Here is a 143,493-nt window from a genome sequence, read left to right on the forward strand (position 1 = left end):
TTGTGACTTCATGGACAAGCCCACGCAAGAGCTTCCTGTCGGCCGTCACAACCCCCAGCTCCCCCAAGGTCGAGTCCGTCACCTCCAGAATATCATCCATCCATCTTGCCCTTGGTTGGCCTCTCTTCCTTTGGCCTTCCACTTTCCCTAGCATCAGCATCTTCTCCAGGGTATCCTGTCTTCTCATTATATGGCCAAAGTACTTCAGTTTTGCCTTTAATATCATTCCCTCAAGTGAGCAGTCTGGCTTTATTTTCTGGAGTATGGACTGGTTTGACCTTCTTGCAGTCCAAGGGACTCCCAGAATTTTCCTCCAGCACCACAGTTCAAAAGCATCTATCATCCTTCGCTCAGCCTTTCTTATGGTCCAGCTCTCACAGCCATAGGTTACTACGGGGAATACCGTTGCTTTGACTACGTGGACCTTTGTTGTACTGGTATACTCATATTCAACAATAGTGTTTGGGGCTAGCTACCCCATCTTACCCACACTTGCTCAGAAAGAAGTTGAGGTCCATAAGACTTACTTCCAAGTGTGCTGTTGAGCACAGCCTGAACATCACATCCTTTATGTGAAGCAGGTGACTTGCTATTGTGTGCATGCGTGCGTGTGAATAAAATTCTTTGCCTTCTCCAATCCGGTGGGATGGATAGAGTAGAAGGAACCAGCCACTATGAAACCAAATAATGCTGCAACTGTAAACACATTTTGGTCTTGCTCTCCCTGAACAGGTAAACTATATCTGGGCTGTATTACTTCAGACTGCAGTGGGAGGTCCTGTCCACACAAAAAATTCCCAACGCATCATTTATTTTTATTTTTTATTTTTTAACAATATTTATATACCATTTCTCATTTGAAACAAATCCTGCATCAGCCACACCCTTGCATCTTTTCATAAGCATGGCTATGTGAGATAGGCCCCGTGTTCCCAATGTCCTTGTGAGAGTGGGCTAAATATCTTTCATTTTCAGGCTCTTCCAGAAATGAGACTGTGGTGGGATTTGGATGTTAACAGCTGTTCACAGTTGCATGATGGTAAAGCCACATTCACATTTCTGGGAAACAAGTTGCAACATGCATAGAATCTGGTTCAAATTTCTAGTCAGTCTGTCTCATAGGATTGTGAAGATAAAATGGGGGGGGGGAGAGGAGGAAAAAACAGAGAAAACCACATATGCCACTCTGAATTCCTTTGGTGGGGTAAAAAAAAAAAAAAAAAGGTCATGTAAAAATGAAATTCACTCCAGCTTTGGAACCATGATGTATCAAGCTTCTGCTGCTTATGGTCAAAATAACTTTATAATTTTGAAAACACACACACTTTACTGCATGGGTGGGCAACTTGTGGCCCTCCAGATTTTTTCGCCTACATCTCCCATGATCCCTTGCCATTGGCTATACTGGCTAGGGTTGATGGGAATTGTAGGCCAAAACATCAGGCACAAGTTGCCCACCCCTGCTTAATTGGGTACTTCCAGACAGAGGGCTCCGAGCACTAGCAGTCAGATGGCATTGTGCAGCTGTCCTTTTTCTCCTTTAACATATATTGTGTTAAAGACTGAAGAAGCGGTAAGAAAACACAGGAGGCTCAGAAATAGAAAATGACATCTGGACCCCCCATAAAATTCCATGAATGTGGCCCGGTGCTGGCACCATAAATGTTTTGTCTGGAAGCACCTATTGTCTCCCAGCATTATTGAACTGTAGATTGTAACTTCCTCCAAGCGGGGACCTGCTTTACTTCCTAAGTTACTCTGCAAAGCCCATGTGTGTTGAGGTGCTGTATGAGGAACAGGTCCACCGGGGTTTATTTTCTGTGGGGCATCCTTGGCTTCTATACTTTCCCCCACAATAATGTTTTATTGAAAGAGATGCCTCACTTTCTCGACACAAGAGATACATTTGGACACGTAACTGCAGCTTTTCTCCTCACTTCTCTCCAGAAACATGAACACAAGAGGGAGGCAAAACCCCTGAATCATTTTCGTAAGAATTATTTCGAAGTCACTCGCCAGTAGTGCCGTGTCCCCTCCCCTCACCCCCAGCCCCACTTTTTACTACAAAACCACGCGAGTTGTTTCTGCTGTGTTATTCCTAACATGGCAGCGAGTCTCCCCTACTGCCTTCGTTTTTTAGGGGTTCAGTGTTACGACCCCACTGTTCCTCGTCACAGGGCTGTTCCCTGCTTAACTGCCCGGCCTTTCCCTCGCATTTCAGGTCTATTTATGCTGCGTCCTCCACAGGGCCAGCACTCGCCCCGCATCCAAATTTTAAGGGGGCGAGCCCGCCTTCTCAACATGGCGACCGCAGGCCAGTAAAAACAATACCCTCAGACCTCATGAACATGGCGCCTCCCCAGCCTCACTTTAGAACCGCCCAACCTTCCCAACATGGTGCCCCACCCTGGAAAGGAAAGGAATGGTGCCTCCTGTGCAAGCACCGAGTCATTGCTGACTCCTAGAGGGACGCCGCTTGCGCTGGCGTTTTCCTGGCCGACTACAGCGGGGTGGTTTGCCATTGCCTTCCCCAGTCGTGACCACCTTTCCCCCACCAAGCTGGGTACTCGTTTTACCGACCTCGGAAGGATGCAGGGCTGAGTCGACCGGAGCCAGTTACCTGGGACCCAGCTTCCGCTGGGACCGAACTCAAGTCGTGCGGAGTTTCGGTTGCAATGCTGCCGCCTGTCACTCTGCGCAACACAAGGCTCTTGCCCCGTCCTCGATTCCTGCTCAGAACGGTCCGCGACCTTCCCAGTATGGCGGCCACTAAACACCTCGCAAGAGCACCTCGGCAAGACGACCTTCCACAAATGGCGCCCGGCCCCAACACAGCACCCCCAACCTACCCTCCCAATCCATGCTGCTCGTGCTCGCCCTCTTCCCCACTTCTCGATGTTTGCTGCTTCCACCTCACCGCAAAAAGCCAAACCCGGGCGGTGTTTTTGGGGTGTGCGGGAAGCGTGTCAAGTTATCCTCGCCCTCCCCATCATGGCGGCGCAGCGGCTCCCCTCACGCCGTGCGTCCTCCCCTCCCCCCCTCGGCCTGGTGCTGCTGCTGCCGCCGCCGCTGGACTCGAGTGCCGCCCGCCCGCCAGTGGCAGGCCCGTGTCGAGGCGCGCGTCCCTCTGCCTTTCCCGCTCTCGCCACCGCCTCAGCCGGGCCCCCTCAGCGCCGCGCCGCTTCCCTCGGCCAGGCCGCGGCAGGCCCGAGAGGGGCGCGCGCCCCGCCCGTCTCTGCCCTTCCCCTCCCTCGCTCTGCCCCCCGCGTGTCCGGGTCTCCCGCGCCCAGCAGCCGAGGAAGCAGCAGCAGCGCCGCCGCCGCCGCCCGCTCTGCCTCCCGCCCGCCGCCGCCGCCGCCGCCTCACCGCCGCCGCGTCGTCTCTCGCAGCCTCCCGGCGGCTCCACGGCGCAGGCCCGCTGCAGCGCAGCCGCTCTGAGGTGAGTGTCCTACCGCGCAATCTCCCAGCAGCTCCTCACTCGTCTCGCACCAGACCCGGCGCAGCCGCAGCAACGCGGGGGCCCCGCACCTCCTCGCCCTCCTCCTCCCCCGCGCCGGCGCCTCGGACGCCTCAGCCCGCGCGCGCCCCCCCTCCGGGCCCGCCCAGGCCGCGCCAGGCCCCGCCGTCTGCGGGCCCGGGGGCGGCTAATGCGGGAGCCCGGGGCGCGGGGGAAGGCGGCGGCGAGCCCGCTTTCTGGCGGCCGTGAGCCGGGGGGAGGGCGAGGAGGAAAGCGCCATTCCGGCATTCGGGGCGGGGGAGAAGGGCGAGATCGTTGCCCCTTTCTGCGGCGAGGGGGGGCAGGTGTTGCCCCTGGGGAGGGCTCCTTCCGTATATCCCCCCCGTAGGCCGTATCTTGGGGTCGAGCCCCATTTACGTGTTTCTTAATCCGGGCGGGAGAAAGGCGGGTGGCGCGCGCGCCTTTTCCGTGGATCCTCCGCTCCCCCCGCCCCGCTTTTCACCGAACACACACATGGCAGTGTCAAAATGGGGTCGCCGCCTTCCTCCTCCTCCTCCCTTGGATGTGGGACGATAGAATCGTTCCCTGATTTAACACCGGGACAATTAAATTTAAACAAATATCGCCCCCCCCCCCAGTGAATGTGACTTTTTCGGGGGGTGGGGTGGCGTTTTGCTTTAAGGAAAAGGGGAAATAGAACGGGTAAGAACTCGGGGGAAGCCAGGAAATCAGCCCGTCCCAGGAGCTGGAGCAGGCTTTAAGAATCTATCCACTCCCTTTTTATGAATATAGGGATTTGCTGTCTTATTTTAAGAGTGCTTCAGAAATCGAAAGCAAAAATACCCTCGGTAACGAAATAATCTACTGGTAGAAAGTAATCCCTAACACGGGAGGCACCAGATTCTGGGGGGAGAGCACCATATACATACTGTAGCCAAGGCCCCAACTCCCCCAATCTCCATTGTTGGGGTTCCTGAGGGTGCAATCCTATGCATGTTTAGACAAAAAAGTTCCAGCATTCCCCAGCCAGCCGTGCGTAGGATTGCACCCTAAATCTCTCTGAACGACCTTCCCAAGCATTTATTTATTTTGGTGACCCCACTTGATCTCTTAGGATTCCATTTGGCAGGAAACGTTCTTGCATATCAGTAAGGGAAAAATAATCATTTAATGCCTTTCTGGCTGTGGTTTCATACAGAGTTGTATCTTTTAATACTTACATATACCCATCCTGAATCCTTGAGAAAGTGCAGAAGGGACCTATAGATAAAAACAGGGGAGGTACCTAACCTCTTCAGGGTCTCTACCTGTATCTACTGTGGGGTCTTTTTTTATTCCTGATTTTCTAAGGGTTGCCAGTATGGAAGGAAGAGACTCGTTTGTCTTAAGAAAGGCAGACCTCTCTGGGGTGAGGATTCTTATATTCTTGTAAGAAGAAAGCAAATGTGTATTCATAAAAAGGGAACAGGCAGATCTTAAGACAGCTCTAGCTCTTGGACTGATTTGATTCCCTAACATTCCTTGTTATAGTACTGAAAGGAAGAGGTGAAAGGAACATGGCAGAAATTGCATCTGGTAAGAGAATGGCATGGTAGAGACTTAGTGCCTGACATCTGTCCATAAAGAGAGTGTAGTTGCTAACTGATCTCTTCCCCCTTGAATCCATTGCTGTGTATGGGGAGAGGCACTCCCAAGTTCCTGGTCCATTCTGCTTTGGATAGTCCAGAAGTAAACAGAGTTAGTACCTGATTGTACTTGTTCTTGATGGCAATGCAGATGCATAGAGCACAGTCACTGTAGTGGGATTATTATTATTTATCATATGGCACATTTACATCGCATTACAATAATGCGATGCAATATTATTATAGAGCATAATATTGGAAAAGGCCCTAGGATAGCTTTCCCCAACCTCAAGCTCTCCAGATGTTTGGACTTCAACTCCCTAGCACCACCTGTCATGGTAAGGAATTTTGGGAGTTGAACTCTGAAACACCTGGAAGGTACCAGGTTGGAGAAGTCTTTCCTTGGGCAATCTTCTTCATTGCCTGCACTGGTCTCTATCTGTCATAGGATCAGCTGGGGCCAGTACAGCCTAAAGCACCCTGCATCTCTAGACCTGGGCCCACTGGGTTGGAGATGCCTTCAATTTGTGCTTTTAATGTTTTGCAAGTGCTTTTTAAAAAGGGACTACTCCATCTTTTTCCTATAGATTATCATTCTTGTTTGCCCCCTCCCCCCTCCAAAATCTCTGGGCAGAGTGTGTGAAATGGCTCCTAGGTTTTTGCCTTTCCCTACCTGGTGTGTCATGGATGCTCATGGAAACACATTATGTAGGAAGAGACAGAGGTCTTGCTTATTGTCACTCTTTTCAAAGTACAAGTCTGTAAGAATCAGCCAAGACTCAGAATTTGATAAAGTACTGAGGGTAAATGAATACTGGAACTGCTTGTCAGGGGAAGTACTGACTCCCTGTCCCTTTGCATATCAATAGAGACTGGGTGTGGTGGAGTTGCTTTTATCTAATCCGGGCTAGGCTTTGAACTATGTGGGGCTGAGGAAACCTTGTATGCGGGAGGAGAGTGGGTGACAGTGGCTAACTCCCCAGTCCTACCCCATTATGTGGGAGCAAGCCCAGTGGATCTGAGTAGAATTTAGCCCATTTAATATAGTTAGGATTAGGAATATAAGGCAGCAGCTGTTGTGCATGTTGTTTGAAAGCAATGCAGTTAGCCTCTGGGTACCTATATTTTGGGAGTTGTATGCTCCTCGGGACAAGAGACTTATGTAGATACTGGATGTGTGAGACACTTTGGTTAAAAATGCCCATTTTGTCTGGCATAAAAGGTATGGGGGTATAAGCACTAGCCAGCTGCACAGCAAATATATGCTGGGTCAATTGTCAATGGCTCCCAGTTTTCCCATTGTATGAAAATGCAAAGAATGATCCCTAATAAAATTGCAACCTCCCCCTTCCCCACACATTACTCAGAGGGGAACAATGGCAGTAAAACTGGTTTTAAAATGGATTACTTTGATATGCAGATAAGTCCTTTAGAGAGTATTATCTGGATCCAGGGGAGTTCATTTTCACTGATATCACAAGGAATTTTTTTTTACCTGAGTTTGTCTGACAAATGTTAATATTTCTTTAATATTTTTAAATGGTAATATTTCACAAGGTTTCACTATATATAGCAGGCACAGAAGTTCTGTTCCCTATCTCTACTGCTCTTTAGGAGTGCTTCAGACATGACACATTTCCTGCAAGGAAGTGACTATAAAGTGAGGTCTGTGAAATGGCCCATGTAGCAAAATCATAAGCAGTTTACTCAGAAGTAAGTCTCACTGAGGTCACTAGTACCTAATCCCTAGTAGGTGCTTTTAGGACTGCAGCCTTAATCACTAGTCATGATCACCCAGCCTGTATACCACTCCTGCCTTCTGTGTTTTCACATACCTTTCCTCTTGCTGTCATATTGTTCCTTACCAAAAATTACTGACTTCTCCCCCCACCTCCCCAAAACATGTAACAAATGTGTATATGCTATATGTTTGAATAACTTCATTATTTTATTTAAATTATATTCCGCTCACTATATTTTTACAAAAATATATCTAAGTGGTTTACAAAGAAGGATTAAAATCATAACAAATACAAAATCATGTATATAAAACATTTATAAAAATATTAAAATCTAGTATTCTCAACACCATAATTAACAAACTGAGCAGCACAATCTATCAGGGAAGGATTGGTTAAAGAGACGGGTCTTTAATTGGCACCTAAAGCATGCCACAGTTGGTACCTCCCAAATACCAGTGGGGAAGGCGTTCCATAAGGTGGGTGCCACCATAGAGAAGGCCTACTTCTGGGGTGCTGCAAGATGGCAATTTGCAGATCGTGGTACAACCAGCAAAGCCGCCTCTAATGATTGCACAAGTAAATATTTTCAAGCAAATGTTTTGGCACACAATTACCTGATTCACACAACATGACAGCCCACCGTGGCTTAATTTACCTGCGGGGGCTGTTGTACTGTGCTAGGTGTCCATGGTGCCATTTTTGTATGGTGCCCATGGGCGCGTGGCTTGTGTCATGCAAACCCAGGTGGCAGGGTTTGTTTAACCCTCAAATAACCCTAAAACAAGCAATGGGTTATTTGAAGGTTGTCTAACCATGAGACAACCCCTGTCACCTGGGTTTGCATGACATGACAAGCCAGGTGCCATGTAAAAATGGTGCCCGGCACATGACAGCCCCCACAGGTAAATTAAGCCACGGTGGGCTGTTGTGTTGTCAGGTCAACATAAATGCGGTGTGAGAAGAGAGACAATGTGATGTAAAGAGTACATCAGGCATGGGGAGCCTGTGGCTTTCCAACTGATATTGGACTGTTCCCATCACCATTTGCCATGGTGTCTGGGAATGATGGAACTCAGAGTCTGTCTAACAACTTCTGGAGGGCTATAGGTTTTCCACTTCTGAATTACAGTGTTGGGTTTGGACAAGAAAAACACATGTTCAGATCCCAGCTCAGTTTTCTAAAAAACCCACTGGTTGAGCAAGACACCTACCTCACAGGAATGTTGTGATGTTAAACACTGCTATGAACTCCATGGAGATACAAATCTAACCAATAAATAAATAATAATTGATTTTAACACAAGTATCTGTCCACAGTAAGTATGTAATTACATAATAAAGTATGTAGAGGGACAGCTCTATGTGGAGAGATGGAGAAACAGTTCTAATTCTGTTTTGGAGAGTATGGGGAAAAATCAACTGAATATTTTGTGATTAAAGTGAAAGTCCTCTGGTACTGTGGTAAATGAGGGTACTGGTGAGAAAAATAGTGGATCGTTATTGGCCATTATTATGTTACATTGAAAAAGGAATTGTTTAATTAAGATTGCAGGAGAAATGTTTTCAAATCAAAGGTCCGCCTACCTACTTTAATCATAATATTGTTGTATAAGCACTGCTTTCAGAAAACAGGGAGATGATTTCTACCCACATAATCTTTTAATCTCTACAGCTTCTTTCTTCTGTTATGGTTTGTATCATTGAGTATGTTAGCTAGAGGGGCTACATGTTTGCTTTTCATCAGTATTCTCAGTGCTCCAGCCAACCATAATACTTGTCTTACTCTATCTCCCTTTGTGGGAAACGTGTGATTATGCTTTGTGTTTTACTTTTGCAAACATTTCGTCACTGGCAGCTTGAACCACTGTTTCCTGCTCCGGTGGGGCAACCATTGAGTCAGAGTGTGGTGATCCAGCATAATGTTCTAAACTCTCACCACTGTACCAGCACAAATTGTAGAGGCTGGCAGCGGAAAGGTGAAGATAGGGCAAGACAATGCTGAATCCACAAGTTTCTACATCTGTAAGAATCTGTGAACTGAATAGAATTCAGGGATTGCTTCAGCCCTGAACCAACCAGTGAATTCCTGAACATATACATGAAGCTGCATTTTACCAAGTGAGACCTCTGGATTATCTAGCCCAGTGTTGTCTGACTGCTGATCTTAGGTTGTGTTTGTATATCTGATTCCAAATGCTTTCTCTCCCAATAGCAAGTATTAAGTGTAGTTGGGCTGAAATAATGCCTGAAATAATCAGGCATAATGTGTGCTTTTACACAGGTTTCAACCATTTTGCAATAGATTAGGGGTTGCTAGTTAGAACCAGATATGGGGCATGTGCTACAAGGGTGGTGATTAGCAATTATTAGAGGGAGCTGCTTGGTGAGAACATCCCTTAGGACCATTTTATGAGGTGTGCAGTGACAAACCTTTGTTTGCCATTCAGTGTGCACTTGAGGAAAGCTACAGCTAATCTTGGCTTTCACAACTGAATGTGTATGATAACATGTTTCCCATTCTCCTTGCCATCTCTGCTATGATGCCACCTTCTTCCCTAGCTCTGAGTTAGGGAGGGAGCAGAGACACCCCACCCACCCGCCTCTGTAGTTGTGTTGAACTTCTGTGAGTGCAATGCAACTCCAGAGAAAATCTCCATCCCTACAGCTTCAAGCTGGAAAGGAAGATAGAGCTGGCTGTTGGGGCAATAGGTGGCAGAGGTACTCCATGTACCTCTGCTGTCTAGCACCAAAACAAACCCCTATTCCATTTCCACAGCTCCAGATTTGGAGCTGGGCTGGGGTGGGAATCATCCCTACAGCTGGACTGGGCTTTTGACGCCCGGTACAATGGTGGGAACCCTGCCTGTCTCAAGCTCCAAACCTGGAGTTAGGGGTGGAGAACAAGGAAATTGAGGGGGTTTTTGGTAGAAAGGCAGGAAACAAATCAAATACATTGTTCATGGGGGTGCAGCACAGGATTAGGGATCATACACAGAGATGTCTGTGTTTACAAATCTTCAGAAGGCCACAGGGAAGTTCTTTATCACAACTATGGTGGTATGCTGTTCCATTGGTATCCAACAACTACTTTTATTATCAAATATAGTCATGATTAAGGATTCTTAAGGTTGGTTGCGTACTACTGGGAAGAGCGTAGACCCAAAGTATCTCACGAGCATCAACCTTCATATCAGCCTTCCCTTCTGTTAAGAAAGGAAGAGTAAGGCTCTGCCAATGATCTCACCCTAACAAGAAGCCAAATTGGCAAGAACTTGAGACAGGTCCTCCTTCGTGGTAGTCCCCTGTACTCTGGAACATATTACTGAAGAGAGAGATCTGAACCTGGCCCTGATTATTTTTAAGTAAAAAAAAATGCAAGGCATTTTTTTAAAAACTCAAGCCTTTCGTTGCAGCTCCCAGCTATGCTATCAGCTTCCCCTCTTCCCTTGTCCTTCAGTGTCAGAGGTCAGTGCCTGATGTCTGATAAGGGGGAGAACTGGGCTCCTTTCACCCACTGCTCTGTTCTTTCAGTATTTGACTGTCAGGTGTTTGGCCTTTGAGAGGTGCCAATTATTTGAAATTGGTTTTGATTCACGGCAGTAACGCAACCTTTGGGCAAACAGCTCAAGGTGCTTACTAATGAAACTTATTTTCTATGCCAAAATTCAGCAGCCACTTAACATATTTAAAACAAAGAGCTACTTTGTATTCCAGTCTCCTTTTCCTTAACAGCCCAGGCCATTTTTCTTCAAAACTATGTTGTTTTTAAAATAAGCTACTAGTAGAAACTGCTTTTAAAATGTCAGTCCTCTCAGTACGATATTTTGGGGAGAGGTTCTATGCAGACAGTGCATCCAGAAGGGAAGTTGATTAACTCCTGCTGTGGCCCCCTTCCAAGTAGGCAGTTATTTTTGTTAGAAATGCATGTAGGCTGTGGCGAACAACTAGCTGCCAATATCTCCATCTCAAATAGCTTACTAGTTACGGTGGGAAGACACTTCAGAATACAAGTATGACATTTGGGACAAAAGTAGCATTTGTAGTGATTAAAATAGGGTATTGGACCAACTTGAATTTGGCAAGGGCAACTGTTTCCCAAAATGGCCACTCAAGTGATGGGTAGATTTACAGTAATACATTTAATTTGCTTAAGTTGTGTACTGGTTGCAAATTAATTTCCTCCTTACGCGCTGGACAGCTGTTCAGAGTGCTTTTCCAAAACCTGCACATGCAAAATATGCTCAACACTGGTACTGCTGCTCAATGTTTTCATAATAAGCTTAATTGTTTTTCTTGCCACACATCCTGACAGTTGTGTAGAATGTATATCAATAAGACATCCTGAAGAGAAATGAGTGAGAGAATAGAGAGAGAGGTCTCTCAAAACAACTTTCAGCACAACTGCTCCCCAACAGACATGGGTTCTTTAGAGCTGATGAAAACAACATTGAACTGATCTGCTTTCTTGCAGAGATGATTTCAAAGCATAGCTGCAACAAGCTCCTGACCAGCATGTATGAAGAACTTCAGATACAGAGCTGGTCATAATGTTGCCATGAAACTTGTTGAGACCAAGGCAATGCTGCTTTTCAGGTATTCCCTAGTTGTGAAACTGCTTCCTTTGACAGAAAAGGGAAAATAGTAGCATAAGTCAGGATGTGGGGTCAGGTTTCCCAGATTTTGCAGACACAGCTCACTTTCAGCATCAAAAGGCAGAAAGCTGGAGCGGTGTTTTAAGCAATGTCAGTTGGTACTCTGTATTGATGTATGACTGCAACAGTGAAGTAAAAGAGGGATGTGTTGATCTCTCCTGTGAAATCAATTGAATACATTCCACTGACAGCAGATGCCTTGTGAGCATGCTGTGCGTGCCACCTACCAGTGCTCTTCAACATTTTTATTAATGACTTGGAGGAGGAGGTGCAGGGAATGCTGATCAAATTTGCAGATGACACAAAATTGGGAGGGATAGCTAATACTTTGGAAGACAGAAACAAAATTCAAAGTGATCTGGATAGACTGGAGCGCTGGGCAGAAAACAACAGAATGACATTTAATAGGGACAAATGCCAAGTTCTGCACCTAAGAAAAAGAAACCAAATGCACAGTTACAAGATGGGGGATACATGGCTCAACCACACTACAAGCGAGAAGGATCTTGGAATTGTTGTCGATCACAAGCTGAATATGAGCCAACAATGTGATGTGGCTGCAAAAAAGGCCAATGCTCTTTTGGGCTGCATTCATAGAAGCATCACTTCCAAATCCTGGGAAGTACTAGTTCCCCTCTACTCAGCACTGGTTAGGCCTCATCTGGAGTACTGTGTCCAGTTCTGGGCACCACACTTTAAGAAGGATGCAGACAAACTGGAGAGGGTTCAGAGGAGGGCAACAAAGATGATCAGGGGACTGGAAACAAAGCCCTATGAAGAGAGACTGAAAGAACTGGGCATGTTTAGCCTTGAGAAGAGAAGACTGAGGGGAGATATGATAGCACTCTTCAAGTACTTGAAAGGTTTTCACAGAGAAGAAGGCCAGGATCTCTTCTTGATCATCCCAGAGTGCAGGACACAGAATAATGGGCTCAAGTTACAGGAAGCCAGATTCCGGCTGAACATCAGGAAAAACTTCCTGACTGTAAGAGCAATATGACAATGGAACCAATTACCTGGGGAGGTGGTGGGCTCTCCCACACTGGAGGCCTTCAAGACGAGGCTGGACAGCCATTTGTCAGGGATGCTCTGATTTGGATTCCTGCATTGAGCAGGGGGTTGGACTCGATGGCCTTGTAGGCCCCTTCCAACCCTACTATTCTATTCTATTCTATTCTACCAGGCTCTTCATCTGAGAAGGCACAGCTACTGTTGAAGAAACAGATGCCTCCACCTCTGTTAGAATGGAAGAGGAATTAGAGTCACATGGGGGGGATTATTTATTTATTTATTCATTTCATTTCTATACCACCCAATAGCCGAAGCTCTCAGACTTCAGATTACTCTTCCACTGGTTCAGGGTACTTGGTGTGAACTGATTTGTCACAGATGTAAGCGTCCTCTGGAAACTGTTTCTGTCCAAAGAACAAATTGCAGTCCGCATGTCTCTGTCTTGCAGATGAAATTATGGTACTGAGTGCTCATGCACAAAATAACCAACCCGTTCCCCCAAATGAAAGTGTATTCACATTAGTGTTGCTCCCTTTCTCACTTCCACTCTTGTCAGTTTTCATAAATTGTTTGAAATCCACCCATCATCTGAGCAGCCATTTTGACTTGAGTGAAACTTGTTACTTGAAGTATGAATATATATGTCACTGGTATGGCTGTGAAGTCAGGGTGTTCGATGTCTGGCAGCCCCCCCCCCCCAAAACATGTGGTGGCGAGTTTTTACTGATGTTGGAAAGTAGGGTCACAAAAACAAGTGCTGCAGTTTAAAGAGCCTTGATTGGGCCTTTAGGTCCTGTTTTCTGAAATGGGGGTTGATGTTAGAATGGAGACAAGAGGATGGATTTCTTTTTGAGGGCTACATGAGCACACATGTTATGCTCATGCAGCAGATGTATATTGTTGTTGTTGTTCAGTCGTTAAGTCGTGTCCGACTCTTCGTGACCCCATGGACCATAGCACGCCAGGCCTTCCTGTCCTCCGCTCTCTCCCGGAGTGTGCTCAAGTTCATATTCATTGCAACGGTGATGCTACCTAGCCATCTCATCCTCTGCCGTCACCTTCTCCTTTTGCCTTCAATCTTTCCCAGCATCAGGGTCTTTTCCAGGGAGTTTTCTCTTTGCATTAGGTGACCAAAATATTTGAGCTTCAGCTTCAGTGTCTGTCCTTCCAATGAGCAGTCAGGGTTGGTTTCCTTTAGGATTGACTGATTTGACCTCCTTGCAGCCCATGGGACTCATAAGAGTCTCCTCCAGCACCACAGTTCAAATGCATCAATTCTTCAGCGCTCAGCCTTCCTTATAGTCCAGCTCTCACAGCCATACGTTACTACTGGGAAAACCATAGCTTTGATTATATGAACCTTTGTTGGCAAGGTGATGTCTCTGCTTCTTACTATTCTGTCTAGGTTGGCCATAGCTTTCCTCCCAAGGAGCAAGCGTCTTTTAATTTCATGGCTACAGTCACCGTCTGCGGTGATCTTGGAGCCCAAGAAAATACAATCTGTCACTGCTTCCATTTCTTCCCCTTCTATATGCCAGGAAGTGATGAGGCCAGATGCCATGATCTTCGTTTTTTTAATGTTGAGTTTCAAACCAGCTTTTGCACTCTCCTCTTTCACCCTCAACAAGAGGCTCTTGAGATCCTCTTCGCTTTCTGCCATTAGGGTGGTATCGTCTGCGTATCTGAGGTTGTTGATCATTCTCCCGGCAATCTTAATTCCAACCTGTGATTCATCCAACCCGGTGTTTCTCATGATGTACTCTGCATATAAGTAAAATAAGCAGGGCGACAATATGCAGCCTTGTCGTACTCCTTTCCCAATTTTGAACCACTCGGTTGTTCCATGTCCGGTTCTTACTGTTGCTTCTTGACCCTCATACAGGTTTCTCAAGAGACAGGTAAGGTGGTCTGGTACTCCCATCTCTTTAAGAATTTGCCACAGTTTGTTGTGATCCACACAATCAAAGGCTTTAGCGTAGTCAATGAAGCAGAAATAGACGTTTTTCTGGAATTCTCTTGCTTTCTCCATGATGCAGCGAATGTTGGCGATTTGAGCTCTAGTTCCTCTGCCTCTTCAAAACCCAGCTTGTACTTCCGGTAGTTCTTGGTTCACATATTGCTGAAGCCTAGCTTGTAGGATTTTGAGCATAACCTTAGTGTAGCACAACTTACCCAACCTGATGCCCTCCAAACATTTTTGACTTCAATTCCCATCAACCCCAGCCAGCATGGCCAATGGTCGGGAATGCTAGGCATTATAGTCCAAAACGTTTGGAGGGCAACGGGGTGGGGGAAAGGTGGTGTATCGGCATGGGCAGTAGTTTAGTACTGAGTCATCCCTTTCTTGACATTTTCTTTCCCAGTGCTGTACTGTGTATTCTGTACTTTAAAAAAAAATCCTTCACAATTACCAGAATAATTCCATGACAAAGCTGGATTCTGTGACTTGTAGCTATCAGGCAAATGTCTGTATTTTCTTACTCTTGCATAATTGGTTTTTGTCAGGCTGTCCATTGGGAGGGACAAGGAGTTACGTATAGCATTAGAGTCCTACCTCTGGCTACTGGAAACATCTTGCTGTATCTTGAAGGCAGGTGACTACTGAGAATATAGTCCTCCCTCCAGCGCCATCCCAGATGTGTGTTCTGCTTTACTATCATTCTCAGAAGGGAAGTCAATATTGTCAGATGATACAGCAAAATGATGAGTAATTAACAGATAGTCCTGATATTGAGAGACTCTTTAAGTTCCATCTGCAGTTGCTCCACATGAAACTCCAGCTCTGTGCCTTGTGTGATGTTTCACTTTGAGGCAACAGTCCCTGGGGATCTGGCAAGTGGGGCGGGCTCCCTCTAAATCAGCTGAGTCTTCATACTTCAAGAGTGACCATGAGCCCTCTGCAGGTACAAGGAAGGATGGGCAAATTTAATACACAAAGAGTAGCCTGCCTTTCAGACTTCGGAGTAACCGATCTACAGGGGTGTAATCTGAAACCAGACCTTAAAACTGCAGTGTAACTTCAAATCCTAAAGTACAGAAAGAAGATCTCATTCAGTATTGATGTGTTTCCTTTTCAGGGCAGTGCAGGTTTCATGTTATATGCATGGTTATGAAGCCCACTAATGTACCTACAAACACTGAATGGTGCTTTGCTTACCTTCCTTTCAGTCCCAGCTTCTGCCAACCTAGCAGTTCGAAAGCAAGAAATTGCAAGTAGATAAATAGGTACCGCCTTGGCGGGAAAGGTAACAGCGTTCCGTGCACCTCGGTGTTCAGTCATGCCGGCCACATGACCACGGAAGCGTCTTCGGACAGCGCTGGCTCTTCGGCTTAGAAACGGGGATGAGCACCGCACCCCAGAGTCGGACACGACTGGTTGGGGACACCTTTACCTTTTTTTTACTGTACCTATCAGTGAGAGCTTATTGGATGCAGTACTGGAGTTGAGCCAGAATTCAGATTGTACCCTAGCCATGAACAGAGTGGGTGCAGTTGGTCAAGGCTCAGTCTCAGCCTGTTCTCTCCTACAAAACCATAAGTTATTGTGAAAAGTGAAGAAAAGAAAATGTGCAAACAATTTGGCACATGGAAAGTCCTGTATCAATGACTCAGGCCTACAGCCCAAGATTTGGCATGCTGTTTCAAATCAGTATGCCTCACCTCTGCAGTTTCCTCTGCCCATTCTCTTTGAATTCCCATTCCCCAGATTCCTCCAGGCCACTCCTAAGTCCCCCAGTCTCACTTGGCCCACAGCTTTCTTCTGCTTTGGCTCCTGCTTTCCTAGGCTTCCTGTGTCTTAGTGGCAATCAGAGCTACCGCCGGCTCTGTGTCTTGAGCAGTGGGGCAGCTCAGGGCATTGCTGCTGGAAACATCTCCATTCTTGCCAAAATGCCTTATACTACCATGCAAATAAACTAACAAAAATCCATAAGAATTATGCGGAGGCTTTAATCTTTATTTTATTTTTATTTATTATTAAATTTATTAATCGCCCATCTGGCTGGTCACCCAGCCACTCTGGGCGATGTACAGTGTATAATAAAACAGTTTAAAACAATAAAATTCTACAATAAAAACATTTTCTAAAATACCCTAACCCACCCCAAATGCCTGCCTGAACAACCACGTTTTTAATGCACGGCAGAAGCTCATTAAAGAGGGGGCATGGCGGAGTTCCCTAGGGAGGGAGTTCGGCAGAGTAGGGGCCACCACAGAAAAGGCCCTCTCCCTCGTCCCCACCAGTCTAGCTGTCCTGGCTGATGGAACAGAGAGAAGGCCATCCGAGGCTGATCTTATTAAGCGGCCTGTCTGGTGTTCCTGGAGGCGCTCCTTGAGATATGCTGGGCTGGAACCATATAGGGTTTTAAAGGTCAAAACCAACACCTTGAATTTGGCCTGGAAAACAACTGGTAACCAGTGCAAATCCTTCAGCACTGGAGTGATGTGATCTCACCGGCAGCTGCCTTTAATCAGGCGAGCTGCCGCGTTCTGTACCAGCTGCAGCTTCCGAACCATCTTCAAGGGTAACCCCACGTAGAGCGCATTACAGTAGTCTAAACGAGAGGAGACCAGGGCATGTACTACCGATGGGAGCAGATGGTCAGGAAGGAAGGGGCGCAGCCGCAGTATCAGATGGAGTTGATACAGCGCTGTCCGGCTCACAGCTGACACCTGAGCCTCCATGGACAGCTGGGAGTCCAAAATGACCCCCAGGCTGCGTACCTGGTCTTTCAAGGGTAGCCGTACCCCATTCAACACCAGCTCAACATCCTCCAGCCTCCTCTTGTCTCCCACCAAAAGTACTTCGGTCTTGTCAGGGTTCAGCTTCAGCTTATTCCTCCCCATCCAGCCACTCACTGTCTCTAGACATTTGGACGGGGATTCTACGGCCAACCTTGGTGAAGATTTGAACGAGAGGTAGAGCTGCGTGTCATCTGCATATTCATAGAATCATAGAATAGTAGGGTTGGAAGGGGCCTACAAGGCCATCGAGTCCAATCCCCTGCTCAATGCAGGAATCCAAGTCAGAGCATCCCTGACAAATGGCTGTCCAGCCTCGTCTTGAAGGCCTCCAGTGTGGGAGAGCCCACCACCTCCCCAGGTAATTGGTTCCATTGTCGTATTGCTCTTACAGTCAGGACGTTTTTCCTGATGTTCAGCCGGAATCTGGCTTCCTGTAACTTGAGCCCATTATTCCGTGTCCTGCACTCTGGGATGATCACACTCTGGGATGATCAAGAAGAGATCCTGGCCTTCTTCTCTGTGACAACCTTTCAAGTACTTGAAGAGTGCTGTCATATCTCCCCTCAGTCTTCTCTTCTCAAGGCTAAACATGCCCAGTTCTTTCAGTCTCTCTTCATAGGGCTTTGTTTCCAGTCCCCTGATCATCTTTGTTGCCCTCCTCTGAACCCGCTCCAGTTTGTCTGCATCCTTCTGAAAGTGCGGTGCCCAGAACTGGACACAGTACTCCAGATGAGGCCTCACCAGTGCTGAGTAGAGGGGAACTAGTACTTCCCGGGATTTGGAAACTATGCTTCTATTAATGCAGCCCAAAAGAGCATTGGCCTTTTTTGCAGCCACATCACAATGTGGGCTCATGTTCAGCTTGTGATCGACAACAATTCCAAGATCCTTCTCGCTTGTAGTGTGGTTGAGCCACGTATCCCCCATCTTGTAACTGTGCATTTGGTTTCTTTTTCCTAGGTGCAGAACTTGGCATTTGTCCCTATTAAATGTCATTCTGTTGTTTTCTGCCCAGCGCTCCAGTCTATCAAGATCACTTTGAATTTTGTTTCTGTCTTCCAAAGTATTAGCTATCCCTCCCAATTTTGTGTCATCTGCAAATCTGATCAGCATTCCCTGCACCTGCTCCTCCAAGTCATTAATAAAAATGTTGAAGAGCACTGGGCCCAGGACTGAGCCCTGCGGTACCCCACTCGTTACCTCTCCCCAGTTTGAGAAGGTCCCATTGATAAGCACTCTTTGAGTCCGATTCTGTAGCCAACTGTGGATCCACCGGATCGTTGTTTCATCTATCCCACTTTGAGCTAGTTTGCTCATCAGGATATCATGGGGCACTTTGTCGAAAGCTTTGCTGAAGTCGAGGTATATGATGTCTATAGCATTCCCACGGTCTACAAGGGAGGTGACTTGATCAAAAAATGAGATCAGATTTGTCTGGCAGGACTTGTTTTTGACAAATCCATGTTGGCTTCAAGTAATCACGGCATTGTTGTCAAGGTGCTTCCAGATGGATTGCTTTATGATCTGCTCCAGAATTTTCCCAGGGATTGATGTCAGACTGACTGGTCTGTAGTTCCCAGGTTCCTCCTTTTTACCCTTTCTGAAGATAGGGACAAGGTTAGCCCTCCTCCAGTCATCTGGCACTTCCCCCGTCCTCCACGATTTCTCAAAGAGAATAGACAGCGGTTCTGAGAGTTCTTCTGCCAGTTCTTTTATTACTCTGGGATGCAGTTCATCTGGCCCTGGAGATTTGAACTCATTCAAAGTAATTAGGTGTTCCTTGACCATATGCTTGTCGATCTCAAGCTGCAATCCTGCCCCTTCAGCCTGTACTTCGCCTTTGTCAGGGGGGTCATAGACCCTCTTTTGGGAGAAGACTGAGCCAAAGTAGGAATTGAGCACCTCTGCCTTTTCTTTGTCATCTGTTATCGTTTTGCCATCCTTATTTAATAGCTGAACCACCATTTCTTTCCTCTGCCTTTTACTATGCCCGTAGCTGAAGAAAGCCTTTTTGGTGTTTTTAGCATCCCTTGCTAACCTCAGCTCATTCTCAGATTTAGCCTTCCTGACGCCATCCCTGCAATTCTGTGCTATCTGCCTGTACTCTTCCTTTGTTACTTGGCCTTCCTTCCACTTCCTATATGTGTCCTTTTTTGTTTTCAGGTCATCCCTAAGCTTTTTGTGAAGCCACATTGGCTTCTTCTGTTGTCTTCCACCTTTTCTTCTTGTTGGAATTGCTTGTGATTGTGCCTTGAGAATTTCCTTTTTTAAAAGCTCCCACCCATCTTGGACTCCTTTTCTCACTAGCATCGCTTGCCATGGGACCTTACTGATCATTGTTCTGAGTTTATGAAAATCTGCTTTCCTAAAATCCAGGGTACACGTTTGACTACACTCGGCTTTTGCTTCCCTTAGAACCAAGAACTCAAGTACAACATGGTCGCTTTCCCCCAGAGTTCCTGTAACTGCTACTTTATCCACTAAGTCATCTCTGTTGGTTAGGATCAAGTCAAGGATAGCCGATCCTCTAGTTCCTTCCTCTACTTTCTGTAGGAGGAAGTTATCCGCCACACAAGTCAGGAATTTCCTGGAGGGGCCATGTTTTGCAGAATTTGTCTCCCAGCAAATATTGGGGAAATTGAAGTCCCCCATTACTACTACATCATGCTTCCTTAAAACACTGGCTATTTGCTTTTCAAAAGTTTCATCCTTGTCTTCTCCTTGATTGGGTGGCCGGTAGTAGACTCCGACCACCAGGTTCCTTTTATTCTTTGCTCCATTTATTTCAACCCAGATGCTCTCGATGGGGCTACCAAGCTCCTCCTCCTGTATTTCTGTGCAGAGATATGTATTTTTCACATACAGTGCAACCCCAGCTCCCTTTCTGTTCCTCCTGTTCTTTTTGAACAAGTTATATCCTTCAATTGCTGTATTCCAGTCATGAGAGTCATCCCACCAAGTCTCAGTTATACCTATCAGCTCATAATTTCCCTCTTGTATTAAGAGTTCAAGTTCGTTCTGTTTGTTTCCCATACTCTGGGCATTAGTATATAGACATCGAAGACCATGTGCTTCATAGTCTGGCTTTCTTCCTACATGTGTCTGAAGACTATTATTGGGCACTATCAGAGCTGTTCTCTCCATTGCAGTGCATGCGCCTATGTCCATTGTTACCCCCAACATTACATCTCCCTTCCCCGTAGGATTCAGTTTAAAGCCCTCCTGATGAAGTTCTTCATGCTGTGGCCAAACACATTCTTCCCATCCTTTGTGAGGTGCAACCCATCCCTAGCCAACAGCCCATCTTCCAGGAAGTATAGCCCGTGGTCCCAGAATCCAAATCTCTCTCGTCGGCACCACCTTCGTAGCCAGTCATTCACCCGGAGTATTTTTCGTTCCCTTTCTGTCCCTCTTCTAACTACTGGAAGGATGGATGAGAAAACTATCTGGGCCCCAAAGTTCTTGAGTTTCCTTCCCAAAGCTTCAAAGTCTGACGTGATCTCTTCGTAGCTCCGCTTGGCGGTATCATTTGTTCCCACATGGATGAGAAGAAAGGGATACCTGTCAGTGGGCTTTATGAGTGCAGGCAACCTTTCAGTCACGTCTCTAATCTGTCCTCCCGGGAGACAACATACCTGGCAAGTCCATGGGTCTTCGCGACATACTTGGGTCTCGATCCCACGCAGCAAGGAGTCTCCCACTACTACCACTCTTCTCTTCTTCTTCTTGTAGGCCTGGGTTTCATCGCCTCTGTTTGACTGACCTTCAGCCTCTTGCTCACTCTCATGCAGGTTCCCCTGTGATTCTTCCTCTGCAGGCTGTCCTCCAGTTTCATCCGCAAGTACCTGGAATTGGTTCCACAGCTCCACTGCTTCCACTGGTGCAGAGTGGCATCTAGTTCTTCTTCTCCTAACTGTCACCCTTTTCTAAGGAGTATCCTCTATTCCATTTTTCTTCACCTCAGCTTTTCCCACTGCCTCATCTTGCTGTTGCTCTTCAAGCTTCTGGTCTTCCCTTTGCTGCTGTAGTTCCCCCATTCTGTCCAAGAACTCTTTGTGTTCTCTTATTCCCCGGTGGGTCGACAGTCGCCGCTCCAGTCCACTTACTTTTTCCTCCAGCAGCGTGATCAACTTGCACTTGTTGCAGGTGTAGGCCATGTTGTTCTCAGGCAAGAAAACAAACATTGCACACACCTTGCAGGTCACCACCACTGGAGAGTCTTGTCCTTCCATAGCCTCTTTTCCCTTTTTGTGTCTAGCTTTCTGATTGTTCTAGACTAGCCTGTGCCTGCTCCTCTACACAGTAGAGGTTAAAAGCAGAGTCCCACTGGTGTGAAAGTGCGTGTTGCAAGACAAATAAATGGAAAAAAGTTAGTTAAAATAAAAAATAAAAATAACTAAAAAAAAAAATGTTAGGGGCCTCCCCCTTGACCTCCCCTGCCGAACTCCCCTGGCCAACTCCTGTTTGCTCCCCCTGTCCACTCACTCTGTTCGCTCGCTCTCTGGGAGCTTGCCTGCTTCTGTAGTCCCTGGACCAGCTGGAGCAGCTTGCTCTGCTCTGCTCTGCTCAGCTGGGAGGCGGGAAACAGACTCTGCTCAGCTGGGATGCGGGAAACAGAATATTGATGACACCGCACCCCAAACCTCCTGATGATAGCCCCCAGCGGCTTCACATAGATGTTAAATAGCATCGGGGAGAGGATGGAACCCTGTGGCACCCCACAAGTGAGTGGCCATGGGTCCGAAACCTCCTCTCCCAGTGCTACCCTCTGGTACCTGCCAGAGAGGAAGGACCGGAACCACCACAATATGGTGTCTCCAATGCCCAACCCCTCCAGGCGGTCCAGGAGGATACCGTGGTCAACAATATCAAAAGCTGCTGAGAGGTCAGTTTTAATCTTAAAACTAATGGCCCTGATTCAGCAGAATGTATTGTAAAATGACTACATGAAAATCCTACAAATAGAAAAGGCAGGAAAAAAGAGGTAGTTGGGTCTGTCTGTGGGCTGTGACATTAAATGCATACTTTCATTTAACATGCAGGTTTTTAAAAAGGCAAATAGCATCAGCTGGAAGTACAGGACAAATTGCGGCAGACATGGAGGGGAATTTAACCCTTTCCTCCTGTGTTGTAGACCTAAAGAAAATCCCTCCTCTGAAGATACATTGCCTTTGGGGAGAAATCCCTTACTGGTGCCAAAGATGCATGCTGTGAGAGAAGAACTGCAAAGAGTTCTGCAAAGCAAGTGAAAAGAGCCATAAAATTATAAAATAGTTAACGCTATATTAAAAAATGCTATTGAAGTGATACAAAATGCAGAAGAAATATAAAAAACCGACAGATTGTGTTCTGTATGATACTAGTGAAATCCCCAAAGAATAAACATCCCTATTAATAAGTGAAATACCATCTTCAATACAATTAAGTGAAATATACAAAGAAGATACTGGGGAATATGATAGATTCACTATTGTATGCTGACATTAAAAAAAATGCAATAGAAAGCAACCGTCAACATGGGGGGGATTGACAAGGATGCCTTAGTGTGGATAGCAGGTAGTTGCGGGACGGGGGGATAGCATTTGTATCCTAAGATACTTCTAAGCACATTTGTGGTAAGATTATGGGTGGGATCATATAGCTCAAACATTTTCTTACAGGATATGTGTTTAGAAAATAACAGGTGCTAAAAATTACTGTAACCATTCTTAAACTATGCTAAAATCTAATTAAAATGTAATGTGTAAATAAAAGTAATTCTAAGAACTGATCAGATAATGCTAGTTTACCCAGAAATGAAAAATGAGGCAGCCTCTGATTATGGGAGATGATGTGGTATACCAGCCTTCTCCCATGTGGTGCCCTCCAGATGTTTTGGACTATAACTCCCAGTATTCCTGACCATTGACCATGCTGGCTTGAGCTGGTAGGAATTGAAGTCTAAATGGCACCATGTTGGGGAAAGCTGATGTACATTATTGACACCTCCTCCTTACTCAGCATCCTGTCACACTAAGCTGAATGCCTCATTCCAGTCCTTTTAAACCAGCAACATTTCTACTTCCACCCAATTTAGCTGCACTTTATTGTCTTGTTTCTTTGTCTTGCCTTAAAACTAATTCTCTCCAGCTAGGTTCTGTATCTTGTACTATTTTTGAAGATACAGGTGTGTTTTTAAGATGTCTACCCATGACTTAAAATGCTTGAGAACGTAATGTCAGATGTGCAGTACTGAAGTTGGGATGGGCCTATGCCTTGGTCTGATTCAGAAATAGTTTGAACAAAATAGTTTGTTTACCCAGATGTGCAAAAACTGATCCTTTGGCTGTCTGAAATACTGGCACCACAGCCCTAATGCCTCTTATGCGTGGGCCAAGATGATGATTTAATGATTGTGTTCCAGGTTCTGGAGACCTCAGAACCCCTTCTACAGCTTTAATTCTGGAACTAGGGAAAGGACAGTGGTGGGGGCAGCCTGATTTCTGTTGTGGAGGCCTCCTCTTCATGGATGCTTTGATGGTGTGCATGAGTGATGCATCAGGAAGGAATGCCAAAGGCCTCCCTGGAGGGTTTGTGATGTGGTGCAGTAAAGAACAGACAGGTGTGCTTCTCCATAAGCCAAATTCTTCACTAGATTTTGCTCTGCATGCAGTTAAATGAATTGGGCAATAGCTAAGAAAATGAGGATATATAATGAAAGTTTGAGCTAAATTGTCTTTGAAGGAGACACCAAGGAGTTCACCGTTGGTGTTTGAATGCATAACAAGACTCACTGCAGCAAGCCACCTCTGAGCTTCTCAGTTGCACTAATTCAGTTAAAGTTCCACATTGTGCTTCCTGTTCCATTGCAGTTATTCCCTAAACTAGGGACTGCTTCTGCGGCTTCCATTGGCGTATAATAGCCAGAGAAATGCTGTCTTCCCCAGAGCTTTTGATTAAAAGTGGTGGCAATGTAATGGGTCACTAGAGGGTGCCAAGTTGTGCTCAGCTTCTTGAGGGGCTGTCAAGGTGTGCACCTGCTCTGAAGATGGCAGAGAGCTATTAAGGCACCAATTCATGACAAGGATGAACTCAATCAGGGGGCTTCATCCCCAGTCGGGAGGGGCAATGATAGAAGTTGATGGAATAGATGTAGCAGCATCCAGCACCTAACTCTGCTTTCCCTGACCTGGGGCTCTGCAGCCATGTTGGCTGGAGGATGTTAGGAGTAGTGGTCCAACACATCTGCAGAAGCCAAGGTTGGGAAGGCTGAACTAACCATTAAGAGAGAGGCAGAACATGATATGGTGCACCTAGCAGGCGCTTTCTGGTTGGTTAGGCGAGGGAGCACAGAGTGAAACTGAACAAGAGGAGAGAGGTGTTGGGCATACAGCCCCAACTTTCAAAGATTATCAACTTATATGAAGTTAAAGATCTTTTTATTGAATACAAGGTTAAATATCAAAAGTACACACACATTCACACAGTTTGCAAAAGGGATATAGTCTAAATAGAGGTGGGGTGAGGGGAGAATGCGCTGCAAGGTGGGGCTGGTAGGTTGATGAGTCATGCTGCTCCTGGAAGATACAGAAGTGATGCCCAAAGGTGCTCTCTTCTGCCCAAGTCCTTATGCTCCTTTTCCAGCTATCAGATCAGTTGCTCAGTCCTCCTCCTCTCACACTCTCTATTCTCTGGCTGTCAGCATATGTTCAGAGAGACATCAGCTCTATTATACCAGTGGTGTCTATACGTTATGGTCTTGGCATGTACTTCTAGAGGTCATACAGGCTTGTGGCATCTGGCTCAGTGCTGTTCTCGGAGATGAGGCATCTTAGTATGGGAAATGCACAGTTCTTCAGCCAGTTCCTAATCACATGTTATTTCATACTAACCTAGAAGTGGAAGCCTCAGACAGGCTTTCTTTTGCAATGTTTGCAAGTGTCTTGCAGCCAGTGTTCTTTTGCATAAGACTATCTTCCCCAACCTGGGGCCCTCCAGATGTGTTGGACTACAACTCCCAGGAACTCCAGCCAGTTGGCGGATAACTTCCTCCTACAGAAATTAGAGGAAGGAACTAGAGGATTGGCTATCCTTGACTTGATCCTAACCAACAGAGATGACTTAGTGGATAAAGTAGCAGTTACAGGAACTCTGGGGGAAAGCGACCATGTTATACTGGAGTTCTTGGTTCTAAAGGAAGCAAAAGCTGAGTATAGCCAAACACATACCCTGGATTTTAGAAAAACTGATTTTAATAAACTCAGAACAATGATCAATAAGGACCCATGGCAAGCGACTCTAATGAGAAAAGGAGTCCAAGATGGGTGGGAGTTTTTAAAAAAGGAAATTCTCAGGGCACAATTACAAACAATTCCAACAAGAAGAAAAGGTGGAAGACAACAGAAGAAGCCAATGTGGCTTCACAAAAAGCTTAGAAATGACCTGGAAACAAAAACGTACACATAGAGGAAGTGGAAGGAAGGCCAAGTAACAAAGGAAGAGTACAGGCAGGTAGCACAGAATTGCAGGGATGGCGTCAGGAAGGCTAAAGCTGAGAATGAGCTGAGGATATGGAGGGATACTCAAAGCAACAAAAAGGCTTTCTTCAGCTACGTGCATAGGAAAAGACAGAGGAAAGAAATGGTGGATCAGCTATTAAATAAGGATGGCAAAATGATAACAGATGACAAAGAAAAGGCAGAAGTGCTGAATTCCTACTTTGGCTCAGTCTTCTCCCAAAAGAGGGTCTATGACCCCCCTGGCAAAGGTGAAGTACAAGCTGAAGGGGCAGGATTGCAGCTTGAGATCAATAGGCATATGGTCAAGGAACACCTAATTACATTGAATGAGTAGCCAGATGAACTGCACCCTAGAGTACTATTACCTAGAGTAATAAAGGAACTGGCAGAAGAACTCTCAGAACCGCTGTCTATTCTCTTTGAGAAATCATGGAGGACGGGTGAAGTGCCAGATGACTGGAGGAGGGCTAACGTTGTCCCTATCTTCAAAAAGGGTAAAAAGGAGGAACCTGAGAACTACAGACCAGTCAGTCAGACATCAATCCCTGGGAAAATTCTGGAGCAGATGACAAAGCAATCCATCTGTAAGCACCTTGAAAACAATGCAGTGATTACTCGACGCCAGCAAGAACAAATCCTGCCAGACAAATCTGAGATCATTCTTTGATCACGTAACCTCCCTTGTAGACTGTGGGAATGTTGTGGACATCATATACCTCGACTTCAGCAAAGCTTTCGGCAAAGTGCCCCATGATATCCTGATGAGCAAACTAGCTCAAAGTGGGATAGATGAAACAATGATCCGGTGGATCCACAGTTGGCTACAGAATCAGACTCAAAGAGTACTTCTCAATGGGATCTTCTCAAACTGGGAGAGGTAATGAGCGGGGTACCGCAAGGTTCAGTCCTGGGCCCAGTGCTCTTCAACATTTTTATTAATGACTTGGAGGAGGAGGTGCAGGGAATGCTGATCAAATTTGCAGATGACACAAAATTGGGAGGGATAGCTAATACTTTGGAAGACAGAAACAAAATTCAAAGTGATCTGGATAGACTGGAGTGCTGGGCAGAAAACAACAGAATGACATTTAATAGGGGCAAATGCCAAGTTCTGCACCTAGGAAAAAGAAACCAAATGCACAGTTACAAGATGGGGGATACGTGGCTCAACAGCACTACAAGTGAGAAGGATCTTGGAATTGTCGTAGATCACAAGCTGAATATGAGCCAACAATGCGATGTGGCTGCAAAAAAGGCAGATGCTATTTTGGGCAGCATTAATAGAACCATAGCTTCCAAATCAAGTGAAGTACTAGTTCCCCTTTACTCAGCACTGGTTATGCCTCATCTGGAGTACTGTGTCCAGTTCTGGGCACCACACTTTAAGAAGAATGCAAACAAGATGGAGAGGGTTCAGAGGAGGGCAACAAAGATGATCAGGGGACTGGAAACAAAGCCCTATGAGGAGAGACTGAAAGAACTGGGTGTGTTTAGCCTTGAGAAGACTGAGGGGAGATAGGATAGCGCTCTTCAAGTACTTGAAAGGTTGTCACAGAGAGGAAGGCCAGGATCTCTTCTCCATCATCCCAGAGTGCAGGACATGGACTCATGGACTCAAGTTACAGGAAGCCAGTTTCCGGATAAACATCAGGAAAAACTTCCTGACAGTTAGAGCAATACGACAATGGAATAAATTACCTAGGGAGGTGGTGAGCTCTCCCATACTGGAGACATTCAAGATGAGGCTGGACAGCCACCTGCCAGGGATGCTCTGACCTGGATTCCTGCATTGAGCAGGGGGTTGGATTCGATGGCCTTGTAGGCCCCTTCCAACCCTACTATTCTATGATTCTATGACTAATGCATTGGAAGGGCTCCTGGTTTGGGAAGGCTGGCATAAGATGTGCAAGCTGGGTACTGGAACAAATTTCACATTGGTTCTTTCGTTATGGCAGAATTTATTCATTCTCTACACTCATACAGTTTTATAATCTTAATAGTTTGAAACAGAATTTATACAGAACAGTGAAAAGTTTAATTTAAGATATACACCCATGCCCACACGCAGAGGCCAGGTTCTCATGTGCTAGTTGCGCATCTGCCATTTGCCTAATTACCCACAATGTGGTGCAGGTATTGTCCGAACCCGGTGAGGTGTGTGGTGGGGGTGGCTTCTAAACCATCCCACAACCCATGGGTTGTTGTAGGGGTTGTGAGGTGGTTTAGAAGCCACCCCCACTGCGCACCTGTCCCAGTTTGGACGACATATATCCCATGCTGCATTGCGAGTAATTGGGCAAATGGCGGGCATGCAACCGGCAGGCACAAGGGCAGGGAAAAGAAGCCATGGTGTCTTCTTTTCTCTGGTGACTTTGTGAAGCCAGTTACACACGCACACACAAGGCATCTACAGGCCTAATATAAGAGGGGTGTGGGACGAAGCCAAAGCAGCATAGAAACTAAGGGCACAGTCCAGTGTTGATAATTGGCAGCCTCCAAAGTCCTCGCCTCCATGCTCCAGCCAGCCTGCATTTTTGCTAGATGGGCAGTTTCACCCATCTAGCCATGGTGCTTTGGACAGGGAGGGAAGGAGGCTGGGGTGGGCATAGGAAGCTGCGTACAGCAGCATACCTAGTCCCACCCCCAGTCATGCCCCCTTTTCCCCATCTCCACGCTCAGGTTTCCTAGAATAGACAGGCAGCTGGCACAGTTCTTTCCCCACCGGCTGCGAGGGGGCAGGGAGCGCGGTTTCCTAGCTCCGAGGTCAGAGCCCTGTCTTTGACCTCAGAGCCAGGAAACCGAACAATCCTATGGCCCCCCAGACACTGTCTAGGGGACATAGGATTGCTTCCTCCAACAGTAATATAGAAAAACCTGAATATGTACTAAAAATCTAGTAAAACTCTATCTAAAGCCTAACAGGGGAGTTCATCCGGGGCCATCCTCAGCCAAACTGAAGGTTTTGCAAGTGACTTTTGAGCCAACCTGCATCGCTTGGATTGTCTTGGAGCAATGAAAGTTCAGCAATCCCAGATGCCTGCTGGTCTTGGGGTCCCCATGTGAACCCACACCGAGTTCTGATTTTTTTTCCCATATGAACCCACACAAGTTCTGATTTTTTCCCCATATGAACCCACAGAAGTTCTGATTTTTTCAAGATTTGGTTAAAATGTCTGTTGTTCTGGGCTTTCTGTGTGACATTTGCTCCAGCATGGATTCGTCTGTTCAGAGGTACCTTTCTGTTCTGAATTGTGATCTTTGAGATAGGAGTGGATATTTCAGACTTGCTTTCCTCCCCCTAATTCTGTGCCTGTCTTCCCTTTCCTACAAAACAGTAGCTATTAATGGAGGAACACACAGTGACCCAGACAGAGCACATGGCCACTATTGAGGCCCATGCGGTGGCCCAGCAGGTGCAACAGGTCCACGTGGCCACGTACACAGAGCACAGCATGCTCAGCGCCGATGAAGACTCACCCTCTTCTCCCGAGGACACCTCCTATGATGACTCCGACATTCTCAACTCCACGGCTACCGATGAGGTGACCGCTCATCTGGCCGCTGCAGGTACATTTGCTGGTGGTTCCCCTATTTGCCCCACGCCTTAGGGGTGCAGGTATTTCTGGTGGGCTTTGCATAGCTTCTCTTTTGCATTGGGTTGGATTGGGCAACACAGAGTTGGCCAATTAAGGCCTCAGATGTCCAAGTAAGTTGCTCCAAAATTTTAAGAAACTCCAGATGTTAAAACTGGTACTTTTGGAAGAAGAAAGTGCACATTGTGAGCACAAAGCATATCCTTGGGTGAGCCTTCTTCCAAGTCAAAGGGGGTGGCCATCCTAATGTTTCAGATCATAAACCAAAAGTATCCCCACCTGCGTAGTCATCTTAGCGCTCCTGTTCAGGGTTTCTGCCAGACAGCCGTGCCCTCCTCTAGAATATGCCATTCCATTCCCCCACCCCTGCTTTTCCATTCATGCCCCCCCATCCAAAAAAATCAAACAGCATTCCATGTCCACTGAGCATGCTCAGTCTCCATTGGGTTGTTGGGGGGGGGGGGTGTCCTCTTTAGGGTTTTTTTCCCCCAAATACTTTTTTTGTCCTGATGCAAATCTTGGGGTTCCCCCAAACCTGCTTCCATCTTGTGCAGGGATGCTGCCATTTTGGCCACATAAGGCTCAGAGAATGAGTTCACAGTTAACGTATAGGCTTAGCAGCATATTGAAGTGAACGGTTGCAAAATTCCCACCCACCCACCGCTGCCCAAGAAAGCTCTGGTGAATGAAGAAGAGACAGGAGAACAACAAAAGATTCAGTTCACACCAGTCATTCACAGTGCTGGCATTTCTTCAACAAGGTGCATACGGCTAGTGAAGCGCACACACTTTGGTCCCAGTCCTGGCTATCAAAACTGCCCTGGAATCCTGTCTGAAAAGTAGTTCCTCTTTCTGATGTTGACAAGTTAATTTTCAAGGGTAAAGGGAGACCCTTTTTCTGTCCTTTGCATATTTCATGACTTTTCACCCTTGTCTTGAAACTAGAATTTTTTATGTGAAGTTGTAACCAGCAGAGGGCAGTACAGCAGTAACAACTGACCTGGTTTCTTTTAGGGATGTACGAAAGTCACTTACCTTTTCGCAGCTTGGCTTCGCGGTGGGGGGGAGGCGCTTCGCTTCTCCCCCCGAAGTTCAGGCGAGGCGGGGGAGGCGTCCCGCCTCGCCCGGCCAAAATTCAGGCTGGGGGGGGAGGCGCCCCGCCTCGCCCGGCTGAAATTCAGGCTGGGGAGAAGCACCCCCGTCTCCCCGACCACGAAACAAAAAGTAAAAAAAAAAAAAGACCCCGTGATAGGCTACGTGATGATTTACGTAGCCTATCATGGCTAGATTTCCAAAGTCAGCCGTGATAGGCTACGTAAATCGTCACGTAGCCTATCACGAGTGACTCTGGGAAAAAAAAAAACGCGTATGCAAATGGTGGCGCCCATGGGGCGCCGCCATTTGCGTTCCTTATTTTGGCGTGTCTAGTCTACATAAAGATTTACGTAGACTACGGCGAAAATAAGGACAACACAAATAGCGTTCCCTTATTTTCGCCGTAGTCTACGTAAATCTTTACATAGACTAGACGTGCCAAAATAAGGAATGCAAATGGCGGCGCCCCATGGGCGCCGCCATTTGCGTACGCACTGTTTTTTTTTTTTCCAAAGTCACCCGTGATAGGGAAATTAAAGTAAACCGTGATGATTTACGTAGCCTATCACGGCTGACTTTGGAAATCTAGCCATGATAGGCTACGTAAATCGTTACGTAGCCTATCACGGGTGTTTTGTTTTTTGTTTACTTTAGTTTTTTTTTTTTTTTGCAATGGCGGTGGCGGCAGCCGGTCGGGAGACCGGCCGCCGCCCCCACCCATGACGAAACGCCGCCGGGACCCACCACCGAGAAGGACATTCGCCGAAGGTAAGTCCCGTCCCGGGGGGGGGGGGGGCGGGGGGCCGGCAGAGAATTTCCCAACCAACTTCAGGGGGCCGAATGCGTCGGCGCTCGGCCTCCCGAAGATTCGGGGAGAAATTCTCTGCCATCCCTAGTTTCTTTTGCAGTACGAACGTAGGAGAATTTTGCTGCTGCCCAAAAAATGGACAGAAATGCCCCACTTGCAACTCCAAACATGATCGCGAACGTGATCATGATTTTCAGGAAAAGCTCACACATTCTCAAGTTTGCGATCGCATTTGCAAAATGTATGCTTTTTTTAAATGCACACTTCAAAGTGAACTTTTTTTTTTAAAGGATGCATTTTCAGGCTTTAATCAACGGGGAGAAAGTGCGCATTTGGGTTCGCGCTTCAAAAAGTGTGATTTTTTCCTGTTCTAATAAACAACATCCACACTCATATTCAAGAATAAGGTGAAACAATCATCGGTTTGGGAAACAGAGATCCTGACGAGCTTGAAAATCACAAGTTTGCCCTTCCCTATTTTCCACATTAAAGTTAGGCATACCTACTACAACTACTACTAATTTTATTTGCAAGACAGTGGTGGGAATGAATGCATGGAGAAGGGTGAAGGACGTTGCGCGCAAGCATCTCTCTAGAAATGACACATATGCCTAATCCCATACTGGTCAGATGCGCTGTGGACTTGTACTAGCGGCGTGCTGTGGCTTGCATGACTTCTATCAGCCTTCGTGTACCATGGTGGCTGGGGTTATGGGGGTTGCAATCCAACACATCTGGAGGGCACCAGGCTGGGAGAAGGTTGATGTATATGGCTTCCTGCTGAATATTCAAAAATCCCAACTTTCGTTCACAGGCCCAGTGGGGATGGCAGCAGCTGCAGCAGTGGCAACAGGTAAAAAAAGGAAACGGCCTCATGTTTTCGAGTCCAACCCCTCGATCCGTAAGAGGCAGCAGACCCGATTGTTACGGTAAGAGCATCTGAACGCATGGCTGGGGGACGACTGGAGTTGTAGTCCTACACATCCAGAAGCCACCAGGTTGGGGAAGGGTGGTCTACTCCAACTGGGAGGCCAAGAGGGGTCTTTCCAATCCCATAGTACCCGAGAACCTTTTTCATTACAGTCAGCAGGGGCTGAGTATGAGGCCTTGTGTGTGAAAGCAAGTGTCCTGTCCCACTGAGCAATGGGGCTTCCCCATTATGGCTCTTTTTCCACTAGAACCCTCATCCAAAGAGCCTGTGTATTGACCTGCAGAGTGAGTGAATGAGCCTGTGTACTGATTTGCCTTGAACTGGGGGGCTGCCTGGTAAACAAGTGTTCCAGGACTCCCTTGGTTCTGGGTTTGAAGCTGGTAGGTAATTTGAAATGGCCACTGAAAATCAGAGAAGAGGGAGGGAACCACTCCTCAGATGCGTTCAGGAAGAGTTTACACTGGTGAGATGGGTAGAGGCTTTCGTCAGCTTCCCTAGCAAATGGGAGGCCCCAGAATGGTGACTTGTGCTGGGCGTGGCTAGCTGCATATGCTTCAGGGCCTCCAGTTTTGCTTTCACTGCGGCCCACACACTGGGCCAGCTTATATGGAAGTAGGAGAAATTTATGCATGCATGATTGCCATTTTTGTAATGCCAAGGAGAAGGAATGAGTTGAGAGCTCAAGCAGGTGCGCCTCAGGCCGCTTCCTGCATTGTGGGGAAAGGAGCAGTTTGAAAATGCGGCCACCAGCAGGAGTGCATCAGGCTTGGCCAGAATGTGGCCCCAGAACTTGTTTTCAAATAGCAAAGGCTCAACCCTTGGACACATGAAGCAATAATAAAGGAGATATGACCTTTGAGCATGTGCCTGTCAGGCACTCTATTTCAAGTGCTGGCAAGATCCAGCGCTCCATGACTTGGGAGGAAGACAAGCTGCAGGCAGGCCAATAGTCTGGAAGTGCAGTAAAAGAGCCCCATGGCTTCTTTCTGGTAGGCAGTGGCATGGGATTGGTTCCCTGATATCACCTGAGTCCCTGGACTGGGGGGATTCCAGCTTGCAGTATTCGTGCCCCAGCTTTGGCTGCCTGCAATTCCTTCCAGCGATTCTGGCAGGTCAGAGAGGAAAAAATCTGTGACTGACTTGCAGGCTTGTGGTCCGAGCCCCTCACTGCCTGGTATGGCATAACCAGTGATGAATCTCCACATTTAAAGAGAAGGACTTTCTGCTTGGAAGGTGTGACCACCACAGTCACTTATTCAACCTACCCATCTGCCTCTATGGCCACCACCTGAGCTGATTAGATGGGTAGGTTGAATTAGTGATTGTTCACACATCACATAGGTGTGATGCTTGAGGCAGGTTAAAGTCATAAGATCGTAAGAAGAGCCACACTGGATCAGGCCAAGGGCCCATCTTGTCCAGCATTCTGTTCCCACAGTGGCCAACCAGCTGCCCACGGGAAACCCACAAGCAGGACATGACTACAACAGCTGCCTCCCACCCATGTTCCCCAGCAACTGGTGTACATAGGCACACTGCCTCTGATACTGGAGGTAGCATAGAGCCATCAGGACTAATCGCATTTGAAGTCCCTCTGGGCCACCTGTGGGGCCACACTGTGAGCTGGGTAGATGGGTACGCTGAATTAGCGATTGTTCGCACCTCCTCCTTCCCATATCTTTAGGCTCTACGACATAGAGCAGGGGCCAGCAACAAGCAGCCCCTCAGCCCTTTCTTGTGACCACTGCTGCCCCCTGCCGCTGCTGGATTTGCCACAGGGTGGCGAAAACAGCAGCCTGGCTTGAAAACAAGGCACACAAAGAGCGCGCACCTTGCTTGGAAGCAGAATCGTGGTCCTGGGAGCACAGTTCTGCTTCCAAACAAGGCATGTGCTCCCAAAATCACTGCTTTTCTTGCTGCTGCTGGTACCTTGGCCCCAGCAAATGCAGTGGTGGGGGCAGGGGGTGGTCCTCGGTGAGTTCAGGGAAGGGGCAATGCAGCCCCCTGACCTCTAGCCGTTGCCCACCCTGGTATAAAGCAGTCGGCATTGGGATAGGAGCCAGACATTTTTACCATCTAGATTTTGATCTGTCTTGTTTCTTGCCCGCACCTATCAGTATGCAATTCTTATTTATTAGATTTCTCTCCCGTCTTATTGTTATGCTCAAGGCAAGTTGCAATACTCCAAAGGACAAATATTTCTGTATTAGTTTCAGTGATTTAACATACTGAAATGAATAATGTCCAGCTTCTACACACATAAACCTTGGAATATGTGACCACATATGTATACAATGGAAATGGAAGAAAGAGATGGTTAGGGCAGGGGGACAGAAATGGGAGGAGAAAGGAAGGGAGTCTGAAGCTTTTGCACATGTGTTATATTTGTGAACCTCTGCCAAATTCAGCAGAGGGCTGTGAAGTCATTGCAGGTCCCACATTTTTGCAGAAGGGGTTGCAGGGTGCAAATTGCCCATCCAACCCCCAGAGGCACTTCTGCAGGATCTCCAGTTTTAAAGATTCTGTCAGGAATAACTTCTTACATTGACTCAGGTGAAGACCTGTGGATGAGGCATTCCCAGAGCAGCTGGCCTCGGTTGGACTCCCTTCCTGCAGAGGATGATGTGGAGAGTATGGCTATCTTCATCCACCCTGGACTGGCTCAGTGTTGAGCATTTAGACTTCAGCATTTAGTTTCCTGATGGCTGTATGCCAGCCTTTTCCCACCTGCCATGTTGGCTGGGAATGGTGGGAATTTCAGTCCAACACATCTGTAGGGCACCAAATTGGGAAAGGCAGCTGTATGCTGTCCCATTTTGGCATTCCCCTGTGCATAAAAAGCTTGCCATGGAATTGCATGTCTTATAGATGCTACAATGAGAAAAGCGGAGGAGTTCTTCGCAAAACACGAGGTTGGGTTATTTTGCCCTCATGGGGTTTCTGTCTTCATCTGGACCTTCCCTCGCTCAGATGATGTTATCACCTGCTTCTGCAGACATTTGGGGGAAAATATTTTTCTTGTAGGGCAGGGGTAGGCAGAAGGGAGGTCTCCAGATGTTTTGGACTTCAACTCCCAGAAGCCCCTGCCTGCATGGTCAGTGGTCAGGAATGTGGGGAGTTGAACTCAAAGACACCTGGAGATCTACCTTCTGCCCACCCCTGCTGTAGAGTGTGCCACATAGCCAGCATTTTCCAAACTGGGGCCCAGGAGAAAAGTTCCCCCTCTGTAAGAGCGCTCTGCTCAAAGTGGCTTTGCTAAACTGCTGCGGAAGTATGTCTGCCCCCACCTGCCCAGATGAGAACAGTCAGAAAAATGTGGATATTAAACTCAGTGTGAATTGTTTGTGCCTGACGTTTTTAACCATTATGAATTCTGATGGTTGTGTTCCCCTTTGCTAGTTACAAATGCACCCTTTTCCCTGTGTTGGAAATCTCAGGGCATCTGTGGGACGACGCTTAGAAATAAATAAATGTGCATCTTGGAATGTGCTTCACAGCATCCTTAAGAAGAACGAAGTTAAGTGCTTGTTGAGAGGCTTCTGTTCCCACAGAGGGACTCTTCCTCAAGGGGTGCTCTGATGCAACATTCAGCCAAACAGACACATTTTCCTCGGCCTGGTGTTGCAATGTGTTGCTGAGTCTTACTCAGTGTCAGTGGAATAATTCCAGCAGTGCCTTTGCGCCAGGGCTTTGTGCCAAGCTCCTCGAGCATGCTCGGTGCGTCACATACAGCAGGGGTAGGCAACTGGGTGCTCTCCTGATATTTGGGATTGCAGCTCCCATAATCCTTGACCATTGGCTATGCTGGCTGGAGTTGATGCAAATTGTTGTCCAAAATATCTGGAAGACACTAGGTTGCCTTCTCCTGGCATACACTATTGTATTCTAATGTACAGACATGTTCTTTAATGCCTTTTTAAAAAAAGTTTCTTTCCAGTCTCTTCTCAGTTTCATCAGGCAATAGGTGATGGGATTGATTTCATGTGCCCCAGGGGTGGGGGGATGAAATTCCCTATTATTAAAATGTAGAACAGTGGTGCAGATTTGCATATCTATAAACAATACTCCAAGAAGTGGCTGTCTCCTGTCTTGAGTTCCCATTCCACACCTGATGTTGACTGAATTGCTGTGATGTCACAGAATTTTTGTGAAAATCCTCACAGCTAAGAGGAAAAGTCAGTCATGGGAGGCTGAAAATCCATGCAACCAATGTAAAATCAATGAAAGGTTTGTTTGGCTAGGGGGGAATGCATGGGAACTTTAAATTTCAATGCTGTACAAAAGCAGTGCTTTCACCGATTGTAGAGCCAGGAAGGCTGTTAATGTTTGGGGAGAAGAGCCAGGGAGGAACGGGGTGGGAGAATTTGTGGGATAGGGTAGCTGAGGTCCATAGATTAAAGAATTTGGGACCGCAGCTCTCTGGATTTCCATGAACTTAGTCAAGTTGTATGCTTTATTCTCAATATTGGCATTTTTGTAGAACTTGCAAAAATAATTTTTCTAGGAAAGTTGTTACTTAAGAGAGGGGAGGAGTAACTATATGTAATCACAGCAAGAAAGCTCATTGGAGGATCTAGTAGCCATTGGAGCGGGGATGGGCAACTTGTGGCCCTCCAGATGTTTTGACCTACCATTCCCATGATCCTTCACTATCAGGCATGCTGGCAAGGGCTGATGGGAGTAGCAGACAAAAACATCTGGAGGGCCACAAGTTGCCCACCCCGACATAGAGCCTTTCACAGGCAATACCTCCGTGTTCAAACGTGTCTTCACGGTCGCTGAAATGAGGAAATGGTTTCGGAAGTGCTCCCAAATGGAGAGCTTTAGGATTCAGCGGCAGCTCACTGTCTTTTCTGCACCTGATGCAGTTTTCCAGGCATGTGGTATCACAGAACATGAACATCCTTCCCTGCAGGGGGCTGTAAACAGGATGATTTCTCCACCCCCACCCCCTGGTATAATCGGCTTCCTTCCCCCTTTGGGAATTCCCTTCTCATTCATGGAAACAGGAGGGGAGGGGCTTCGATAGGAATCATGTGCTGCAGTTCAAACCTGCCATGAGGGCTGGTGCTAATTTGTGTGTGCAAATCTGCACACAAGTTGCTGTTTTAAGAATTTGCATTTTATTTTGCATGCACATGATATGAGCTGGCCATGCCTTGTGGGTGCATGCTGGCTTTCTTTGTTCCTGTAGGAACCCAAGGATGCAGTGGCTGGCTAGAGGGATGCTGGGAGTTTTAGGACTTTTTTCTGTCTAAACATGCATAGGATTACGCCCTAAAAGTCACTTTATGGTATCAGCTGTCCTTGGATAGCAACTGCTGGCCTCAAACCTCTGTGGACATGTTCAAAGCTGAAGTGCCTTGGAAGAGAGTCAGCAACAGCTGGCAAGATCAGGGGCTCTTGAACTGCTGCTCTTTCCTCCCACGATCATGTAAATTAGAGCAAGGTGGCCATCTCTGGTCCATGGGCTTCACAAGGTCCTGCAGAAATACAGTTGACTTGTGAACTGTTGTTGTTAACACCTATATAGTCCGGTAGAGTACCCTTTCACAACCTGGTGCTGGGAATTATGAGAGTTGTAGTCCACCACATCTGGATGGCACCGAGCTGAGATGGGGCATTTCACAGCGCTTCATTCAAATCATCTAATTAATCCTTACAGCCACCCTGCCAGTGTTATTATCCCCAGATTGCAGATGGGGCGACGGAGGGGGGAACCGAGGTGGAGAGAGGGTGGCTTTCCTAAGGCCACTGAGTGTTCATGGTAGAGGCAAGATTCAAACTAGAAGCATCTTGGTTCACAACTCAGTCTCTTAGCCACTTTGCTACACTAGCTCTCCTTACCCATGATACTCATCCGGGAAACACTGGAGAATTCTTTGTTTGTAGAGAGAGGGGTGCTTTTTGCATGATAACAGCCCTGATGGTATCAGCAAGCTTTTGTGGTGCAGATCCATGACTGCTTTCTTGCCACATATCACCCTTGAAGCATCCTTTTGAGCAGGGTGGCGAATGTGTTATTTTTTCATCCCACCGTGTTATGTTTTTATCCCACCGATCCTCAAGGCAGCATTTATGGACTCTCTCCCCCTGCCCCACTGTTTTACTCTCTGAAGATCTCTTGTGAGGTTGCTTAGGCTGAGGGATGGTGACTGACCAAAGATCACCCTGTAAACTTGATGACTTATGGATATTTGAAACTGTCTCTCTCTCCTTCCATCCCTCCTTCCATCCCCCTGATAAAGCCTAGTGCTCTATCCAGGACACCAGTGTGAATAAGTATATTTTTCCTCACTTTTCCATTGGGTTGAATCCAGACTTGGTCATGCTTGGAGTAGACCCATTGAAATCAATGGTGCTTAAGTTAGTCATGACAAAGTCATTGATTTAAGTGCTGTAAGCTGGACTGCAGTCCCCAAATGCCTTCCCAAATTGGAATTCAGCCCCCAGGCTGAAGAAGGATCACCACTTCTGCATTTAGCCTTTGTGAGTGTGGATGCCCTGTGTCGTGGTAGCCATGAGTAAGGGAGTAAAGGGTACAGTCTTGTCTGTGTGGCCTAAGGCTACTAGGTGTTGTTGGCGGATTGGTGCCATTCTAGATGCCCATCCCTTTGATATGTCTTCTGCACTGTTAGCAGATGACTGAGATCCAGAAGGAACTCCTTCTGAACTGGAACTGTGGATTCATAGGAAGTGGGGCAGAAATGTTCTGCCCCTGCATTGTATGGCACTTGTCTACCTGCCTCTGCAGGGCATCAGGTCTGTTTTGAATCGCTTCTGGGGGAGGGAAGATATGTGACTGTTATTACCTGAAGTCTGCTTGGTGCCAACTCTGTCATCTTTCCGGTGCCAGGTTAAGACTTTCCTCTACTCCAGGCATTTGACAGCATATGTGGCTTTTAATGTCAGTTGTTTTATCAGGTCCTGGTATTTTATTATTGTTTTAGCTGTTTTAAATTGTTTTAATTTTTTTCACATCAAAGTTTTATATTACATTTTTATTATGTATTTAATTTTTGTGAAACACCCAGAGAGCTTTGCTGGGAGGCGTGGGGGGGCGATATAAAAAAATTCTGCTGCTTCTTATAGTCAGCCACAGCAGCTCTCTTAAACTGTTGCAAGGCAGGGGACTTAGTTAACTGTAATCCAAAGCCAACATCTCACACCTTGGAGAGCCAGTTTTTGCTCCACTCACAGTCAATGCACTTAATGCCTTGGGCACTGGATCCAAACCCTGGCTTATCAAATGCAGTTGTTGTTGCAGAAATGTGCTGGCTATAGTGAAATGGCCGCACCCTGGCAAGTTCTTAAAGAAAACAATCCTGTTTGCACTATAGGCAGGGTAACCATATAGTGCTTTTCCAAAACGGGCTGTCTTGGCTTATGGCAATCCAATTTTGTTTGGGCAAGTGCTGGCTGAAACTGAGCATACTTACAACATTTTCAAGCCTGACTATAAGAAACACTCTATTATGTGGTAGTATAAGACATGGGAAAAGACAAATGATGGAATTGGCTTTTTTGTGGTAAACCATTTAGGTTTTTTAATTAAAACCCAACCCTCTCTCTTATTGCCTGGCTTACACAGGAAGCTTCGTGCTACCCTGGACGAATACACCACCCGCGTCGGGCAGCAGGCCATCGTTCTGTGCGTCTCGCCCTCCAAACCCAACCCTGTTTTTAAAGTATTTGGTGCAGCGCCGCTGGAGAATGTGGTAAGGCCCTTGAGGACACTTCCCCCCCCAAATTTGGAACAATGTGCCTTGAGTTGTGTAAAGGTGGTAATGAACATTCATGGAGTGACAGGAAGAAGCCTGTGAGGCTGCAGCATGTGCAGCTGATATTTTGAGTGTGCAGCCCTGCTGAGGGGGGTTGTTAAAGGGTTAGGCAAGGGGTGTTTAACCCTCACATAACTCACGTTCGCCGAATTCGCATGACACAGCAACCCCCAAGTGAGGATTGGATATGTGACATAGTGCCCATGGAAACGAGGCTCTTCGTGGGTTAAATAACCCACGATGAGCTGAGGAATGTCATCTAAACCCAATCTGTGAGTGGAGCAGATGGGAATAGTATCCATTTGCCATTGAAGTAAGAGGGCCTCTGCATCCCACTTCCTGCTCCCAGAGAGTATTCATCATTAGAGAACTGGAAGGTATGGAATCGATGATCTCGTTTTACCTCACAGGGGACAATAGCCTGTATCTAAAACACCCCCAGAAGTTGTCCATGCAGCCTTTTCTCGATAATCTTTGAGGAAGAAGGGCCACGCTGTTCCCAGACAGAGCTATGTGCATGATGACGCGATAGCACCATGTCAGTGCTGTGCACAGAATTCAACAATGCTGAGAACACCGCTTGCTTTTTAAAAATAAAAGCAGAAAAGCAAGCTTCTAGCTTTTAGACTGTGAAGATAGCCTTGATACTGTGTGTGTATATGAGAGAGAGGAGGTTCTCCAGACAGCATTGTCCAGCATACCTGTGTTTATGTGTGTGCGTGCGCGTGCATGCATGCGAGCACACGTATGCATGCTCATGCACATACACAACTAGTGGAATTATGTAAGATAAACAAATGCAAATGCAGATTTGCATACAAGGTGCAGAATTCAACTTAAAAAAAAACTTGGTATGGAATGTTTATTTTTAGTGCCAAGTATTTGTACTCCTGTTCCTGGCTGAATTTCTCCTACTGTTAGGCAGATAATGGTTAGCTTAATAGCCTGCTTTTCAGGGTAAATACTTTCATTAAGCGGTTTATAACAATTAAAAATACAAAATACATACTCAAACGCTAAAAACTATATTCAGTGTATAAATAATTAAAATTGTGAACAAGATCTAACAAATACAATAGCAACAGCAGATAATACCCTCGTTAAATGCACAGAATGCTACAATTAATCAAATACAGACTGGAATAAATAATTCTTCAAAATCCTCCTAAAGGCCAGCAAAGAGGGGGCCATACGCACTTCCTGGAGGAGGCCATTCCAAGCATGTGGGGCCACCACAGAAAAGGCCCCGTTCCTGGTACATGCCAATCTCGCAGCTCTTACTGGTGGATCATAGAGCACAACCTGAGATAATATCTTTAAAGGTTGGGCATTTTCTGAATGTTTGGTCTAAATTAGAGCAATACAACAATGGAACCAATTACCTAGGGAGGTGGTGGGCTCTCCCACACTGGCGGCATTCAAGACGAGGTTGGACAGCCATCTGTCAGGGATGCTTTGACTTGGATTCCTGCACTGAGCAGGGGGTTGGACTCGATGGTCTTATAGGCCCCATCCAACCCTACCATTCTATGATTCTATCATTGGCCTTCCCATGAGTGAAACCTGCTCCTTCTCCTATCCGGTGTGGATGGGATGAATGATCATTCTACCCTTTCCCCCCTGATATGGTTTTAAATACCTGAAAGCTACCAGCTCATCCCCATTAGTCCCCCTCCCCCCAGCTGGACGTACCCAGTCCCTCCAGCAGGATTTTTCTTCCAAACTTTTTGTCAACCTTGCTGTGCTTCTCTGGATCCTTTCCCATGGCCCTAGGAGGAGTGTGGAGACTGAGAGCTGCCCTGCAGGACCTGAACAGGGTCAGGCCAGCTTGTGGCCACCCCACATCAAGGAGTTGAAAAGGCTGTTGTTCGCCACCCGCAGCACTGAAGTCATTTTCTTTGACTGGTGGCTTTAATGGAAGACAGTGCAAAGACAAAGCCTTAGCAGACACACATGGTTCCAGGGAGCTCACTAGTCACTAGCCTTGGGCCATGGAGTTCTGCGCTCAAGCCTTGGAGCCCCCTCCCCTCCACAAATGGGAAGAAGAGCCACCTGCAAGTTAAAAAAGAGAAATAAAAATTAGTCATGGACTGTATGTGGGCTGATGCTGCAAGCACTTGAGACTTATACATCAGTCTTTGCTGTCAGGACTGGCCACGGTGATTCCACGCCAGTTTAAAAGAGGCTCGTGATAGATATGCAAGGAACAGTTTGGGCCAGTCCTGCCCTGCCTGCAAACTCTCTGAAAATCATCATCATGCTCGACTTCATGGTGTTGCCTGCAGTTTCATCATCTCACTTTAGTGCACTTCTAGTCTGAGAGCTTTGGGGCCAATGGGTATTTTTATCTGGCAGCTGCGGTGTTGTTTGCTCGCTCTGCTGTGCAGCACCACGAGGAAGGGGAAGGCACCCCCCTTCCTGTTACTTAGCATCCTCTTCTCTCCTGTTGCTCTTCACCTTGTTTACCTGAGCCTTTCTGATTCCCCACAGGTGCGCAAGTACAAGAGCATGATCCTGGAAGACTTGGAGTCAGCGCTGTTGGAACATGCTCCTGCGCCACAAGAGGTTAACTCAGAGCTGCCACCTCTAACCATCGATGGGATTCCAGTCTCTGTGGACAAGATGACCCAGGTAAGCAGCCAGATAAGGTGGAAACTTGAAGAAAGTATCAAAGAGGAGCTTTGAGTGTCTCTGGCCTATTGATTTTTCCAGCGAAGAATCAATCTCTCCCTCTCTCTCCCTCATATATATATATACAGCTCCTTGGAGACATACTTAATCCTTTCTCTCCAAGGGGAACCACAGTGACTCTGCTAAATGGCTCTAAGATAAGGTGTTCCCATTGATGCCAAGTGTGGGAGAACAACTAGTGATGCTTTCAGTTCTGAAGGCCCCCCCAGCTCTGGTAGCTTTGCAGAGCACCACATTTTTATCAGCTCACCTGGCTGCCATGCTGCAGCTTGAACAGTGCATCTGACAATGCTGCTTCCTCAGAAGGCCTGCCATGGGGTACAGCTCTGTGATAGAGCTCATGACTTCTAAATAAAAAGCCCTGGGTTCCATACCAAGCATTTTCAGTGATAGGACCTGAAACGTCAGGGTTAGGAAAAAGCTTTGCCAGAGCCCCTGCAGAGTTGGGTAGGTGGTTCTGGGGTGGATGCATTATTGGGATCTGACAACCTAAGTCCTAACACAATCCAAGTCTTAATACCTTGTAGTCATCCTGGCTCTTTGCAAGACTGAACTGGTATGTCAATATCGGTCCAAGAAGACTTTTAGGGTGATGGTTTTGGGTACTGATGGTGTAAAAATGGCATGTTGGTTGAAAGTGTGTGTGTGCCTCCCTGTAGTTAAGTGCATTATTCCTTCCTTTCCCACTTTTGCAGGATTGCAGCAAATGTGGCAAAAGAAACCCCTGAAAGACTCCATGCTTGCCAGTTACAGTGAACTAGGGGTGGCTGGGGAAATTACATTATTACTAGTAGTAGTAGTAGTAGTACACGAATCCGTGTACACAGTCCTGTAGAATCCAGATATAAAATCAGGATGGGATGGGAAGGAGAGAGAGGTGAAGCTAATGTGGGATGAATGTGAACAAATGCCATGGCACATATTTGCATTTTGTTTCATTTAGGGATGAGGACTGAGGGGGTTAAGCTGAAGGCTTCCTGGAGGTAGGTTTTGAGCTGGGAAGGAGAGAGAGAAGTGGGACACTGTGGAGGGGTTCTGGGAATGAGCTCCAGACAGAACAAGCAACAGGACAGTGTGGACAGAGTTATTCAAGAGTGCAGGAGACCTTTGGGGGCAGCAGGCATGGAGGATGGTAGAAGTGAAGGAGCAGAAGTCCTGGCCAGAATCTGGGCAATGAAAAGCTTTAAAGATAAGGACAAGGAGGTTTGTACTGGGTGTGGGTGTGGGAAAAGATCATCACCTTAGGCAGAATTCTAGCTGGCCAGTTTTTCTAGTCCTTTGTCATGGAGGGGCAGCCAGGTCTCTCTCCCCCTACTTCTGCCCCCCAAATCTTCCACTATCCTAAGAGTTCATGGCATGGGATTTGTACTGCAGAATGGAGATTCAGGGAACATTCTCTCTTGGAGGAACTGTCCTGAAATTATGATGCAACAGTTCACAATGGGGTTAGTCACCTGTTCAACACCAGGGGAGTAGTTTGCTTATTATAGATCATAATTGGCACAGTTGTGGTGTGTACATGCTCTCTTTCTCACAACCACACACTTCGGTAGAGGGACACTTATTTTTGTGAAATGTACAGTAGGCTTGCTGGTTGCTAGTGAACCAGCCAACTTTCATGTGGTCTGGTGGCATGACCAATAATTTTTGAAATATATTTCCCTGTAACCCAGAAGGATCCGTTGTATATACATGGTCCTAGAATACAGAAACTTACAATTTGGCATATATTCTGCAAAGTTTTAAAATCAGTTTCCAAGGAAGACAGGAGCAATTGGCTGATAAGATTTGGTTTTAGTACCAGCAAAAAATTTGGTACAGCTTAGATGTGATACCTGTGGAAAAGGTTCAGTGGGAGCATATGCAAAGGTGAAATTTTCTGCAGTGGCTGGTGGATGTGTTTCACTGTGTCTGGGACGCTGTATGAGCTATGAAACCTCAGCTCTGGACAGCAGTGGAGGAGCAGGTGGATTGGGGCTCAAGGTGGTGCTGGGCCCTCCTCAAGCCCAAGTGCTGCACTTGGACAATGCAATGAACAAATTCATTGGCTTTGTTCAGTCGTTAAGTCATGTCCGACTCTTCGTGACCCCATGGACCATAGCACGCCAGGCCTTCCTGTCCTCCGTTCTCTCCCGGAGCGTGCTCAAGTTCATATTCATTGCATCCGTGATGCTATCTAGCCATCTCATCCTCTGCCGTCCCCTTCTCCTTTTGCCTTCAGTCTTTCCCAGCATCAGGGTCTTTTCCAGAGAGTTTTCTCTTCGCATTAGGTGGCCAAAATATTTGAGCTTCAGCTTCAGTATCTGTCCTTCCAATGAGCACTCAGGGTTGATTTCCTTTAGGATGGACTGATCTGACCTCCTTGCTGTCCAGGGGACTCGTAAGAGTCTTCTCTAGCACCACAGTTCGAAAGCATCAATTCTTCGGTGCTCAGCCTTCCTTTAGGTGTTTAGAAGCAAGAGGCCCGTGGAGGTGGTGATTGGTGTTCTTGTTATGCTGATAATTAGAGAGGCCCTCACGCCCGAGCAGGCTGAGCTGCATTGCTCTCCTTGATTGTCTCCCTGGTGGTTCCGAGGCCCTGAACAAGTGCTTGCCATGGCTCACGGCTCTCCGCTCCTGAGGCCCTCTAATTAATCCATCTGGAAACAAGGAGGAGCCCCTGCCATTGCAAAGCAGCAAGGTGGTGTTCTTTGACTCCAAGGTGAAACCTGGCCTCACCTGGACCGTATCAGCTACTGTTACTGCCTTCTCTTAGCCTGTTTCTCCGTGGAATGCAAGACAGTCATGTACCAAGCTGATAAAAGTGAAACCAAGAGTGACACCAGGTCTTTGGGGATGTTTGAGGAGGGGCTCTAGTGCAGAGGTAGAGCACGTGTAGCCCCTGGTTCAACCTCTGGCATCTCCACATAGATCGGGGTGGGCAACCTGCAGCCCTTGGGCAATATGTGGTTTCAGCTTCATTTCGAAAGCCCCCTGCAAGCAATCAGGTCAGACTTCTGGCAAGAGCAATCTGTCCCACTGCAGCTGGGTAGAGAGAGAAAAGGGGTAGCAGAAAGGGGGAGAGAGAGAAAAGGGTTGGCCCAGTCCCTCGCTGGCTCTGGCCTTCCCCATTGCTGGCATGTGACCCCCAACAGGTTGCCCCCGAAGGAATATGGCCCTCACAGACAAAAGGTTCCCCAACTCTTAGTAGAAGTAGGGAAAGACGTTTGCCTGGAGAGCTGCTCCTGTCAGCGCCGTTAGAGAGCACAAGGCAGCTTCATGCATCCACGTGGTCTTCAGCTGCTGTGAAGTCGGCTGGGCCAAGGGCACTAATACCAATGATATTGGACTTGGCTCCCCCCTGGCCCAGAGTTACCACCCAGTAGCTTCACCCAGACCCTTTTGGAACTGTCACGGTTTCCACAATCCAGAGCACCATCCTTTCACTGTTTACATTGTCACCTTTCTGTCTACCTATGTACTTACCCAAACTCGCTCGAGTTTCTTTCGAGGAAGGGTTGGATTAAAAAAATGGAACAAAGAAACAGATTCTACTGAAGCCAACACTTAGAAAAAAAACAAATCTGGAAAACTTGGTACTATTTGGCATTCTGTAGGGAAGAGGGGAAGGCACTTTTTTTATATTTTCATGGATGGAAGGCTACCTGTGTCTACTGTGACAGACCCTGCAGGTGTGATTTCACAGCCAGTCCTAACCCAGCAGTGTTGTGTGAATGAATATATATACCAGTTGCATTACAGCTGGTTTTGAACTATAGCTCCATGTGTGTTCACTCTGTGATTTGAAGCCAGCCTTCCTCGCTTGGGGCCCTCCAGATGTGTTGTGACTACCGCAATCCCCAGCGAGCACGGCCATTCAGCTGATGCTTCTCTCAGCATCAACTATACATTGCATATTCAAGACTCTCCTTTGCTGGAACATCGCAAATTTGGAACTGTGAACTGTCACAGAAATTGGACATCTGGGAATTACAGCTATGATTACTACTATTTTAAAGCTCTTTCAAACTTGTGTGGATGCATAGTAGAAGGCTTTGAGAAAGCCTGGAAAGACTGTCTTCCTGTCTTTCTCTCTTGAGCCATAGTCGTGTTCTGCACATTACACACCCTTAACTGTCTCTCACTTCTCCAAACCTTTGTTCTGCTTGCGCTCTCTCTCGCTCTCTCTCTCTTGCAGCCCCCCCCCCTCTCTTTACAAAGTTTGCAAAACCAAAACATCCTCTTCAACATAAAGCATGCAAAAATGAAGCATGGTTATCCAAAACAAGCATATTTGCATACGTTTTAGTCATTGGCATAATCTGAATCTGCCCATGATCAGATTGGAAGATACATTTTAAAATAGATGTTCCCCAGCACATTAAACCTTATTTTGTATAATTGTGTCTAATCCGTTGGGCTGCAAGGGAAAACACAGAGACCTTATATGTCTTCTATTTATCCCTGTTACTTGATAGGTAACAAATCTTCTCCCTGCCGTTCAAAAAAGAAACTCTTTCAAGAAGTTCTTTCAGAAACCCATCCCTAGGGGAATTTTACAGATAACAATATCATGCATAATGGACAATAATTCCCACCTCTTTCTGGCCATAGATACATACATGGCAGTTTACCGGTATTCCATCATACCTCCCCTTCTAAATATGCTGTAGGCCTAGTTTGGAATCTCAAAGCAGATGTGGCTGTCTGCCTGTGTTTCGGGCACAGGCCTGCATAAAGGTGTGTCCTCCCACATGAGGGGCTCCATCCCCCACCCTCCTGGTTTCTGTTTTCAATATGCTGTGGTGTAATTCCTGTGAGATTTTTCTGCATAGTCACTGGGTGGTGCTATAGTGCTGTTTCCATAGCTACTGCATTCATTCACAGAACAAATAGCACAACCTCCCTTGAAAATGGCCGATCCTAGTTCTGATATCTATGGTAGGGAAGAAGAAGCCATTCCCAATCTGTGGGAGGAGGCTGCAGTTATTTTATGATCAGACAAAACTGGAGAATATCCAAAATAACCCAATGGAATAAAGAGACAAAGTCTCAGGATGTTGATTGATATATATATAGATATATATATAGATATATATATATACACACACACACACACACACACAAATCTGGAAAACTGTATACGTATACAGTTTTATTCCTTGCGATAGCTCAATGCACTTTGGCCTAGTACCACATATTTGGGCCTTCTTCAGGGGTCCATTTTTCTTTAAAAAATGCCTGCAGAGGAAGCTCAAAAGCAAGATATGAGCACAACAGCACCCTCCTGCTCGTGTTCCCCAGCATTGGTATTGAGAGACATGCTGCCTCCAATACTGGCAAGAATATATAGCCATCACCCATTCATAGCCTCATCCTCCGTGTATTTGTCCAATCCCCTTTTAATGCTGTCCAACTTGATGACCACCACTACGTCTTATGGTCGCAAATTCCATAGTTTAATTATGCACTGTATGAAGAAGTACTTTCTTTTATCTGTCCTGAATCTCCCGCCACGCATAATTTTGTGCAGTTCTACCATGTTCCCCCTTACTTGCCTTTTTTCTAAGTTAAACAGTCCCAAATGTAATCTTTCCTCATACTCCATCCCCTTGATCATCTGGGTTGCCCTTTTCCATCTCTGTAGTATCCTTTTTGAGTGTTGTGCCCAGAACTGTGTAAGTATTCCAAGTATGGTCACACTATAAAGGCTTTAGGATATTGGCAGTTTTGATCTTGACAGTTTTGACCACTGTGGGTCAAATACTTCAAAAAGAAAAAAAAGTGCCTCCCCTCCCGGACCAGGCCATATGTTGTTAAAGTAAAATCCCAAATCTTTAATATGGCCTCTGCTGCAGCTCCAAAACACTCCAGCGCTCAATTTTTGAAGCCAAAGCAAGGGATAGAAGTCTGATGTTCAGGCCATCTGATGGTAATGGGTGATGGTGCCCCTGCTTCGAGCGGAAGCTGGGAGAACGGCCTCTGCTCGCGACCCCTTTGTTTTTAGGCTGAGTGGATCCCAGAAGGCTCGAAAGGTCTCCTTTACAATTTTGTATGGTCTCTAATGAACCAGTCTGCTTCTGTTGAGCTTTGATTTCTGAACCCTTCATTTGATTTTATTTTTAATGCCACAGGCGCAGCTTCGGGCTTTCATCCCTGAAATGCTGAAATACTCAACAGGGCGTGGAAAGCCCGGCTGGGGGAAGGAGAGCTGCAAGCCTGTTTGGTGGCCTGAAGACATTCCGTGGGCCAACGTTCGCAGCGATGTCCGGACAGAGGAGCAGAAGCAGAGGGTGTGTGTTGAATGCCCTCTTGCTTCTGCAAAGGGCTCTTCCTTGGTATGGCAACTGGAAAGGCTTGGCTTATAGATCTGTCTTTGGGACTTTGTTAAGTTGTTGTGACAAATTGCGTAGATCAGGTAAGAACACAAGGGAGTCACCATCCTGAGTCAGGCCACAGGTGTGTGCAGCTGAGCAATCCGCCTCCAGTGCGGCCAGCCAGGTACCCCAGGAGCGCTCAGGCAGGTATTTATGGCTGGCAGTCGGCTTCCCCTGCTGTTGGTCACCAGCATCTCGTTATAAGAGGCACTGAGGTTGCATCCATGATCATCCTGGCTTATAGCCGCTGACAATCTCTCTTCCACGAATTTATTTTTTTTAACTGCTCTTTTGCTATTGGCCATCAGAACAGCTTGCAGAAGTGAGTTCCACGGGTATTTCTCTCAACAGCAGCCTTGGTTCATCCCACCCCCATTTACCTAAGCCAGTTTTTCACATCCTGAAAGTTGAAGTCTAAATTGTTTTTGGGAATGCAAGGAACAGCAATGCTATCATTGAAGACTGGATCCACTGTGTTCTGTCTCGGCAATATGTGAACGTCTTCTTCCTCTTTTTTTGTTCTGAGCACCTTCCTAGCCAATAATCTGGTTTATCGGGCCGTCTGTTTGCAGCTGCAAGCACACTCCTTAGCATCCTTGGATTAGGATAATTTAAGCCGAAGGCCTAAAGGAGCCTTCCCCAGCCCAGCACCCTCCAGAGGTGTTGGATTGCAACTTCCATCAACCCCAGCCAGCATGACCATTGTAGTCTAACACATTTGGAGGGCCCTGCACTGGGAAAGGCTAGCCTAAGGTTTCACCTCTGATACCTTTAGTTAAAGGAGATGCAGTGCAATCCTAAACATATATACTTGGAAGCAAATCTTTCTATGTTCAGTCAGATCTGACCTCTCACAGCCGGCGCAGAAAGAACCATGCTGGCTGGCCTCCAAGGTCGGAAAAGTGACCTCGGGGGGGTGGGTGGGAAGGAGGCGTTCTGGTGGCAGGGAGGGGAGGAGACTAGGGGCCAGGATATGAGCTGTCCTGAGCCTCTTCCAGCCTTCTTTCCTCCTTGTTTGAAGCGCTGTCACTAGACAGGCAAAGAAGCCCATCTAGTGAAAAACCTAGCGATCAGAGGACGGGGAGGGGAAGATCACCTCCGCTGCTCCTCCTGCCCTGTCAGGTACAGCCCAGCAGGGCGTTGGATACACGGAAGCCTCCAAGTTCAGAGGCTTCCATCTCACGAGGATGCAACCCATAGGATTGTGCTCTTAATATGTTCGGGATTGCAGCCTTGGAATAGAAGTACAATATCAGTTATAAACAAGGCATCTTATAGAATTATTAAGACAAACAGTACCCTCCAAAGCCTCAAAATTTAATAAAATAATATAAATCCACAGGTAGCAAGACAATAGCAGGCTAAAGCCAGTGTAAAAGGCAATGTGCCTACTGAAAGAGAGCCATTTTCACACCATTCTAGAAGTAGGCAGTGAAGAGGCCAGACAAACTTCTCTGGGAGGCTGTTCCATACATTTTATCTTATGATGCATTTAACCACACGTCTGCACCTATTGTGTGGTGCAATTCTCCTTATGATGGCAGGAAGATACAGATAGCAAACTGGTTATATTTATTTATTCCATTTCTGTCCCACCATTTTTCTTCTTGCAAGGAACCCAGGGTAGCTTACATGATCCTCTTCCTGTCCCTTTTATCCTCACAACAACCCTGCGAGATAGGTTAAGCTGAGAGTCAGTGACTGGCCCAAAGTCACCCAGAGGGCTTCATGGCCGAGTTGGGGACTAGAACACTGATCTCCCGATTCCCAGTCCAGTACTTGAATCGCTACACCGCCTTGGCTCTCTGCACCATGCTGGCTATTGTGGAAAGTTGTCTCTTGGCAAATAATCATTTAGATCCATCTTAGGTAGATGATAGTCTAGTTGCCTGTTTTTTAAGTAAAGCTGAAGTATCAAAACTGAACCTTTCAAAGCATACCATTTTAAGGACGCTTCCTTCAGGAGAAACTTGCTAAGACGTTACATGTTTGTGCTGCATACCCAAGTACAGAAGCTGTATTTTCTGTCCGCCAAGTTGATTGTCCAGTTCTGGGCTTGACTGCTTTTGAAGCAGCTGCAGATAAACTCCATGTGAAATATAACTCAAAGCAGACTGTTTATGTTTTTGCAAAATTCTGCTGTGCTGTACAATTCATTGAATTTTCAAGATGGCTCACAATCTAATGAGAAATAAGAACAATATCAAAACAATCTGGAAATTACAATAAAAACAGCAAAGCGGCAGATTTTTTTATTGGGCAAATAAAAAGGGCCTCTGCCTGGTGCCTAAAACTCATTACATTTGACTCCAGGTGAGCCTCTCTTGGGAGAGTGTTCCAGTGACAGGGCACCATAACCAAAAAGGCCCTTGACCTTGATATATGCCTAATCTCTGATGGCAAATTGCACCTGGAGAGTGGCCTTGGATGATATTCTTAACTGGCCATGTCCCATGTGGGAGCAGATGGCCCTTTAGATGCCCGAGCCGTCTAGGGCCTTAAAGGTTAAGACTGGAAGTTTGAACATTCTCACAAGAGCAAAGCAGAATGGACAATTGCCTCCAATCTGTGATTGTTTGGGGAAAGTTTGTGATGGTAGGAAAAGGCCTTTGAGTCCATTTCTTTATGTACCTCCAGACTGAGAAAGTCACTCTGTTATTCTGGTTTAATTTAGAATACCTGTGAACCCCTGTTGTAATTCTCACAATCACTAATGAAGGCTAGAGCCACTATTTCATGTAGCGGAAAGCTCTGAAGGAGTGGGGGAGTCTGCCCTGTTGACATACCAGCAGTATTCATCAGAGGGCAGTTAAAATGTAGCACAAGGTAGCTAGTCCACACACAATTATTTTGGGGTCCGTGACTTAATTAATTATCAACTGATGTGCCAAATGCTCCGTTGGAAGCATTTTTCTGCTTTAAAAATTCTTTATGGGGAAAAATTTACCAGAGGTCTCATCTCTCCCTTCAGGAATATTACAGAGGTTGGGTATTTATTTGTGTTGCTGCTCCTGCTGCTTATGCTTCTGTACCAGTTTGAATCAGAAATGAAATCCTGAATGTGCCTTAACCTCCCTTTTCTCTCCCCACCGCACCGCCTCCATCCGGCAGGTATCTTGGACTCAGGCACTGAGGACTATTGTGAAGAACTGCTACAAACAGCATGGCCGTGAGGACCTGCTCTATGCATTCGAAGATCAGCAAACACAGCCTGCAACAGCCACACATAGTATAGCACATCTGGTTCCATCCCAAACTGTGGTCCAGACCTTCAGCAATCCTGATGGCACAGTCTCTCTCATCCAGGTGAGAGGTCATGGCAATTATTTCCCCCCAAGGTGAGATGCAAGGTCTCAACTAGGCTTTGAGGCCTTGCTTTCCAACCCAGGCACCTGACCTGAGATCCTAGGTGTACGTGGGGTGGTTGTGGTTCTGCAGTGCTGAGCAAGCCTGTATTCTGTGTGTGCTCAACTGTTACTACTCATATAATCCTGCGGTTGAGTTCTGGCAATGAAAACAAAGTTCTAGGGCTAATTAATCTCAGCCGTGTGTTGTATGTGCATGTGCGTGTGTTGTGTAGAAGACATGTGCTTCCACACTAGGGGTTTAGTGTGGAATTACCATGCTCCATTCTTTTTGTGGGACATCCACATGATGCCATTATCTAGGCATTTTCATTCTGTATTTTTCCTATGGTTCTTCCATCTTTTCTGCAGAAAGTCTGTTTTTTTCTATAAATCGGAAGAGAAGTGCAACCTCCACAGGTTTAGGTGTCTTTTTTGAAGGGTGGGGTTTTGACGTGGGTAGGGAGAAGTGAACTTCTCAAACTCAGGATACATTCATTATAACCTTTGTGGTGGGTGCCATTTTATGACCTTTAGGGGTTTTTTAATCCTTCTTTAATTTATTGCTAAAACATTTTCTGATTAGGTTTTTAAATGAAACAGAAGTATAGCATTAACACCATAATGCTATAATATTAATTTTTTAAAACTTGTTTTTAAGCAAACCTCTCTTTTTCATCACTGCCAAAATAGCGATGAGTGGGAATGTTTATTTAATTATTTTTTTAAATTTGCATCATTGTGTTAGAGCATTATAGCACCATAATACAAAAACTGATGTTACAGGCATTATGGTGTATACATTATGGTGTATACAGCACTATGCTTCTCTTTCATGGAAAAAAGGAGATATGGTGCTATAATGCCTATAATATTAACTTTTTATTATGGTGTTATAGTGCTATAACAATACAATAAAGGTTTTTTTATGATTTTGAAAAACTCTCTGCTCACTGCCATTTTAGTGGTGACCAGAAATTGCATTTTATTTTTGTTTTTTGAAAATAAACACATATTTTTGAAAGTAAACATTATAGCATTTTAATGTTTTACCTACTTTTCATTTAAAAGAAAATTCTAGCTGGAAAAGTATTTCAGCAATAATTAAAAGATTGATGTTTAAAATACAGGGCGATAAAATGGCGCCCACTGCAAAGGTTGCAATGCATGTGCGCTGAGCTTCAAATGGCCCACCCATGGCAGCTTTGCCATGCCCATTGGTCTAGATAGAACATTGTGGGATGCACGCACAGATTAAATGCAAGCATCTCAATACTGTGGAAAGTCAGTTCTTACAACTGAAGAGCAACAACTGGCTAGTGCTAGGAGCCACGCATCTGGAAGTAGGCATGGAAAGCATTCATTTCTGGAGCAGGGTTTCGAGCGTGAGTGAAGTCTTGGCAGCTTAAAACACAATCTGAGTTATGTTTACCCAGGCGTCAGTCCACTGATCTCCATGGGACATAACTCCCCAGTAGTTGTGGATAGGATTTCATCCTGAGTTTATTGCAAGTGACAACACTTTGCTGTTACAATGAAGATTATGACCCAATCCAGGCAGTGGGACTTTAGTTACCCACAAGTAACCTGACTAGTAGATTTCATTGTGACTTAAAGCACAATCCTGTGCATGTTTAGGCAGAAAAAATGTCCTACAACTCCCAGCATGCTGGCTGGGGTATGCTGAGAGTTGTAGGTCTTTTTCTGTCAAAACATGCATAGGACTGCGTTCTGAAGCACAGTTACCTTTCTCAAGCGTTAGCCTGTAGGTCAGCCTTCCTCAGCCTTCCCTCCAGATGTGGCGGACTGCAACTCCTATGAGTGCCGACCAGTTATGCTGGCTGAGGAATTATGGAAATTGTAGTCCAACACATCTGGAGAGTTCCAGGTTGGGGAAGGCTGCTATATAGGTATTGTACACTTTCTAAGAAGTGTAGAGATTATTGGCCCTTTTGTCAATATATTTCTCTTAAAATATTTTTTTTAAAAATAGCCCACTGCCAAAATTCAAATAAATAAATAGTCATATATTTGTGATGCTTCAGTCTGGACACATGGTATGCATGATCTTAACCAAAATCTCAGAAGCAGTGGGCCCAAGGACACTAAGGGATTCACAAGGCGACCCATCTAATTGACATCCATTTTGTGGTGCTGTGTTGCAGGTGGGCACAGGAGCTACGGTGGCCACCTTGGCAGATGCCTCTGAATTGCCTACCACGGTTACAGTTGCACAGGTCAACTATTCTGCAGTAACAGACGGAGAGGTAAGGGATGCTTAGTTGGCAAGAACCAAATAAGTCCTCTATGCCTGCCCTGTGCTTAGAGACAGGATGTCCTACACCTAAAGCAGCCTTCCCTAACCGGGTGCCCTCCTGGTGTATCAGACTACAACACCTATTATCCCCAGGCCAGTATTGCCAGTTACCATGCTATAGTCTAATACACCTGAAGGGCACCCAGTTGAGGAAGGCTGGCTTTCCTCCTTCTGAGCAGATCCCTCCCTGACCAAGCTTCCACAACCGCCTGTGAGATTCTAGCACTGCTGCAGATTCTCTGCAGCCGGGAAGTCTTGCATCTTGCTTACATCTGCCTTTCTGAGATTTCGGCCCATTTAGCTTACTCAGGCACACGACACGTTGGGCGTTAAGTGGCTAGTTTGGGAGCTTTTTCTGCTAGAAAAATGACTGATCAATTTATAAAACAACTACTTTTACGTTATGTCTGCACGGGCACAGATCCATGCATGCAAAGAAGTGTGTTTTTGCTAGCAAGGGAAATAGATCCAGCACAGTACATTTCCAATTAGGTGCAGATTTTGCATAATGACTAACAAGTCAAGCCTTTGCTTGAATGTCTCTAGAGCTTCCCAGATTTTCTGAAGAACTGGGCTAATGGATTTATCAAGACACGCTTCCAAAGGTAGAAGTAGTTTTCAAAACAGCTGGCCAAAGGAAGGTCTTGACTTTATAATCTAAGGTCTCTTTATCAGTTACTTTCTTGCCTTCCGTTGATTTTCTTTTTCCCTGTGCCATCAGTGTGTGTGACACTTGACATTGGTGGTGCTGAATCAATATGCAGAAAGACAGGCCCCTGCTTCCAGAGCTTCCAGTCTACATTAAATGTACATAAACATCATTTTGATTGGGGTATGGAATCAGGGATGAAGTCACTGGCTTCTCAGCGGTGGCAGGCGCCGCATAGGTCATCCACAAAAGACCGGCAGCCCTGGGCTCCCATCCAAGAGGAGGAGGAGAGAAAGAACAGGCCTCTTTCTAAATGGGAGCTGTAGGCTAAGCACAAAACTATGCTCGCTGGGGCTGCTGGGAATTGGAGTCCAACACATCTGGAGGGCACCATGTTGGGGAAGGCTGACATAGGTGTTCCAGGAGGCTAGCTAGTAGCCTCAGAACTGAGAAACCCAGGTTGCAGAAACCAATAACATTCCTTAAAGCGGGGGCGGGGGGGATCTTGAGCATTCCTGTAACTTCACTTGCCAGCCACTTTTGTGCCTATCCTTCAGCTCCCCTTTAGAAAAAGGCTTGTCCTTTCTCCGGTCCTCCTCTTGGACTGGAGCCCAGGACTGCCAGCCTTTTGTGGCAGAGCCAAGCGGTCAGCCCCACTCTGCTCTGGAAAGGGATAAGATTCTCAGGGCAATCGGTGGCAGCACAAAACAGCCTTGTTCCCAGGTAGCCGGCATCTCCATTTGAAAGGCCAGCTAGAAACAGGTCGTTTTGTTTGAGATTCAGGCCTTGAAAATTCCCTTAGATTCACCAAGGGAGTTTCAGGCTCTGGAAGACAAGCCCCCCATTGTCTAAGCAAACACAGGCACCTTCCACCTTGCCTGATGTTTTTTGCTGCCTCCTGCTGGGTCAGACCATGAGTCTGTTTCACACAGGACTGGCTGCTCTTTGACCAGCAGCAGTTTTTCAAAGTCTCCAGTCTTTTCCTGTTGCTCAAAACCCTTTTGAGCAGGAGATGCCAGGGAATGAACCTCTGCTCAACTCCTGAGCTGTGGGCCCTCCCCTTAGGAGCACCATGCCCTTTGGGTATGGTGGGTGGATCATCTGATGAAGGGAGTGATTCCTGGCGCATTAAAATAGCCTCCTCAAGAAGATGCATGCAGCCGAGGGACCTTTGCTAACAAGTAGTGTGAACCCGAAGCTATCGCGACATGTGTGGTGGTTTCTCTGCAGGTCTGGATAGGCGCACGTCCCATGTTATGCTTTGGAGCAGCATCCCCCAATCTAGGGCCTTCCAGGTATATCTGACTACAACTCCCACCATCCCCAGACTGCACAGCCAGTGGCATTGCTGATTTGGAGGTTACCGGGTTGTGGAAGGCTGCTTTAGAGGCTAAACCATGCACTAGAATGGCAGTGTCTGGACTTGACTTCCAGCAGCCTTGCCAAATGGACTGGGCACCACTGAGGCCGCACAAGATACACTGCTGTATAGAGAAGGAACCCTGTGACCCAGGTTAGAGATTTCTTCTCTCTTGTTTCCTGAAGTCTGTATCCCGTCCCAAATGCCAAAATAATGTCTCCCACCCACACAAACGTCAGCACGGCCTCCTTTGGTACCACCATAGCTCATTTATGTATCACAGAACCGGTTGCAGGTGTTGCCATTTGCAGTCAGCGTTTGCGTTTAGCTGTAGGAGAGACTTGAGAAGGTGCTGGTGTGTCTTGAAACCTTAACACGAGAAGTGCTCCAAGAATAGTTTCTTGAGAGACAGTAGAAGTTAGTTCTGTAATGTATGCCTCAGCCTCTCCATCCTACCAGGTGGAACAGAACTGGGCAACGCTGCAAGGCGGGGAGATGACAATCCAAACAACACAGGCCTCAGAAGCCACGCAGGCGGTGGCGTCCCTGGCAGAAGCCGCAGTGGCGGCATCACAAGAGATGCAGCAAGGCGCAACAGTCACCATGGCGCTCAATAGGTATGTGGGGGGAAGTAGTCCTGGGAACAGCAGGAGGGAGCAGGGAGGCATCCTTCATCGGACTCGAACCTTGGGCTGGGAGTTGGGTTTGAGCCAATGCACCTCTGGATTCTGTCAAGATGAGGGATTCCTTGCTATCCACACTCTCCAAAAGTACTGGGAAAAGACGCAAGAGCCACTTTAAGTTCTAGGATATTTCTGAAACTCTCCAAAATGTTCATGGAATGTCAACTGCAGTATCTTATCCAAAACAACAGCATCTTCTGGCCACAGTGAAGCTGTTATGATCCATTGAGATCCAAGAGACTGAGCAAGTCTAGCTGTACATTACATTTTTAAGGGATTGATTTTTTCTAGGAAGTTTTGCCGCTTTTAGAGAGCTCCGTAAGCCTGAAGCAGAGCACAATATCTTTTTCCCGTTTGTTATTATGGGGTCATACAGACTTAACCTCTTGCACTACTCACTATGCTTAAGAAAACCTGAGGATTGAATTGGAATATGTGGTGGGCTATCTGTATTAACAACAAGGGTTTTAAAAATATGGTTCTGAATTGTCAAAATTAAAACATTTGACTATGATGTCAGATTACCAATATTGTGATGCATTCTTATGCTCCTCTTCTCACCCTTGCCAGAAATCAAACCACATTTCATTCACTTCTGAGATTCACTTCTAGCCAAGGAAAAATTAAATTTTAGAATGATTGCCTCCTGCAAGTTGAAATGCTTAGTGCTGTTCAGTTCTCAGAAGAAATGCCATGCTTGGCCAGACCAATGTTCCCACCAGGCCAGCATTCCGCTGTTGACACTGGGCAATACTGAAACCTTCTAGTAGGGCTGGTTTAACCCTTATTTCTGCTACATGACAGAAGAGGTTTCCGTTCCTTTATCCCTACCGCATTAAATTTCAATTATCGTCGCATGATATATCTTTACCTGTGGGCGTGTTCTCTCTTAGTCTGAGAGATTGCAGTGGGACATTTCATAGGAATGTTTGGCCCAGCGTGGTGGTGGGGGGCACTGTAAATGTTTGTAGCCGATTTAGCATGACGATCAGCATGGCTTTCTCTAGGCATAGGATTCGTAGGACAGGGAACAAAGAGAAGAGCCCCAGACTTGCTGCAGGAGAGAGGGACCCTGGCATCTTTACATCTAGCACGGCTATAGAAGAAAGTGTACCAGCTGGCCTTCCAGCCCACAGAAAGCTACCATTTGCCACTCCCACTCCGCCCTGTGTTCCTTCCAGTTCTCTGGCCAGTTTTGTAATAATATGCATAATGCACGCCCCCCCATGGGTATGCCCCACCGCCAGCCTGCAGTGTTCAGCAGCTGCCTTCTTGGTGGCTTGCGAAGCCGAGCCCATGGAGTGGCTTTTCAGCAGCAGCAGCACAGGCGTGGCTGGGTGTTGGCAGGAAGAGCTGCTTTGCTATGGGGAAAATGCAGCCCCCACTCCAGGCTCATTCGGATGGCAGCAGGTTAATGGTCTCCCCCGAGGTTCTGCTAACGAGCCTCCAAGCGCCTGAGCTGACTTGAGTGCTCACTGTGTGTGTGAGAGATGATGGCTACCTGTAGTCAGCTTGGGCAGGACTGGGAGGGTACTGCGTGTGGCCAGGTGATACTGGGGAGAGAAAAGAGAGATTATACTTTCAGAGGATGGTGGGGGAAACATTTGTGCACACCACCCCTGCCACAGCCTACTCTTAGAAAAAGAGAAACATAGGGTAAAATCCAGCATAAGTCCTACTTAGAGTAGACCCATTGAAATGAATGGGGCTTAAGGAGTCATGACTGTCTTAAGTCCCATTCATTTCAGTGGGTCTACTGTAAGTAGGACGTACGTTGGACTTTACCCTGAGAGAGAAAAGATTTCCTGAACTAAAACAAAACAGCCTAAAGCTGAACAGTCCCACCATCCAGGCACCAGTGGGAAACCCACAATCAGGGCGTGAGTGCAACAGCATCCTCCTGCTTGTGCTCCCCAGTTGCAGCATAACAAGAGTTATCTAAATGCATTAAGGTTTCTGTCGCTTTTGTGGTGTGAACCTGGCCGTACGTGGAAGGAACCTGGGTTTCCCAAGACTCCCCAGCCCATCTCTCTCTCACTGTCTTTATTGCATCTCACTAGGCCTCCACTGCAACATCGCCAACATGCTGGTGGGAGCCACTATGAGCTCAGTGACTGCTGCTCTCATGCTCACATTCTGAGATGCATCTTTAAGGATACATGGAGCTGCCTTTACACTGAGCCAGATAGCGGGTCTATTTAGCTTACTGTTGTCTACTCCACCCTTCCCCAACCTGATGCCCTCCAGATGTGTTGGACTACAACTCCCAGCATGGCTCTTCTTATGTTCCCAGCATGCCTCAGCCAGCATGAAGCATTCTGGGAGTTGCAGTCCAACACATCTGGAAGGCACCAGGTTTGGGGAGGCTGGTCTACTCAGATGGCGGCTCTCCAGGCTTCTGCAAACACAGCTCTTTCCCCACCCTGCTGCATGCAAATTACATGTCCCATCATGTGCGCTCTCTTTTTGGTAAGCTCTTACGTTGCTGCCTTTTTTTCTTGCAGTGAAGCAGCTGCCCATGCTGTAGCCACACTTGCGGAAGCCACCCTTCAAGGCGGAGGGCAAATTGTCTTGTCTGGTGAAACTGCAGCAGCCGTTGGCGCGCTCACCGGGGTTCAAGATGCGAACGGTAGGCAGACACAGATATATAATTGCGTTTCTTCCTGATTCCCCATGTAAACCCTCTTGGACTGACAATTGGGGTGCAAAGTTCTAATGGCCCATTTCATAACCAAAGAAGCAGATTCCCAGCAAGAGCAGTTAATCTACCTGTTTTGTCAGTTCTGTGTCTTGAAAGGAAAGAAGTACCTGATTTGAAGGGGCGGGGGCTCTCTGATTGCAGAAAGGGTAAAAGGGGGCATTGCTCTTATAGTCCTCTGCTTTGTTCGTTTACATTTGAAGTGATTGAGAATGTGGTCTTTGAGACTCGGGAGGATCCAGTGCTCAGTGGTAGAACACAGGTTTTGCATGCAGAAGGCCTCAGGTTTGAACCCCTGGGTCAGGTAGCAGGTGATGGGAAAGACTTCTGCCTGAGAGCCACTGCCTCTCCGGGTAGTCAAGGCTGGTCTAGATTCCGGGTGGGCAGACTTCAGGCCTGCAGGATCTGTTTTGTTTTTTACTAGAATACTGAGGAATACCATCCAGAGCTAGACATAAAATGGTGGCTCGGGGGCAGGTTCAATTACCTATTGCACCCCCTGAAACAGGATATATACAGATCAATATGGGAGTTACCGGAGAACAGGAATTCTATCACAACACTCTAGAACTGGCCAACAGAGCTGAAGAAAAACCTTGGTCCAAAGCAACCAATGAGTGCTCCTATTTTACAGAGGAGGAATATTGAGGCTGCGAGACAAGCAATTAGCACAAGGCCAGCCACTAGAGATTTTTTTTCTTGCAATTTTACATGTTCTCATTAAAGTATTGGGCGCCAGAAAATCTTGGAGAACTACTGCAAATCACCCAGAGATCGACCAGTAGATCCTGGTCTACTTCCTGCTCACCCCTGGTCTAGCTGGACCAATGGGCTAACTTAGTACAAGGCACTTTCATATGCCTCCCTGCGTGGTGTTGCCCTCCGCTTCGTTCTGCTGTTTATTCAGTCATGTTGTCTGCTGCAGCCTCAGAGCAGGTAACAACCACAGAAATGGACATATCTATTTGTTTGCTTAATTGCTGCGCTTCTGCTCCACTCCCAAGAGGCCAGGCTGCCTCGCAGTTGGTAAACAAGTCACTTAACATACGCTCAGCAATATACCCCAAATGTGTGAAGCTTAAACAATTTGGAGCTGTCACCACCACCCCACCAAGAGCAGAGCAGCGCAAGCAGATCTCGGCCTATTACCCAACCTGGGGCCATACGCGTCCATACATGTTGGATTACAGTTCCCATGATCCCCCAGACAGCAATATGGGAGTCATAGTCCATCACATCTGGAAGGCACTAGGTTGGGGTCTGCACTAAATAGCTGCTTCAGCCCCAGAGAAGACGTCCTCGACAAAAAGCCTTAAGGGCATCTGTTGAGGCAGGGGTGGGGGCTTGCAGAACCATGGAGGCCTCACTGCACTGCTTCTCACCAGGTGAACCGACAATACCTTTTAGCACGGCATCCCCATCTCCTCTTATGGGTTGACCTCGGAAGGGCTCTTCATAGGATGTTGCAGGCCCAAGCCACTTAGAGCTGTTTAGGGCACTAACCACCCGCACCTTGAATTGCACGCGGGAGCAAAGAATGAGTCAGTGCCATTGCTAAAGAACTGATGTCATGTGTTCTTCCTTGGCCCATTTGTGTCAGAAGCTAATCTGACCTGGGGCAAATACTCTTCCCTGGGGTACAAATACCAGAGCAGATCTGTTGCCTTCCTGGAAGTACCAGGCTGTCCAGTATCGGAGGCAGAATGCCAGACTGGAGGGATCCACCTTTAGTCTGATCCAGCAGGGCTGGTCTTACCTTCTGTGGTGCACACATCCCCACTGCCTTATACCTTGCATCTAATTATTGCAGCTCCTGTTGCCCCAGAGGAAGTGGGGAGTGAAGCCCCTGCTGACCCCGTGAGCCTCAGCTGGGGTATCCCACTGGCACACTCCTACATCATCTGGCCTGTAGGAAGCGGCACAGAAAGCACCTTGGCCTCCCTTTTAAACTAAAGATCAAGGTGGGTTGACAGAGAGCTGCCAGCCCTGTCTCCCGAGTCATTCTTCCTCGATAATTCAGAAACGAAGGGGTTTCTGTCTGAGAGGCTTCTCTTTCCGTCAGGACTGGCTATCCATTAATAGGATTGGCATGCTGGTCAGATATTGTCAGTCGGCCACCTGTTAGTGGACCATGGTCAAATACTGTCAAATATCCCAGGAATGCCCATGTGTTGGTGGCAGCTTGTCCTTTTTTCTAACGTGATTGTGGCGTCGCTTGTGAGCAAGGGCAAGAGTGGAGCTGCTTGGCCCCTGGTCCTGGAGCAAACTCAGCACTATAGCAAAACTCTCCGGCTAGCCACCCGCTAGAACTGCAAGCATCTCCAAACAGGGACGCAAGTGGTCATGAGTGGCAAAGGAGCGCCCATGACTCGCATTTTGCTTGCTGGAAGTAACGGGCATGCCCCTGCCATGTGACCTGGCTGTAAAATTCCTGTGAGAGATGGGACTCGGGTCTAGAAACATTTTCGCCTTTCAAAAAATTGCATTGTTTCCAATAACACTTAAACTATTTTGTTTTTGTAATTCACATGAGCATCAAATCTGTAGATGATTAAAGTATCTTTTTTGTTGTTGTAATAAAGTGAATGCTTTAAAACAATATTTGACCATTATTTGACCATGTTTGACCAATCTTTGGGTCAAATGCCTACCTCTAGCATTAAGAGAAGCAACACTTGCTTTGCTGGGTTTTTTTTCTCTCCTGCAGCCCTGCCTTGCACCCCCTCCATCCCCTTGCCCTTTCCTCCCACCTTTAAGTTGCTCTAACCTCTGGAGGTATTAAAGGCCTGTGCCTCTGGCTAAGCCATGGGGGAGTTCTTGGAAACACTGTGCCATTTGTAGTGTTCTTACATAACCGGCAGATCTCTTTCCCTGCTTGGAGCAATGGCAGGAGACTGGCAGTCATCCTTTTCTATCTCCTCCCATCTGAGGAAGCAGCACAGTGCAATGATCAGCACCCATGTCTGTCTCTTGGGGGTTTGCATTTGGGTTTTTAACGCCAGGGCAGACCAGTCGCCCACCTCCAATTCTCAGGCCTTTCCCTCGGCTTCCGAGGGATGATCTGCCTGGTTATAAGCATGCCAGCATAGCCAATCAGGGTGGCCTTGGCAGTGTAGAAGTTGGCTGACACAGGAGATTAAGGGGGAAACAGTGTGATTGGTCACATCTGCTGGGCAAAGTTGGGGGCAGGGGAGTCTTAGCAGGCAATGGAATTAACCAGCCAATTCATTTTGCCCTAGATTTGATACAAACAAATGGGCTCGTTAATAATTCTGTTACACATTCTCCGAACTGCCCTTCACTTCTTAGCAGGAGCTTTGCCAATGTTCTGTAAACCTGACATTCTTTCCTGCAAGAAAATAGCCATATCTATTTCCTGTGTTATCACCGGTTAGAGGAGTCAGGCTTAAGTTCTCCCCCCAGGTTATACAAAGAGTCAGCAGCAGAAGATAGAGATGGGATGCAGTTGGGCTGCTCAGTTGTTGAAGAGCAGGTTGGCTGCACCTTTCCAGTACTGCCATGGTTATTTTAGAGCTTTTATCTTCTCCATCTTGGCACCCCTCAGACACCAGATGAATTGTCAAGAAGGGGAGGTGCTGTGGCTTCAGTGAGATCACACTTCTCCACTGGATCCCAGATTACAAGGATCACCAGTGACTATTCAGTGGAGGAGAGTTGGGCACTTGCTTCAGTACATCACGTTTCTGGGCTTAGCCCTGGCATTAAAAGCATATTTCAGGGGTGAGTCTTGGCAAGTGCCACTGTTTGGGGGAGGTTGCTGTTAGCAGGGCTGAGTGTACTTCAAACTTTAAAAGTTGAAATTCTGCACCTAGTTAATCCAAATTCTGCAGCAAAAAAAGCGAGATTCTGCAACCTGCATGAATGCTGTAAATTGGATGTATGTGCTAGTTCCTCCTATATTGCATAATTGCTCTTTTTATTGCTGTTCTGTATAATTCTAGTTTTGCTAGTTAGCTGTGTTGGTCACTGAAACCCCAGCTCACAATTGCTGGAAGCCTTTCTCCGCCACTTCGGTGGCTACTGAGATTTTAGCGGGCCATAGGGACTCGGAATGTCACTGAGATGTCACAGCCATAAGGACTAGGAATTTTTTATTATTATATAGTTTCCTAGCTATTAGTTCCAGAAATAAATAGGAAAGTAGCTTTGAATGATCTGTCAAAATCCAAGCCCAGAAGGTCATGTGACCATCTCTTCCTCCCTTCCTCTCTCTCAACACAACTGCATTGGCTTTCAGGACTGCCTGGAAAGATTAACTGCGGTGCCTGTAGAGGGGGAAGAACAAGGAAGCAAAGTGGTTAGGCCCCCCCCATGCTGACAGCAGAAAGCCACATGTTCAGTTTGGCCTCTTGACGCCCTTTGAGGCCTGCTTACTGCCCCCTCACTGCTGTTGCAATTTCGTCCAGTGTGGCCAGTGCCAAACAGCCTCCTCTTCCCTCTGCAAAGGTAGCACTGCTTGCTGCGGGTCCCCATCTCTGCCGTGCCATGTTGTTTGCTCGTTGTCCTTAGCTGCTCCTGGGCATTAATCCTTGCCAGCAGTAGCTGCGCATGTTCTTAGGTCTGTTGCGGGGCCCCCAGAGGCACTGTGGCACTCCTCTGGGGGACCCAGTGGGGCAGAAGACAGGCTTGGCCTGATGAGCAGGTATCTCTTGACCGGCTAGGGCTGTCAGGGAGCCTGACACGGAAGCTGGTCTCATGGCCTAAGCATCTCCTGCCAGACCTGGGATGCAGTTCCATCACAGCAGGCATAGAGGGATCTTGCTTCTGCCATGAGCTCGCTTAATAGCCTGGGGTGAGCCGCTCTCTCTACGCTTTAGTTCCTCACTTGCAATTTGGTGGTGGTAATACTGGAATGTAGGAAGCTGCCTTATGTGGAGTCAGACCCTGGGTCCATCTAGCCCAGTATTGTTGACACTGACTGGCAGCAGCAGCAGCTCTGCTGCCTTTCAGGCAGGAGCCTTTCTCTTTCCTACCTGGAGATGTCTGGGACCTTCTACATGCAAAGCAAGTGCTCTGCCACTGAGCTACAGCCCCTCCCTACCAGCTGCCTTTACAGGAGGGTTGCAGTGTTTATGGAGTGAACTACTTTGCTAGCTCAGCCTTCCTCATCCTGGTGCCCTCCAGATGTGTTGGACTGCAAGTCCCACAATCCCTCAGCCAGCACCAGGTTAGGGAGGGCTGCACTAGCAACATAAATGCTAAATGTCTCCTTGATGCCCCTGGTGTCTTCCAGCTCTTAGACATGCTTGCAGCCACCTCCCTTGCCCCCTGTGTTCCTTTCCTTCTCTGTTTGGGAGTCCTGACATCCTCTCCCATTATCAGGCTGCGGAGTCTGTCTCCCCCCCCACACCCCAAGCTGTCACAGGCAATGGCGTCACAGTCTTTTTAAAGCACAGGGCCATCTTAACTTCCACGAGGCCCGAATTAGGGAGAAATGGACAGGAGGAACCAGGGTCTGTTTAAAAATTAAAGCTGATTACAAGGCATTAACGTTGCTTTGAAAGGAATAGATGGCCGTCCTCGGGTGCCCATCACCGCTACAATATGTTCCCTTCTGCACTGCGCCAAGGAATAGCAGTCTGTGTCATAGGAGTAGAAACCGGCAGCCATGTTGGGCCTTAGCGAACGAGAAACCTCCAAAGGAGCTTAGAGGTTTGAACCATCCCCGGATATTGAAAAGCTGTTGCTCTTCCACTTTTATAAGTGCTTTTGGGTGGTGGCTTTGCAGAGTGAATTCTGAGCATACCAGGCTGCCTTGCTGTGAGTGAGAGTGTTTGTCTTTCCAGCCCAGAGCTGCCTATTCTGACTGGCAGCCGTGCTCTCAGGCAGGGGTCTTTGGCCAGCCCTAAGACCCTTTAACTGCAGACACCAAGGAGTGGGCACTTTGTTCATGTAAGGCACCCACTCTGTCACTGTGCTGACCCTTCTCAGGTTCTGGCTTCCCATCATGCACACCCTCCGAGATCTTGGCATCCCGAGAATCTCAACTTTCTTTTAAAAGCACACACAGTTTTCCAGCAAGGAGAGCTGTGGAGTTAGGCTTGAAAGTGGGTGGGCCTAGTGAAAAGATGGAAGCTTGGAGGTTGGCTTGCTGAGACTTCCCATGGTCATATGACGGGGCTTTCGTGCCCTCCGTACCTCCACCCCACCTCACCTTCCAGAAGCAGAAGTATTAATGGAAGAAATATTCATTTATTTTAAGTATTTTTATCCTGCTCCTCAGCCAAGGAAGTGTCCCAGAGTGGCTTATGATCAATCATTAACCAAGACAGTTCCTGCACGCAGGCTTACAATGTAAAAAAGACACAACACGCAAGGAAAAAGGGGTGGGGAGGGAAAAGGGAAAAAAATAAGTAGACTTTCCACAGGGTTGGTAGAATGGTCCAGCTTACCATCTCATTCATCTCCCCGTGGGGAAGGGGCCGTCCAACTGGACTAGACCCTGATGTTCCCTGTGCCTGCTCCTGCATCCCTCACTCCATCGTCTTATTAAATTTACAGCCCACCTTTCTACCAAAATCGCTCCAGGCGATTAATGATAAGTAAATGCAGATTAAACAAAACCTTGATTAAACACAACATAAAAATGAACCGATTAAAACACAACAGAAATGAGCATCTATATTTTTGCACAGCTCTGGTCCAAAGACAGACTTCTTCCGTAAGCCAGGAGGTAGAGCTGGAGAGTGACCTGGACACTAAGAACATAAGAAGAACCCTGCAGGATTGGACCAAGGGCCTTGATTGCAGCCTGCATTTTGCGAATCCGTTTTCAGCAGCAGCCGGCCGCGCAGGATGGTTGGGTGGGTCATTTATAATGCATAAGCCTTTCGTTCTCTGGTTGCCACACAAAGGAGAGATTATCATTCCAGTGGTTTGTGCTGCAAGAGGAACTGTTGGAAGTCAGGAACAGAGGCTTAGCTTTATCCGGGATATCTCCATTCTAAGTCTTGCTAAGGGAAGCCCTCCCCATCTTGCCCCACCCTACTTGCGCTACCCTTGAATGCTGCCTGGAATGGACATGGTGTTTCCTGCCCAAGCCATATTCAGATGGGATTTGAGGAAGGCCCAGCACAGATTAAGGAGAACAGTTGGCCTGCACCACATGCCTCTGTGTTGCATCCGTGTGTAATCTCATTTCTCCATGAGGGATTCTCCTTGCCCATCACCTCTCTTCCCATGTCTCTTGAGTGCAACTCAGCAAGCAAACAGAGTGAAGAGAGGCTGGCGGAGTTTGCAGGCCCTTCCTTGCTTTGGCCCTTGATTGAATGGCTGGCTAAGAACATGAATGCACCAGTCTGTCTCTTTATCTAATGTGGTGCCAGGTACTGAACAGCAGTGCTATAGCCCCTTTGGGCTGCCCCCTGGTGCACTGCGGAGGGTAGCGCCCGCCTGCCTTTCTCTCTCTCTGTCTTTCTCTCTCTCTCTCTCTCTCTCTCTTTCTCTCTCTCAAGCCCCATATCTCCCAGTGACCTTCTCAGTCCTAGGGACAGCTTGGCTTTGCTGGAAAGCGGATCATGTGACTGCAGTAATCCATAGCCAGTAAACAGCTGCGCAGGGAGCTTGCAGGAGGAAGCAGCCTATTTCCACCACACGAACACACACATACACACCACACTGCAGATTCTGGAATGAGAACAAGAGGCCATGGGGCAGCCACTGCTGCATTGAGGTCATGGTATTCCATAAACCTCTAAGGTAGCCCATGACATTGGCCAGCTGGGCTTTATCTCTGAGTGCCTACCTTGCCCTCAGGGACTCTGGCTAGCCCTTGTGATGAATTTTGGAGTAGGGAGTAGGGCTTCCCACAAGCAGATCCATCTATTATTCCATGCATATTTCATTCTTCACAGGCCCTAACTATAAGAACTCCTTGTTTTGTTACACTGTTCCCTGTCCCTTGAAGTTCATTCCATACTCAGTGGAACAGAAGAAGAGCGCTACTGGATCAGGCTGAAGAACCATCTAGTCCAATAGCAGTCACCCAGATGCCACTGGGGAGCTCATAGCGTAATCCTTCTTGTTCACCAACCATTGTTTTCAGAGAAGCATCTGAGGAGCTATGTCAAACAAAGGATGAAATTTTCAAGCTAACTGACAAATTAATGTCATCAGGCTTCCCTTAAAGAACTTGTGTAGAATTATGAATCTTTAACAGGCATACACAATTTGTCATTTTAAATCTACCTCCTTAGCAGTTAATTGGAAGGTAGCCAATGTAACACCAGTGACTTAAAAGGCATCTAGGGAGGAACTGGGAAATGATGGAGTTGTCAACTTAACCTCTGCCCCAGGCTAAATGGGTAAAAAGTATTATTAAAGCTAGAATTCTTAAACACACAGAAGAACAAGTCCTGCTGAAGGAGAATCAGCATGGCTTCTGCAAAAGGAAATCCTGCCTCACCAGAATTTTAGATTATTTTGAGAGTATCAAGCATAGGGTTGATCTGATAGACACTCAAATGCTGAGACTTCCAAAAAGGCTTTGAGAAAGACCCCCCATCATCAAAAGCCTTGCAGCCTCTTACAAGTCTATCCGCAGTTACCCTGCAGCAACCTCTGAACTCACTTCACTTATAAACCTCTGCCGTATACATCCAAGAGGTAAATCAGAGGTGGAGGTGAGTTGTTTCTGGCTATATTGGGGACTCCTGGCTTCTTTCTCTTTTATTTGGGGATAGCACAGTTCTCTGAGGAAGGGCAGGAAAGCTTCACTCTTCAAACAAGCTAGAAGGCAGGGACAGCTGCTGACTGACTTCTTCTCGTGAAGGCTCCTCCTCCAACTTCCCCAGACCTGCTCTGTCTAGCAGCCAGGAAGGAGGACACCAGTGAAGCTCCTTAAGAGCCTGCTGATACTTAGGTCAGAAATGGGGGGGGGGGCTACTGCATTTCTTTTCTTTTTTAATTCTTTTTCAGACTATTCTTCCCTCTCCCTGACATGTCCTAGTCAGGGTCAAGCCCTTCACTGGTTAGGGAAGGAGTCCTCTCAGTTGGGCCTACAACCCACTGAAGTCAAGAGTAGAGGAATGGGGACGCTGAGAGCCCGCACCAACCTTTCCCTGGCCCCAGGCAGCAGAGACCGGCAGCAGCAACGTGATGGGGCTCTGTGCGTCTGGGCCAGCAACATCTCACTTCTTCCTCCTCTGAAGTAGGAGGACATTTGTTTGTCAAGCCATTTCTGGTGTCTTTGCAGCCAGCCTTTTCCCCAGGGCTAGACCAGGCCATGTAGAGAGGTGGGCCAGGCTAGAAGGAGAGAGAAAGTAGCAAAACGCAAAACACAGCATTTGGTGCCATTTCTTTCCTCCACCCCCTCCCTTCTCGCCTCTCCTAGCACACCTTTTCCCAGGGCAAGGCATGCAAGAAATGGAGATATTCCTTCCATTGCCTGACTCCCCCCCAGCTGCACCTTTTCCTCCTGGGATGCGGGGGAGACAGGTTGCTCCTAGTGCTGCGCAGTTTCGCTCTTTCCTCCGGCTGGGTGCAAGGGTTTGGATACAAGGCAGTGTGTGCATATGATCCAGCTCACCTGCCACATGGCACACAGAGAAGACATAACTGCCTTTTTGGCCTGGATGCTGCCCAAGACTGCCAGCTTGAGGCAGATCCAGACGATGACTAGATGGATAACAGCAAAGAGGTAGGAGATGGGGAGGGCTCCTCTTAGGGAGTCTTCTCTGCCACCTCCCGAATTAAAAGGGGACCAGGCAGGACCAGAATCCCTTACCTGAATCAAATCCTTAGTGGCAAAGATGGGCATGGGCATAGTAACCGCAGGGATGAGTCATAGGTCAAACCAATCATATTCCCAAATGAAATCCCACAAAGACTACAAAACATGGAGACACAAAAGTTGCACCCACAGATGTTATAAATGCCACAAGAGAAACCATAAATATCTTCTAGCATCTTGTTCAGGTCTAGGTCCTTCAACAGAGATTCCTGTAGTTTTGGCACTAATTTCTCTTCTCAGAAGCTGACCTCCAAAGGTCCATGTGACAGTCCACCAACCACCCAGTTGTCTCCTTGGGAACTTTGGGCAGGTCTTCAGGGTAATATGATGGGAAGATCAACTCTTGCTTCCTTCCCAGGGCACTCAGTAGTCTCTGCTCTCTCCCCCGCAAGGGGGAGCTTTCAGAAGAAGACATGGGACGCCCAGGAGAAAGATTTGCATGTTCTCTCTAAGTCAGTTGAGACCCTCTATCAGTAACTCCATCTTTGCTCTTGGTACCCATTTGGAAGTAGGAAATCACCTAGGTGGACCCAAACATCCTTAAAAGTGCCAAGGGTGGTCGAAGAAGTTATCTTTGCCACAAGCAAAGCAGACGCGTCTCTGGAAGTGGTTCAGGTGACTCTAGAGCCAAGGCCATGGCCACCAATGCTGTAGCTCAGTGCAGTATCTCGCTACAAGGCTGGGGTGTGGATGCCGGTTCTTGCTCAAGATGGTGAACGTTCTCAGGCAGAAAGCTCTATGTTGACTCTCTGGAGCCTCTTCTGGTGGAGACCAAAAACAAAAAGAAAGCCCTTCTTCTTACGTCAAGATAGGACAAGGAACTCTTTTTGGAACACCTACAGGCCTTTTAGTGGTAGAACTATGAATAAATATACCTCCAAATGGCCATGCTCTGAATCAGTCTTTCGCAACCTGGGCCATGCTGGCTGGCAATGATGGGAGATTTCGTCCAACACATCTGGAGGACACCAGGTTTGGAGAAGGCTGACGTAAACCATCGGGAAAGAGCCCAGCTTCATCTGCCTCTGCAACCTCTTCCTCCCTGTCAAGAGGCAACAAAAAGCCATGCAGCCCGTCGTCACATCCTTGACCATAGCAGGCCATCTCCTTCATTTTGCAAACCAGTGGGCTCACGCAACCATGGACTATACCCACACGTGATAGGCGCAATCCAAAATGTGTTAGACATAGCCGCCATAGAACCAGTCCCATAGGCCCAGAGGTGCTTCAGGGTCTGTTCCAGGTTTTTCTTGTTTCATAGAATCATAGATCATAGAATCATAGAATAGTAGGGTTGGAAGGGGCCTACAAGGCCATCGAGTCCAACCCCCTGCTCAATGCAGGAATCCAAGTCAGAGCATCCCTGACAAATGGCTGTCCAGCCTCGTCTTGAAGGCCTCCAGTGTGGGAGAGCCCACCACCTCCCCAGGTAATCGGTTCCATTGTCGTATTGCTCTTACAGTCAGGAAGTTTTTCCTGATGTTCAGCCGGAATCTGGCTTCCTGTAACTTGAGCCCATTATTCCGTGTCCTGCACTCTGGGATGATCAAGAAGAGATGCTGGCCTTCTTCTCTGTGACAACCTTTCAAATACTTGAAGAGTGCTATCATATCTCCCCTTAGTCTTCTCTTCTCAAGGCTAAACATGCCCAGTTCTTTGAGTCTCTCTTCATAGGGCTTTGTTTCCAGTCCCCTGATCATCTTTGTTGCCCTCCTCTGAACCCTGTCCAGTTTGTCTGCATCCTTCTTAAAGTGTGGTGCCCAGAACTGGACACAGTACTCCAGATGAGGCCTAACCAGTGCTGAGTAGAGGGGAACTAGTACTTCCCGGGATTTGGAAGCGTTTCTAAAAAAGAATGTGGATGTACAGGCTATGTTAGATCTAAAGTGACTCAGCAAGTTTTTAGAGAAGCATCTCAAGATGAAAATGCTCAAATCCATTGTGTCCACCCTCAAGAACCAGGGCCTAGTCACTGGACCTCTTAGAGCCTATTTACATATCCCAATCCAACCATCCCATAAAAACTACTTACGTTTTGCTTATGGGAACAAACGTTTCCAGTACGGGGCCTACCATTCAGCCTCACATCAGCTTCTTGGGTTTCCACAAAGGTTCTAGTGGCACGCTTTCAGCCGCAGGCAGTGTACTTTTACTCCTGTGTAGACATCTTGATCTGGTCCAACTCTCAGCACAAAGGGGCTACGGGAAGCCCTGCTCACACTGGAGTGCCGGAAAGACCATGGTTTCATGGTGAATCAAGAAAAGAGCTGCCTGTGACCACTGCAAATTCTGGAGCACCTTGGAATTCAATTGGACATGAACCTATTCCGCAGATACCTGTCAACAGAGAGATAGACCAAGATGAACAAGTTCACATGTCAGGTCCACTCCTCTTCTCAGGCAGACTGCAGTTTCTGGGTATGATGATATTTTGTCAGGAAGTGGTGGAGTGGTCCAGATTCCACACAAGTCCCCTCCAATGGTTTCTCATGCTTTGTCAGATTCACAGTCAGGAGCACCAATGACTGCAAATAAAAGCAATGTAGAAGGAGTCTGTGGATTGATGGATAGGCAGTGACTGCCTCACCAAGGGAGATCAGCTTGTAGATTCCATCATGAATGGTGATCATGACAGATACCAGCTTGTCTGGATGGGCGGGACACCTGACCAATCACATCCAGGCCACTTGGTTGGCTGATGAAAACCAGAGAAGTGCCTCCCTGCTTGTTTATGTATGTTTTTGCTGAGGTGTTGTCCGTGTGTACCAAGTCATGATCCTTCTGGATATGGTTCTAGTCTTCATATGCAGAAGGATCATGTCTTGGTACACATGGACAACACCTCAGCAAAAACATACATAAACAAGCAGGAAAGCACTCACTTTCATTCTCTTCCAGGAAGCAAACAGAATCTTTCAATGTGCAGAGCCAAAGCTGCTCTCTATCAAAACAGAACATCTAGCAGGAGTAATGAATACAGTTGCATATTGGTTGAGTAAGGACTTCCATCAAGCAGTTGGAATAGACACCTTACAGGATGATATTCAACTAGTAACAAAACTCTTTGGGACATCATAGATTAAACTTTTTACAACACCAGAAAATGACCAAGTACCATGTTTATGTCCAGGCTGTGGCGCGCCACTGTGATAAAAAATAAATAAATTAGATTTCAAAAATTCCGGGAGTAAAAAAATGTATACTCGTGACTCAGGTCAATACAGATGCTCTGGTCTAGTTCAAGTATAGCCAGTAGGGCTTCTCAGTGCGTTCGTACTACTTATTCTTCACAGAATAAAAGATCAAAGAATAGAAGTCATCTCGATAGCTTCACATTGGCCCCAGAGACTGTGGTTTCCTCAGCTCCTCCTGGTGGTGTCAGTTCAACACCACTGACGCCTGTCCAGATAATCCTAGTGTTGTCCCCCTACCCCAGACATATTCCATTTAATAGTTTGGACACTGAGCGGGAGTGGTTGAGCAAGTATGGCTATTTGAGCACTGTATTGGTGGAAACCCTACCGGCTTTTAGATGGCAATCCACTAATCAGGTCTTTTGATCTACATGGAAGTGTATCTAGCATGGTGCAGTAAGAAAGGTTGGGCCCCAGACACAGGTTCTCAGTCCATAAAGCCTCTTGATCCTAACGTTTCCCTCCCGTATTTCATCTACGCAATACTGCTGTATTACATCTCGAAGGTTCATGCATATCCTCCTGCCCTTCCTCAGAGAAAACAGGAATTTTAGTGCTTAACCATACATTCCTGTTTTTGAAGAAGACAGAAGGGCCGCCTTCCGCCTTGTAAGGGGTTGGGATCTGCTTGTCCTTCTGGACAAAAGGGATATGTGAAGTCTCCTAGGATGGACTCATCCGACCCCTTTCCTCTTAAAATGGTATTTGCTATTTCTAGTGTATAGCCCTGTTGACTTGTATCGGTTAGTTATTAGTAGTGTTTCTTCAAGGGCAAAGCATTTCCCCCTGAATGCTCATGCCCTCCTCTTCCTTCATAGCTGGCTGAGGCTGCATGCCCCAGACCAACAGCTTATCCTTCTTGTGAGGACTGGGGTTTCCAGCAGCAATTCCCCCCAGGGGTGAGGGTGATTTGCAAGCCACTCATCGCTTGGGGTCAGATGGCAGAGAACACATAGCCTAGTGATGCCGCAGTCCCACAACCCATTATCCATGTATGGATTTATTCTGTTTCTTACGTTGAGAGTGATTGGCTGATCCAAGGGCACCCAGGGGCTGCACAGTTCTGAGCTCACATTTCAACTCGGGTCTACGCCACCCCTATTTTTTAAGAGCAAGTTGTGGCCAGGTTGCTCTGTGGCCCACATGATGTCTACCTACCTTCTTGCTGTTCCTCGCATTCCATGGGGCACCTCCTTAAATCCACGCTGGAGCAGAAGCAATCTAGCCTGCGCAGCTTGTGAGTCAAGGTTTCCGAGACTGCGGTTTCATGGCTTTGGGCCCTGATGGAACAGCAAACTGACGTTCCACCAAGAGCCTTTCCTGCACCATCTCCCATAAACACACACATTTACCTCTTTACCTTGCCATAAGTATAAATAATATTGGGACAGCTAACAATACAAAGGACCCACAATAAAAACAATAGTTCTGCAGAAGATGTAAAAGTGGAACAAGAGATAGAATCAATTTCATCTCATGTTAGGAAAGGCCTGGGAAACAAGAAAGGTCTTTGTCTGGCTCTGGAAAGGCACAAGCGTCAGTGCTAGGCAAACCTGCCTGTGGGAGAGCATTCCATAAATGCGGTGCCACAACCAAAAAGACCTTTTCCCACAGTTGCCACCCTCCTAAGCTTTGACAACAGAGGCACCTGCAGAAGGACCTCCAACAATGATCGTAACACGAGGCAGATGCACACAGGAAGAGGCCATCTTTGAGCTACCTAGGTCTCAAACTGTATAAGCCAGGCTTTCCCAACATGGTGCTGTCTCGGGATGATGGGAGTTATAGCCCAACACATCTGGAGGGCACCAGGTTGGGGAAGGCGGCACTTTGGATTTTGCCCAGGAACAGACTGGCAGCCAGCAAAGCTGTTTCCAGACCAGCAGGATACGTTCCCTAAAGCTGGCTTCAGTCCGTATTGAGCAGCCATGTTCTGAACTAACTGCCATTCCAGAGCAGTCTTCAGAGGCACTGTGCTCTGGCGCAGCCCTCGTTCCTTCACTGCGTAGGAGATGCTCCTAGTGGTTTGGGCCCAGTATTTGTATCCCCTCCATGTGGGGTGGCTGCAGCTATAATGTCAGGGGAACAGCAGTCCTATGTACACCTCACCCCATGTTGTGAGCAAGGAGATTTTCTCTTTAATACCATCGAAAGGGTCCGAAATCCCCAAGCTTTAGATTAACATGTACCAGCAAGATTAAGGCTAATCAGAGGGGCAGATGTGGCATGGTGACAATCCCAGGCCTGATTACCATATCTCAGGGGCTTTATTCATGTCCCTTCCAAGGGCGGCCAGCTCCACTTGGTACAGTGGACTGCAGGTCTCTGCCTCCCCCCCGCCACCATTGCTTGCCCACTCTGGCTTCTCCATGCTGCAGCCAGAAAGGCCATTGCATCAGATACTGAAGCAATTTGGCTTACTTCCTGTGCGTGCGAGTCTCCCTCTGTCTCTCTGTCTTGCACACACAGGTGGTGCCCAGCATTTAAGTTTCGTGCTACGTATGTGGGAGGTGAAGTCAGGTTGAATGACTGTCTTGGGGGGTGAGGCAGCCTGTTTGCTTTTAGAGGTTGCATCTCACAACAGCCTTGTTGCACATTGACATTTTCATTCCTGTTCATTTTTTATTTTTCTGCCTTTCGTTCATTCCGTCTGCCTTTTCTTTGTCCTTCCCCACTGCCTTTACTTTTTTGTCTTTCTTGATAGCAAATTCAGGCTCTCCGGCCAGCAACATTGAGGCGATTGCCCATTCCCTTCACGTCCTTGTCCATCTTTTTAACGAGGAGCAACAGCACAGCAAGCACTGCGCGACTTCAGAAATATTCCTTTAATCATTGCCAGTTCAAAAATAATTGAAACGTGGAAAATATGAACATCACAGATCATACAGGCACATTCTGTGTCCCTCTCTAGTTTCCTCATTGCCAGAATTTAGATTGTAAAAGTTCTTAGGGCAGGAGCCTTTTTCTTGTGCTCACATTGCTCCTTAGAGCACCACTGCACTTGTGGGACTCTAGAAATACAGACTAGTAATATCCGTACAGTAAACCATGAGCTTCTGTCCCCAAATTAACATCCTTGCTGTTTTTAACCAAATACGGGGATGAAAGAGCCCCATTCCTATGTATATCTGGGCTTGATGCACATGCAAACCCAGTCAGTATAAGTCATAACAACAACAGAAGAGCCCTGCTGGATCAGACCAAGGGTCCATGTAGTCCAAAATTCACACAGTGGCCAACCAGCTGCCCACAGGGAACCCACAAGCAGGACATGAGTGCAACACACCCTCCTGCCCATGTTTCCCAGCAGCTGATGTACATAGGCATATTGCCTCTGGTACTGGAAGTAGCACATAGCCATCAGGACTAGTAGCCATTGATAGCCTTCTCCAGGTATTTATGTAACCCCCTTTTAAAGCCATCCAAGTTGGTGGCCATCACTACATCTTGAGGTAGTGAATTCCATAGTGTAACTCTGCACTGTGTGAAGAAGTACTTCCTTTTATCTGTCCTGGATCTCCCACCAATCAGCTTTGTGGGGTGACCCCACTGGGTTCTAGTATTATGAGAGAGGGAGAGAAACGTCTCCCTATCCACATTCTCCACACCATGCATAATTTTGCACATTTCTATCATGTCTCCCCTCACCCTCCCTTTTTCCAAGCCAAACAAACCCAGCTGTTGTAACCTTCCCTCATAGGGGAGATGCTCCAGCCCCTTGATCATTTTAGTTGCTCTTTTCTGCACTTTTTCCAGCTCTACAATATCTTTTTTTAGGTGTGGTGACCAGAACTGTACACAGTATTCCAAGTGTGGTCACACTGTAGATTTGTATAAAGGCAGTATGATAATGGCAGTTTTATTCTCAGTCAGCTTCTTATGTTCCTATCTGATAGACGGCCATATCTCAGGTCACCTCAAGTTTTCTGCAACTTACTTATCTTGACTTGTTGCACAGCATGGCCTGGATTGTGTAGTGGGTAAGGAGTTCATAGCCTTTGCAAGTTTTAAAGGCCTACTCTCGGATATAGTCAAGATTTTTAAATTTCAAAGAAATTTATTTTAAGAATATTACAGTAGATTTCTGTATCTGAACTATAACTATGAAATGGTTTTCTGCACAGAACAACAGATACCTTGTTTGCAGTTGTCCCTTTTGGCATGCCTAGCAGTACAGAGGCCCACTGAATTGTTTATAGTTCTTCAGTGGCTCAGTTCAGATGGATATGTAGGTTGGAGGTCAGGCGCAAACCATAGTTTGCTGGTTTGGGTGCAACAGCAAACTACGATTTGATCAAACTAGAAAGTAACTAATGGAATCAGCGTGAGGGGAGAAGGGAGTTCATGAGCATAGGCCCAGACAAGGGTATGCTTCCTCTAATGGTCCTGTCTGCACAGGTAGGTTTTTCCTAACAGAGCCAATAGCAGCTTTGGAAGGGTGGGTTGGTAATTTTTTACTGGGAATCTGGCACTGGGGGAAAGGTTAACCCAGCCTTCTCCAACCTGGCCCCCGCCCATAATCCCCAAGCTATGCTGGCTGGGGGCTTATGAGAGTTGTAGTCCAACACATCTGAAGAGTGCCAGGTTGGGGAAGGTTGCATTAAACCTTCCTTCCCCCAGCGACGTGGTCCTAATCAAAATCCTCACCACCACCACCCCAGCTGCTACTTGCTAAGATGTAATTAAATGGGAGATCCCATCATGGATCTCAGACGTGTTATCCAGTTTAGCCCTGAAAGAATATGAAGCCACGTACACATTTTCCCAATTGCTCCAGAAAATTCATTTCAAAGACCCCTACCACTTTCAGACCGCTTTGTGCCCTACAGGCTTCCAGTGTGATCTTTCTGATGCTACTGCTGCTGATTTATGGTTCTGGGGTGAAATCCTAGCTCGCCTTGTGTTTTCCTTGGGCAGCTTCTACCTGCTTTCCTGGACAGGATTCTGTTGTCCAGCAGTGCACCAGAGGCTCTGAGATCACCCAAGAAAGAGCAACCAGGGCAGGGCCCGTGGGCAGCTGCCAAATTTGGAGCCGCCTCAGACACCAGGTCAGCATGCTTAAGACTTAAGCTTTCCTGTCTGCACAGCGAAGTGACGTGAGGACACGCAATCACTTTGCAATCACATTCTGCTGCCTCCTGTTGTTAAGTGGTGTGACCTTCAGGAGATGCCAAGCCTAAAGAGGAGATGGTCCGTGGCGAGGCGAACCTTCCCAGGTCATCGTTGTGCCTCCTGTAGACCCTAGCTCAGGAACTGAGCTTCCCAGGGCAAGATTTTTGTGAAGGATATTTTGCCATTTTAATCTGGTGCTTGGGTAGTGCCTTACTGGTGCAAAAGGGGCACTTTCCTGCCACGAAATTGTGAGGATCTGGCACATTTGAGCCTTGATAGTGGCATCCTTCACAGAGAACAAGATACAGAGCAGGCGGCAGATGTGGCAGAGAAAGAGAGAGAGGAACGGCTGGAGCTTTTCTTTGGCACAGGTGTGCAGCACAAAAGTGAATGGAAAAGATGAGATTGTACGGACAAGCTGGTGTTTACCCAGGGCACGTGAGTGATCTTTGAATCAAAAGAAGATGAATGGTTCAAACAGGAAGCAAGTGAAATGGATTGCAAACTGCCTGAAGGGATCAGGTTGAATGAGGTTGCTTCTCTATCAGGTGGCGTGGCTTGCTTACTTGAGTAATCTGGCTCAGGCCTCTTCAATGGGCAATTTGGGACTGGGCACACCCGGCTTGCCTCCACTCCTTGCTTGGGACATCGTGTGTTCCAGATTTTGTGGGCCTCTGCAGCCTTGTGCATTAAATACATGGCCATGTTGCCTGTGTTAGTTGCTTATAGCACAGCAGTGGCCCAGGAGAACGGCATGCACACAGACATTTGCACTTGCACACTAGCGGGCTTCCCATATACCAAGGGTTCCATGCCTGGCTGCTTGGAGGCCATTTTTCTTTGCTCCCAGGCAACCAACTGGCTGAGGTGTGGCAGGTCTGGTATTTAGAGGACGTGGCCGTTTGAGACAGGAAAGCTTGACCACAAGTCAAGGGTTTTGTTCACATTCAGGATCTTACAGGCAGCCCTCTCTGCCATCAGGAAGGAATGACACACACACCCTGCCCAGGTGAGAGGCCTGGGGCTTTCTGAATTCTGCTCTCCCCTCTCTTCTGCCACTTGGCACACTTACTTCAGTCACCTGGAGCCAGTTGCTCTGCAGATCCCTTTCAACAGTGCATCTGCACTCCGCTAAGATCTGTGGGGCAAAGGGACCTAGGGACATGATATTTCTCCTTCTGAGACAGCGGGTTGCTCCCTTCTCACTCTCCGGTGCATTGTAAAATCAGTGCAGCAACTGCCATATGCCTCCAGGGCCAGTGTCAAAGACAGGCATGGCTGGGCACCTGCCAGGGACCCACACCCCGGTAGGGGCTCACTGGCAAGAGGCCCCTGGACTTGCTCCTCCTCTTTGCCCTCGCAACCTGCTTGTTCCCCCGCCTCTCGCTCTGGCCCAGACAACAGTGGTGGTGAGAAGGACGAGCAGGAGATGCCGCGGCCTCCCAGCTCCCTGCCTGTCAAGCAAGCCATGATAAGAAAGAGGAGGAGAGCAAGAGCAGCTGGTGACACTGGCGGTGAGAAGGCAGGCTCACTGAGGGAGGCAGGGGACCATGGAGGGTGTCTTGCCCAAGGGCCCCCCAAAACCTGGAGCTAGGATTGTGTGCCTCATTCAGCCTTCATTCTGGCCATTGTGGGTTGTTGTTTTTAATCAGCCGTAGCCAAACTGACCCTCTTTCCTCTCTTTGTCTCCACAGGGCTTGTCCAGATCCCCGTGAGCATGTACCAGACAGTGGTAACCAGCCTCGCACAGGGGAATGGCCCCGTTCAGGTCGCCATGGCACCCGTGGCCGCAAGAATAACAGACAGCACCGTCACCATGGATGGCCAGGCAGTCGAAGTCGTGACGCTGGAACAATGATGGTGGCAAAGCGGCAGGATCATGACACTGCAGCTTCCTCCTTTCTTGTACGAAAAAAAATTCGACGGCTCTCCAGAGATGGAATCAGGTGGCATTTTGAGTCTTGCAGCTTTGGAAGCAAAAGGTTTTGTTAACAAAAAGGGAAAAAAATAGAGAGAACAAAAGGGTGTCTGTTGGAGCACCCCACTGATTTTGCAGGAGAGCAAGAATGCCTGTCTGGGGCAGATGAAGCCAAGCCTTCCTCTCCTACCTTGCATGGACCATCCTTTATTAAAGCCAGGGCGAGATGTGAAGAGGTTTATGGCCCTTTCTTCTTGGGGGTGGGGCTCCCCACAGATTTTCATTGCCCCATTCCTGCAGGCTCACAGCGCCAGGTTTTTCTGCCGTCCTCGTGGTGAGAATTAGGTGTAATTTTAACATGGACATAAATTTGAAAAGAGAGTTTGAAGACACTATCTGGAAAAGACTTTTTTTTTTCTTGAAGTGGCGTTAAAAGAATAAGAATCTCCTGGAGGAGACACCGAGGGCTGTGATCCATTGGTTCTGGATCCCCATCAGGAAAGGAGGGGCCTGCCTTCCACGGTTCTTTGATGACCTGTTGGACCAGATCCCATCCTGCGTCCTTTTTTTAAGTCCATGCTTGAAACCCCCGCCTTAACCCTTCCCTTTCCCCACTGATCAGTTTTTGCTTGCATCTTTAGAATCTTCTCCCTTGCAATGACGGGTTCAGAAAGGCTTGGGGGAGCCACGTGAGGTGGGTTCAGGGGGTTGTGAAGGGACATGGGATACGTTTGCGTGGTCTTTCCTGCCCACTTTCCCAGTTTGTCCCAGAGTAGACCCATGTGGCTGACACAGTGGCCTTGGGCTATTGGTGGCAGGTGTGGTGAAGCGTACGCCAGGCCCTTTCCTGTGGCCTCCAGCACTCCCTGGTGCAAGATGCCCCTTCCCAGGCTTCCAACTCCATATCAGGCATTCTCATTTTATCCTCCTGTGTTCGGCACCCCTAAACAGCTACTGCGCCTTGGCAGAAAACCACTCAAAGCCCCATTTTTTTTCAGTAGGCGGCCCATACGGACCACCTTGACCTCACCACGCTTCACAAACTGGCCCAGCACAGGCACATCCCTTCCTGTCACTGAGGCCTGCATCTCATCACTGACTGCCCACAGCCTAGGGCCAGCTGCTGTCTTGCTGCACATGGGCACATGTCCCAGCATGCACAAGTACCACAAAAGAGATGTAGCAAACGGGTGGAGCACCAGCAGACACAGGCGACGGCCAAGGGGTGGCGGGTGAGAGGGCCAAGGGTCCCATCCTGCAGTGTAATTGAACAGCCCTGTCCCAAGGCATTTCTGGAAGCTGATCTTTACTTGGCCCACGTAGGCCAGGACTTTCCTCTGCCCCCAAGTAAGCAAAACGTCGTTCCTTTACAGATGAATTCTGCCTCTTTTTGCCTGAAATAGTACAGAGTATTTAATTTTGTTCTTATTTTATTTTACATGTGATGCCATGCACCAAACCTCTCCACGTCTGTCTCGGCCTCTCAAGGCAAGGTTTCTTTTTCTTTCTTTTTTCCAGATTTGTGTATTTACTTGGCTTTTTAAAATGGAAAATCTCAACAGTTCTTTGTATACTGTCATTCCCCACTGGACTTAAATGGCGGGGAGGGAATCCTTCCCATAGAAACAAAACCCAGCTCTCCGATTTAATTTTTTAATTTTTAAATATATTTTTTATTGTCGTTGTGAAGACGTCAGGTGTGACTTTAAAGTCAGTGTTCCTTTTTTGGCAACAGAATAACGTTCTAATAGACTGAGAAATTTATTCCCCTGAGACCCAAAGAAAAACAATCCTTGTTTCCATCCCAGTCCCGTAGCAGAGCATGGAAGTACCTGTTGTTTCCCCCAATTCTGTCTATTGCCTCATTCAATAAATTGTTACAGATGTGTCCATAACATGCTATTGTTGGAGCCTTCTTTCCATGCTGTGACAAAACACAGAGCTTGATATTGGGTTTGTTTGACTTGTATAAAACCCAGATCCCTGAAAGTCTCAGTGTGTGTGCTTGTAAAGCAAGCTTCTAGTCCTCAAGGGTTGGCAAGATACATTTGAAAACATGGGAGCAATCAACCTAAGCTACACGGAACACTCTTCTGTGTGAGTAATGGCTTCCCATTCACTTCAGGACTGGAACATCTAGGACTTCCTGTGTCCACCAGAACCCCACAGTTGGGGCTAATATCACTGGAAGCCTAGTTCAATGGATGGGATGTTTATTCCTTGCATACCCCTTTCCCAGAGCCTCTGATTGTGCTCCCATCCCCAACCCTGCCCTTCTTTCTCACCCACCCCTCATACTGTGACCCTGCACCTTTCCCCTGGAAGCACGGTGTCCTGTGCCTTTAAGAAACAGGTGGTGTTAGGCCGTACCGGTTCAGTCCTTGGCTTCTCTAACTCCAGAGCATTCACATGTGGGAGAACTAGGAAAGACCTCTGCCTGAAGCCTTGAGGAGATGCCATCCGCCAGAGTAGGCGACATTGCACTGGATGAGCTGATGGCCTGGCTCAGGGTGAGGCAGCTATAGAGAAAGACCGTTGGTTTGATCCGTTGGTTTGATCCAGCATGGCGCTTCTTGTATTCTTCTGGTCAGAATAAGGGTGTGAGGACACTGATGGTAAATACGTTTGCATCTGTTGTATGGATTTGTGTAATTTGAGCACAGGCAGAGCCTTCCGTTTCGAGGCACAAAATTAGAGTTTGGGGAAGGGAGGCATGCAGAGTACTGCGTTTTTAGAGCTTTAGCAATAGGGGTGGCAGGGCAGCGTTCACATTGTGCTTTGTTTCAACCCCTGAGCTCACCTAGCAGTTCCCAGCTACATGGCACAAGTCACAACAGAAGCTCGTTGGACGGGGTTACTGGTGCTGCTTCAGTCGTTCTGCCCTTTTTCTAAATGCCTCCCAGACTTGGGATGCGATGAAAAGAGAAGACAGTCGGATGTCCTCAGCTGTTCATATCTTGCTCCAAAGGTCTTTATGGTCTCATTCTCAAGAAGCCTCAGAAACGCACTGAACGGTAGCACGTGGCGAGGGCGATGAGATAAAATGGAACTGGGGGGCCCGCAGGAAAAATGTTGAGAAGTGGTGGTGTTTGAGGTGACGGTGTGTGCGGCTCCCGTTCAGTCCCTGGCATCTCCAGTTAAAAGGACCCTGAGTAGCAAGGTTGGAAAATAACTTTTCCAGGACCTGCTGCCAATGTAGATGACATTGGGAGGGAGGAACTGGTACTCTGCCAAAATAGGAGTGCAGGAAGCTGCCTTATACCAAGTCAGACCTTTGTCCATCTAGTCTGGTATTGTCTACTCCAGCCTTGCCCAACCTGTCCCATACTGGCTGGGGCATGCTGGGAGTTGTAGTCCAACACATCTGGAGGGCACCAGGTTGGGCAAGGCTGGTCTATTCATTGGCTCCCCAGGCTCTCGGGGAGAGAAGGGGCTTCCCAAGCTGTAGTCCTTCCCCTTCCTCTCTGCAGACATTTTCACCTGCTGCTCTTTCCCCTTGCTCCTGCCCTGACTCCTGGCCCTCCGTGCCTTCCTCCTGGCTTGCTGCCACCGGTTCCTTTGCAGCGCATGAAAATACAGGTGGAGGTTGTGGGGAAGGATTACCTAGGCTGTGGCAGCTGCAAGCAGGGCTCCAGCAGGAGCACTGTGACCTTCTAATTAAGAAATAATTAGCAGAGATTAAGGGGGGCAGCTGAGATCCTACTGCGTGGAAAGGGCGGGCGGGGGTGGAGAGCAGGTGCTCCTCAGGAGCCAGCTGCCTGTCTTGAGAGTAACAGCTCCATCAAGGAACATCGGAAGCTGTGTTCTACCACCAGACTGTTGGTCCATCTAGCCACCCAGTATTGTCAACACTGACTGGCAGCTGCTGCCCAGGATTTCAGGCAGGATTCTTTCCTAGCCTTGCATGAAGATGCCAGGGACCACACTGGGGACCTTCTGTGTGCAACACAGGTGCTCTGCCACCAAGCTACTGCCTCTCCCCATAAAGGGTGTCTTTGAGTCTCAGTTCTGTATCTGAAATAATCATTAATTGCCCTGGGTGAAAAGGGTTGGCTTCCCTGAAATGGTGCTAATTGTAGTTGGGCTAACGCAGGGGTCCCCAAGCCTTTTGGGTCAGAGAGCACACTGAATTTTGAGAGAGTGTCATGGGCCCTCTCACAAAATGGCTGCCATGTGGAGGGGCTTGCCCATTTATTGCAATAGCTGCCATGGTAGGCATGGCTAGTCACAAAACAGTCATTTCTCAGAAGGCAAACTGGTGAGACTAAAAGAGAAGTAACTTCTCCACGAACCTAAGGTGGGGGACTGAGCTCCAAAACAAAGACACTCTTTTGAACCCCAAGCCTTTCACTTTGCAGCACACCAGCCTCCTGTTTAAAAAAAATGTAACTTAAGAAAAAATGTAAAAGTCGGGAGAGGGAGGGAGGCTGGCGGAAGCCAGGAAAGACTTCTGCATGCACATTGGGGCTCATGAGTACCATGCTGGAAACCCCAGGGCTAACGTTTATGGTTCCAGCCCTTTGCAGACCTGCAGAAGAGGTCGTGAGTACTGCTGGGCGCACCAGAAACATGCCTTTGAATCAAGCAGCATGTTTTTCGCAGGGCCCGTGGCCTGTGTCCCTTCCACCACTACACCAGCCCCTCATTCAGGCAGGACACAGACCCTTGCTCCTCCCCTCTCCTCTTTCCCATCATGATGACACAGCATGCATTGCCACGGGGAAAACATCACCCAGACCCCTAGTCAGGAACGAGCAGGGCCTTTGAGTGGCCAGGGCAGTGCACCAAGCTCCAGAGCTGGCTGCTGTCAAGTCCCATGGACACAGCCACCAGGCCTTCCCTATACCCTGCTGAGGCAGGTGGAACCCCTTGGGCTAGACTTGGCCCAGGGGCTGCCCCATATTTTCCCCTAATATGGAATCATAGATTCAGAGGGGAGCCAGCTGGCTGGCCGTTCCAACCCATGCTGCAGAGCAGGGAACCTGCAACCCTTGAACTCTGTGATGACTGCTTTGCCTTGAAGAACTCCAAGGAAAGTCAAGTTTTCCCTCGCCATTTTACTCAGATCTGCATCTCTGCAACTGAAAGAGCAGCCCTGTTCTCCAAGGACGGGATCAATCCATCTCTCCCACACCTCTGATGCTCTCCGGAATTGTTGTCCCGCCACACGAAGCAGCTTTATCCTTTGATCCATCTTGCCCAGTACAGTGGAGACTGGTGGCACCAATGTCAGAGGGGTGATGAATCCACTCTGGGTCTCAGTCAGAACTCTAAAGGAGCTATCCAAGGTGCTCTGCACCTTGGATAGCCCCTGACTGAAACCTGGAGGGGAGTCACTGCCCCTCTGACATTGGGGCCACCAGCCTCACTGGCTCAGTGTTGTCTCTGATGGCAACAGCATCCCTCCAACATTCGAGTGGAGGAGAACCCTTCAGCCCTTCTGGGGATTGAGACGGGGATGTTCTGCAGGCAGGGCAAGAGCTCTACCCGTAACAATGGACCCTTCCATTTGTTATCCTTAATATTTCCACACCAGGTTCAACATACCCAGTTCCTTCAGCTCTGCCTTTTAATTTCTTTATTAGCATATTTTTCCAGGTCGTCTGCCGCCATCTTGACACTGAACACCCTCTTCTATCATAACAATGCATCGTAAAGCAAATAGGGCAGTTTTGTTAGTGCAGTGTAGTGACCAAAAGCGTGAACTGTTACCCAGACAATCCGTTGGTTCAAATGTTGCTACAGCCATCAAGTCGGCCCACGGTGAACCATTTCTTTCAGTCTCGGTTTCCTTCCCTGCTCAACCCACCAAAATTTGTCAAATGAATAAATACAACTAATCATTTTGCAACATGTTTGGTGATCTTTATTGGAATTGCCCTCACAACAGCCCTGTGAGGTAGGCTGCTGCTGATCCTCTCTTACATAGGGGCCAAAAGAGAATTTTAGCCCAGCATTGCATAAACCCAAGCCAGAGGTAAGACTAGAATGTGGGCCTTCCAGACCCGAAGCAAGTTCTCTAAAGGCTGGACAGCACTTATTCTTAGAAATGACATTGTGAAAATGTTGGCACTGTACCTTACCAAGGATTCCTTTTGGAAGATATTGCTCATGCTACTCAGATACCATTATGAAAAGTGGAGGACTCAGGGAAAGGTCTGGATGGGCAGTGCTCTTCATTGGCCTTGCAGGATTGTGCCCCTCTGATCCTTTTCCTCATACCAGTTGCAGCCCTACATTACTTGAACCAAAGTCACAGCAAATCTTTTGACATGTAAATGTTGAAAATTGCTTATTTCCTCAAGGGAGGAGGTCTGCCTAAGTCAGCCTTTTTCAACCTGGTGTCCTCCAGCTCTGTTCGACTTCAAGGATGGCCCTGGGTGTGATGGGTCTTCCAGTCCAACACATCTGGAGGGTACCAGGTTGGAAAAGGCTGACTTTGGATGTTGGATTCAAGTGGGGGAGACTCTGATTCAAATCATTACTCAGGCATGAATTTCACTGGGTGGCCTTCAGCCAATCAATCTCTTTCAGCTTAGCCTACCACACAAAGTCGTTGCAATGATAAAACAGTTGGGGGACCGTGACCACATGCACTGCCTTGAGATCCTTGCTTGGTTGCTTGGTTTTCTAAAACTGGGAAACATTCCTGGAAGATAAGGCTATCAATGGCAACTAGTCCTGATGGCTGTATGCTACCTCCAGAGGCAGTGTGCTTAGGTACACCAGAGGAACACGAGCAGGAGGGTGCAGCTGCACTCACGTCCTACTTGTGGGCTTCCCGTGGGCAGCTGGCTGGCCACTGTGTGAACAGAATGCTGGGCTAGATGGACCCTGGTCTGATCCAGCAGGGCTCTTACGTTCTTATGATAAGTCCTCAAAACCCTTTCCCTGCTAATCTCCTGACCCTAGGATTTGGTTTCAAAAAGACTGCCCCTCTCTAGGTGGGGCCAGGGGATGGGACCATGGCAGAATCAGGTGTGGCATGGGGACGGATCCTGGGAAAATATGTAGCATCTGCTGTGTTTTATGCAAGCATGGGGTGACAGAGCCAAGGCTAGAAAAGTAGGAGCGGAGCCTAGAAGAAGGGCCGGTGTCAAGGGTAGGCATGGTTGGGCAATTGCTGAGTGCCCACTCCCCAGCAGGGGCCCACAGACAAGAGCCCCTGGACTTGTTCTTCCTCATCACCATTGCAGCCTGCTTGTTCACCTGCCTCTCACTCTGGTCCAGACAAGAGAAGTGGTGGTGAGAAGTAGGAGATGCCCCAGCCTCCTTGCTCCCTGCCTGACAAGCAAGCATGTGGTAGCAGTGGTGAGAAAGAGGAGAAGGCGCAACAGCAGCTGCTGACAATGGTAGTGAGAAGGTAGACTCACTGAGGGAGGGGCCCATGGAGAGTGTCTTGCCCTTCAAATCCTGGACCCAGCGTTGTCTGGAATTATCTATCCCTAATGCTAGCTGTGGCTTGGAAATTACAACTTGTGCACAGTGCTGTTGACCACAGGAAGGTGAGAAGTTTTTGCCAGTTTGTGGCAACCCCATGCTGGATGCCCGTAAGGTGCTGGTGCCGGTGCTGATCATGTTGGCCCCAGGCCATGAACGGCCTTAGCATTCTTGCAGCCATCACATAAGAGATTGACTTGCTCCCTGCATGAACCCGTACAATGGTTATGATCTTCCGATCAGGCTTGGCTCCGTATACCCACGCTGCACAGGGGCAAATCCTCCATTGAATAGAGCAGGGCCTTTACTGCAGTTGCCCCGAGACTGTGCAATGATCTCAGGAAGGCGGCCAAGACCAGCCAGTGGAGGCTGGTGGCTCCGATGTCGGCACTTTGCATCTTGGAGAGCTCCTTCAGAGTTCTGACTGAAACCCAGAGCGGAGTCACTGCCCCACTGACATCAAAGCTGCCAGCCTCCACTGGGACCAGCTCAATCCCATCATGGCATTTTGGAAAGGCTGCAAAGCTTTTTAAAAAATGTGCTGGGTGGTGATCAGCAGTTGATGACAAAAAGGCTTCTTCACAGTTACAATATTGGTCTGCTGGGTAGTTGCTGTTGAGGCTTATTTCTACATGTAGATACATGGAGGGCAGCTCTTCCACATCAGTCTTTCCCAACTGGTGCCCTCCAGATATGCTGGACAACAACTCCCAGCATGCCATGGCTGGCTGGGGGATGCTGGGAGTTGTAGTCCAACACATCTGGAGGACATCAGGTTGGGGAAGGCTGATCTACATTTTGCCAGCTTTCTCACTTCGTAGAGTAGCCAAGTGTCCTCTTTTACAGAGGACCAGCCTCTATTTGAAGGCATCCTCGATTTGGAAGGCTGTCCTGTCCAATTCAGGTTAAAGGTAAAGAGCCATAAGAACTGTTGCCTATCACCAGGCAGGGACATAGCTCACCTGGTCACAGTGTTCCACTCTATGGTGAGATGCACCATATTCCTATTTAAATTATAGGAATTATTTCTAAATTGACCTTTATGCATATAAATTGGCATACGCACATTGCTGTCCTCTTTTTTTACGATGCATTTCCTCCTTTGGGGTGATGCATAAGCTGCCATCCTACTTCCTACAGGTACCTCCTCAAAACCCAGCTTTTCCTCATTGCCTTTGGCTTAAGCCTCCTTCCCAACAGTTAACAAGCTTTAAGTATTTATAATGGCATTTCCCCCACATTCTTCCCCTACTGTCTGTTTTAGATTGTAGGGTGCTTGAGAACAGGATGAATCTGTCGCCAACGTAACTCTGTAAGGTGCCATGATGGTGCAGCATAAATATTTATTATTCATAAGTATTATTTGTTGCTGTACTCTAGGGTTTTAAAAATGGTTTTGGTGTATTTGTAAATATTTTGAGCTCAGGAAAAGCAGTCTATAAATATTTTTAAATAAATACCTGCCAGAATATGGTTTTTCTAGTGGTACTGGTAAAGTAACGGTTGCTTGGCACCCCTACCCTCTTCCCATAAGCCTTGTCACCCAAGCGCCCTCCCCGCTCAGAGCACCCCCACCCCCATGTCAGCTGTGAATCTGAAATTATTTTTAAGTGCTGACAGCCTTCAGCCCTAATCCATTCCTCATCCAATAACCAAACGGCTTATTCTGAAAACATCACTGTCAGCCGGCCATGGCCTAGATTTTGCTTTCGGTTGCTGGTCCAGACAGTGGTAAACAGGAATTTGCATGTGTGCCTTACCTGCTGTGGCAAAGGACATACTGAGGGAGGGAGGTGAATGAAAGAACAAATGAGAGAGAGAGAGAGAGAGAGAGAGAGAGAGAGAGAGAGAGTCTCAAGATAGGGCTTTATATACCACAAGGGTGCTTCTTATAAAAAGGCAGAAATGGTGGAAAGAGGAGTAAGCACAAGCAAGAAGGAATGGGTGGGATTCTTTGGGAAGAGGACAGGAAAGGGGTGCAAAAGCCTTGCTATGCAGGAGTCTCCTTTGTTCTTAATCTGCTTGGTTGGTATCTTTTTCATGAATCTGTAATTACCTTTTATAGCATTTGGATGGTGCATTATGTTACAATCTGTGGCTGGGCAGGAGGGGAAAAGGTGGGGTATTAATGGGGGGGTCAGATTGCTTTCCAGTGAACTGGATGTGGGACTTCCCTGCCATCCAGCAGGGCTCCTTATCTCTCTCCATGGTTAGCAAAACCAGAATATCTTCTGCAAAAATAAGAAGCAGGTCAAAGAATTTACTGTTTCCTGTCTTATGGCAGGTAGGGAGGAGATCTCCAGGTGAAGATGGTTTAATTTTTCTGCCACCTTCCTCCACTTGAAGAAGTCCCCATCACTGAATTGTATGAGTTTAAATCAATGAGATCTGTGTAAAAAACCATCTGTGCTTTGTTTTAAAAGTTGTCTCTTGGTAAAGGCATTTTCTTCTCTGTGGCAGGTGGGTTTTTCTGCCAACCAGTTTTTGTACATACTTGCAAGTGAAATCATTTCCCATTTTTAAAGGAAACTGGGAAACCTCCTTAAGCAATGGGCAGGGTGGTCCTATGGAGACAGGAGAATCTAAGGCAGAGGAATTGCCAAATCCCAAAGCCCTTCTTAGCTTGCACCAGTAGCCCTCCTTTTTACTGTTATCGAAAGCACCACCTGCAATGGCAGCAGGCTTACAAAGGCAGACCTCCTCTGCCCGTGGATTTCCTACTCCACTCTATCCTATGTCCCCTGGGATGCTCTTCCAGGGACCATAGGATTACAGCCTAAAATATTTTAAGAGTCAAGTCAAATCAATTTAATCAGGGGCCCCCCAACCTTTTTGGGTTAGTGGGCACATCTGGAATGTTGAGAGTGTCGTGGGTGCATGCGCAAAATGGCTGCTGGGGAGAGCTTGTCCATTTATAAAATGGCTACCACAGTGGGCATGACCAGTCACAGAACACGCCCATTTCCCAGAAGGCAAGACTGGTGAGACAGAAGGGAATGTAGCTTGCTCAAGAACCTAACTGCAAAGCAGAGGTGAGTTCTGAGCTCCAAAGCACAAAACTGCTCTTTTAAACCCAGATAAAGACAAAGTTGGAGGGCAGCACTTCACTTTGCAGCATGCCAGCCCCCGAATTAAAAATACATTGTATTTTGAAAACCTTCATAACATCAGAAGAGGCAGAGAGCCTGGCAGGAGCCAAGAGAGATGCCTGCAGGAATATCGGTGCCCATGGGCACCATGTTTGAGACCCCAGAACAAAATACAAATCAGTGGGGGCTGGTGGCTCTGATGCCAGTGGGGCAGTGAATTCGCTCCGTGTTTCACTCAGAACCAGTCAGAACTCTCAAGGAGCTCTCCAGGGCACTTTGCAAACCTAGACTTTTGGTGGCTTTTTTGAAAGCTCAGCTACACACAAAATTGCTCATAAGTCATAGTTGACCAGAGCTGCTTTGAGACAGGTGCCTTTTGGTGCTAAGTGGTCATTATTACTCTCCTGTAAGCTACATGCAGAATCGCCCTTGACTTTCCATGCTTAGACAGGTATAGCACTTCTTTGCACGTACACCCCCATTTGTTCCATCTGCTGGGGGCGGGGAGCGTGGGCGGTGTGCTTCTAACTAAGCACACCATTTTAGCAGTGTGTGTTTTTTTTACTTTTTAAATTTGCCCTGAAATGCTTTTGTGAGTTGGTACACAAACACGTTGGCGGTCTCTCTCTTCCTACCACTGTGAGAAGTAGTGTAGGATCCCACTTGGCCGGATGGGCAGCCCTCTCTCTCTCCCCCTCTCGACTTTCAAAGACTGGCAGATATGAAGAAGCGGAGCACAAGCGAGCCCCTGGGAGGCCCGTGAGACCTGCCCCTGCCTCGTACTTGGCAGCGTGCATTCTGCTTTTCCAGCCCGGAGAGAGCCCGGGGGGCTATGTTCAGTCCTGTTCCTGTGGGAGACACCTGTCGAAACCAGCTCCCGGCTCATGTATAATTTAATCCATAGGCTCTTGTCAGCCGCACAAGCAGATGAGAAACCTATATGGGCGGAAGGCCCAGAGATGCAAATGCTTGCAAGTGACGCATTTTCCACCTGGAGCACGGAATCAGTAACTTTGCCCAGCAGCAACTAAGGCGGGAACGCATGGGAACCATGGAAGGAACACTGGGCTAAAGGAAAAGCGGTTTATGGAACACAGAGATGCAGGAAGGAAGGGTATTCGGGGCATTTACCTGCTATCTCCTCAACCTACAATCAACCCCTCCCAGTGGAGGCTGGTGGCTCCGATGTCAGTGGGGTGGTGAATCCGCTCCGGGTTTCAGTCAGATCTCTAAAGGAGCTCTCCAAGGTGTGGACGCCCCCTGGAGAGCTCCTTTAGAGTTCTGACTGGCTCTGTCTGAAACCTGGAAGAGATTCACACACACACCCCGCTGACAATGGAGCCATCAGCCTCCACTGCTCCCCAAACCTTTTCCTCCTGCTATTCGTAAGGGGGGGGGGGAGAATCAGCCTCTATTTCAGCCTTCTCTAGACTGGTGCCCTCCAGATATGTTGGACTGCAACTCCCATCATCCCCACCATGGGAATAATGGGAGTTGCAGCTCAACATATCTGGAGGGCCCCAGGGTGGGGAAGACCACTGTGTTTCGTGGTGATCTCCTCTCCCAAAACCACCAGGGTAAATTTCTGTTAAATGAATAAGGTCCTGGGGCAATATATTGGCAATTTCTCTCTGACGCGAAGTCCTGCCCTTTAATCTAGCAATGGTCCGTGGTGACCCAGCAGTAGTGGACAGAAACAGGCAGAAGGTAAACCAGCCTTCCCCAGCCTGCGTTGGACTACAACTCCCACCATCCCATGAGAGACGCACTAGCTGGTGGTGATGGGAGTTGTAGTCCAACATGCTTGGAAGGCGCTGGGTTGGGAAAGGCCGAGGAAGACCACGGACCCCGGACCGATTGCTGGGAGGGTCACCTGGTGCTCCTGTCCTTTATGATTCCAGCCAGGTACGCCAGCACAGGGGGCTCTTGGCCTGACCCTGCAGTTCACACTCTTAAGTTCTTGAGCAAGAGCGTGTACTCAGGATTACTGGAAACACAAATCAGTTAACTGTTAAAAGACCCCGAGTGTGCACTGTTGCTCTGTAAATCTGTCACGTTGGGTGAGTTGCATACATCTCTGCCATGTCCCCCCTTTACTCACTTTTTTCTGAACTAAAAAGCCCCCAAACCTTGCAATCTTTCTTCATAGGGGAGTTGCTCCAGCCCCTTGATAATTTGTTTCTAGTTCCCCTCTACTCAGCACTGGTCAGGCCTCATCTGGAGTACTGTGTCCAGTTCTGGGCACCGCACTTTAAGAAGGATGCAGACAAGCTGGAGAGGGTTCAGAGGAGGGCAACAAGGATGATCAGGGGACTGGAAACAAAGCCCTATGAAGAGAGACTGAAAGAACTGGGCAAGTTTAGCCTTGAGAAGAGAAGACTGAGGGGAGACATGACAGCGCTCTTCAAGTACTTGAAAGGTTGTCCCAGAGAGGAAGGCCAGGATCTCTTCTCGATCCTCCCAGGGTGCAGGACACAGAATAATGGGCTCAAGTGACAGGAAGCCAGATTCCAGCTGAACATCAGGGAAAACCTCCTGTTAGAGCAGTACAACAATGGAACCCATTACCGAGGGAGGGGGTGGGCTCTCCCATACTGAAGGCATTCAAGATGAGGCTGGACAGCCATCTGTCACGAATGCTTTGACCTGGATTCCTGCACTGAGCAGGGGGTTGGACTTGATGGTCTTGAAGTCTCCTTCCAACCCTACTATTCTAAGATTCTATGTCCTTTTCTGCACCTTTTCTAGCTCTATGATGTCTTTTTTTGAGGTGCAGTAACCAAAATACACCATTTTTCAAGGGTGTTTGTGTCATAGATTTGTACAAGTAGGTATGGGGCACAGACAGCTTCCATTTTATACCAAAAAGCTAAGTTTCTAGTCTTCATGGGGAGAAACAGCGAATGGCAGAGAAAGTTGGTAATTAAAGGCTCTAGCTGTTCAGGGTAGGATGCCCCTCTGCCCTGCAGGTCTGTAATCATCCTCCCTTCATGCCCTCCATCCCATAAATGCACCTAATTACCAACATTTATACACAACAAATTCAGGATGGCAGCCTGAGGCATGCAACTTGCAGTCCTGAAGAGGACAATTTTAATTCTTCTTTTTGTTAAAGTAAGTGTCTAGTCCTCCTGGGGAGAAATAACACCCTGGAATAGAAAGACATCAGGGACCTGCATCACCCTTACTCTATTGAACCCATGCACATAGTGGAAATGGGCACTGCTTGAAGCATGAGTAGCCCTGTGACCCTGAGCAGGCAGAGAATTTGGGAACTCACTTCTGGCTGCCCCTGCTCTCAGCCACTGACTGAGGGAGGGTTTTGTTAGCTGTTCTGTTCTCCCAGAGGCAGGACAATTGGTCAACTGGTGGCCTAGAAGGAGGTTGACGCCACGGCGGCTTTGACCCTCAGGCAGTAGTTGGCAAGTCTAGAACCACCGGATCCTGATACCTCACCAGTGTGAGTTCTACCATTGCCAAACACAGCAAGAGAGAGAGACCCGGTGGGTGCTAAGAAGAGTGATTGGAAAGATACCCAAGCAGGACACGTCCTGACCAATGCAAGCTTTTGCAAAGGAGGGAAGAGAGGCTCCAAGAAGTCCATGGTGCATCTGCTCCTTTTCTCGTTCTTCCTGTGCATCCATGTTGAAATTTGGTTTGATCCTTCCATAGCAAGACAACAGGTCTGCCTTGCCTGAAACAGAGAAAGAATACACACAACTGAGTATGGCATATAGGAAACATGATGATTTATAGCAGCCTTCCCCAATATGGCACCCTCCAGATATGTTGGACTACATCTCCCATCATCCAGAGCCAAGGCCCATGCTGACTGGGAATTATGGGAGCTGTAGTCCAGCACATCTGGAAGACGCCATGTTGGGTAAGGTTGAGTTATAATCTTCCCCAGTTTCCCAAAGTGGATTACCAGCAAGTCTCATTGCCACAACCATCAGGCCACCATGCTTGCTTCTGGGTCTGGGATGTGTGGGTGGGTTGCCACGCTCATCCCATTTTACACCATGCACTTTTTAGATTGTTCTGTAGTATTATACTACATGTGTGAAACGCTGGGCATTTTTTACATGGAAATTTATTTTTGCATTGTCCTTTTTCCATTGCGCTGCAAGATCTCTCGTGAGACCTCACAGCACTAGCAGGCAGGTTATAAATTTTGAAATGAAATGAACTTAGAATGCAGTTAATTCAATAAAACAAAATCCCACAGAAGTTTAAACATCTCTTTTTGGGAATTAAGACATGCCGGTTCCCCCTGTCGTTCTTGTTTAAATGGTTTTCAGAAACCTTTGGAGGCGGCCATTTTCTCCTTCACCCAGTATCACAGGCTGGTTCTGCCAACTGTTCTTTGCAAAATGGCCACCTCCGTAATCGCAAACATCCCATCTGCGTAAGAAGGGACTTAGGTGTTATACTGCTGCATATTATCTCGGATGCCATTAGGGAATAAATGGCAGTGCTTATTCCTCTTAAGCAAAAACAAAACAAGTTGCTAATGAGGTTGTTTTCATGCTGCATGACTGAAACAAAATGGCTGCCGCCCCTTGCGCTTCCATCATGTGGAGCTGCCAGGTCATTTCGAACTTGCCTCACTTCTTCCACCCTCCAGAACAGCTCAAGTTCTTGTGCCCTTAAGCAGCTCCTCTTGTTGCCCTCCAGTGCTCTCTCACAACGCCTACAAGGTGCTCCTGTCACTCTTCCCCCTTCGAATCCCTTGCAGAAACCCGCCACTTTGGTGAATCCATTGGTCAAGGCCGGCCCAAGAGATTTTGATGCCTGAGGTGGAGCAACAGAGGCTGCCCTCCACCCCCCACCATTCTATGGCATGTTAGCTTTTTAACTGTTTGTAACGGATTAGAAATGGAATAAATAAATACATAAAATATGGGGCAGAAAATTCCACAAGCGCCTCTCCCCATCCCTGGAAGCATGAATACAGTAACAACAAATTATGCATGTTTAGGTAGAAAAATTGGTCCTACAACTCCCAGCATTCCCCAGCCAGCATAGCTGTAGGACTTTTTTCTGTCTAAACCTGCACAGGATTGCACCCTAACGAGCGAACACTTTGCTGACCTGTCATGACACCCACACTGCACTGCATGAGACAGCTCCCTCATTCTGCCTAATGGTAGGGCCGGGCCGGCCTTAGGTTTAACTCTTTGGTCCGCGTACCCAAATGAAGCGTCAGTATGTGTAACTGCATCCCCAGCATACACAGCCACACAGATTTACTTCTTTTGACTCAAGCCTCTCCCTTCCCTTCTGTCCATCATTTCCCCGCTCTGTTGACATTTAGATTGTAAGCACCTCAGGACAGAGATCTACATTTGTACTGTGCCAGGTACACTTACGGTCTAAACATTAACATTGGTCGTGTTCATTCAGAACAGGGTTATTTTGGGAATTTAGTTTGAAAAATGGGGTACAAAGGACTTAAATAAATAGATCTGGGTGGCAGGGAGGGTTCTAAATGTGAAGAGTGGGCCCTGATCCAGCTGTAGTCACAGGCAACCAGTCTTCCATAAGAACTGGCATTCCTGGGTTCAGACATACATCCCTTCTGTATCCACTTCAAGACTTATTCAGCGAGCTCCACAAGATTCAATTGAGCACCGCAAAAAAGAAAAGTGCTGTCCATCCAGATGTTCACAAAAGCCTTCTACACACGTGCACACACATTTGCTGGATCAGGGTGTTTGTGTGTAACTTTCATTAGGAGTATCTAGGTAAGGAAAAGATACAGAAACAGCAGTAAAGGCCTATGAAGTATTTCTGAAATACTGTTTGATGGTTGCCAACTGTTTTTAAATACTGCTATGCAAACTGCCTCTTCCTTTGTCAGGTTCAGATTGGCTACCTAAGGCCCTGGTGCAGCCTTGGTGGCCACTTGCACCAGCAAAAAGTCATCCACACTAGCTCCAATGCACTCTGCAGTCACAGCATGGAGCCACGAACAGCCACCGTGGAGAAGGCAGTGCCTGATCCGAATGCTCACGGATCCCAGCTTTACCTTTGTTCTGGACAGCTTTCTGTTTCTTGAATGGTTCCTAAACAATACTTAAGGGGCGTTTTCCAAGAGCTGAGCATGCTCAATCAAAGCAAAGCACCTTGCAAGACAGCTCCTCAGCAAGCCCTGTATCATCTCAGTTCATTTGCAAGGCAACACAACTTTGCTAAACAAACAGTTCAAGTAAACCTAGGAGCTCAGGGTTAGGAAAGTTTCTTAATTAACTCCTGTCTGCTTCCCAGAAAATTACTTTGGAAATCTTGAGCTGAGAATAAATAAACAGAGTAGAGTATTTAAAAATGAATGAATGAAATTTACTATCCAGCACTGAAGGACTGCTAAAAAATAAAAAGACTCCACCTTGTTTTTTCTTTGATCTAGAAGTTTTTAGATACCTACCCTAATATAGTTTAGGGAAGGCAAGAAAAACCAAGAAGGCAAGATGGCTGTCTGCTGAGACACTGCAAGCAGCCCAAGAAAGAAGGAAAGCAAAAGGCAACAGTGATAGGGGGAGATATGCCCAATTAAATGCAAAATTCCAGAGGTTAGCCAGAAGAGATAAGGAATTATTTTTAAATAAGCAATGCGCGGAAGCGGAAGAAGATAATAGAATAGGAAGGACAAGAGACCTCTTCCAGAAAATTAGAAACATCGGAGGTAAATTCCAGGCAAAAATGGGTATGATCAAAAACAAAGATGGCAAGGGCCTAACAGAAGCAGAAGAGATCAAGAAAAGGTGGCAAGAATATACGGAAGATCTGTACAGGAAGGATAATAATATCGGGGATAGATTTGACGGTGTGGTCAGTGAGCTAGAGCCAGTCATCCTGAAGAGTGAGGTTGAATGGGCCTTAAGAAGCATTGCTAATAACAAGGCAGCAAGAGATGACGGTATCCCAGCTGAATTGTTTAAAATCTTGCAAGATGATGCTGTCAAGGTGATGCATGCCATATGCCAGCAAATTTGGAAAACACAAGAATGGCCAACAGATTGGAAAAAATCAACCTATATCCCCATACCAAAAAAGGGAAGCACCAAAGAATGTTCAAACTATCAAACAGTGGCACTTATTTGACACGCAAGTAAGGTAATGCTCAAGACCTTGCAAGGTAGACTCCAGCAATTCATGGAACGAGAATTGCCAGATGTACAAGCTGGGTTTAGAAAAGGCAGAGGAACTAGAGACCAAATTGCCAATATCCGCTGGATAATGGAGAAAGCCAGGGAGTTTCAGAAAAACATCTATTTCTGTTTTATGGACTATTCTAAAGCCTTTGACTGTGTGGATCATAACAAATTGTGGCAAGTTCTTGGTGGGATGGGGATACCAAGTCATCTTGTCTGCCTCCTGAGGAATCTGTATAACGACCAAGTAGCAATGGTAAGAACAGACCACGGAACAACGGACTGGTTTAAGATTGGGAAAGGAGTACAGCAGGGTTGTATACTCTCACCCTACCTATTCAACCTGTACGCAGAACACATCATGCGACGTGCTGGGCTTGATGAAGCCAAGGCTGGAGTTAAAATCGCTGGAAGAAACATTAACAATCTCAGATATGCAGATGATACCACTTTAATGGCTGAAAGCGAGGAGGAGCTGAGGAACCTCATGACAAAGGTGAAAGAAGAAAGTGCAAAAGCTGGGTTGCAGTTAAACCTCAAAAAAACCAAGATTATGGCAACCAGCTTGATTGATAACTGGCAAATAGAGGGAGAAAACGTGGAGGCAGTGACAGACTTTGTCTTTCTAGGCACAAAGATTACTGCAGACGCTGACTGCAGCCAGGAAATCAGAAGACGTTTACTTCTTGGGAGGACAGCAATGACAAATCTTGGTAAAATAGCTAAGAGCAGAGACATCACACTGACAACAAAGGTCCGCATAGTTAAAGCAATGGTATTCCCCGTAGTAACCTATGGCTGCAAGAGCTGGACCATAAGGTAGGCTGAGCGAAGGAAGATAGATGCTTTTGAACTGTGGTGCTGGAGGAAAATTCTGAGAGTGCCTTGGACTGCAAGAAGATCAAACCAGTCCATCCTCCAGGAAAGAAAGCCAGACTGCTCACTTGAGGGAAGGATCTTAAAGGCAAAACTGAAGTACTTTGGCCACATAATGAGAAGATAGGATACCCTGGAGAAGATGCTCCTCTCTGACTCCCTGAGTTGCCCAATAGTCCTCCCAGGCACATATTAAAATGTTAAGATATAAATAGCACAACAGTTTAAAAGAATATAAAAGATAGAGATAAAAGAGACAAGGGGAAAGGGGCAAACGTGGACTTTATCTGCTCCTTCTTAGCTGCTGTTCTCTTTTATCTCTTTTATCTTTTATATTCTTTTAAACTGTTGTGCTATTTATATCTTAACATTTTGATATGTGCCTGGGGGGACTATTGGGCAACTCAGGGAGTCAGAGAGGTGCCACCATAACTGTGGTCACGGGCAGGGGGAGGTATGGCGTTGGGGGATTAACAGGCCAGATGAGGAGAAGAGGGGCTAGACACCTTACAGCTGTCCCCTCTTCTGGTTCTTCCCCCAACCTGATGGTTCCTGGCAGCCTTACCAGTCTGCCCTCGGGTCTGGTGGTGCTGCTGCTGAATGCCAGGTCGGTCCAAAATAAAATCTCCCTCATCCATGATTTGATTGTGGATGAGGGGGCTGACCTGGCATGTATTACTGAGACCTGGGTGGGGGAACTGGGAGGAGTCTCTCTCTCCCAGCTGTGCCCTCCTGGGTACTCGGTGCAGCACCAACACCGACTTGAGGGTCGGGGAGGCGGGGTTGCCGTGGTCTATAGGAATTCAATCTCCCTCTCCAGGCTTCCTGCTCATTCGAGCGCAGATCTTGAGTGTTTGTACCTTGTGTTGGGTACCCGGGACAGACTGGGGATTCTGTTGGTGTACCGCCCACCCCGCTGCCCATCAGACTCCCTGCCTGAGCTGATGGAGGTGGTCTCAGACTTGGTGTTGAGGACCCCTGGGATGATGGTCCTGGGGGATCTCAACTTCCATGCCGAGGCCGCTGTATCCGGGGCGGCTCAGGACTTCATGGCCGCCATGACAACCATGGGGCTGTCCCAGCATGTCATCGGCCCAACGCATACAAAAGGACACACGCTTGATCTGGTTTTCTCGACTGGGCAGGAGGATGGTGATCTGAAAGTGGAGGAATTAACATCTGTCCCTTTGTCATGGTCAGATCACTTCCTGCTGAGGTTTAGACTCCTGGCGGCCTTTCCCCTCTGCAAGGGTGGGGGACCTATTAAAATGGTCCGCCCCCGGAGATTAATGGATTCCGATGGATTCCAGAGGGCTCTGGGGGATTTTCCTGCTGGTATGGCTGGTGCTCCTGTCGAAGCCCAGGCCGCTCTGTGGAATGCAGAGATGACTCGGGCGGTTGACACGATGGCGCCCAAGCGCCCTCTCCCTCTGAGCAGAGCCCGGCCAGCTCCTTGGTATACACCTGAGCTGAGGGCAATGAAGCAAGAGGGGAGACGGCTAGAACGCAGGTGGAGGGAAACTCGTGCTGAGTCTGACCGAACACAGGTAAGAGCCCACTATCGAGCCTACTCTGTGGCGGTGAGGGTGGCAAAGAGGCAGTTCTTTCCCACCAGCATTGCATCTTCTCAGTGTCGTCCAGCGGAGCTTTTCCGAGTGGTTCGCGGCCTGTTACATTCTGGGCCAGGGAGAGAGACGGTGGAACCCTCGGTAGCACGCTGTGACGAGTTTGCACGGCACTTTGAGGATAAAGTCGCTCAGATTCGTCATGAATTGGACACCACCATTAATGCAGTTCCATTGGTAGAGGCGTTCAGAGCACCGTCTGGTCCAGTTTTATTGGATGAGTTTCAGTTACTGAGGCCTGAGGATGCGGACAAGGTGCTTGGCCAAGTCCGATCGACCACTTGTGTGCTTGACCCTTGCCCTTCATGGCTTATTAAATCAAACAAGGAGGGGTTGTCCGGCTGGGTCCAGGAGGTTGTAAATTCCTCCTTGAGAGAGGGAGTGGTGCCTGCCGCTTTAAAAGAGGCAGTAATTAGACCACTCCTGAAAAAGCCTAACCTGGACCCAGAGGATGTTAACAATTATAGGCCAGTGGCCAACATCCCCTTCCTGGGCAAGGTGCTTGAGCGGGTGGTTGTAGGACAGCTCCAGGCACTGTTGAATGAAACGGATTATCTAGATCCATTTCAATCGGGCTTCAGGCCTGGTTTTGGAACGGAAACTGCCTTGGTCGCCCTGTGGGATGACCTCTGCCGGGAGAGGGACAGGGGGAGTGCGACCCTGTTGATTCTCCTGGACCTCTCAGCGGCTTTCGATACCATCGACCATGGTATCCTTCTGGATAGGTTGTCTGGGTTGGGAGTAGAAGGCACTGCACTACAGTGGTTCCGCTTCTACTTGGATGGCCAATTCCAGAAGGTGGTGCTGGGGGATTACTGCTCTGTGCCATGGCAATTGTGCCATGGGGTTCCACAGGGCTCTATTTTATCCCCCATGCTGTTTAACATCTACATGAAACCGCTGGGGGAGGTTATCCGGAGGTGTGGGCTGAGGTGCCATCAATATGCGGATGACACCCAGCTCTACCTCTCTTTCTCATCAAACCCAGGTGAGGCAGTGACTGTTCTGAATCAGTGCCTGGGCACGGTAATGGACTGGATGAGGGCTAATAAACTGAAACTCAATCCAGACAAGACGGAGGTACTGTTAGTGGGTGGTTCGTCTGCCCGGCTAGGTGATATTCAACCTGTTCTGGAGGGGGTTGCACTCCCCCTAAAGGATCAGGTTCGTAGTTTGGGGGTGCTCTTGGATCCAGAACTGTCACCTGAGGCACAGGTGAACTCAGTGGTACGGAGCACTTTTTATCAGCTTAGGCTGGTATACCAACTACGCCCTGGACAGAGATAGCCTTGCTACAGTTATCCATGCTCTGATAACTTCTCGTCTGGATTACTGCAATGCGTTATACGTGGGGCTGCCTTTGAAAATGGTCCGGAAACTTCAGCTGGTCCAAAATAGGGCAGCAAGATTGTTAACAGGGACTGGCCTGTGAGCTCATATTACGCCAGTACTTTTCCAGCTGCACTGGCTGCCAGTCCATTTCCGGGCCCGATTCAAAGTGCTGGTGTTAACATTCAAAGCCCTCAACGGCTTGGGGCCAGGTTACCTGAAGGATCGCCTCCTCCCATATGTGCCTGCCTGGACCTTAAGGTCATCATCAGCGGCCCTTCTCCGTGAGCCCCTGCCAAAGGAAGCGAGGTGGGTGGCTACTAGGAGGAGGGCTTTTTCTGCTGTGGCACCCCGGCTCTGGAATGAGCTCCCTAGTGAGGTTCGCCTGGCGCCTACATTGTATTCCTTTCGGCGCCAGGTGAAGACCTTTTTATTTTCCCAGGCATTTTAGCATTTTAGCCTTCTAAATTTTTATCTTTGCTGTTTTAAATCTGTATTTTAAACTTCTGCACTGCTGCTAAGTTTTATTGTGGTTGTATTGTTATATTGTGGTTTTAATGTTCTGTATATTTTAAATTGTTTTATTGTGTGTTGTTTGGATTTAATTTTTGTGAACCGCCCAGAGAGCTTCGGCTATTGGGTGGTATCGAAATGAAATAAACAAACAAACAAACAAATAAATAAATGCTGATGCTAGGGAAAGTGGAAGGCCAAAGGAAGAGGGGCCGACCAAGGGCAAGGTGGATGGATGATATTCTGGAGGTGATGGACTCGACCTTGGGGGAGCTGGGGGTGGCAACGGCTGACAGGAAGCTCTGGCGTGGGCTGATCCATGAAGTCACGAAGAGTCGGAAGCGACTGACTGAATAAACAACAACAACCCTAATATATGAACATTTGAAGCTGCCTGATATAGAATCAGAAGTGTGTGTTCTACCCACTCAGCTAGGGACCCTCTCAAAATCTTGGAGTTCTTGTTTTTACTAGTATCATAGGCCAGCCTCTCCCAATCTGGCGTGATGCAGATATGCTTCACTACAACTCCCATCACCCCCAGTCAGCTTGGCCTCTGACCATATACAGCATGCATTACCCTCCATATGGAGTAACCCACACATCCAGAATTAAGGAGGAAGAGGATATCTGGGAATGATAGGACCTGTAGTCCAACACATCTGGAGGGCACCAGGTTGAGGAAGGCTGTCATAGCTAAAGTAGCAAAGAAAGGGCCAGTGGAGACCCATCTCTCTCTGGAAAAAAAAGTGGATTTGTGTTCATGGGATTCCCACTTCCCTAGCATGCTTACATACATAAGCATGTAGCCATCCTGGAAAGCAAAAGAGCTAAACTGGTTTCAAGCTGATGCCATCGGAAAGCTCCACCAAGGGTGCATCTAGAATATCCATCAGTGCTTCCATTAAGCCTTCACTTTGCAGGTTTGTGGCTGTGCCAGCCAGTCGTCAAAAAAAGGATGGCGCAGTTGAGCTATTACAGCAAAGTTGGCAGGAAGATGGCATGAGGATTCGACTCAATTTCCCCTGCATCAAGATTAAGGGCAATAAAGTGGAAGAGAGTCTGGGAAAACAGGGAGTGGAAGAAGGGAGGCTGTGCAGTCCGGAAGATCAGGGAATAATGCAGTAAAATAAATTTCCTTATGGACAACAATCTGAAGGAGGTTGTATCTCAAAAAAGACCTGATCAGAAAAGAACACCACACAGGGCCCTTCAAGGTATACAAAGGTGAGCCACTGACAAAAAAGTCCAAGCGCTGCCATCTTCCGCTGGTAACACGAAGACCATCTTATCCCAAGCACCACCAAGAGAGGGGCGCCAAATGGCCATCAATGCCATGTCATGTACTGACAGCCGGTCATTCAAACCGTGTTAAACTATGAAATTCTTTCTTCCCTGACCCCGGTGTGGGGCAATTCCCGTCCCCCCAAGGTTGTAGATGAAAAGCCAGGGATTGGCTCAGAGGCTTAGTAAGGGCAGCAGGACTTAGTAGGGACAGCTGGCTGGCCACCATTGTTAATTCTTAACTGACACACACATTTTACCAATTACTCCACACAGGAATCTGTCCAAGGGCAACTCCTATTTTATACTTCCTTACATATTATGCATACCCTCACAAGGGGTTTGTTTGTTTAAATCTGAGCAGCGCTGGGTGCAGGTGGGGAGGGAGGCCACAGAACTGCCTGCCCTGCCATATAAATGAGCAGTTACAAAGTCCTTCTTGGTAGGGTCATCACTCCTTTCAAACAAGGCTGATCAAACCCCTCTTAAAAACAAAACAAATAAACCCAACCTTTGCTGCACGTGACGGAAACACAGATTCTGTCAGCGAACACAGTATCTTGCATCTGGTTGACCACCGTGGCAAGGATGCTGGATTAGGTAAGCCTTTGGTCAGATACTGTGGGGCTCCTCTTCTGGTTTTTTGGAAGCCCAGATTTGGATTAATGCACAGAGTGACATGAGGAGTCATGGCAAGCAAGACGCCTGTGGGTGCCCAGCCAAAATGGCACCAGCGGGCGCCGGGCACAATGTCACAGCCCCCACAGGTACATTAACCCACACTGGACTATTGTCAGGTGAGCCGGGTCTCTGTGTAGTGTTTCCAGGGGGCTGCCATGGGAAAAGGTGGGTGGAGAAGTCCACTTCTTCCACTGCAGAGGATCCAACATAAATCTGGATCCAACCCATGCTTCCTTTGATTTTAAAGGATGGTATACACATGACGTACAGGGTACCATCTTACGTGAGGTGTCACCCCTTGCATGCCTCCCATAAATTTGCAAATACTATTATGTACATTAAGAATGACTTTTTAAAAATCCTGATCAGTATCACCTTTTCAACTAATTAAACATCTTTGATCAATAAGCTGGTTAATTCACTAGACATCACAGCCCAAATTCATTCATTCTGCCGCCAATCCTAGACCCACTCACATAGGAGTAAGTCCCATTGAAATCAAAGGATCATACCTCTGAGAAAACGTGTTTGGGATTACACTGCACAATCCTTATCCACCTGTCCCCAACATGCATCCGCCCATCCCTATGGAGCACAGGTAGCCCAGCCCTGACATAGGTGCTTTTGTTCCAGCTCTTCCAGGCTACAATGGCTCCAGATTTTGAGTGAGATTTGTGCCTTCCAATTTCAACCTCTGTTTACCGGTCACAAGTTGCATTTGGTGAGAAGCTGTACTAGTTTTGCAAATCGTACTATTGTCAGGGGTCCTGCTAACATGTAACATGTAAAATTCTGACTTTTTAATCATATTAGGATTATTTTTCCTAGTCAACCTGTACACATCTGTCACACAGGAAAAGTAGGCTTTCCATCTGTCCTCTTTTACAGAGGACTTTCCTGTACCTGAATGGTGAGTTTTACTGCATTTCAATTTAAGTTTTAGCAATTATTTCTAAATTTGCATCTATACATACAAATTAGCATATGTACATTTTATCCTTTTTTTGTTTTAGTGATGCATTTCCTCTTTTGGGGCGATTCATAAGTGGCCACCCTAACAGGGAGCCACCACAGAAAAGGCCCTGCTTCCTGCCTTAGAAAGAATTGTAGGTGGGCAAATAAAAGGAGGCAGGGGTAAGGAATTTAAGGTGACGATATTCAGGGGACATCCTCCGAAACTGCTTACAGCAAAAGTCATCTCACCAAAGCACCCAGACTTCAGTCAATGTTGAGGTCAAATTTCCAAGTCAGCATTTTGAAATTCCCAAGATAAACAAAAATCTGTGTCTGAGCAATGTGAGCACAGCATTGACATCAACATGGTAATCATAAGCACATAAGAACTGTCTTGCTGGATCAGACCAAAAATTCATCTAGTCAAGCATCCTGTTGCTAGCAGCTGGCCTTACACCTATTGTTAATTCCCACCACCTGGTACCCAAAAACATTCTGCCACTGAACACGGAAGCATCAGTAGACCATCAAGGTTGAGAGGCCTAACTTCCATGAATTCATCAATTCATTTCTTTAAAAGCCATCTAGTGCCTGTCACTCCATCTAGTGTCCATCCCACAAACCAACTGCATTGTGCATTGCCACCAATATTATGCTTTATTTAAAAATCTGGGCAAAGGCCTTTGGTTCTACCACAGCATGGGATTTGAACCCACAGCCTTGTGGACACAAGAGCAAAAAGAAGAATAGAAACCCATGGCAGAAGCTGGCAAGCCATGCTATAGATAGCTACAAGGGCATTCGAGGGATGCTAAATGCCTGTATGTGTCGTGGCTGTTCCCAAAGGACAAGGCTAAAATTGTTGTGGTCTCCATCTTCTCCCATATTGGCACTACACATAATTGCTCAACGCATATAGACAACAGCAAAAATGTGCTAGTGCCAAAAAGGGCCAAGCAGAGGATTCTCCGCAGATTCCAGATCTCCTCCTGGGAACAGGATAGCTGAGTGAGAAGTATTTACACCCACTCCCCCTATACCCCATGCACGTGGAACCTTTATGAAGATCCTAGGCAAATGTATTTTGCAACAGCCAATGGCCACCTTATGACCAAAGGACAGGGGGAACTAGAAATCTCAACCCTGCAAAAAAGAAAGAAAACCATAGGAGAAAACATTTTGCTGGGCCAGTCTCTGTTTGAGGCCCTCCTGCAACGCTCGGTTCTCATAAAGCCGATGGACGATGACACAACAATTCCATGATGGGATGGCTCCGTCACAGCAGCCTTCTCCAGCCTCGTGCCCTCCAGATGTGTTGGACTGCAACTCCTCGCATTCCCAGCCAGCATGGCTGCTGGCCATGGGAGGTGCCACCCAACACATCTGGAGGGTGCGAGGCTGGTTCACAGGGAGAGTTGACCACCAGGTGCAGATTTTCTAGCGCTGCCTGTCAAGCAAACCAGGAAAGTGTGCCAGTGGGATCTGCTGCTTGTTCAAAGGTGTGCCAGGCACACCATTTCCCACCTTCGCTTTATAGCCCATCAGGGCAGTAACCTTCTCTGTACCAGGCCATTTACTAGTCAACATTCCAGGCAGGGCCTCCTTGCCTTTACTTTGGCATCAGGCACATTAGGAAGAGGGCTACCAAACAGGGCAAAGGTTTTGCACAGCCGGTCGAGAGGAGGACTATCTTGTGGTTCTTTCTCTGCTCTGTTTATGGCCCTATGGTAATTCACTGACAGAGTCTTTTCACAGTGAATTCTACCAGTGCCATACACAGGACAGGAGTGAGTGTCGCCCCAGTCAAACTGCCAGAAGCAAGAGGAGCAGAGACGTGGGATTCTCTCTCTCTCTCTCTCTCTCTCTCACACACACACACACACACACACACACCCTTTCCACAAAAGAAGATTCTACGGCTGTTTGGTCTTTGCACACTTTCACAAGTGATGTCCATAACTTTCCAGCACGGGACAAAAGGCTCATTCTAGATTTTTTTTAATGGTGCCTCTCTTAATGTATCACATTAAGCACTGTGCAGAAGCCACTGGCTCAACACAGAGGGGATGGCTTTGTACATGCATGTTCATCGCAAGATGACTGCGGCATCCAGTGGCAACTTGCATAACTAAAGGCACCAGCACACCCAGAAAAGCTGCATTAGCTCCATCCGCACATGGCTTTTCAGTGGAAGCTTGCACACGCTGCTGCCAGACATCAAGGTCCAATTTATGCACCTCTCTTCATCTCTGGGTGGTTGCAACGTCCAGTGACAACTTCCATGTGTGCAGTGAGACATTACAGGTTGATGGTGACAACCATAATTTGCCCCAAACACACCGTTCTTTTCAGTTCACACATTGAGATTAGCCAATAGAGAGGGTATGTGGCCGCTGCTTAAAACAGGAAGTCTGCGTCCTCTCTTCTTCTACCCCAGAGCAATGCAAAAACGCAAGATGTTGCATTGTAACTTCCCCACCTCCAGCACTCCACTCCATCAGGTGACACTTCTTCCTTAACGTCTCAGGCCCAATCCTCCTCTGGCCTGGTCTACACATGCAGCAGAATGAGGTGGTAGATCCAAAGGCAGTAGAACAGACCATACTACTGCAGGTGGTGGAAGGGAGATGCCGTTCTTTAATCCTTCCCCCATGTTTTGAAATGAAGTCCCTGCAAATAGAAAATTAGCACCTCAGGGAGAAAGACAGTATACCCCTTGGGCTGGTGGAGGACTGGGGATGCTCTTGCCTTCATGTGCTGCTCGTTGGTTTCCTGAAAGCATCCAACTGGCCAACACTGGAAACAGGTTGCTGGAACTACCTTGACCGGATCCATCAGAACTTTTCTCCTGCTCTTACATTCCCTACATTAACCCATCTGTTGCTTCTGCATACAGTTTTTCAAAATGTCAAGGCTTTGCCTAAGGCACCAAAATGTCCCCCACAGCTGGCTGTGGGATTATGGGAATTGTAGTCCAGCACACCAGGCTGGGGAAGGCTACACTAATGGAACGTTTACATTACTTCAGTGGCAGCTTTCCTGTGTTCTGGCTCCTGCACCACTCCTGTGACATGTGTATGCAGGAATCCCATGGAGCAGTGGGAGATGACATGGGAAATGACCCATTCAAAAAAATCTGCACCTCCTTGGAGGGTGGTTGGCATTTGGACAGGAAGGAAATCTGTCATCTCCTTCTGCCTCCGTGGTTCCTCCACGCAGGCAATATCAGAGTACATAAGAAGGGCTGTGCTGGGTCAGACCCAGGGTCCATCTAGGCCAGCATTCTGTTCACACAGTGGCCAACCAGCTGGCTGTGGGAAACCCTTAAGCAGGACATGAAAAATGGGACATGAAGCAGGACATGACAGCACCCTCCCGCCCATGTTCCCCAGCAACTGGTGTACGTTGGCATACTGCCTCTGCTACTGGAGGTAGCATGTAGCCATCAGAACTAATAGCCATTGATAGCCTTTTCCTCCAGGAATGTGTCCACCACCTTTTAAAGACATCCAAACCGGTGGACATTACATCTTCTGGCAGCAAGTTCCATAGTTTAACACTGCGCTGTGTGAAGAAGTCCTTCCTTTGATCTGTCCTGATTCTCCCAGACCACTGTATTTGGCACTAATTTTCCACTGCTTCTTAATCATATTGTATTGCTGTGCTTGAGGCTGTTTTTAATTCATTTTAAAATGCAAAGCATGGCAAAGCAATTCCCATGAGCCAAGCCAGAGATGGAGCTGTGCTCCAGGGGGCGGGAAGGAGAAGCTGGGAAGCCGAGGTCCAAGTTCCGCCTCTGGCACGGACTTACTGCATGTCCTTGGGCAGGACATTAGTACATTTGTAGGTTCGGGAAAAGACTACACACCTGGGGTAGAGCACATTGTTGGCATGTAGTAGGTCACAGGTTCAGTCCTCACTATCTCCTGTCAAAGAATCTCAAGTTGTAGGACTAGAAAGGACCTCTCCTGCCGCCTGAGACCCAGGACCCCCACCGCCAGGCAGGAGTAGACAGCAGTGGGTTAGTAGACCAGCGGTGGAGCCCCATAGCTCAGGGGCAGAGCCCCCACTTTGCATGTGGGAAGTCCCAGGTTCAATCCCGGCATCTCCGCGTAAGGCTGGAATAGCCCCCTCCCTGAAACCCCACAGAGCTGCTGCCAGTCAGTGCCAACAGTCAGGGGTGTTGCTAGGCACTTAAAAGATTCAGGGACCAGCCCCACAGGACACAAATAACACATAAAATCTGCATATGCTAACTGATACCTATATATGCAATTTTAGAAATAATTACTAGGATTGTATTTAAGTTCCACAGGAGACAAAGTCAGCCAATGAATTTCTCATCCAAATCATCTCAAAATAAATTCAATTAATTTGCACCTTCAACATCATCCCAAAACAATGGGAAAAGAGTACAAAAATTAAGCTTTTTCTAAGCTTAATTGGGAAGATTTGGGGGGAAGGGTATTGCAGCATGTGGGAAAGGGAAAGTTAACCCTTCCATCCCCAGCTGCAATCCCCTTGAAAACCACCCCCTTCATGGAAATTAAACTGAGGGAAAAACTTCCATCGGCAATAGACACTCAGGGCTCTGGGAATAGATTCGGCGCCCTGAGAAATAGGTCTGAAGCCCTGGAAATAAATTTGGGACCCTGAGAAATAGATCCGGGGTCCAGGGAAATAGATTTGTGGCCCTGGGAAATAGATCCGAGGTCCAGGGAAATAGATTTGGGGCCCTGGGAAATAGATCCGAGGTCCAGGGAAACAGATTTGGGGCCCTGGGAAATAGATCCGAGGTCCAGGGAAATAGATTTGTGGCCCTGGAAAATAGATCCGGGGTCCAGGGAAATAGATTTGTGGCCCTGGGAAATAGATCCGAGGTCCAGGGAAATAGATCCGGGGTCCAGGGAAATAGATTTGTGGCCCTGGGAAATAGATCCGAGGTCCAGGGAAATAGACTTGGGGCCCTGGGAAATAGATCCGAGGTCCAGGGAAACAGATTTGGGGCCCGACCCGGCAATGCCTCTGCCAACAGTACAGAACTAGATGGACCAGTGGTTTGACTTGGTATATAGCAGGTCTTTAAGTCGGCTGTACAGCTAAGATACTGTAACGGTGTCCCTAAACATTTAGCCATAAGAGTGCTACACATCCATGTATCAGACAGGATCATTTGTTAAGGAGCAGGAATGGGCCAACTGCGTGACTGTCCTGGGTTTCTGCCCTGCATCATGTGTGGAACAGCCTTGCTGAGCCTCAGTTCCCCAAGCGGGAAAAACAGTGACCTCTCCCTCGGATCTTGCTAAGGCCATAACTGGTTTGCTGCTTCTTGTTGTTGTAACGCAAAACATAAAAACCAAATGAGAGAGATCTTTTTAAAACACATGCACACAATAAAGCCGGATGCCTCTTGCAAGCTAAAAAGCCGTAGAAATGCACCCAATGATGCCGCAGCTCAGTTACAAAGGGCTGGACCGCTGTGGCAACTTTTGCATCTGAGAGCAAAGGCTCAAACGCCTCTCCCCCACCATACCTTAATCGCATCTTAGCAATCCTGGGGGTGACCATATGCTTTGCTGACCGACTAGCAAGCGTCCATAAAGCCCCTGGTAAGCCCACACTTCTTCTGCGAGCCTGCAGGCTTTTGCCTTGATGAAAATCTTGGAACTGTAAGCTTGGGAGGATTAGATTTTAATTAGGAAATACTGCTTCCCTCACTTGGACTTGTCAAGTGCTGTCTGCTTCTCCTTGCCTGACCCCCTTTCCACCGCTTCCTGACTACCATACACAGACACACAAATCACACAAAAGAAGAAGAAATTTGATTTTAAAGGATGCTTCCCTTGAAGGCATCAAGATTGCAATGCTGCCTTTCTTCTTTCAACTAGTAATTGCTCATTTGACATTTCAAGAAATTTATCAAAACTCCCACCACTTCCCTAGTACAGGGCCCAATGAGTAGATGTTCCACACAATGAACATGCACACTGATAAATATCACTGGGGTGGAGAGGAGGGGAGAAAGCATTTGTGGTAAAGTAGCCCTCTCCATTCAAAGAGTAAACATTATTTAGAGTCTGCCATCCATCTACATGGTACTTTCCAGCAAAGGAAAGGGACACAGTCCCCTGCCCTGATGCACCTACAATGAAAAAGTGATCATGAGGAGAGAGAATAAAGGGGGGGGGTGATAAGCCTAGCAAGCGCTATAAGCAAATAGAATTATGGACACCTCGGCTGTACTAGGGACAATGACTAAGGCAGGGCAGGGCGACTGGTGGCCTTCCAGAAGTTGTTGCTCCAATTCCTGTCAGCCCCAGTCATCATGGCCAATGGCCAGGGAAGATGGGAGCGGTAGTCAAACACCACCTGGAGGGCCACAGGTCACAGCCCCCTGGGACTAAAGCACCGTCGCTTTAGAAAAGGAGGATGTTGAAGGGGGATTAGAGAGAAAAAGGCAGCACATTTTCTCTCTCCTCAAAACTCACCTTTTCTGTGACATGCTGTGACAACCACCCACCCCAGATGGCTTCATCCCCAAAGACAAGGAAGTCCAGAGCTGCCATCCCACGCACATGTACAGCGGGCATGGCTCAGTGTAGAGCACCTGCTTTGCATGCAGAAGGTGCCAGGTTCAGTCCCCAGGTTCGTCTAGGAAAGAATCCTGCCTGAAACCCCAGAGAGCCGCTGCCAGTCAGCGTCGACAATACTGGGCAAGATGGACCAAGGGTCTGACTTGGTATAAAGCTGTTTCCTAGGTTCCTATGTACTTGGCCCTAGCTCCCCCCTCCATCAGGGGTCCAAACTTTTTTGGGGTCAGTGGGCACATCTGGAATTTTGAGTGTCATGGGCACTCTCACAAAATGGTTGCCATGGGGGGGCTAGCTCACTCACAAAATGGCTGCGATGGTGGATTGTGGCCAGTCACAAAACACTCATTTCCCAGGAGGCAAACTGGCATGACTACAAGAAAAAAAATGCCAAAGAACCTAAGTGCAAGGCAGCGGTGTTTTGGGGGTCTGAGCCCCAAAACACAAACCCACTCCTTGGAACCCAAATAAGGATGGTGCTGGAGGGCAGCACTTTACAGCATGCCAGCATCGAAATAAATAAATTAAAAATAAAACTAAAAAACCAGGAGATAGACAGGCCCCAAGAGAGGTGTCTGCGGGCACATCGATGCCCATGGACATTGCATCAGAGACCCCAGCCCTAAATAGCAGGACTTCCCTCTTAGTAAATATGCATCGGATCAGGATGCCTTTGGCTGTAAACAATCAACAGTCTGAGCCTCAGTGCATTTCTCTGGATGCTTTCAATCCAACCCTCTGCTCCAGAATGCCTGGGATGAAAGCCTTAGTCTAACAGGACACTGTGCAACAGCAACCAGATGATTTTTCTGCTGGGACTTCGCTTGATTTTGTACCTGGGATCATCGTGTCGGTACCAGCTGTTTGTCCCTGAACTTATTGCCAACGATGGTTGAGCCCCACACATCCCTGTTAGGGCTTTCATATTTTTCACAAAAATATTAATGCGTGTACATACATCACTAGATCACTAAACATTTAACAATGAAGAGCCTCGTGGCACCTTAAGGACTAACCAATTTATTTTGGCATAAGCTTACATGAACATAAGATGCAGCTGAGGAAGTGGACAGAGTCCCCTTGTGCCAAAATAAATTTGTTCGTCTTTAAGGTGCCACAAGACTGTTGTTTTTGCTGCAGCAGACTAACGCAGCCGCCCCTCGGAAATTGTAAACATTTAGGGTGCAATCCCATGTTTAGACAGCGAAATGTCCTCCAATCCCCAGCCAGCCATGACTCACAACTCCTTGCATGCGCCAAGTACATGGAAAGCATTGCATTTGATGGGACAGGAGATGCTTTAAAAGTTATTTCTATGACAGCTCATTACCCACGAAAAAGCTATCACCTGAAGCTGCTGTGTGAATCAGTCCTGACTGCCCCATTAGGGTAGTACTAAATTTTCCAGCAATATCTTCAAGATGTCTGAGCAAACACCATTGACATCCTTCAAGCAAAATAATGCCATAGCTCCCTGCAAGGAAATGTTCACCTCCCCTGGAGTACTTTATTCAAAAGATTTAAATGTACATCATCACGCCTTCTTGTGATTAGGTTTACACAAGAGGCAGTGCAACACTTGCGTGAACCACTCGGATTTATTCGCGCACACGCGCGCACACAAATACCTTATATGAAAAACAACACAAAACCTAAGCAGCAGTTCTAGCATCAGCAGTTTTCTTTCCCTACAAGCTTTACAAACCAGCAGAACCACTAGAATCATGGAAACTATATGCTAAAAGAGCATGCCAAAAACCCCAACACCGTGTGTACCATTCCTATTATACGTTACAGGAACAGCCCAGAGAGCTTCAGCTGCAACTGAAAACAGAAAACTGACTACAGAATCTTCATTTCTGTAGGCTAGCCTGCCCCAACCTGGGTACCTTCCAGATGTGATAGACTACAACTCCCATCATTCCTAGCCAGCATGGGGGAGGGGAGATCTGGGTTCAGTCATCCCCCATCCCCCTAAATAGCTGCACAGTGGTATTCTAGCTATAAAACAGGGCCCCACACACCTTCCATTCTATCAGAGCAACCAAGATCTGTCCGCCTTTCGTAGAGCTGTCCATTGTTCAAGATTTTATTTTTAATCTCATCAATCATCTGGTTTTAGAGCTTAAATAATCCCCACTCCCCTCAAAACTGCCTTTGCCAATCCTGATGGTGAATATTCACCATATATTCTCAAGGTCTCCAGAATCTTCAGTCAATATGTGATACTGGTGCGTTACATCCACTGGTAACAGATTTCAATTATTTGATGTTTTCTTAGTATTTGACAGCTGATGTTCAATAGTGCTTCATATTTGACAGAGGACATGCAATAGCATTGTGGTCAGGATTTGACACGTGAGAATTTCTATTTGACACCTGCCAAAATGAAATTAATCCAAAGACACTATGAAACTTAACAGACTTGTGGGGGGTGGGGGAGGGTCCAACACTGGATTGGGAACTACGCACACAGCCCTAACCAACTCCTTGGAGGGGGTGCAGCTGACTCAACACACACACACAGCTCTTCCCTCACTTTTGAACAGGTTCTCAGTGCCACACTCCAGTTGGACAGCTCAGCGCATCTCACTTCAGTCTCTCTCTCTCCCCCTGCATAGCAGCCTCTGAAGTTTCTCCTGACAGCCCTAAAGCCTAGAACATTTATTTTACAAGAAAAAGCAGAGATCTCCAAAATAACTAATTCCACACACAACCACAAATTTGGTGCCTCTGCATCAAAATTGCAGAGCACAGAATGCACACGACCCTGTTTACTTGGGAACATTGGAAGCTGCCTTATACAGAGTCAGACCTTAGGGCCATCTAGCATAGTACTGCCAACACTGACTGGCAGGAGCTCTCCAGGGAGTTTCCCAAGCCCTTCCTAGAGATGCTGGGGATCAAACCTGGGACCTTCTATGTGCAAACCACATGCTCTGCTATCAAGCTACAACCCCCCCCCCTTTTGCACCTGGCAAAGTTATGTATGTATCTTCCACCAATAAAAGCAGATACTATTTTCCAAAACGTTCCCATTTGAGAATGTGAGCCCACAGATTTTGGAATGGATTTCATCTTTTGCATTTTTTTTCTTGCTGGATAATTGGATGTCTGAAGACATGTTAATTGCATGATGTTAGGCACCCCACTTATAGCAAATGGAACCACAAAAGCCACTGGGCAACTTTGCCCTAAATGCTTATCCATCTTACAGCTAAGAGCAGAATTCATGAATCTCTGTCTCCAACCTGTTCCCTTAACAAGGGGATTCCCCTTTGCGTGCTCACCTTCCCACTGGGAGGGGGCAGCATGCAGGGAAATCCCCTTGTTATCTCCAATCATAGATCAGAGATACAAGCAGATTCCTCTCCCTACCTCCTCTCCAGGAACAGGGCCTGGGGAGGGAAGGGGGCCAGGTCCACAGAGGGAGCCCAAGCCTCTGTGGGTCAGATGGGGAACTTCTGCAGGCCAGATTTGGCCCGTGGGCCTAAGGTTCCCCACTCCTGAGATGATTAGCCTCCCTTAGGCCTCGAAATGGTGACTGCTCATAATGTGAACGTTCTGAGTGATGGCAGTTTAGGTCCCAGTTTTAAGGTGTGCACTTTGGGGAAAGTGCCATAGCTCAGTGGCAGAGCCCTTGCTTCTCATGCAGAAGGTCCAGGTTCAACCCTGGCATCATCAGATAGCAGGTGATGGAAAAGACTCTTCTCTTTGCCTGAGAGCCTGCAGGGGCAGCTACCAGTCCAGGCTGACAAAACTAGATTAGATGGGCAAATAGTCTAAGGCAGCTTTGTACGTTTATGCATACAAAATAGCTGGGGGGGGGGGTATTACATGAGACAACATATGCCACTTAAGACACCAACATGCATTTCACTCACGCACACTAACACCTTTGCCCTGCCAGCAAATAAAACCTCAGAACAGTCTTCAGTGGTTTTCCATGTGTCACCTGGCTAGGCCTCTCCATAACAGGCTGTCCATAAGTGTGGACCCGTTCTCTACCTGCCAAGCTTCTTTACCAGCCAGACTAGTTAACTTTTACATGGCTGTCCCATCTTTCCCTCAAGCCAGGGGTGTTGAACCTCTTTCAGCCCAAGGGCCACATTCCATTTCAGAGAAGCTCTCGGGGGCTGCATTCCAGTGGTGGGTGGAGCCAGAGACAAAGTGGGTGGAAAATATCCCAAATATTTTAGCCTCTTAGAAGGGGCATTTCCACTTTTTAGAATGGGACAAAAGTGAAATGTCCCCTGTGGGTGGGTGGAGGGCACAACCACAGGGGTCTTTCCCAAGCAACTGGCACCGCCACCTCCCCTTCCAGTGAGATGCCCATTCCAGGGCCAAGACCTGCCCTCACAATCCTCGGATGCATCACTTCAACATTCCCCCAGCTGTGTGGGAACTGCCAGTGGAGAAAATGTCTCCCCTGTGGGTAGGGAAACGTTTGAAGCCGCCCTCCCCCCGACAGGAGTCAACTAAAAGAGCAGGGAGCTGACTCAGTAATGCTGGGGCTTGAACTCTCCTTGACTTGACTTTGCCTCTGGATAATCCAAGTATTTGTCTGGGTGGTTTAAAAGGAAATGCTGCCAGCTGGGAGAACAGCCAAGCTCTCTCTCGTGTCCATGAGTCTCAGTGTCCCTGGGCCGTGAAGGTGCACCAGCTCAGAGGTGGCGAGTGGAGGCCACGCAGAAGTCCTGTGGCTATCACAGGCACGTGGAAATACTAGAGTTCCACGCAACTGCAGGCCTTACGGACTTTTCCTGTCAAGAGTTGAACTGACTTTCCACTTGAACTTCAAATGAGAAGCAGAGATGGTTTTCACCGCAGAGGAGCAAAGGGAAAGAGTGGCGCCACCCAGAGTCTGGACAGAACCGTGTAGAGTAGCCACTTACACATCACCACCCCCTAAAAGGGCCCAGGAGGACACCTGTCTGCATAAAATTTGCAGATGCTGATTTATATGTATGAATGCAAATTTAGAAGGAATTACTAATATTTAAACAGAAATAGAATGTATCTCATCCTAGACTGTGACCTATGTGCCTGGTCAGTCTGCTAGCCAGGTCCCAAGCATGGAAGGGCAGCTCCAAAGCCCCTGCCTGCTCTCCCTTCTTGAGGTTCTTTAACTTCAACCTGGACATGGACCGAACAGCCCTTCAAATAAGGACTGTCCTCTGTGAAGTAGGACACATGGCCACCCTAGAACCATGGCCAATGAGGGCTCTTGATTTTTCCTGGACGTACAAGCGGCGTGTGTGTCTTTGGGCGGGGGGATTCCCCTGCCTCTCTAGGGGCTACACTATGGTAGCCACCGATGAATCACCCCAAAAGAGGACAAAAGTCACAAATTTGCATAAAATGTACATGTTCTACTTGATATGTATAGGTGCAAATTTAGACAGAATTATAGTTTCAATAGAAATACCACAAACGCTGTTGAACTCAAGTCCTGCTTGTGAGTTGCCTGCAGGCAGCTGGTTGGCCCCTGTGTGAACAGAATGCTGGGCTAGATGGACCCTTGGTCTGATCCAGCAGGGCTCTTCTGGTGGTATGAAATCACACCCTAGTGAGGAAGACTCTGACCACAGGAGAGCTGTGTGTCTGCCTGTTCAGTCCGCTGTTCAGATGGTCACCATAGATGGGCCACAGTTCTTACAGTTCTTTTTCTTTACACTGGTAGTGGAGAGGAAGGCCTTTCAAACAGAGGATGCCTTCAAACTGAGGACTGTCATCTACAGAAGAGGACACCTGGCCACCCTAGGCCCTACACACAAGTGATGGAGTTTGGAGCCCCTCAGTTTTCTCCATGGCTGCAGTTGATAATTATCTCCACAGATTCACTCAGCAAGAGGCATAGACGAAAAACTAGGCTCTGATCTGCTCCATGGAGGTGAAACATAAAAAAAGCCCGAAACGCTGCAAGAGGACGGGTCAGGCTAGTGGTGCCTCTGTTTCAGCATCCCATCTGCCAGCAATGCAGACAGCCCTGTTGCCTAATAGGAGTTCTCAAGCAGAAAAGAAGACGCTCCTCGCATCTTGTAGTCAGAGAGATACCATACCTAAAGAGGCTTTTTCATATGGTGAGTCAATCTCATTCAACACAATCCAATTCACCCAGGAGTCAAATCCAGCTGACTCCGGCATGTGAAATAGGCTGTGCGTACTGGCTTCCCTCGGCGCTTTCCTGTGCTTCTCTTCCATACACCTCAAAGAGCCTTTCCACTCACTCATCCACCCCAGCCTTCCCTGCCTGGCTGGGTATGGCGGGAGCCATAATCCAACCCATGAGGGCGGCACCCAGTTGGGGAAGGCAGCTGTGGAGAGGTCTCTCAGTCATCCTACAGAGTGACCCAGGTTACATCCGTATGGCCCACTTATTACTGGGGGTCATCTGGCATGTTTGTGGCAGGTGCGAGATTCGAACTGACAACTTTTTCACAGCTCAGACTCTTAGCCAGATGCCACACTTGCTCTCTCGGATATGGCTGGCTCCCTTTTCAGCCATGCATTCCAGAACCCCCCTCCTTTGTACAAAAAAAATCAGCTCCGGGTTATTTGTGTCCCCCTGAAAAAATCAGACCAAAGTTGAACGCAGTTCTGTGCAGGGGTGGGTACCTTGTGGCCCTCCACATGTTTTGGCCTGCGGCTCCCATGAGCCCTTGCCAGCATAGCCAATAGTGAGGGATCAGGTGAGTTGTAGGCCAAAAGTGGTGGAGGGCCACAAGTTGCCAGGCCCTGGCCTGCGCAGGAGGGCTAGCCAGAATCTAGCTGATCATAACATTTTAAAAGGAGGATACTTACGAACAAATGGCCTGATTACAAAAGCAGCAGGATGTACTCTCAGTTCCCTTAGAAGAGAAATTATATTATACAAACACACACACACCTGGTCAGCAGCTGACGGTGAACAGGGCTCAGCGTTTGGCACTGAACACGAGCAGGAGGACGGGAACATCGTCCCTCCCGCTCACTTGCTCCAGTGGGAGCCAGACGCAAACAGAGGGCCCTTTAACTCCTTCCTCCACAGGTTGTTCAGCAGGAGTGCTGAACTTCAGGCCCATGGGCCCAATCCAAGCCACCAAGGCAGGGTTCCCCCAGATGGCTGCGCCCCCTTTTCCCTGACTGCTGGTTGCTTGGTGGTTTCCTGGCTTTTGCACCCCCCCCCCATTGTGAAAGGTTGAAATGCGTCTCCCAAGAAGACTCGGTTACTGGCAGGAAGAGCTTTACGCTGAAATGTGCGGGAAATTTTGCTATATTTGACCCCACCCCTTTTGTCTTTGGCCCCATCCACTGCTGGAATGTGGCCCCAGAGAGCTTCTCCCAAGCTGAACTCGGCCTTGGGCCTGAAAGGGGTTCAGCCCCCTGTTGTAGAGCAGCTGTGGCTTTGACAGAGCTCTCCTCTCCTCTCACCTGGTTTTCACGTACCTTGGTCTCCACCGTGGGGAGGTGGGGCAGCTGCAGTGCACACTACAGGGGAGACCAAGAGGTCCCTGCTGCTGCTTGCCCTGGAAGACTGGAGCCCTTTGCCTCCGCCTTGCTTAGGGGTCCAGTGCAACCAGGGACCTTGCTTGGGGCCGACCACAAGTGCTTTAGGGCCAGATTGGGCCCCTGAGCATCCAGCCACCTAACCCTATCAAAAACACATCAGCTGATGCACACATACAGAAATGTCTAGTACCCAAAGCATAATGGTTTCAAAATTCCTGCTTTTATCTATTAATTGTGTGGCTTCAATTCCAGATCCATGAACAATTTTATGCAAGCCACTCTTGCAGTTATCCAAACTTTGGATTTTCCAAATGTTTATTAGGACACCCTCCCCACCCTCTTACAAGAATGTCTGCCCTTCATTTCTTTATTTTTTTATTTATGTATTTTTATTTATTTATTTATTTATTTATTTATTTAATTCATTAATCGCCCATCTGGCCAGTCACCCAGCCACTCTGGGTGATGTACAACAATAAATATAGTTCATACCAAAAAATTCAACATTAAAAACATCACATTTCTAAAATTAGCCTAGCCCACCCCAAATGCCTGCCTGAACAACCACATTTTTAATGCATGGCGGAAGGTCATTAAAGAGGGGGCACGGCGGAGTTCCCTAGGGAGGGAGTTGCACAGAGTGGGGGCCACCACAGAGAAGGCCCTCTCCCTCGTCCTCACCAGCCTAGCTGTCCTGGCTGATGGGACAGAGAGAAGGCCATCCGAGGCTGATCTTGTTGAGCGGCCTATCTGGTGTTCCTGGAGGCGCTCCTTGAGATTTACAGATATAGAGAAAGAGGAATCCAAAGTCCATAATGTGCATCTAGACTTTGTTTCCCAGAACCTCTTGTTTTAGGAATTAGGCACAGGGCAAATTGATATATTTGGGCCTATCGCACAAGACCATGGCAAGACCAGATAAAGTCAAACAGGCATTTTGAACATAAGAAGATCCCTGCTGGATCAGACAAAGAGTCTGTCTAATTCAGCATCCTACTTCCCACAGTGGCAGCCAGATGCTTCAGGAATGTTCTGCGTGGAGCATATGAAGGCAAGAGCCAGCCCGCTCCTGCTGTTTGCACCCAAAGAGCTGCATGTCAGAGGCATAAGGAATGGGACTGCAGCTCAGTGTGACAGGGCCCCTGCTTTGCCGGCAGAAGGTCCCAGGTTCGATCCCCAGCCTCTCCTGGTAGGGCTAGGAAAGAATCCTGCCTGAAACCCTGGGGAGCCGCTGCTGCCAGTCCGTGTCGACAATACTGGGCGAGATGGAGCAAGGGCCTGGCTCAGCATAAGGCAGCTTCCTATGTTCCTGCATATACTGCCGCTGAACTTGGCTAACAGCCATTGGTAGACCCACTGCCAGCTCCAGACTGGGGGGGGGCATTGAGCAAGACACCCTCCATGGGCCCCCTCCCTCAGTGAGTCCACCTTCTCCCCACCATTGCCACCAGCTGCTCTCACTCTGCCTCCTCTTCCTCATGATGGCTCCCGCTTGCTTGCTCGGCAGGTGGAGAGCCAGGGAGCTGGGAGGCCGCGCGGCCCGTCCTGCTCCGCCACCTCAGCACCACCGGTGTCTGGGCCAGAGCGAGAGGCAGGGGAACGAGCAGGCTGCAGCAGGGGAGGAGGAGACGAGGAGGAGAAGCTCCAGGGGGCTCTGGCCGGTGGGCCCCTGCTGAGGTGCAGCCATGATGCCACAGCCCTGGATGGACCTGTCCATCCTCCATAAACTTTCGCTTTAAGAATTAGTGCCTGAGTTTGTTTTTTCTCCTCTTCCCTCCCCATGCCTTTTCTCCTTTTGTATCATGTCTTTTCAGATTGTAAGCCTGAGGGCAGGGAGTGTCTTGTTTACATCGATTTGTGTGTGAGCTGTTCCCTTTTCAGGGGAACAGCAGGGTAAAATGCTTTAAAGAAAGAAAGAAAGAATAAGGAAATGAACTTGTGTAATCCCCTCGTAAAGCCACATCTAAAGCCAGCAGATATATCCTGCAGCAGCAAATCCCATAAGGTACAAACAGGTTGTATGGAGACATGTTTCCAGAGGGGCGGCTGCGTTAAAGCCAGCTGCAGCGGAGGCCCAACAGAGACTTGTGGCACCTGAAAGAAAGCCCCTTTATTATGGCATACACTTTCGTGGGCCAGAGTTCAACTCTAGTCCATGAAACCCTATGACACAATAAATGTGTTCCATTTTTAAGTTGTCACAAGATTCTGTTGCTGTTCTACAGAAAAGGGTGCTATTTTCCGGTCTTTAGCCATCCGCTTCCAATCCATCGCATCGCTTCTATGCCGCAGGTTCTAGTATTGTGAGAAGAGGGGGAGAAAATCTGTCCATTCATTTTTGCCACACTGTACATAATTTTAGAAGTCTCTTGCCATCTCTCCTCTTAACTGTCTTTTTTTTCTAAACTAAAAACAGCTTCTATAAATCATATTTCATAGAACCCGATGTTTGCACACCACTTCAGCGGTGGCTGAAGGGCCTTCGCTTCACTGAGTAACATTGAACAAATTGCCTTCAAATTTATTCCCCATGCTGAAGAAAAAGAGAATAAGAATTGGAAACTTCATTTCTTTCACCATAACACTGGAAGCTGTTTAAACGACAACTGTATATCTTGTCATATCCCCCTCAACTCCATAGAATGACTAGTGGTGTGGACTACAATCAGTGAAAAGCGCAGTCCTATGTGTGGCTGGCTGGGGAATGCTGGGGGTTGTAGGGCTTTTTTCTGCTTAAACATGCATAGGATTGTGCCCTTATTTTCATTACAATCAGGATTAGGTAGTTTTCTTTCTATAAAAATGGAACTCATATTCAAGGCAACTCACATCAACTCCACAAAATCAGAACAATAAGAACAACTGCGCACGAGACATGTGGTATTAAGGGGGTTTCCCCAACCAGGTGCCCTCCAGATGCGTTGGGGTACAACTCTCAGCCAATGTGGCTGGCTGGGGGATACTGGGAGTTGTAGTCCAACAACAACAAAGGTCTGCATAGTTAAAGCAATGGTATTCCCCGTAGTAACCTATGGCTGCGAGAGCTGGACCAAAGGAAGGCTGAGCAAAGGAAGACAGATGCTTCTGAACTGTGGTGCTGGAGGAAAATTCTGAGAGTGCCTTGGACTGCAAGAAGATCAAACCAGTCCATACTCCAGGAAGTAAAGCCAGACTGCTCACTCGAGGGCATGATAGTAAAGGCAAAACTGAAGTACTTTGGCCACATAATGAGAAGACAGGACACCCTGGAGAAGATGCTGATGCTAGGGAAAGTGGAAGGCCAAAGGAAGAGGGGCCGACCGAGGGCAAGATGGATGGATGATATTCTGGAGGTGACGGACTCGACCTTGGGGCAGCTGGGGGTGGCGACGGCCGACAGGAAGCTCTGGCATGGGCTGGTCCGTGAAGTCACGAAGAGTCGGAAGCGACTGACCGAATAAATAACAAGTCCAACACATCTGGAGAGCACCAGGTTGGGGAAGGGGGTATTAAGGCAACAGACCTTTCAGAGTTTTCACAGTAACAGGTGGGCAATAAATCTATATTTTGGACAGGACAAAACAAAACTTGTAAAAGAGCAGCAACCATCCTGAAGTCAAAACTTGCACAAAGAGCAGGAAAAGAGCAGCAGGGAAGCAGAAAGAAAGAAAGAAAGAAAGAAAGAAAGAAAGAAAGAAAGAAAGAAAGAGCCCCATTCTCTCTAGTTCCTCAATGACACAAGTTCTTGTCTCGCCAGATGTCAGGAGCACGACCTGAACAAGTTGCGTTTGTCCCATTTTTTTTACTGCCATGCAGGCCAGAAACTACAGCTAGTGTTTAGACCTAGCGACAGCTGGCAAATTTACCCAGTACTAATATCTGGCACCATATGGGCAGTCTGTGAGCAAAACCGCCTCAGGAACTCCTTGACACCATATATGTGGCCATGCTGCTGGAGATGTTACTGTCCATGCCTCCAGGATATGCTCTCATTTCTCTTTCTTTTTCCCTTCCCTACTCCCCCCACCCCTGCCACTCCTCCTTTAAATTCAACTTGGCAGGCACACAATTGATCTGAAACCTCTTAAAACGAACTCTCCAAAGGGTGTTGCACACTCCTTACTGAAGTGTCACCCATTTTCTGAGGAAATTAATCTATACAGGGTCAAAAGGATAAGAACAGCATCCCTCCATCCCACATCTCCTCCACTACCCCTTGTTGGATCGTGACCCCCTCCCTCTCCGAACACACATCTTTTCTTGTATGGATCTCCTAAGGGCACAGGTGGGGGGAGGATGAAGGGGGGGTGTCAATTAGAAGGATTATTAATATTTTACTATCTCTAAGCGGTCTGGTCTGCCCAGTTCCCCGGGTGGCAGTCATGGTTTCAGAGCACTTAGATTGATTTGGAGCAGGGAGAAAAAGGGGAGAGCTAATGTGCCTTCCCTTACACAAATGGATACTTGTAACCTTTCCAGCAGGAATGTGATGTGCTTGTGTCCTCTCCTTGTGCATGGGGATGCTTACAGAAAGCTCTTGGCTAAACTCCAACGTTATTTTGGAACGTTTTAGAACCATAATGATATATTTCCCCCCAAAATGGTAAAAAGGAGAGGGGGGGGGAATAATTATAATTCCAAACAAGGGTTGGGATCTGAAGAACGATGCAGTTACTTCTGTGCACACAAGGAAACTTTGGGCTCATGTTTCATGAACAGCAACGGCTTGGGTAAACAGAGAGAAACGCTTGCCCTTAACATTAGAAGTAGGGGGTTGCCCAAAGAAATATATGGGCAATAGATTAGGTGCAGACAAAGAAATGCAATTAATTTGTGGACCTCCAAAAGATGTTGTGATGGTCTCTGGCTCAGATGCGCACAAAAGTTCACAGAGAGAAGTCTATCAACAGCTATGACCCATGAAGCTACATTGAACTTCAGAGGCAGTATAATTCTGATGAATATCTGCGCTGGGGAGGTAAGGCATATAGTAGGAGGGGGCTGTTCCTTTTTGTCCCGCAGGCAGGCTTCCGCACTGCATCTGGCTGGCCACTGTAGGAAACAGGATGTTTGACAGGATGGACCTCTGTCCAGTCCAGTTGAACAGGGCTCTTCCTACGTTCTTACAGCAAATCCAGTGGTGTCATTTCATAAGGGGAAACAAGGTAAATAAGATCCAAAAGCCTTGCTCATTCATAAATGCAGGGTTAAATAGCACACACCCCTCCCCAAAAATAAGGTGTGTTTTACATGCATCGATTAGAGTCATGTGTTTTTTAATGCATAATGAGGACAGCAGTGGTGTCAAACACAACCCCATCCACCTTTGCCACCCTCCCCCACCCTGGTGCCTTCCAGGTGTGTCAGACTACAAACTCCCCATCCTCCCTATGCTGGCAGGGGGATGATGAGATCTCTAGTCCAACACAGCTGGAGGGCACCAGGTTGGGGAAAGCTGATTGTCTCTTTTCCAGCAAAGGAACCTGCACGGTGGGCATGCACACCTAACAGCTAGACCCAATTAACTGCTCCACAGTAGGTCTCACTCTGTGCACGGAATCATGGTCATCCAGCTAGAGAGAGGTCCTCTTGCCTGCCCCAACGGAGTGCCCCCTCGTCAAGTGCTTTTGAAACTGAGGGGAGATGGAGAAGGAGTCTGTAATATGGCATCAGCATTTGCTGTTCAGGAGAAAAACAAAATTGGCTTACTTTTAAGTAGACATGCATAGGGTTGTGCTGCTAGGCTGCAACCCTGTACGCACTTCCATGGGAGTAAATCCTACTGAAATCAGAGACATGAGTAAACGTGTCAGGCAGGCATCTGGGGTGAGTTAGGGTATTTTTAAAAATGCAATGTTTTAATGTGTAATTTTACTGTTTTAAACTGTTTGTACTGTTGTACATCGCCCAGAGTGGCTGGGTGACCAGCCAGATGGGTGATTAAGAAATTAAATAAATAGTCTAGGGTTGTGCTGCATATTATATTTCCCGTTTCCAAACAAAAGGCTCAATCCAGCCAATCCAGGATTTTAAACTCTTATTTATGTCAATGAGAGATTTAAGAATGGGACCCAGCCTTAGTAATAACAAATAAATAAAACAGAAGGCATAAAAAAAGAGATGTTCTCTTGAATGTTTCCAGCCATAAGGGCTGAAAAGTATTGTATTTGAACAATTGTGTGTTGATGTTTTGTACTATTTAAGATTGTTATTCTTTTAGAATTTGAATTACTGTAAACCATCTCAATCCTACAAGAGGCAGTTTAAAAGAACACCTTTTAGAGAAGTAAATCATAATTAGGACAGGCAAAGAGAAACCACACATCAGCATTTGCAAAATAATAATCAAAATAACAGTGCAATCTTATACATGCCTACTCAAATGTAAGTCCCACTCAGTTCAATGGGACTTACTTCCAGGCTGCAATCCTACACCCATTTTCCTGGGATTTACTTTTGAGTAGACATGTATAGGATTGCTCTGTAAATCTATTACATATTTCTTAGTGCATTGGATGAAAAATAACAGAGATCTCATGCACTGTAAAACCAAACAATCCTTTTTCTTTTAATCAAGTGGCCAATTACACGTTTGGAAAAACTGATGCGTAAAAATGAGATTTTATATTAGCCTCATCAAGGGGGAAAAATCATAATGCTATCATCACATTTTTGTTTTCACACTAGCAAAAAATGGGGAGAATGTCAATTACAAAATCAGAAGCCATGACATGTTGGCACTTGGTTTCTCCCGCTCCCACGTTTCTTTCTTTTTTTAAAAAAAAGCTAGCATTTCAGAAGGGTTCTCTCCCTCCCCCTCCTCCCCCAGCTTGCCTCTCAAAGCCTAAGAAGATACAACGCTGGCTGAAATATGATCCATGCCCCATGAGGCAGAACAGCTAAATTACATCATCCTCCACCAAATCCACTGCATAGGCCGGAGCACAAATAATACTGACAGTGAGGCAGCCAGAATATTTGACAGCAGCAACAAAGGGGTATTTGCACAGGAGAAGCCCCTCCAAGGGTATGATCCAGCAAAAGCTAAGCACATTTAAATCCTGCTGATTTCAATGGGAGTGAGTTAGACATGCCCACTTACCTGAGAGTAATCCCCATTGAAATCAGTGATACTTACTTCTGAGTAGACAGAATCATGTTGTTAAGCACATGGTTCATTCATTTTCTCTCTCTCTCTCTCTCTCTCTCTCTCTCTCTCGCTCTCTCAATTAAACCAACTTCATTGTGCTTCTCTTGCCTGAATCATACCCCAAAGAAAATAAAGTTGAATCGATTTTTTTGTTATTTCACATTTCCTTCTCACTTCGTGCTTTTTTGGTGGGTGGATACTACAGAACGAGGAAATACAAAACATGGTGCTACAATCCAACAGGAAGCTCTCCTGCACAAAGCGTGTGCAAGAGAAATTCCCACTGGGTCATGCCTTAAGAACATAGTTCATACCTCATCAAAGACAAAATTCCTGTTGACTTGAAGGGAACTGGATTACATTCTTACAAAACAGCTCATCTTGGTCAGACTAATTATTTTAGGGCGTAATCTTGTGCAGGTTTAGACAGAAAAAAGTCCTACAACTCCCAGCATTCCCCAGCCATCTCGCTGAGGAATGCTAGGAGTTGTAGGGCTTTTTACTGCCTAAACCTGGATAGGATTGCACCCTTAATAGTCTTCTAGAAGCCTCTAAAACCAACAAGATTACTCACTGGACAAGAGGTGGCCAAAGCAATCCATTCCTTTATGAATCTTCTCTGGCCATCTAAGAAACAAATGCAGTCTAAAGGCTTCCAGGACTTCTTTAAATAAAACTTCTGAAGCTGGCCCACTAAATGACAGAACCATTATCTGTTCTTGTTTCTGCTGAGGACTTGGCTGACAGCCCACTTGAAAAAATATAGTAATCAAATCCTACAACTGTATGGGCTACAAAGTCTCTGGGTGTATTATCATTGCAGAATTTACTGTTTCTCCTTTCATACGCTGACTCAGAAAAGTAATTTTTGTTAAATATGTGCATTTCCAGTCTTAAGATAGGTCTCTTACTTGAACAACAAAAAGTGCAATGGGGCTTGTGCAGGAAAAGAAAAGCTACTTTACATGTCCTATCATATCCTCAAGGTCAGATAATCTTGCAGCACTCAGAATGACTCTAATTAATCATAAAATAGTGTTGAGCAAAATGGGACAAGTTTGCCATCAATTTGAGTTGATTTTCTCAGTTTTAAGAGGATTTCTTTTAAAAAATTATTATTATTTTGATTAAATTGGCATATTATTAAACATTGATTTTATTTAAGATTGATGTATTATTGGAATATTTTACACACTGATGAAATTAGAAAGGCAAAGTCAACATTTAAAGCTGTAAAATATAATAAAGGACTTATGATAGCTATATCAATTAATCATGCACTTCAATTGAAGAATTGCAAAGGTTGCTTTGCTACAAATCACAAAGCCTTCAGTTTAAAAATGTCACCCAAAGATACAAATATTGTCTTGAGAATGGCAGAATATTATTTAAGTCATAATAATTTTTAATTTTTTTTACAAAACCTTTGAAGAATTTGGTGCGGTTTTCTTTTGAGAATCAAGTTCTTATGTCCTTTCTTAAGGGCTAAAAACTAATAACTGTATCCTGCCTGTATCTATTAATGGTAGGAAATCTCAACTAAACAGATTTCCAAAGCCTTGCCAACCATCACAACAATAAAAAATATATCATAAAAATGATTGCTGGAACAAATAAATAGAAAAGGTGGCAAAACGTATAAACATAATTTTGACTGGCTTTTAAAATGGTGGGTTTTAGAGGTTTGGTGCCATCTAAAACCACCAGTTTATTTTCACCCAATAAATATCTTCCTTTCCTCCTTCATCTTTGATTTGCCCTGACTTTGAGCTTACAGTATATAAATGAAATGCAATCAAATTCCTTATATGCAACCCAGTCCCTTTACATGAAGGGTTAAATCCCCCTTTCTCCGCCCCACATCGCCCCCCCCCCCCGCAAGTCCCTAGCATCTTTGGTCTTAATCGCATTTAAATGGGATTATAATAGACTTAACAGTCCCCACACCAGTTTAAAAAAAAAAAAAATGGTGGGTGTTATTTTCAGAGGGAGAAATGGAGACACATTTGGGGTGGCTGTGGAAGGATGAGGGAGAGAGAAAAGATTGGGATATATAATAGAAAGGACACTGCAGGTACCCACTAACCTTCCAAAACCAAAAGAGATGAGGAGGGAAATGGTCGAGAACAAACGACTTGAGTGCCCCGGACTGTTCAGCCAGCAAGTAGCCTTGTCTCTTCTCCTGCCCTCATCCACACCCCTGTGCAGCTCCACCCTCCCAATCAATCACGCAACGAAAAGACGCCACTGCGGTACCTCTCTTGCAGCATCTTTGGACAGGCATCTTCTGAAGCCTGGAACGCTCCTCCTTCTCCCCGTGCCAATAACGGGGGGGGGGGGAGTAATCTGCCTGCAGCACCCAAAAGACCAAACAAACCTCTGCAATCATTTGATTTCTAAATTCCTTCCCACTGGTCAATTTCAATACAATGGAAACCTCTAGTCATTTTCACTTTTCGATACATTCCCGGGTCAGTTTCTTCAGGCCCTTTCCCTCCCGCTCGCCCCTCTTTCTGCCTCCTTCTGGTAGTGGAATTACAAAGAATCAGCGTGTTCTATTACTCCGAACCACTTCTGTCCAGAATCTGGACTGATTCTAGGATTGCTCCCTCTGCCATACAGGGATAACATCAACGATAAACTTGACGAAGCGAAGAGTTGTATCCAACGAGTTGTATGCAATATTAGACCTAGGTAGAATAGATCCATTGAAATGAATGAGACTTAAGTCGGTCATGAAAAACTAACTGTTTTTTAAAAACCATAACTTTAATGTGGTATATTAATCTTTTTATTCTTTTACTGTTTTATCTTTTGAGTTCACCGCTCTGAAATCTGTTTTATATATGGAGCGGTATACAAAAAGTTTAACTAAATAATACTGGATATTCCCATGACCTGGAAGATTGTACCCCCATTAATTCTAGATATGCGAGTTACCCTCTCTGGAGGAAAATGCACTCTGCATATGATCAGAGGCCATGTTGGGTGGATGTGTTGTGAGTTGTAGTCCAACACATCTGGAAGACACCAGGTCCTGGACGGCTGCTCAAAGGGTTTTTTCTCCAAGCCAACCATAAAGAGGAGTATGGAAAAAAGGAAAACTGAGAGAGACCAGAATAAAATTAACTTCCAAGGAAATTCAGCAGGATGAAAGAGACAAGTGGACTTCGCTTGGAAATTGATATGAGCTTGAATCCAGTATTTGACTTATTGCTATCCTAAACCCACATGCTTGGGAACAAATCCCATGGAATTTAGTTGGATTTACTTAGGATTGCACTATAATAGATTCATCTCCAAAACATCAGGAGCTCCGCCATCCAATGGCATATTTCAAAAAGGAAGTGTGTGTGTGTGTGTGGGGGGGGGGGGGAGTTTAGAGAAAGAGAAAAGATTGAGCCTAGAGAGGGGAGAAATGTTTAATTGATTTATACCCCATCGTTCTACCCAAAAAACAAAAATGGTGCTCAAGACCCTTTAAACAGTAATAAAGCGAAGATTAAAATAAATTTAGTTACAACCATCACGAAAACAAATAAAACTATATTTAATTGTGTTTTAATCTAAGTGGTTTGTGTAAACAAAAAAAAAAAAATTAGAGCCACCATCCAGGGAAATCGTAGAAATCGAGGATCATCTCCAGCACAGCCCTATAAGCGTTTTCTCGGAAGCAACCCCCACTGTGATCAGTAGGGCTTACTCTCCAAGGGAAATGTGCCTAGGACCGTTAGCCGAATAACTTCTTTGGGGTTCTAACTTTGCCCAGGGATCTTACTTAACAAATAATATTTAAATAGATAGTAAGATATAAGTAACAACATGAACTTAATAGAATAGTGTCCAGTTTATATAGATGTGTGGGCACGCACGTGCACCCCTGGGGGGTGGAGTGTGGGGTTCCAGCTAAGGAATGCCCTAATATTAAGACTCTCCTACATTAAAAGAAACCGAGCCAAGGAGCTGTCTAAACGAAAATAAGAAAGGGATCTTGCATCAGCTCTCATTTCGCAATTTTGAAAAGGACTTCTAAAGAAAGGAAATATTTCGTTATGTAATTTGATCTTGGTTGGTGCCCAAGAACTAGCAGCTATTTATATACCTTGCGGTTCAGGCAGACCTGAAAAACACAATTTAGGTATTTAGAAGAAGCCAAAAAAGAAAAGAGAGAAAGAAAACTTCTTGGATCAAAATCAGGAAGACATCAAGCCAGGGAAGTCACGATTATCATTTTTACCGAGTCACTCTAGCGCAGTAATAGAGCACTACAATAAAATCAGTCCTACCAAAATAAGAAGAATGGCATTAAGAAATATCGGAACCGACAGCAGAACTTCACGAGTATTCCCATTTCCCCCTGCAGTTCCAGCCTTGATCCATTTGAACGGTCCACACTTTTGCTATTCACTTTCATCCGTAATATTTCTCCCCCCACTCGCTGGAATTTGGATCCCGCAATTCATAAACCTTGTTCAGTCTAACTGAAGATAATCCGATTCGAAAAATTACCCCCCCACACAAACACACACTGTGGTCCTCTATGGGGTGCGCAGACGACTGAATTCCCGTACAAGATCTATATGGGGTCACCTTCCAAACCCCTCTCCTCCAGCACTGTTGCTATCTTTTATGCCTCTCAGCTGCATTTCCCCCCTCCTCTCCCGCTACCCACCCGATGAAAAATCTGGATGTTCGTGGGAACGGGGTTCCAGAAGCCCGAGACGACGCGTGTATAAGGGGCCTCACACCCACACACACCCTTATTCACCAACTCATCTCCAGGCACCTAACAAACAACATCCTTCTTGATGAAGTCAGAAGTCTCTGAGAAACACTTTAAAAATCAAGAAACATTTCCGTTGTACAGGTTGTCCACGTTCAAATTTCCACAAGGAAGGAGGGAGGAAAAAAACGTCCTTCGTATACTGAAATCTTTGAGACATCTTGGCTCAGCCGCTGGCTTACATAAAAACGGTGACGGAACAAAATGCGTTTCTAACGTCACTCACCTATACGCTCCTCCAACCCGGCGCTCGCTCTTTTTCCTTCTCGTTCTCCAGTCCAACGTAAAATAAAACCGGAATCCAAATAAGGACATAAACTTACCCAGATCCAGGGGTCAAGATGGGAGTTGTCACCATCCTCTTAGTAAGTGCTTGTACAGATGGCGCTGAGAAGCACCTTTTGAACAAACGCCGCTTTTAAAGGGCAAATAAAAGCGTTCTAACCAGATGAAAAGGCGGCGAGGAGAAGCGATCAAGGCAAGAAGGCTATGGGATGGAAGCGAATTCTTTCCCCGTGAACTATTGGAAGGAGGAGAGTGGGGGAGAGGGAGAGAATGATTGCTTCCAGGGCGGGCGAGGGAGGGAGGGAAGAACGAAAGAAGCGAAGAAGCGGCAGCACAGGTAGGCTGACAAAAGGAACAAAGCCGTTTCTCACATCATCTCCTTCCCAGCCGGAGTCTGTGCGCCCTCCCAGACTTCATCCTCGAACACAGTCACGCCCAGCATCACTGCAGGAGAAACTATGATGCGGGGGGCGAGAGGGGGAGGGGAGGCTCCCGGTTGAGCCGACCTCCGGGGTATCAGGTGTCGGCTGCAGAGCCCCAGGGCGCGCAGAGCGCCAGGTGAAGCGGGGAGGGAGAGAGGAGCGACTGGGACTCGGGACTGCCCTGTTCTGACGCCCCCCTCTCTGATCCGCCCCCCCTTTGTCTCCAGCCTTCTTCCTCAGTGTCCTCCCAGCCGCTCCCCTCTTCGCGCACGCTCAAAGGGGGTCCCCCCTTTCTCCTCCCCCCCCATGCGAAGGGAGCCTTCGAAGCTCTCCGGATCGTCCAAATGGGCAGGCCGGCAGGCCGGCGGGGGGACGAGCCGCGGAGATCGTTCGTTCGCAGTCATCTTACCCAGCCGAGGCCGGTTTGTGACCCAGTCGAGCGCCTGGCTGCTGCAATTGGCTCAGGGGGGAGGAGGCTGGCCGGATCACCTTCTGGCGAGAAGAGGCTGCGCCCGAGCTCCTCCGGAGCATGTTGACTCGCGAGTAAGACTCACTGAGCTCCCGCGAGGCGCGCAGCCCGGACCCTGCCCGGGTTTACTCGGAAGTAAGTCCCACCACCGCCCGGAGGCCAACTGGCGTTTAGATTCCCAACAGCACAGCCCGATCGGAGAGGCTTCTTCAGAAATCAACCCCATTGACTTCAATGGGGACCCCTCCCCACCCTGTACGCCTGGTGGGGCAGTCTGGCTGTAATCCTAGGCACGCTTCCTTGGCAGTAAGTGGCGCTGAATTCAGTGGGGCTTACTTCTGAGTAAATAGGCAGGATTGCAGCCTTCATAGCGAGCGATCGGGGTAACAGATTGGTTTGGCTGTCTTGGAGCGTGCGTGTGTGAACGAACTGCAGTGCCCTAATCCAGCCCGCCCTGGTCTGATGTCATTTTGCAAAGCTTTTGTTAAGTATCTCTCGCTTGCTTCGAGGGTAGCACGCGAGGAAAACCCAATCCCCCCCTAAAACAAAGATAATCGGGGGTGGGGAGTGCAGAGTGAGGGGCGGGATCATTTTCCTTCCTGGATCACCTTTTCCACCCAGCGCGAGGGTACAGCCCGATTCAACATTCCAAGGCGACCTTACACGGGTGTGCGGGTGTATCTGGGGTGTTATTAGTCAGTTTGTTTTTAAAGACTTTGCCATGTCAAGGAACCAGATTTCTGCCCGGGACAGCAGCAGAGACGAGCGGGGGAGGGGGGAGCATCAAATGTTATTGATTGATCGATGCTTATTCTAGGGCACAATCCACCGGGAAGTTCTCCTGCACAAGTCCCATTCGTTTGAAACGCTTGTGCGGGGGAGTTTCCCGGTGGATTGTGCCCCTGGGTAAGACGCCATCACGTTAAGGTTTATATTCGACTCATACACTTTGCTTTAACTATATACCTATGCGCACACACACACACACACACACACACATTAATTAAAGCCCTCACCGGGGTAATTTCATCCCTAGCACCGTAAAAATGGATCCTCTTCCACTGTTCCTTTCCTTTGTGGTATATTTCATACCCCCTAACTACCGTTTGTTGTTCAATGCCACCCCCACCCTCCCCACAAGGGGCCAGGCGCTGTCCCAGATGTGGAGCTGATTTGTCCGGGGCGTTTGGGAACGAAGGATCAGTGCAAGGGGTTAAGAGTCGTCAATGATCTTCAGGTCTCTCCCAGCCGTTTAATGAATGAAATAATTGATCGATCGATCGATTAATGATTTTCTCTAGCAGCATTCCTCGTTGTGGGATCTACTAGGGATCTTTCTCTCTGCCTGGAATGAAACTGACCAGCCTGGCACACCCTTCGCCTGGAGCGATTTCCTCGGAAGCAACTCTTTGTTGATGGCAATGGGATTGGTTTCCTCGTCAAAGGTGCGCTGCCGAGGACTGCATACAGCAGCCGAACGTTCTTCGGGGGGGGGGGGGTGTTTAAGCCAATAAATGACCGGCGAAATCGCCAAACATTTCACTCGCCTGCGGGAAGGAGGGCTCTGCCTGGAGCATTTCGGGATGCCAACGGGGGGGGGGGGCGCACACACGCCAGCGGGCCAGCCTACCTGCCTCTCCGCCTACCTGCTTTTTTTTCTTTTCTTTTTTACTTTTGACTCTGTTCGTTCCACGGTTCCCTGGAACAGACAAAGAGCCGCCTGTGGTGCAATCTAGATTTCTCCCTCCCTCCCCTGCGACCCTCAGCCTTGAACGAAAGGCAACAAAACGTTATATATATATATATATATATATATATATTTTTAAGAACACCCTCGGTTTCTTCCCAGCTTTCTCAACCCTCCCCTTTCCCAAGCGACAAAATGGGTATTTTTGTTCATTTCGTTTTTCTTTGTCCCGAGTCCCTCTTCTTCCCTGGTCGCGATCCAGCCATGTCTACCTTCCCTTCTCCTCTTTCTCCTCGCTTCCTGTTGCACTTCCAGTGTGTTACTGGGCTTGGGCTTACTGGATTCCAATAACTGCAAAAGGCTTAGCTGGGGGCTTGCCCCCCACAACACCAGCTGCACAGGGCTTGCATTCTCGCTCTCCCCCCGCCCCCCCCCCGCCCGTGAGGAGAAGGAATCTGCAGCCAACGAATAATAAAAGGCGAGGAACATATTTTATGAATAAAACAAGTCACGCTTGGGGGAAGTGAAACATTTCCACATTCCCACGATTGATCTTGGTTAGGGCGAAAGTAAAAATAAGGGATTTATCATCATTATTATTATTATAAAACATTGCAATTTATCCCTATGTATATCAAAGCTCGCTTTTTCTTTTTAACCGGGTAGAAAATCCAGAACTGGATGTTATTAGAACGGGGAAAGATTTGGGTCCCGATCCCCAAGGAAGGTCTCGACCCCCAAGCATGACTGCAATGAATGGATCGGTCCATTTCACAGGGGCGCGTGCCGGAGAATTTCCAAGTGGTTTGGCCCTGCAGTGGCCAAACCAAAAAGCATCATGGCCACCCAATCCTGGACACACGATGCAGGCCCCCGCACCCCAATTTTTCGGTCTGAGAAAAGGAAGAAGCGTGGCTTTTGGAAGAAAGAAGTAACCCCTTACTCACCTCTGTTAAACGTAACTGCCAAAATTATATGTGATACAACACACACACACACACACACACACACACTTCCTTCACAGTTAAAATGCCCAGAGGAAGAATTTGGGCGGGGAGAGGCCAGCCCAAACGTGATGGGCAGGATCCAGCCCTAAAGCAACCCCTTTGCTCCCCATTCATTTCAATGGACTGCGTCCCAATCCTAGTCCTGTCTACTCAGAAGTAAAAGTCCCTCTGAGGTCGAGGGGGCCGAGGCGGGCAGAAGGCCAGTGTGTAGCCTTTGCAGCTTCTTCTCGGTCACCTTGATTGCCTTCAGTCGGGCTTGCTTGTTTACTTGGGAGTAAGGCCCATTGACATCCGTGGGACGGGGCTTACTTCCACGGGAGCAGGCTGGTCGTCCTGGGGTTCCTCCCTTACTCCAAACCTTCGGTCCAGCAGCTCTGGATCTAACAGACAGACCAAATCCCCTGGATGCATTTTATTTGCCCTCCCCCCTTCCGCACCATTTAATCCCTCTTAGGGGGAAGCGGAGGTAGATGGAAACGGATGATTAAATTCTACTCCAACCTCCATTTGAAAAGCAGGACTTTGGCCCTCTCTCCCTCCCTCGCAGATGTCAGACCATGAATGCTCATTCGGAGCCACTGTTTGGTAAATAACCCATCCCCGGTGCGAATTAAGGAAAAACACATCGTTAGAAAGTCAAAACTATCCAAGCGATGGCTGCCTGAGTTTCCCGTCCCGGGGATGAAACCTGCCAGCGTCCATGGTAAGCTATAGATTGCAATGCAAAATGGTACAGTTACAGTCTATCCAACCAGGGCTCCTGCAAATCTTTGGGAAGAAACCTCCCCACCCCCACCCGCGGACCTGGGGGAACTTACCTTCGCCTGGGGGCGGGGGGAGGGGCGCAGGACAGAGTGGAGCGATCTTATAAAATGATGAACTCAATGAAAGGTATCGATTTGTAAAGAAAACCTCGTTAGGTCACCTTTCTGAATCAGTACATCCGATGAAAGGGGCTGTAGCCCACGAAAGATTACGACGTCGGAGATTTAGGGCGCAATCCTATGGAAGTTTAGGCAGGAAAAAAGACCTACAATTCCTAATATCCCCCAGCCATGCATGGCCGGGGGATGCTGGGAGTTGTACGTCTTCTTTCTATCAAAACGTGTAGGATTGTACCGTTATTAGTCTCTAAGGGCGCAATCCTATGCATATTTAGGCAGGAAAAAAGCCATACAATTCCGTGTGAGCAATTGTAGGACTTTCTTCCTGGGTAAACTTGCATAGATTTGCACGCAAAGATGCCCCAAGACTCTTGATCCTTCTGATTTTTCCCAGACAGATGGGTAGATTCAGGGCCCCGTGGCTTACGGCTGGGAAGCTTCAGCTACTATTAACAAAAAGCAAAAGCAGCCTGTTGGCCGTAAGCAGGATTCCAAAATCCCTATTAGTGCAATACCTTTACTAGGCCAACCGAAAGATCACCCCCCAAACGGCATTTTGGGGTGCGTGTGAACTCTCAGTAAAGATACTACACTGATGTGGATTTTTATTATTAACGAAGGACAATATCCCTCCCCCCGAAATGTATCTATAGTTAAGGCTGCAGTCCTACGCACTCGAATTACTTCCGTGTAAGCATGCATAGGATCGGGCCGCGGTTCGTGGGTTTTCGGAGGAGAACGTTAAGGGCGTGCTTAATCTGACATGCACGCCTCTCATTCTCCTGTCGAAGCCGAGGGGACGAGACTCTGGAGGGTCGCACGCGCCCGAAGGAGTCCCGCCTCGACTCGGGACCAGAGAAGCGGCGGGCGACGCGCATCTCCGAGCGGCACGTCCTCGTCCGCCAGCCGGGCTCGCGGAGGCGGCTGGCCCTTTAAGAGGCGCTGCCGCCCTGGAGCAATTTGGGAGGATCAAATAACCCGCAGCCAGATGGCGGATCGGGGCGCGGGGGGCGCGGGGGGCCCCGACGAGCCTTCTGTGCGGGGATGGCTGCACCGCATGCAGTCGACTAGAGCACAGCCTGCCCCGCGCTGGCGCCCTCCGGATGTGTCGGACTACCACTCCCATGCTGGCTGGGGATGATGGGAGTGGTAGTCCGACACATCTGGAGGGCGCCAGATTGGGGAGGGCTGTACTATATAGCACGATCATTTTACGGAATAATCATCATAATAATGTTATTAGTTTTAATATTGTATTCGTTTTATTTTATTATTATTTCATTAGCTTTATCATATTGGTATTATTTATGTATTACATTTTTTATACCGCCCAATACTCGAAGCTCTCTGGGCAGTTCACAACAATTAAAACCAGAAGATACAAGAAAATAAAATAGAGACGATAAAATACAATATAAAAGTGTAATAGTTTGAAGCTACAATATAAAAATAACCAAACAGAAGCTAGCAGAAGCGCAAAAACGTGAAATACAATACCAGAGAAAAACAAACGGAAAAACGTAAATGCCTGGGAGTATAAAAAGGCCTTCACCTGGCGCCAAAACAAGCACAACGTAGGCACCAGGCGAACCTCATTCCAGGACTGGGGCGCCACAGCAGAAGAGGCCCTCTTCTTCGTAGCTGCCCACCTCACTTCTTTTGGCAGGGACTCCCGGATAAAGTTTTCTATCGTCGTCATGTTATTTCATCATGTTATTTCATCATGTTATTTCAAAGATTCTTATCATTCATACTTTGGGCACCACACAATCAACTGGGATTATTCATATATTAGAGTCCCTCGGATTTCAATGGAGAAGTGGAGAGCAATTCTATGAAGGTTTCCTCGAACAAAATTCTGGCGAGATGAATGAGATTTCTTCGTGAATGTATTTAGGACTGCAGCTTTAAGTACATGCTTCACAGCACAGTCCTAGGCATATCTACTCAGAAGTAAGGCCACTTCGTTGAATGGGACTTTACTCTCAGGTAACTGTGTATATCAGCCTTCCCCATTCTGGTGCCCTCCGGATGTTTTGGACTACAACTTCCAGTATTCCTGACCATTGGCCATGCTGGTTGGGGCTGATAGAAGTTGAAGTCCAAAACGTCTGGAGGGCACCTTGGGTATAAAGGACTGCAGCATTGCTCTCCCACTAAAGCATTGAAGTTGACAGTGCTTTCATTCTGGCCTGGATCATGCCTAGTATTAACAGCAGTGACACTAATATGGAAAAAAATATTTTTGACCGTGATGCTATCATAAGGGAGATTTAATCAATAGACCCTCAAAATCAGAATACGCAGATTGCAACCAATAGGTCGCATCTGAAGGGTCTAATCTGGATCCCACCCATCATGGATGGAGCATAAGTGGAACCACCATGTTCAAAAACAGTCTACCTCTAAATCTCAGCTGTTTGTCCCATGCCTTCATGTCCTGCTTCTGGGGTTTCTGGAGGCATCAGCCTGGCCACTGTGGAAGTCACCTCCCTCCCTGGACTAGATGCACCTTTGTTTGGATCCAGCAGGGCTCTTCTGATGTTCTTATGGATCCTAATGATTAATTAATTAATTAATTAATAGGGGTGGGACTTTCTTTAGTTTTGTCCACATACACCTGACAGTTCTAAGTGTCACAGAATTCCACTGGTCACTGAAGAATAAATAGCTTTCAAAATATTAAAATTTGATTCCCACCTTCCCACACACATTTTCCCCCTAGCTTAAAGGTGCAATCCTAGGCATATTTAATAGGAAAAAAGTCCTACAACTAGGATTGCATCCTTAGAGCTGCAGCATTGAGGGTGCAATCCTATGCATGTTTAGACAGAAAAAAGTCCTACACCTGGTAGGACTATTTTTCTGTGTAAACATGCACACCATTGCACCCTAAATAGGCCCCCTCTAGATGAACTTTCCCCACCTTGGTGCCTTCCAGATGTGTTGGGCCTAATAACTGACTGCGGATTATGGCAGTTGTAGTCCCAATACATCTGGACGGCACCAGGTTGGCGAAGGCCGTTCGAACAGGAAGCAAAAAACCCCGAAGGACGCTAAGGAGGGAATGCAAGACGCTTTTTCAAAATCATGCCAAAACACCTACGAAGACGAAAACCCATCCTGAATCCCCCGCTAAAAAAGATGGAGCCCCGGGGAGCGCCGCTTCGGTCGAGAAGCGCCGCGAGGGCGCGTTGTTCGTCCGCAGACCCAGGCGGGTGTAAGCACCTTGGGGCCCAACGCCTCGTTGGACTACAGGTCCCATCATCCCCAGCCAGCTCGGTGGGAGCTGTGGCCCAGAGCATCTGGGGCGGCAGGTTGGGGAAGAATCCAGCGCGGCAGCGCCCCGCTCCGGTCCCTTGCGCCCCAAGACCATCTCGCTGCGGCGACGGTCGGCGCATCGGTCCGCTCGCATGGCGGCGCGCCCCGCAGCAGGCCCGCCGAGGCGCTGCCCCCGCAGGGAAGGGCTGCCCGGGGGAAGCCGCGCCGGCCCCGGTCGGGGCGCGGCGGCGGCGGCGCGTTGCGGTGGAGCGGGGAGGGCCCTTCCTGCCCCCCCAGAAGCGGGCAGCCCCGCGGCGGCGCTCTGCAGCACCCCGCGTCGCGGCCAGGCGACCCCCTTCGTCGCAGCCGCCCGTCCGCTCGCGGCCTCTGCCGGGCCGCCCCCGCCGCCCTCTTCCCGTCGCAGCCGTCCGGCTCCGCTTTCATTCCTGCCCCACGCATTCTTGCGCTCACGTCTGGCACGAAGGCATGTGAAGGGACACAGCTCATCCTGCGCATGTTTCGACGATTTCCCCCGAACACCTTGCAGGCACAAACGCATTCGCATCACCTGCACCTCCCCCCACGTGTCTTCCCCCCCCGCTCCCCCCCTCGCACCCCTCGACCGGCTCCGGCTCGCGCCCTCCGTCTCCCTCCCACAACCCCTTTTCCTGCGCATCCCCTTGGCCGTCGCCGTCCCTGCCTCTCGGCGTCCCTCCCGGCGCCTTTCCCCCCCTTCCCTCTCATCCCCCGGCCGGCTCCCCCTGGGGCGCCGCCCCGCGCTCCTGCCTCCCTCCCGCCCGCCCTCCGGGGCTCCGGCTCGGGTCGATTTCCGCGCCACTCTCCCTCCTCCTCCGCCGCAGCTCCGGCGCAGAGGTGCTGGGCCACCGGGGAGGGAAGCTGCCCCGGCCCGCCCTGGCCTGTCCGCACGCAGGAGGGGCGAGCGCGGTACCTGCTCTCACCGGCCGGGCCGGGCCGGGCCGGGCCGGGCCGGGCCGCGGGGATGCGTCGCCCTGCGGGAACGACGGCGTGGGGAGGCGGGCGCCGGCGTCGCCGGGCGGGCCCCGACGGCCTTCCTCCTCCGCCGCCCGCGCTCCTTCGGCTCCGCGCCGGAGGGACTTTATGCAGCTCCCCAAACGCGGCGGCGGCGGCGCGGGGGCTCCTCCCCCTGCTTGCGCCCACTGACCTGCTGTCGCTCACCGGACACCTTTGGCAGGGGAAAGCGATCCCCTCCGGCGGACACCCGAGCCCGGCGCTTGGCTGGCCCGTGGCTGGGATCCGGTGTCTCCGACGGGGCGCGCTTGGACCCCCCGCACAGGGAGCGGGCGGCCGGGCGGGAGAAACCGGACCCTCGCCCCCCTTTTGTGTGTGTCCCAAGGGAGGCGTTTAAAAATTGAAGGCCTCCTCCGGCCTCCTCTGACGGGCCGGGCGCCGGGGGTGGGGGAGGCGCTGGATATTTCAGAGGCTGCCCGGGCGCGCTTCTGTCCGCCCCGAGGCGTCGCCAGAAACACGAGCGCGCCTCCCCCCCCGGGCCGTGCGGGGGGGCTGCGGGGCCCCGAGGAGGAGGAGGAAGGCCGGCGGCCAGAGAGGCGGGCAAGCGGTCGCGAAGCCGCTGCCGCTGCCGTCGAGCGCGTCGGTGACACACGCGCCGGGACAACAGCAGGCTCCGGAGTCCGGAGATGGGCGGGGGGGGGAGCGGGAAGAGAGGGAGGACTGAAAAAAAATGCATATGTGGGGAAGGAAGGAAAAGAGAGAGAGAGAGAGAGAGAGAGAACATAGAGAAGAAAAAAACGTATTTGTGTTTGGTTGGTTGGTTGGTTGGTTTGTACCCCGCCTTTCTACCAAAAGAGAGTAAGAGAAACAGGCAGACAGGCAGAACAGAGGGAAGGAAGGAGTGAAAAGAAAGGAAGCTGGAACACAGAGAAGAAAGAAATGTATAGGTCCGTATCAGAGGGAGAGAGAGAGAGAGAAAGGGAAGAAAAGAAAGAAAACTGGGATATGGAGAAGAACGAGAAAGAAGGAAAGGTCTGTGCGTTCGTGTGTCTTGCGAGAGAAACAGACCCGCAGACGGCCCTGCCTTGTCACTGCGCAGCGCTGCACACCGATGGCGCTCGAGAAACGCCCTGCTCTTCTCTGCCCTGGGATGCCAAATACGCTTCTTAAACGTTGCTCTCCGCTCCGGCCTCCCCCCGCTCCCCAGCTGACTTCCAGGCCAAGACCCGCCGGTGCCCCCCGCCCCCTCCCCCCCGGAAAGGAGAACAAGCTCCTTTTCGAGGCAAGCTTCCGAGGGATTGAGTACGTGACTCAAAACAGATTATTCAGTCCTTTAAAATATCATTTTAATGCAAGCAGTTAGAAGAACGGCTAATGGGAAAGGGCCTCTGGAAGAGGCAGACCCGCGGGGCGGGGGCGGGGGCTGCCGTGGGAGAAGGTGGGAGGCCTCCTCCTCTTCTTCTAAAAGCCTCCAGGGAGACATCTTAAAAGAAAGGAAATAGAACCTTTCCCCTTTCTAGAACGGCTGGTTTTAGTTCTTTTCCCCATATGCAAGTTTATGCAGATTCAGTCCATCCATCCATCCATTCCTTGATCGACTAAAACAGGATTGGTCAATTAAAGATGTCTCACTAAGAAGCCAGCCGCTCTTTGGGGCAGAGTCTGGTGATTTTCACTGTCGGAAGTTGGTTCCCAGCTCCTTGGACCACTCAAGGGGAGGGGAGGGGAGATTTCCATCCATTTCCTATGACAGACGAATGGATGGATTTTTCAAAAAATATACGCTGTCCAGGTAATGGAGGAGTTAATAAATTAATTTATTAATCTCACTGCTTAATCGAATAAAGGCACAATATAAGGCATATCTAAACATGCATAGGATTGCGCCTTAAGTAGACAAATGGTCGGGCGATTGGTCTGACCTGAATGACTTACTACTGAGTAGACATGCATAGGATTGCGCTGTAAATAAGCTTCCCTCCAAGCGAGTCCCGTTGGCGCCAACGGGACTTCACTGCCAAGTAAACGCGGCCAATGTAAATTCGAGCAAACCCGAAGCAGGTGAGGATCTTGATTTAAAAAAGGAGCCTGTGAGACTGGGTCTTCCGGTCCTGTTCAGACCCAGCAACCTTGTTTGGGGCGGCGTTCCATCCTCGACGGACCGGAGGCAAAGTAGGATGGGCCGATCCACACGTGGAGGCGCATCGGTCGATTCCCGTACACGCAATGGTTGTGTGAACGGACTCCGTTCAAAAAGGCATGACGCGGGGGATGGTCTGATCCTTCTCCGGCGTGATGTGCTGTCTGTGGTGGCGCCAGTTAAGTGTGAACCGGCCTCCTTTCATTTCATCCGGCGGAGGATGGATGCTTAGGGGCCCGTGTGTCCCCTTGCACGCGATCTGGGCGGAGCGCCTGCCGAGGATGCCTAGCCGCTGTGTGTGTTTTCACGTGCCTGGGTGTATTTTTTGCCTTGTGTGAACTCGGGATGGAGAGGCGGGGGGTGGAGAGAGAAAGCGGGAGTCTGAAAAAAGACTCCTATAGAAATCATGTGTCCAGGAAGGAATCGGGAATCAAGGATAACCAAACCAGTTGGACCAGTCGGCGGAGAAAGGCGGCCTGCCGGAGGTGGGATCGGATTGCTAAAAGCCTGACCTGCCGTTTAGGATTAAAGCGGAAAAGCATCCGGGTTTGGGCGGCGGGGGGGGGGGGTGTTATTCTGGTGGCTGAGACACTCTAGCAGAAAAAAATAATGTCATTATTGGGGGGGGTCTTCCTTATTCTCCCTCCCATTCCCCAATTAAGTTTTTTTTAAGGGTTTTTAGTTTGAGGCATAATCTAAAACAAATGATTTTAAATTAAGAATTAAAAAAGAAAAATAGAGAAGGAACATCATCGCAGGAAAAGCGACCACAATAAAGCAAGATAATTCTAAAATGGCAGAGATCAAAACAATAATTTCTCCAATGTTCCCCCCCATCACAAGCACCACCATTTCTGAGCAGACAGCGAATACGCTGATGGGCTTCTGGTGAAACCCGATAGATCTGTTCCAAGAATTAACGAATGATTCGCATTTCCCCCCCCAACAATTATTGGATTGCCCTTCTTCCTTCCTGGATTTTCACTCTAGTCTAAATGCAATCTTATGTAGACTTACCTGGGATTAAGTGCCAGTGGAGTCGGTGGGATTTACTCCTGAGTAGACCTGTACAGACCCTTGGTATGAATTAGTTTAGCCATTTGGGTTAAATGCCCTGTTTTCCACGGAGTCTCTCCTCCGGTTGGAAGATGAGAATATTATTCTACCCTGACAAGATGTTCAAAACGACATAAATACATGAATGATTCCAGATCTTTCCAAGCCTTTTGAAAAGGATCCAATTTGGGAAGATGATTACCTGTTATGTTCGTTTACAGGGCTATCTGTTCTTATTGTTTAATAATAATAACAATAACAATAACAACAACAACAATTCAAAACAGAAGTGATGACAAATTGAAACAAAACCTGGGAAAAGTAGATCTATCTCTCCTTGTACTA

The 143,493-nt window shown here is 47.7% G+C and overlaps 1 protein-coding gene across 16 annotated transcripts; it reads left to right on the forward strand.

The window, feature by feature from the left end:
• Window positions 1-3,034: 3,034 nt before the first annotated feature.
• NRF1 (nuclear respiratory factor 1) lies at window positions 3,035-81,897 on the forward strand. Of its 16 annotated transcripts, none has more exons than XR_014784212.1 (13): window positions 3,082-3,439; window positions 29,064-29,295; window positions 32,039-32,153; window positions 39,747-39,873; window positions 42,427-42,567; window positions 48,741-48,944; window positions 52,095-52,289; window positions 54,493-54,594; window positions 57,113-57,270; window positions 59,841-59,965; window positions 61,845-61,995; window positions 66,691-66,858; window positions 79,786-80,081. XR_014784212.1 is itself a non-coding variant. In XM_084808942.1 (13 exons), exons 3-13 carry the CDS (start codon window positions 29,073-29,075, stop codon window positions 79,947-79,949), a joined length of 1,677 nt encoding a protein of 558 aa, XP_084665068.1. In that variant the 5' UTR covers window positions 3,296-3,439; window positions 11,296-11,417; window positions 29,064-29,072; the 3' UTR covers window positions 79,950-81,897. The 16 variants fall into 16 exon arrangements, 15 of the variants coding, with proteins under 15 accessions (XP_084665069.1, XP_084665074.1, XP_084665064.1 ...); XM_084808942.1 differs by lacking the exon at window positions 61,845-61,995 and adding an exon at window positions 11,296-11,417 and having other exon boundaries at window positions 3,296-3,439; window positions 48,741-48,899; window positions 79,786-81,897; XM_084808948.1 differs by lacking the exons at window positions 61,845-61,995; window positions 66,691-66,858 and adding an exon at window positions 11,296-11,417 and having other exon boundaries at window positions 3,038-3,439; window positions 48,741-48,899; window positions 79,786-81,897.
• The last annotated feature ends 61,596 nt before the right edge of the window (window positions 81,898-143,493 follow it).

This window comes from Heloderma suspectum, chromosome 7, assembly GCF_057233095.1.
Source record: "Heloderma suspectum isolate Gila_16-S chromosome 7, 16-S_ref, whole genome shotgun sequence".
NCBI lineage: Eukaryota > Metazoa > Chordata > Lepidosauria > Squamata > Helodermatidae > Heloderma > Heloderma suspectum.

Excerpts from the sequence above, each read along its gene's own strand:
- NRF1 (XM_084808943.1), top strand. The coding sequence starts at position 29,073 with ATGGAGGAACACACAGTGACCCAGACAGAGCACATGGCCACTATTGAG. Across the intron at positions 42,568-48,740 it reads CTGTGGACAAGATGACCCAG|GCGCAGCTTCGGGCTTTCAT; the intron begins GTAAGCAGCCAG and ends TTAATGCCACAG. Across the intron at positions 54,595-57,112 it reads CTGCAGTAACAGACGGAGAG|GTGGAACAGAACTGGGCAAC; the intron begins GTAAGGGATGCT and ends CCATCCTACCAG.